General features: G+C 38.6%; 1 protein-coding gene and 1 long non-coding RNA gene across 2 annotated transcripts; one reads left to right on the top strand and one right to left on the bottom strand.

The window, feature by feature from the left end:
* Positions 1-16,792: 16,792 nt before the first annotated feature.
* On the bottom strand, positions 16,793-69,093 carry LOC128873819 (homeobox protein unc-4 homolog). Its single transcript, XM_054117703.1, has 4 exons — positions 67,713-69,093; positions 29,258-29,430; positions 20,232-20,435; positions 16,793-19,445 (listed from the first exon to the last, which is right to left on the bottom strand). The coding sequence occupies exons 1-4, from the start codon at positions 68,077-68,079 to the stop codon at positions 18,708-18,710; spliced, it is 1,482 nt and encodes a 493-aa protein (XP_053973678.1). The 5' UTR covers positions 68,080-69,093; the 3' UTR covers positions 16,793-18,707.
* A 1,061-nt stretch (positions 69,094-70,154) lies between these two features.
* On the top strand, positions 70,155-85,589 carry LOC128873549 (uncharacterized). Its single transcript, XR_008456432.1, has 3 exons — positions 70,155-70,317; positions 84,605-84,747; positions 84,903-85,589. It is a non-coding gene; the product is annotated as an uncharacterized LOC128873549 (long non-coding RNA).
* Positions 85,590-137,272: the final 51,683 nt, after the last annotated feature.

Here is a 137,272-nt window from a genome sequence, read left to right as displayed (position 1 = left end):
AAATAAAATAAAATAAAATAAAATAAAATAAAATAAAATAAAATAAAGGCATATTTAGGTGATTTAGTCAGTCTAGAAAAGTAAGATGTTGATTACGACTGTTCTGTTTATGATAGTGAAGTGATTGTCCTGGTTGACTGGCCGTCGCTTCATCTCGAGGCGCCTACTTGAATAGCCTTCAGAATAGAACGTCGATCCTCGTCGGTCTGATCTAATCATGCCTTTTTTTTATTATTTTGAGAACGTTGTTTTCATAAAAATTCGGTGAAAACTGCCAATTTTTGGAGTCTATCTCTTTTAAATATTATTCAAATCACCAATATGGAAACATTGTTAATAATTGAGACACACTCTGTATTGTATCGATAAAGTAATATGAATGACACTTTAATAAAAACCAAATCAAATCGAACCAATTTATATATACCTTGTACTATACAATAATAAACAAACTAAAATCCTAATGTTCTAGTCCAGCAGTGTATGTATGTCCATCTATACATCGATGCAAATATCGTGTTCTCGTTTGCGGTCCTGCTCGAAACCCGCATATTAAGTTGTTGCTCGCGCGAGACCGAAGAACTTCGTACTGTTTGGTATTTCCGCGAACTGTCGATCCCAACGAGCATTCACGGGATCCTACCTGACGATGGATCAATTTCCCCAGACACCTGTGAATTCTCCGACGAATGGGTTTCTGGGAATGGCTACCGCCCTTTGCGAGACGACGCTAATGACCGAGGACTGGGCGATACGCTTCCGTTGATCACGATCATTAATGACGTCCAACGTTGGATACGCTTTCGAGAGAATCGTGGCAAGGAGAAACTGAAAGGAGATTTTGGGGCTTTTTTGCCTCACTTTGGTATACAGGGCGTCGTGTGATATCTAGAACCAACTTCAAAGACAAATTTAAGGATATACATTGTAATGGCTCAAAAAAGAGGGAAACGTTCAAGAAATGTTTATAATGCAGAGGACTTTGAAAAAGAATTTTAATTGCTATATAGATTTTCTTATTATTCAAATTACTAAAATTTTCTTGGAAATATTCATTGATCCCTTTCTCAGTAAACATGTAAGGAGAAAAATACTTGTGCAATATTTCATCCCTATGAGTATAAAGATCAGAATAGTTCGTCTATTGCGATAAAGTTTTATATTCTAATTTTGTGCGCAGAATTAAAGATCTATTTTTACTATAGCGAATAAATTATTCTAAATTTTCAAATTCAAATCAAAGTGTAATTTTAATGACTTCGCTATCATTTTCTAATCTCCTGTAATACCCTTAAATAAATGTAGACAAAAAGTATTTAATCCACCACGTCTAATAACTCTTGTACAAACTACACTCTCTAACATCAATTTTATCCTATTTAGAAGATATTGACATACGTCCATACGTTATAAAACGTCGCGCTCTAACTCGTAACTGGTAGGAAAACAGTAATTTCATACCAATTAATTTCTCATAACTCTCTCGTAAGGAATGTTCTAAGAAAAATCTTGCTTCTTGTTTCCATGTTGCGAGCATTATTATACGCGTATCTTACACGTCACGTATGATTATACGAGACATTTACAAATGAACATGACATTACTCGAAAGAACACCATTATGCAAATAGCGAATCTATTAAATCATTCTATTGCAGGATACGTTCGATACGTTGCACTTCATCCGGCGATCTGTCTAGAAAAATAGAGCCATGAAGTGCACAAAGTCATCATTTTTTCTCGTTTGCATGATCGCGGCAAGAAAGTGGCTGCCAGGCGGCAATCACTCAATTATACCAGACACCTGCTGAGGCATGAGAATCGCGATTTCCAGGAACGGCTACTGTTTATAGTATCATTACGCAAAAAGTTAATTCGAACCGACGAGCACGACAGGAAACGGCGCTCCATACAGTCATTAATTAATCCAGTCATTAATAGGTCATTTGCAAAACGATTACCAATACAAACATAATTGTCTATTTCAACTGTCAAATTGTTCTCGACGATATTAAAGTGAAAATGTTTGAGTTACTTTCGAAGGTCAAGTGAACATAATGACTTCTGGAGTTTCGAACGAAGTCGTTTAGTTTATTCATAAAGAAATATTTTTTAAGAAACAGATAATAACAAGAAACATATGCATAGACTATATTGTTTTAAATAAATAGACAAAACAGTGTGATAATGTTTGACAAACTTTTAAATATTATAGAAGACCTTCCTCTGATTCTTGAATCTGATTATTTTTTAAGATCTTCTAAATTCGAACAATTTCAACTTTCATAAAAAAAAAAATCGATTTTTACTAAAGACATTCCTCATGTTTGATTATTCCTAGGTTCTGGAACCTTGAATACAGAAAGTAATTCAATTAAACTATATAATTAAATTTTAAAGAATGCAATTAAAAGTTTAAATAGAATATGCATCCCTAGATTAGGGCAATTGCTATTGCCCGCGAGCAAAGCTGTGGGGAGAGGGTTGGACATTTGACGTCACAGCGAGAAATATCACGTAAAGGTCAAACCGCAGTATTAGAGATGTAGCAAGGATGAAACACTGAATACTTTGAAAGCTGCTACTCGTGCTTGTGCTCGTTGTCGCTATTCGAATGAGTATGTTGGCGGTGGAGTCATGTTACCAAATCAATTCTCCATTACAAATACATGAATAAGCTTCCTATATGTATATACAGTCAGTCCCAGAAATATTCGTACCCTCTGTGTTTATTGAAGGAATTCGTCTAAATTAAACGATAGGTTTGATAGGTTTGAACATGAAGCATTCTATTATATTAGACAAATTTCTTCAATAAATATAGATGGCACGAGTACTTATGGAATTGACTGTAGATACGATAAAATAATGGGAAATTTATTTTGTTGCAATGGCAGTAGCTACCCTCTGTTCCCCTATACAATTCTTCAAGAGTGTAAGGTGTCGCCGATAATAAAGTAATCTCCGAGTCGCTTTTGGAAGATGTTCTCAGTCATGTTCTGCTTACATTGACCACATCTCCTAACAAGAAGAAGGAGGCGGGTCTTTGAAAGCCTGCAGCGATTAATTCCTGCGTAACTTAAAATATCGAGAGAGATCGGTCTCGATGAAGCAGAACTCTCCGAGCGATTCCGATGTCTAACTGCTTGGACTCCTTCGTACACAACCGCGCGGGTCAGATTAATGACGTTAATTAGTTACAATCAACAAGCACTTCCGCCATCTTGCTTGCAATTACAAACACAGCGATACGTTTCAAGCGCTGAAAGCATCGAACCCGTGGCCGCAGACACTGTTAACCGGTCATCAGCTTAAAGGCCGATAATCTTATTCTTCGCGGGAACGAGGACGTTATAATTTAATCATCGCGACAGTCTAATCCTACCGCGGCCCGTTCCGGCTCGGCTCGGTCCCAGACGCAAGATCATCGATCCTCGTGGAACACGCCGCGGCAGTGGAACAGAGAAGGAGAGAAAGAAACGATCGACCACACCGAATCTTCACGAGGAACTCTCGATCCAGCCGCGGCAGCCTCGTTATCTGGCGTGCTATCCGCGTGCGGAAAGGCCGAGCGGAGAACACGGTTGAATCTTCGCGGACAAGGTGTAAGTCGATCGAGTTCGATCCAATAGATCAGGCGGCAGATTCCTTGCCAGTTATTACAAGGGGTCGGAGGTCGATCGCTCGCATAAACCATTTAGCCCTCGATCGACTATCGATACCGATATTTCCCAGAGGTATCGGCTATCTGCTCGCTCGATCTTCGCCCGACAAGGCCCACCTTTCTTTCCTCCTGCTCCGCGTTTTCTCGCTCCCTTGAACGAACCCCACCCACGCCGGACCAGATTAAATGCCTAGGCCCGTCTTATTCTTTCTCTCTCCAGGCCCTCCGTTTCGTTGGCTGCGTCGAACGTGGCCCGTCCTGTCGTACGAAGAAGGACGCCTGTAACTAAGTAGTAATTTGGTTTGAATTAATATAGCTCGGGCATAGATCGCGACCGATGGATAAGGCTGCGACCTCAGAGAAGACGGTTCCGGCGAAATAACTTTTCAGGGAGAAGCGTGAAATTCGGTTGGAATAATCGAATGCGAATATCGAGTCGCGCGAAGATGGGGTGGCGAAGATGGCTATTCGTTAACTTTGCCGTTGCGCTTATTTTTAAGGGTGCGAAAGGTGAGCTTGATCTGTAGTTGCTTTATTTTAGGCAGGATCTACTCTTGCTTGGGCGAATTTTAAATGAAATGGAAATAAGAATAAAGATACAGTTAATTGAATGGAAAATTTATAATGAATGGCAAAGTATGCTTAACCCTTTGCATTTCGAATTATATTCCAATTTCGTTACCAGCAGCTCCCAATGCTTTTGAGTGTTTTATTTAAAATTTACTTTAATATCAGTTTTATCCGCCCTATTGTTGTATTTTGTAATTTTCAAGTGTATGATATATTTTGAAACAATTTTTCAAATTGCAATCTTGGTTTTCTTTCGTACGTTTCGCAAAAAAATTGGTTTCTCATCTTCCTCTAGGTATTTTTCTATTTGAGCAAACTGCAGAATTCTGATGTTTTCCCTCGGGATGTACGAAAATGAAATAAGGCTTTCCATTTAAACTATCGGGTTTATCATATATTTCAGGCCTTCCCTAATGATTCGGACATGAAAGAATGTCCAGTGGGACTCGATAAAGGAACTTCTGAAACAAAAACTGATATCGAGTTACACTCGATAAAGGGTTAACGCGTGTGCATTCGTATGATGTGTCCAGTCTGTTTCCAGAGGTATGACCGGAGCCCGAGAAATGGTTTACGGTATTGAAATAATGACGAGGCAAATGGAACGGTGATAAGTATGATCCGATCGACAATGACGCCGTCTTCTTAACGAAGCGATCGCAGATCTCATAAATCTTCGGATTATTAATACCTGGCAGTCTTCGTGCGTGAATCCGGCAGGTGGTTGGCTGGCCTCTAATCGCGATCCAGGAATAATTTACACTCGTATTTCTCGGAAGCCATCGGAATCCTTAACGACTATCGCCTTGCTTTCGCGTGATTTTCTCGATGGGATGAACGCAGGACCAGGTGACCGAAAGAGAACAGAGTAGTAAAGGATTTTCCAAGAAGGGCTTTAGGACTTTGTTTCTTAATAATAAGCAGTAGGCGCTTCGAGATAAAGTTTCACGGTTAATTGAGTTTAATTTTGTTTTAGCTATCTGATATATTCCATAGCATTTGCGTTTTATTGAAAAACAATATCCTAAAGTCCCTTTTGAAAAATCTCTAATTCCTTCTTTCAGACATTTGTATGAACTTAGTTCTTCAACGGATTCAACGAAGATTTTAATATAAAATCAACGATCGTGTTTTCTATTTCATGTGCCAGTATTTCAGTTGATATAAATACATACTAGGAATTATTATTTTATTATTAGAAAGACCAGAAATTAATGTCGTTTCTACGAATGTCAATACTTGTTTATCATTTATCAGCTCGTCTTGTACCAATTGATTTGTATCGATCCGGTATTGAAAACTTGCTCACTAGATAGCAATAGGTTGTTAATAACGAGGACGATTACATAATTGATTAAAAACAACATTATAAATTTATTTGTTTGAATGTAATGTAAAAGAAACGGCATTACTTTCTGGTCCCCCTTATACTTTATTTTGGAGTAATGATGGACCGATTATTCATGGTTGTTTATAAAAACATCGTTTGTAATTAACATTTCCAACAGAATTTGTCTTGTTTAAGAACGCAGTTAAATATACATCCTGTCTGACTAATTTTAAATATGAATTCGACTTTTAGTCATACGTTATACATTATAAAGAACTTTCGATCGTCGACAATGAAATATTTGATAAAGGTCTCGGATAAGTTTTTTCATCAAGCGACGTACGACTTTCAGTGGAGAATTATCGAGCGTGAAACGTTGTCTTATTGATGACTTCGTGAACAGCGAATTTAGAGCATCAGTTGCATGGAATTGGCTTTGGATCTGATATAACTTTATTAAACCTGCAGGTGTCCTTATTACTTTTAATTCGATGAAACATGGGGTACTTTTAATAATATTGCAATACCTTTTGTATAATGCATTACTCATAATTTCTTTCGAGAATTTTTAAGAGAGATCCACGAATATTCTATTAGGTTGTCTCGAAAGTTTCTTTCGCGAGTTGCACTCAATTATTTAATGTGGTCGTGTTTATATAAATAGACAATCTAATTTCATAGATATTCATGTTGTAACAGTAGTGGAGCAAAATGAATCGTGCACAATTCAGTAATGTAACATAAAACATAAAATATTGTGCATGTATTATTTATTAATAAAGCAAAAGAAAGTTTTGGGACAACCTGATATTATAAGAAATTTTCGATTCTAAAATATAAATAAAAAATCGGACTTTTGCATCGAGTGTAGGTAAGAGTTCACATTCGGTCTTAACTCGTATTCACGCATGCTTTCCACTGTTATTACTGATGATATCATTTAATACAGGAAATGACAGACGCTTTACACGTGGCAAATATAGTTAACAGACTGTCTTGTTTAACGTTCCATGTACACTTTCAGAGGCGTAACACTCAAAAGCAATTGTTACACCTGCGTTTCGTGGAGCTGCAGACAACACCGGTTTAATTATGTTCGTGATTGTGGACAATAATCCGCGAAGGTGAAAAGAGAAAGAAGATGGAGCACCAGGAGATTAACTTGTAATTAGTTAACACGCTGACCTTCCCGGTGCCTGTTATACATTTTAACCATTTCTAATTGTCCCGTATTTCGCAATTTACACGCATTAACGCATCAATATTTATAGTGTTCGCAAGTAAATTAGCGAGAATAGTCGTCCATTTTACGCCGAAGAAGCGCTTTTCAGAATTTCAGCGACTAGGGCTAATTAAGAAATCGCGTTGCAACACACCATTAAGTTCTAAAATTGCCAACTGCTAGCGAACTCAGCTGGTCTTGACTGAAATTACATATAATTATGCGTGAATATAGAAACCTCGACTTAATAAATATTTATGAAAAGAAAGCAACAGAAACGTTCCCGTAAACTAAATAAAAGGAGATCCGAATTTTGATGTGCACGTTATTTAGTAGACAGACAATTGTTGGTTATTGAACATTACATATATTATCCTATTCAAAACGCGTGGAACGTAACAAGTACAGAAAAATATTAATTATTTTTCTTTTATTGCAATTAACAAATTCAGATGAAGAATTCAGATTTAAATAAAAGTATGTCTTATCTTTTGAACAGTCTAACATGTATCTTATTCTTTATATTTTATACATTTTTGCAGTTATAATTATCCTCATACATTTTCCCATATTTTGCTATTAATGCATAAACACCAACAAGCTAGTCAAGATGTTTAGGAGTTGAAATTTTTATAAAGGAGGAATTAACATTAGATGTAAAAATTAATTCTGTGCCTTTACCTTTATTTAATCGCTTATAACTGTAGTCTAAGTAGAAATATATTTTCGCCGTTTTGTTACAAGAACCAACCTTCGTAGTAATGAATCGCGCAGATTGCTTCGACGTTTGATTTTACAGTTATATATGATATTAAAAGCTGTACAGTTTTTCTTTTTAAATAAATAAATTTACATTGGAAACGCACAAAATTAATTTCTGCACTTAATATTTATTGGTCTAAGACTAAATTGGACCTTAAACTAAATCATCAGCAATGAATGCCCTTCGACATACGAAAGTACTTCGTTGTCCTTCGATGCATACACTTCACCGTTGTACCTTGCATAAATTAACAGTTTCGACCGAAACATACTTATAATTATACAGTCGGAACATGAAAGGGAGCAGCGCTAAATGACTACGTTCGTATCCGACGTTAATAGCACGGGAGTTAATGAATAAAAGATAGTTACTGAGAACCCAAAGTACAAGTAGCTGGAACCAAGGACAGGATCTTACGTGTAAAAGTAACATCCACGATTTTGCGTTGCGATTTTTTGAACAATATTTTCCAAAATCTATGAATTCAGACGTGAGTGATTAGAATCAATTGTTTCTACGTGATTGAACAAGATTCAAATTTGAAACCAGGATTGATTTTTCGCGATACTGTTAAGTAAAATATAATTTATTAACGAATTTATATAATAGAATCTTTAGTTTTATTGCCGAGTCAAGAATCTAGATCCCTTGTGTATTGTGCAATCAATTCATCAGGACACAAGATAAAGATTCCATCTCAATAAAGCAATATCCTGTGCTTTACTCTATTACTTTTTTTAATTATGTCGTTATTATTTACACATCCGCGAATTAACTACTGTCCAGACTGAACGATAAGTGGCTGAACCTGCATGACTACTAAAACACGAAAGCCTCAGCGAACTATGTGTTTACTGGCTATCCACATGTGGATCAAGCACATTTTCCAGTACAGTATTAAATATGAATATATTTCAAACGTTTCCATCTTGTCATTTGAATTTTTTTCAATAAAACATACAAATTTTCCATTAAATCTTCTACGCGGAAACTCCTAAAAATTTCCTCAATCTTTTATACATATACCACTCGATACAACGGTGGAGGGAACCAAACTCTTCTCCCAGCGCATCACAAATTAGCAAACATTTTACTGGTACAAAAATCACTATCACCGACATGGTATCCGAAAAGAGTCTTCTACCCAGTAATTTCTGAGAATCCGGTCCACAAGATTCCGTAGCGAAACGCAAAGTACCCCCGACTCGAGATCCACGATACCCAATACACCGTTGAAGCGTTTATGGAAGGCCAGCGTTGCACGCAACGGGTCGCAAAAGGAAGAAAAGGATGATGAGGAGGCAGAAGAGGACGAAAAGGAAGGCGGAGGTAGCCGATTCGAGGATTGACCAGTAATTGAGTCCTTAGCCAGCCGAGGGTAGAAAGCATCAGCCTGTTGAGCAGCGTTGCTCTCGCGACTAATAATATTTAACCATGTTCAGGCGTGGCGTACAATGGACCTTTATTGTTCGCTCCAGCGTGCTGTGCGAACGTGGACACGTGCGTGTGTGGACAACCGCAATCTCCCGTACACGTGAATTACTAGACAGGTAACTTATCGTCCCAACGTTAGGGGTCGTTTCGCATACCTTATCTCCTATGAGTGCCTTTCTTTTTGTCCTTGTCAGGTACTCGCTTCGCATAGGACGCGCAATATTGTTAATCGTGGATCCATCGTGCGGGAATCGAAGCTGATTACAAGGAAATGATATGTAATTGATCATTTAAAAGTTTAGTGTATGTATTAAAGGCATTTATATATTTGGAATATCTTTAGTAAATGAATCAAACTTTAGTATAAATAAAAATTATATAAGGACGGCGTGGTTATGTGTTTCTTATCTGAATACTCTAATACAATTGAATGTTAAACAAATTAAAAATCAACTTTGATTATTGTGTTGTATATATACGTATTATTTAGATATTGTTTCATAAATTGCAGCATGAGATAGTACATTGCTTGTACTGTGACTATTCTACTTTCACTTATTTTTAATTTCACTCGAAAATTAAGGTGGAATGTATATGAGTTTTAGTTTACATTTAAAAAAGAAAAAAATTTGTGAAACTGCGGCCTAAATAACAACCATGTCACTTTTCAGAAAATTGATGCATTCCTGAAGAATTATTTCCTAATGCAAGTGTTCTATTTTCAGCCATTTTCGTCAAATCAGACGCAAACGTATGGATATTTTCTTCGGGTTCGCCACCCTCGTGCTCTCGAAATTAATGAGGACGTATTTATTTCATGCGGACAGAGCTTTCAACGAATACATTTTTGCGACGTTTCGACCACACCGTTGTATACAAATCGTTTTTGAACGATAGTAATACACGCAATGGCGTACCTCGTCTATGATTTATACGCCGGTCATTGTTCGCCACGCGACGACGACAGCGCGTGAGTCAAGACTATATCATTATTATTCTACCTATCTTTCGCCTGCAATATTAACAAAGAACGAATCCTGGCTTCAACAAGTGTCCACGTTTCCGCGAAAAACTCTCCGCACAGCGTTTAAAATTGACATTCTCTTCTTGTCGCTTTAAACAGCTTAGTTTATAACAGTGTCCTACTGTTTGTTCTGCAATATTGCCATCGCTGCTAAATCTGAGGTTTAAAACATACAAGAAGTCCTGAAACAATTGTTTCTATTTCATTGATATCAAATATGCGCATACTTAATTGTTACAAAGAAGGTTTATAATGAACCATTGAATCTTTACTAACAAACCTAACTGAATCTAAATCTAATTATCTACAGCTAATGAGTAGTTTACGTAAAAATATTTACTCGTTTGTTACGTTAAATTACCAATCTTCTAAGGTCTAAAATAATTTCCATTACAATGAGTGGTCCATAACCAAATAGTGGTCTCAACCTGATGGTCATTACAATTTATTTATATATACGAAGTTCCCTAATCAACAAATTTTGCACATAGTTGTTCTTCTAGTAAATTAGATATGAACGCAACATTTATTAACATTTAGCAAAAATACGAACAAATTGCTGCGCCACAAGCAGACGAAAAAGAAAAGGAAAAGTGGGAATTTATTGGACAAGAAATACATAAAAATAATGTAAAGGGTGAACATATAATGTAGGTGGCGCCTATTTGCTATTGCGCGATTTCAATAGTAGTTTCACGCTGTTCTTTAACGTCCGACTTGTTCAGCTGTAATTGCCGCGATTACCTATCTGCCGTATTACGCATGCTCAGTTACGCTATCAGTTTAAGGAAATGAAAAATCTGCCTCGCGAGTTCATGCGTCGTTTTCCACCGACAGAAATTTACAGAAGCGCGTAATCGCAAGCCGAGCGTGATTTATGGAGGTTCCATTGTCTGACGCAGAGGACCGCGCATGACTGCAACGTTACCATATTAACGGAGGAGCTTCCGCGGTTAATATGTTGCCATGGAAAAGAAAAGTCGGCGATTGACCGTGTGAGAATCAAACGGGACCGGTCTGTCCATAAATTAGCCGAGATCGGCGAAGCACAATTCGCTGTCCGCGCGAAAGATAACTCGCGCTAGTCTCTATCTCTGTCTCTCTTTTTCTCCCATTCCCTCTCTCGTTTGAACCCCTCTCCCTCAGCCACGTCTCTTATCCATTGTGCGGCGTTAATGAAACAAGTTAACCCTTTGCATCTCCGCCTCCCGACGATGATAATGGTATTATTGTAATTCATGAAATCCCGACAAACAAAGATGATGAACCCACCGACCGCGAAACAATTAAGGAAACAATTGTCACTGGCGGAGTTGATTGAGCGGAGGATGTGATATTGCACTTTTGTAAATAACGTGTATTTCTGCAAGGAATACGGTGTAATTGGCGAAACGATCGGGAAGGAGTTGATGAGGATCGAATCGGAGAAGACTGTACGTGACTGTGCTGCCTTTTGAACGTGTCAGAAGTGCTTCAGAAATAGATGCAAATATCCAGTGGCTCCTAAATATTCCGTGTACCGCATTAATATCGGGTTGTTTGGAAAGTTCATGTCGATTTTCATAGGTGGTACAGGTCCGAATCTAACGAAATGGTTGAAAACAAATAAACACTGTGTCATTTTAAAAATAATGTAGATAATACAATATTTATATAATATTTTGAATTGTTTATGTGTGATAATAGTTATGAAAATGGTTTCGCACTAATAAATAAAATTGAATTGAAAAAGTCATTGTGAATGTCTAAGTGACACTCTCATACTTGATCTAAACCTTAGGAAAGGAGTAGTTGATACAGTAAAACTGTTATATTTGAAAATATTTCAAAAATCTTTATCCAACCTAATTATTTCTATAAATTATTTCCTTTCAATCATTACATTATTCTTTTCAATAGCTTGTAATAAATATTCCATGGCAACTATACTTTTAATGAAGAGCAATGATAAATAACAGGGTTGTAATGTAAATTACGACTATGTTCATAGAGCATAGAATAGAGTACAACCGTGTAAACTTTTGAATAAAGTACGGCTGTCTACGTTCGAAGGCTATACACGTTAATTGAAATGATTGCAAGATTAATAGAGCACCGAGTGTAATGTATAGTGTCCATGCAACCTTTTGAATGATTAGTACATGTTCCCGTTGAGCAACTTTGGAGTAATTAGAAAACAATCACCACAGTGCGGCAAATTGACAGAACATAGGATGTAGTTTATACTTTTGATCATGCAAATTTCTAACGATAAGGAATGCACATGATTGCGGTTTTTCCTGCGCTACGTATGAATTAAGGAAACGATTACGGAGTACAGTTAACGCCATAAAAACGCAACGGGCACCGGTCATGCAAATTTTTGAATGAAGTCCGTTTTCCTTCGCTGACTGAAACAATTAGTGCAACATTTGCTACACTAGTTAGTTGTTACGCTTGGAAATCTCTGGCAGTAATGTGAGTTTATTGCTATGCGAGGTTTATCAGAGAGTTGCTTGATAATATTATAAAACGTTGTTAAAAAAGTGAAAATTGTTAAATCGAATTTATTTTGCACGTTATTGTAACGTATTTTAGATGTGGACATTTATTTTCCTGTTTCTCAGAATGAGAATAGCAAAAACAGTTTTGTACGCGTTTGAAGATATTGTAGAATAATTAATAATGTAATTTAAACAATTATTCTTTCGATATTTATTTTGTTATTTTTGTTACAAGAAACTCATTAAGTTTCTAAAATTAGGAAATTATTGTGAGATAGATTCAAAAATAGAAAAAATTATATTTCTAAGAATGAATTAATCGAAGATTATTTAACAATTATATTAAATTTTCCTAAAAAAGTCTATCGCCATTTCAAATTTTAACAAAATTCAGCAGCCTTTAATTTCCGAACGTTGGAATTGCCATTCTTCGATTTTTTTTAACGCAAAGGCATTATTAATTTCATTTTTCCGTGCAGGACAAGGTTGCATGGCAAGCGTACGCAATCACTTCAATCGAAAACTGCAAATTAAATTCATAAATATTCAACAAAAAACCTGCTCGTTATAATCGACGCCACGGCGTTAAATAAATATTCGTTTTCGCGTTGACAATAATTGCACCGCGCGTTCCATGAAATTTTTATCGAATTTCGCACGGTTGTATGCAAAACAAAATCCAGATAAAAATATAGCCGAAAGTAATCTAAAGTAGAGTGCCATATATAAAATTAACAGATCACGGTTTGTATGTAAATTTGATATATGACGACGGGAAGCTGATATTTCATTTCGTATGCATATTCATACGCGAATTCATACGTGTCCCGTGTATTTGTTTTATGAGGACACCTATGACTCCATTACTCTTCCTATTTTGCGAATTCATAAAATGTCAAACTCTCTGCTTAGTTCGCATTTGTTCTGCTGCACGCACACTACTTTTCGCGTCCATTTTGTTGAGTTTTGAAATGTTTTAGAAATATGTAATGCACATTTATTTCGAGAAAGTGGGAACGATTATTGATGGTGATAAGTAAAAGTGTCATTCTGGCAAGAATGGAATCAACTATCCACAGTACTTTAAGATTAATGCTTCCCACAGCAATACATAATAAGACACGAAGAAGTGATTTATATCAACAACAGCTTTCTAGTCTGCTTTCTCGACTCTCTTTCATTTATCACGTCCCTTGTCCTTCGTAAAAATACAAAAATTGCACAATTTACGTGCTACACATCCAATCAAGTTTCATTAATTGAGTTATCACTTTGATTTAACAGTTTTACGAGATACTTTTGACCAAATGAATTTTTAATTGCGACTAAAATTACATATTTTAATAAATTTCAGGTGTCAGACAGTTTATTAACGTGTAAAACATTGTATTTCGATCTATAAAGTTTGATTTAATAGCGACCGATTTAATCAGCGCCATGTACTCCGCACATTTTTATTACCTCAATTAGGATCTCGAAATAAATTCGAATTAGAAGGAAATAGTAAAACATTATTTATGATATAATAAAGTAATGATAATAATCTTAGACTAGCATTTATCAGCAGTAATTTTAATGAAAATTAATTTCGTAAAAGAAGGATATAATAACAGTAAAATTACATAGATTTTATTAAATAATTGCACTATATTTATTTTGATATTTCAATACTACATTTCAGCATTATCACTGTATCTACTTTTTCGTTTAAAAGATAGCGCTTCAGTGCTTGCACACCTACGAGCTTTAGATGTAACTAAATATAAATCTATGTACAGTGTAATTCTAGTAATTGGATTAGCCCGTGTCACTATACTAATAAAAGTCAAGATGGCAAAAATTATAGAAGAAAATTATGTATAAGTTAATCACCTATATTATTCTATAATATAATCTTGCAGATATTGCATCGATGTACTTACAAAGTGCAATTGCATTATATCAAAATTTCGTTCTAAAATTATTCAAGCACTAAAAATGTCATTTATTACAAAAAAAAAAACGGTGCAAATGTTTCTGTTCACGAAAATTTCGAATGATAAATAAATACGTTAGAAATTCAATCAAAATGATTAAATGATACTATAATTCACATTGAATGAATAAAAGTTATAACGTATAAATCACTACGAAATACCTACTTCTATTCTTCACGGATTCATCAACAGCCACACAAGTTGAAATACATATATTCAAGTTCCAAGCCAATATATCCTTATGAAATATATTCTATGTAAAAGAAATCGTCGCATTATGATTTTCTGAGAATTTCGCACAGAAACTCTCATCGTGGGCAGATTTAAAAACAATCCCTCTTACGATGGAACCGAAAGAAGTCATCGGTGAGGCATCGCGAGATCAGTCATGGCGACGAGCAAAGACAAACCGCAGCCGCGATCGTGGCGCCATAAATCACGGCCGCCTTAGCGCTGAAGGCGATAAATGTGTAATTAACCGCGCGTGTCACGGACTATTTAAATCTTTGCAGGGACAGAACCCCGATCGAACGTTCCGTTTGATCCCGACCGGCGTAAATATTTTCCGTTGCGCGTTCGATGCCCTCGTGTTCGCCGGATGAGTTGCAATGAGTTACAACTTAATCATTGATGCGGTCAAGAGCGGCATATTTACTTCCTCGTTCAAGTTTACGGAGACGTGGCAATTGGAGTGATGCAGAATGTATTCTAGAAGCAATAGCCATAGATTTCATGATTAGGCATTAAACACGCCCGATTACTTCCGAGAGGACAATGATTCAACTTGTTTCTTTTTCTCTGGGTGTATTAAGGGGTGATCTTTTATTTGTTATATGTGGAAATTTCGAGGCAATTTTCATGATTTTTTTACGGTTAAAGTAATTTTTTGTGTATATGTGTAATTTGTTTCGTAGTAACCTAGATTACATCCGCCATGATGCTCTAAATCAATGAATAATTATTGTTTGGTTCATTATGAATGAGATTATAGCGTAAAGTAGAGAAAACAGTATTTAACGAAAATTGCTAAAAGTGTATTGCTAAAAGTGTATTTTATTTTTTTAACAAGTGATCCATTTTATTTGCTACCGAGTTATAGGAGGATTCATATTCCAATAAGGTGCAGTTGGTTAATTATAGCTTAACTTCACAGGAAGTGTTCGAATTGGATACCGTCGACCCAATTATAAACCTGCAGACAACGGAGCATACAGTTCTTCAGGTCTCTCGAATATTCCAAGCATTTCTTTTGATTCATTAACAGTTTCTTCATCTATCTTTAAGTATCTCAACCTTGGCAACGAGTGTGGCGTGAACAAATGTCTTCATAAAAAGACATTTTTAATATCTTCATTTTAAGTAAATAAATGCTGACATATCTATAGCAGCAATAAATATATAATATTTATATTATATTTATTGAAAATAACGTCATGCAATTAAGATATATTTTTTCCCCTATCTTCCAAAAGTAACAACTGGACAAAGTTGATCTAATATTTACAATAATAAACGTTATTTATTACTTTGCCCATAGTTATTCAGAAAATTGCGAAACTAGTATGTTCAAGAATTTCCAGTTTCATGTAATCATTTTTTATTCACTTCTGAATATTAGAATACGAGAAACGCAGCAAAGAAAGACTGGAATTAGTTAATTACAAGTTGTCAAAACGAGGACATGGGTTGAAATACATCCATTAATATGTGTGATGTGGAAAAGTCTCTCATGGAATTCATGTCATATCGAATCAATCAGAAAACCTACATGAGAGACTGTAATTGTTTACAGAGCGTATAAACTCGAATTCTATCAAAGAAACTAACGGTGCTACGTGTAAAGGAAACTTCCAAATAACTAATAACTTTTTGCTTTTGACAAACTGAACCTGTGAATTGCACTTGAAAGTCAAAGAATTGAAGAATTCAACTAAGATTGTTATTTTCTTTATATTCAACTTCAAAAAATAACGAAAAATATTTAATATTAAATATTTAATAGAAAAATATAAAATATAAATATTAAAATATTAAAAATATTTCATATTAAATATTTATTTTCCTCAAGGCACACGATTCAATATTAACATAAAACTCCAGCTGAACAGTGTGAACAAAAAGCTTTAAATACTAATCTGTAAGGTAATAGGTAACTTCTTGAGCTCGATTACAAGACACCCCTTTCATCTATAAAATGATGGAACGATGGAACAGTTTCTAACTCACCTGATTCCGAAGAGTTAATCCCTCGACGCATGTTGTACTTTTAAGGATGAGAAGGAAACGAGGATGGTGTAAACAAATCACACGACACCAGGTAGTCTTGAGAATAAATTAATATATTTGAAATGAATATACGGTAGATACTGTCTCGCATCCCAGATTTTATGGCATCTCATAACATCCCCTCGCTCTCTCTTCCTCATCGGCCTATATAGATCTCGTTCCTCGCAAATGCACGTCCACGGAACACGAAAGGAGGAGATCTCGGCTCAATTTTGTACCGCGTCTTTATTCTCAGCTTACCGCTCTGCCTAGACCTTTAAATCTATATACACGTGCGCCAGGCGAAGTTTTCTATTGCTTTAAATAATATCCGCGATTCGACGAACACTGGGGTATCGGCTACGTGAATTAAATAAAACGTATCGTCCACACTTCGAGCTATTTACATTAAATACACGCGCAGTCTGTCGTTCTCGCACTCATTCGCACTCATTCGCACATGTATCAGACGCTCGCACGCTCAACCGTTCTCCATATCTAACGAAACGTTCCAGATCCGATCGCCGGATGCTACATATACGTTTGCGTACGGCGAACGAAAAAAACCGTCCGCGTTTATTGCACATTCTCGTTTCTATCGGGGTAAAGAAGGGAATCGAACACGCAAGGACAGACTCATCATCGCTCACGCACTCGATGCAGATATGTCGAAACTGATATAAGCCTTCCTTTATTCAGTCAGCGAATTCGTCGCCTTTCTCCTCTACCTAGAGCCACTCGACCTATCGCGAGGTCTTCTCCAACGAGGTAATCAGTTGTGTTCGATGATAAACGCAACCTCGAACTCGAAAATCGAACACACACGCGACATTCGTCCTCTTCGTTGCCATTCGTCGGAAGAAGAATACCTCTCTCGCGAGCAACTAAACGCCTAACAGCTAACCGTAATCGCGAACCCATCGAACGTCACTTTTCGCCGATCGACGCGAATTCGCAGCTCTCAGTTTTCGCGAAGAACAAGATCCCGGTTTACCAAGTGTCAGCAAACTACGTGGAAACACTCCAACTCCGATACTACGTTGCTACCCTAAATTATCTCCTCGACATCCGCAGACCTGGGCACTTTTGAAATGATCTTATTTGAAATACTATTAAATATTATTTCAAATAGGACATTATTTTATTTTTTAATTATTTTCATATCTGTGATCGCTTTCGAAATAACATTATTTGAAATTATTTGTCGAATGACGTATTATTTTAGTTTATAAGTAATTTCGATACTACGTCAAATAATATATCGTTTCATTTTATAATTATTTGAAATACTATGCCAAGTGATATAGTATTTTATTTAATAATTATTTGAAATAATTGTGAAATTGTTTAAAATTGTATCAGGTGAAATCACAAGCACATGTTTGTAATCTACGCTTAAGAAGAAATAAATGTATCGCCATTTTTGCATGATAAAAGAACCGATTTTTCCATGTTAAAAGTTATTCGACAATAAGAGACGTTTTCCTAAATTTTAACACGCAAGAACCTTTTGAATAATAATAATATTGTTTTAGGATTATTTCTTTCGTTAAATGTGAAATAAAAAAATAACCAAATAATTCGTCCTTTTTAATAGTAGCTGTTATTACTTCATCCCAAAAGTTCGTGTCACTTATCGTTCTGCTATTAGAATTGATATGTTTAGTATACCTTTAAATATTATGGAAAAGCGTAACAACCTGCAAAACAAACTTCTTGGATGACCTAATATTTCAAATAAATCGCTATTATTTTTCCTTTGAAATAACCATATTCAAAATAACGGTTCGAAATAAATAATCTCAGTCATTTCTTATATTCGTTTCGATTGAAATCAGCCCAGGTCTTTTCACCCGTCTCGTTGTTCTCGATAGTGTTCGTGACTGGCCCAATCACTTCGTTGTCGATCGAACGCCCGAACTTCGTCCACGGTGATCGGAGTCGAACTCGGGCGAAAGTAATCGACCTCTTGGATTACTACGTCGTGGAGGGCGAAGTGGGCACCGAGATAGGCGACGTGGGACTACTGGACTCTATCCCGTTCGAAAGCGTGGGCGTCGAGGTTCTGTATTCGTTCTGGATGTCCGGGGTGCTGGTTCTGTTATTACCTAGTAGACTGTCGATGGAGAACGGATTCTGTCTCTTCCTCTCCTCCCTGCCCTTCACGGACAGGTCTATGCTACTGCTCTGAACCTCGTCCTCGCTGATTTGCTGCCTGACCGGTATTCTGTCGGGGTTGCAGCTGTTGGTAGTCTGACACGCGCCACCCGCGTTGTTGATGTTCACCAGCTCCCTTCTTCTCTCCAGGAGACTCAGTCCCCAATGACGGATGCCCTGCTGGTGGTTCAGGTGATCCAGGCTCAGGCTCGAGTTAGGGTTCTGGAGGTTGCCGGCGACCTGGTTCACGCTTCTCCGTGGATCGTTTCGCTCGCTGCCGTTGGCAGTTAGCCTAGGGTAGCACTCTCCGTCGATTGAACCGTCAGCAGCAGAGTCCACCCTCTCGCTACCGCTTTCGCTGCACGAATCCAGCCCACCCACGACGTCGATCTCCTCGTTGGCGTCGTTCCCGGAGCCTGATACGCTACTGCTTTCGTTGTTGTTGCTCAAGTGGCTAAAGGAACCTCCCAAGGTACCGTTCAAGGGATTCCCGCCGGACGCTGCTGCGCTTCGGGATTCCCACTCAGCTCGTAGTGTCGACAGGTCGACGGTGATTCCCTGAAATCAGAACGGCGCGATCTTTGGACCACTTCTTTCGACCGCGAGGACGCGACGGTTCGTGAAAGAAGATTGGGGGTCGAAGGAGTCTACTGGGGGATTTTAACAAAGATTTGTTTGATTTTGCGAGTGGCTACTCTGACTGGTTGATTGGTCCACCAATCCTTTATTAATATGTTTAATGTACAAGAGTAGAACATCTTCTGTCGTTATGCGGTTTAACCTGAACTCTTTGATTTGCCTCTTTCACCACCATTTACGATAAAAGTCTGTTGACATTTTAGAGTCTGTATTTTAACGAACATTCAACTGATTTTGAACTTTGAATTGCTGCTGGTCATTTAAGAATGTATATAATAGTTGAGGGAATTTATGGATTTTAAATAAATATTTGAAATGTTTGATAGTATTAGGGGGGCTAGAAAGTAAAGAAAGTAACGTTTTTATTTTAAGTTTAAATTTTCAATACCTGATCGATAAATATCAATTGGTATACAATGAGCTGATAAATGATAAACAAGTATTCGCAGAAATGACATTAATTTCTAGTCGCCTTAGTGTAACATTTTATGGAGCTAATTAATCGAGATCTTCGTTTTGTTAAGTAACACTTGCGAAGTTCAAAGTATTGAAGATTCCAGATTGTTATAAGATTCGATAATCGTTGTTAACGCATCATTACACTTCAGCTGTGACTTGATACTCAGTCACAGACTAATATTTTAAACCAATTCTCTCTCTTGTAAACATTACTACCGGTACGTTTGCTGAAAGAACATTTCTTACCTTTGCAGCTAATTTCCTCTGCTGTCGCTCAAGAGCTTTCAGCAGTTTCTTTTGCCGCCTTTCCTGCTCCTTTCTCCTCAGTTCTTCAGGTGGGATTGGTTCTCCGCTGCAGCTCTGGGGATGAGCATTATGCGCAGGCCTACCTGGACCCTTCTTCGTGTGCTCCTTCTTCCTCCATTTTGCTCTTCGGTTCTGAAACCACACCTGAAATCAAACAAACCAAATACTTTGGTCAATTTTCTAAATAGTTCAAAACATGATTAGATAATACCTAAACAGTTAGGATAAGACTACAGAAACCTCATAAAAATTCTAAGGAAATCAATTTCTTATTCTCATAACAATAGTGACATATTACATAATATTTATTTTATCGAGTAGAATCGTTTTCAGATTAATATTTATATATTAGGTGGACTGGAAGGTAATATCGTTTTCGCCATTTTAAATATTTGTTTATTTGAGAGCGACTACATAATTGATTAAAAATAGAAATTTATTAAAAATTTGTTTCAATTTAATGCAAAAGAATCGACATTACTTTCCAGTCCACCTAATACGAGCACAAAAATAATACGTAACAAAATAGCGATTGCCATGACAAAAAGTCTTTGAAACATCAGAACGATAACAAAAATCATTTGAAAGTCTCCAAAAATACCCTTTAATGATTAAGTAGTTCTTGAAATTTTCACCGTCTGGCAAGAAAGCGACCTGAAGAGCGTAAAATTCTTCTAAGAGCAAATCTTTTTAATGTCCTAGAGATTTTGTAACCCCAACACTCAGCAAATTGCCAACACTATTATAGTTACCATTATAACATTATTTCCATCGCTCTAAATCTAAACACAAACGTACTTCCTTGAAAAGGCGACAATCACCAAAGTTCCTTTGTGTCGAACAATTAAAACCACTTCCAAGGGTAGCGCGGTCGCGAACAGTTAAATATCGAAATTACACCAAGCAGCCTAGCCTACACGGAAGGACCAACGACCCCCTGGAGTGTCTTGATTCATGGAGAGTTTCAACACTTTACCCTGCGCTCGCGTGAACGCTCGTGGCGTGAAGCACGATTTAGTGTTGGCGTGAATTTCACCGCGCGACCAGCAGCAAAAGAAAGAAGGAACGAGCTGAAAGGGGTTGAAAAGGTGGTTGAAAGGGATGAAGACATTAGTTGTGGCTGGAAGCCGATATGCGGCGCTGTTCACACGCGAGCTAGAGATCAATAGACCCACTCCAACCCTTGTTATACCTACGTCGCCTCGCATACCCCAGCGATTTCTTCCTATTCTTTTCTTGTTTACTGAAACGAGATCGAATCGGGGAAAGATCAGATTGTCGTGCGTACAGCTGGTCATTTTTCAGTGGAACTTTCCGGACTTGATGGAACTCGGTACGGAGCTTATTAGTGCTTGCAAATTACTTTATCATGTATCTCGTTTCTTTAAGAAAATGGAACGTATGCAGCGTGTTCCGTTGCGCCTTGGGTAATGTTCAATATACGTATTCTTTGTAGGAATAGTTTAGTTTAGAAGATCGACAATAACGGTGAGATAGGTTTAAAAAATGCTGCAGGTTGACGGTATAAAGGAGTTCTCTATATTCTTGAATTAACACTTAGATAGAGACTTGCAAGGTAGAAATAGTTAAGAAATTTTGGTATTTCTCGTATCTGGAATTTTGGTTGAAAATTAAAAATTGTTATGATTATGCATTGTATGAAACATTTAATTTTCACAAAAAGCATTCGAGATCTGTCGTTTTGGGGATGAAATTGTTACAGTGTACATTCAGAATAAACTAAATATTTATGAAGGGTTTAAAAGAATACATATAATAGAAGAATTATATCTCCTTAGATGTAAGTTAATTATGGTAAGTAAAGTTTCAACTCAGTTAGCTTTTATTTAAAATATAAAACTTCAATGATGTTCACTTGAAGCCATTGAAGTTTCGAAGCGATGTTATCATACTAATTCAAAGAATTCTGACGACTATCATTCGATAAAATATTGTACAATTACAATATGCCAGAGTTGGAAGCTTATCGACCATTGAATGTCACTGTCATAAATAATAAACATTGTTAATTGTTGACGCTGTTGACGATTCTGCTCGAGATTAAATGTTCATAAACTATAAATATTTTTCCTCTCAGCGAATGATAAATTTAGACATGACAAATCGTATGAGCAAACGAAGCCTTCGTTTGCGATGTTTGTAATTACTATAATTTTGAAATCGAAGCAGCAGTAGTTTAGAAAACAACAAAATTAGATCGTTCTCGTAATGTTCTTACAGCTGATCAAAATATAACCGACTTTATACACTTTCCAGCGACTATATTTATTGATAAATTATACATTAAAAATATATACAAAAATTCACATTAGGATTGTATATTTAAAATGTATATTAAAAATATATATTTAAAAATGTATACTAAAAATGTACACATGTACATATGTCAATGCAATAATATTGCATTTTGTTTAAACGTATATAGTCATCTAAACTTCACTAGTGTCTCGACATTCGTATACCACACAAACAAATAAAATTCAGAGTCTGATGATAACTGTAGATCCTTGTAGTTACATACATTAATTTTTAGTTCTGACGAAAAAGAGAAGTCGTTAAATCGGCCAACAGCTGCGGTAGATTAAGCTGATGAGCGGGGAACGTTACTTCGTTATTACTATCACTATTCGTTAAAAATAATCGCCGACTGATAACGAACAAGCTATTCCAACCATTATCACGAGTCCTCACCGAACGTGTAACAACTTTTTTCTGCTCGTAAGCCTGCGAGCACGCTGTTTCCCAAGGATAGTGTCTATAAAATGCCTGTACCAACAAAAAATGCTATAAACCAGAGGATTATTTGAAATTTGAGAAAGTATGGGACAACTGTTCGTTTTCTCTGTCATGTATATCAGATGCAAGCAGTAAAATCAGACCTTTTCGAAATGATTCATGTCGACAACATAGTCATAAACTGGGAATTATAGGCTCCACAAGTTCGTTCTCTAATTTTCAATGGTCATGAGATACCGTCTGTTCGATAGTTCCTTATTTATTTTCAACAACGTGACTTATTTGGAATATCAAACACCTATATCTATTTTAAAAAATCCATCAAGTGCTTGACAATAAATTCTAGCCATAAATAAAGTATTCGTCACGAGTTGTGTACACTACAGGAAATTATCGAATTTATTTTAGCTATAAGTATTTTATGTTCGACTGATCTCTAAAATGTACTAAAATATTTTTATCCTTCGGTAAGTGTTACATGATTGGATTTAAAATACAAGTTATGAAATATCTCAGACTGGTTTCCGATGAAACTACTTAAATAGTCTCGCATATAAATATGCAAAAGACGCGATGCATCGGACAACTGAAACGTTTACCTCCTCTCCTGGTGAATACTCGACGACTCCTTCAAAGTGGACCAGTGACATGAAAGTGACATTGTGAACGACCCAAAGGAAAAGAAATGACACCTGTCCGTCGTTTACGATGCGATTGATTTTTAAAAAGTATTCCAGCCTCTCGGATACATTTGTGTTTTACTCGCGTGTCATTCTCGACCTCGCTCTCGTGTCGAGGATTACTACATGTACACGGAGACAGGTTGTTCAGAAGTTTTAAGTAAATATGTTAATGGCACCGTAAGATCGACGATCAACGCGTGCAACGATCGACACTTAACGAGTGCTGAATATGGCGGTTCATTTGAATACCAACAGGACCATTGTGGAAGAGAAAATGGTGCGCGCTGAACACGCAGGGCGCATTTAGCGTGCGCAAGTACGAAACATTTATGCATAACGCATGTATATAAACACTTCGTAAATTAATATTATGATATTACTGTGTCATACGTATGTATGCTTAGTATATACGTATTTAGTTTTCATAAGCTTTGCATATGTTTTTCATATTTAAATATGGTATGTCTAAATGAACTCCGCAGGTTGATCGTCAAGCAAGGAATAGAAATTTCTTCCACGTGAATTACCTTTGGTTTCTGTTACTGTATCATACTTTAAGCATTAATTGGTTGTTTAATTTATTCCATAACAGAATATAAAGTAAGGTTGGAACATTTTATAGGTAATAAATATTATATGTACGAAATGAATTCTTGCTAACTGAATTGAATTTGCAGTTGCAATACTTTCTCTATACGCCGACACATACGTGTAAAACGACATACGTCTCGGGCTCCTTTTGGCTTCCAGTTGGCAGCACCGAGCAGTGTCATCGGTTTATCTCGTCGTGACAATATTTTTTAAAAGCCGCCGCTAGCACCCGTGCGTCGGAGGGGTTATCTGACATGGGGATCAACTATCTAATCTGAGGGCTGTTCCTATTCCCGTCCCTTCGAGAAGACGCACCGGCTGTGTGACATCGTGTCACCACCAGCTCGGGTTATCTTCGGATCGGTCCTGTCACCAAGGTCACTCGCTTTTCGGCCGCACAAAGGGGATAGATTCCATTTGCTCGCACGGACCTACGGATGGGCAAAATTCTTATCTAGATAACAATTTCGAACGACAAGATAAAGCAACTGCTTATCTCCTACTCGTCGAGTCAAAATTAGGATTTAAATTAGAGATTTGAATGTTTCGTAATTAACGAACAGAAATTTGAGTCATCAGCAAAATAAATATCGCGAACTGATCGCGGTATATCGGTTTCATTCGTTATTTATTAGTATTTGAACGACAGATTTGAGTATTTTACAAGCCACAAAGAAATATTTAACTCTTAGATGGCGTAAATTAATCGCTAAATATTTTGTCTCATTTGTTACATATTAGTCATTGTAATTACATATTTTACAATGAACACACAAAAATTGAAGTTTTCAGTTAAATAAATGTAGTGGATTACATTGGAAATGACAGACTTGAATTATTGGCTATACATATACTGGTTCCATTCGTTATCTATTTATTTTTTACCTATATTATTTCAATACAATTTTGTCGCGTCTCTGTACGGTCGCCTATTTAGGAATGCGTAAAATGCGTGTCCAAGACGCCTATTTTCTCGCTTTCGCGCCGGTGATTTCAACGCCTGGTTAAGCGCGTCGCGTCTCTATCCACGTTCCTCGTGCCGTTTAGATTCCTCGTTTAGGTTCATTTCAAACGGTGTTATAAATCTTTGTTATTTGTAAGATGAATTATAACCAATTCAAACAAATTTTTCTTTCAAATTGTTCTTCTTTTCGAAAGAATGCCATATTAGCCACCAAAAAGAAGTTTGAAAATTGAAAAGTATTTCGTGACCAATCAGAAAGCTATTATTATTTTATGTTATAAGATTCTTTCACTTGAATAACCATTTCTTTGGTGTTTTAAGTGTTACAAAACATTTTGTTGAAATTTTGAACGAAGATAATTTAAACATGTAGTTAGTGTGGTATAAAATAAGTATTTGTTTCTAACGAGTTTATCCAGGCGAAACAATGAATATGCAAGAAAATGAAAGTCAATGAAAGTTATTGCAATACAGTTTCCGGAAAATTATTAAGTTAATCGAGTTTCTTTCTGACTCGTGAATTGTTTATGCGCCACGAACGTCCTAAGTATATTTTATTTTATACTTTGTAATTTATTCGCAGTTTCCGTTTACTTTATTAAATCATTTTTAAACTTTCTTGCTTTGGATAGCATTATGCATATATCTTAAACAATGTCTCGTTATCTAGACCGTCACTGAATAACTGCGTTGGCGAAGCAACTTGTTATTAAAAAAATGTTTACACAGAGGTCTTGAATAATTCATCAAGTAACGTATCTCTGCGCTTTACTTTGCTGCGCATACATTTCTTAATTTCGAGGTTTCACAGCGTTTCTCGTTAATTATTTCTTTCATGACGGGCATTACTTACGATTTAAATACCAAAATAACTGAATACCTTCGTTGCGATTAAATAAATTCTACCTTAAATCGTATTTGTGCAAGAAGATGCTCATTTTGAGATTATATCTCTACAGAGTGAGTAGTGTGCCCTAGCATATGCCACCTGAAGCGTGTCTAAGAACATAAATATAAATATCTTATCGTGAGAAGAAAATATGAGGGTGGCCTCGTGTTCGATCTGCCGTGAAATTGAGGGTCCACCGGTCGTTGGACCTATTGGACACCATCCTGTCATACTCCCATGTTTGGTGTAGGGTTTCGAAACACCGGAAAAGATGTCGTAAATCTTTTCACGTGTTTGTAGTGTTAAATTTGTCTCTAATTCACCAGATTTACCAAACACGTTAAAATTGCAAAAGATTGAACTATAAAATTTGATCTATTGAGAACATTTAATGAAAAACAAAATTACAATCCTATGTGTAGTTGATAAGAAATGTTGGCTGCTATTATGTTACGTGTCGACAGCCAGTTACTTAATTGTAACTAGAAATTACAAATGTCGTTCAAAGTCCCAGTAATTTGTAGATCTACTTGGTATTTCATGGAATCTTTTATGCAACATGTCTTCATTTCTCTTTATTTTTCGTTGTGGTATTTAAATATATCCATTTCGTACTTCTAGAAGATCATCACGGTCGTCTTCATGTCGTACCATAAAAAAATCATTTACATTCCTATGAGACCAAAGTTAGCTATGTATCAATGAACTGTATAAACAAAATAAATTTAAGCTGTAATTGTCAAACTGCTTTGGTAATTGAATTTCCTTCTTAAAGGCAAAATTTGTTCACACCGTCAACCGAGATATAATCTACCGCCACGTAAAAGTCGTAATTAAAAAGATTTATTGGTTTCACAGAAAGAAAAAATCAAAGAATATTTACATAATCCTTTCCAACATAGCAGATTTAATAATTTGTTAAACAATAATCTAACTGGCATCTGGAGTTTAAAGTTAATGAATTTCAGTAGCCAGCGATAAATTACAGATTTCTTGTTAGATGCATGCAGTAACCTCGTTATCGCAATAAATGGGATTACTTTCTATGTTGATTCGTTTCGGTACCATATTAGCGGTAAAGTACACAAGATTTGAACGACCAACGTTGCAATGAAAATGTAGGTATTCATCGTAGATGAATTTTAAATATATGACCTGGCAATTAAGAAAGAAACATCCCTGATTATTTGAGAAATGGGAGCTAGACATGGAAACAATGTTGAAATGTGTTCATTTGGAGTTATACGCAATTGTGAGTCTTCCGCGAAAAACCAATTGCGTGATTTTGCGAATTTACTCACTCGTCGAGCTTCCGGAAGAATAAATTAAGAATAATATCACTTACTTTTATTTTATTTCGTGAAATATGAGACGACTGCACCACGTGTTAAAGAAAAAAGCCGTGCCGTGATAACATTCAAATGTTTTCCCGCGAAATCGATTTCCTGCGCTTGACAAATTACATCTGCGCACGGAATGGGTGACTTTCGCATACGCCTCGGTCGATGATTCGAAAGGTAACCTTAAACACGATCTAAGATTTTAGGGAAGACGGTCAATTTGTTCTGTCACCCATGTTTTCATGGTACATTAAAGACTATTGTAATTAAAATTTCAACTACAGCTGTTTTCACCCGTTATTTTAAAATAAGAAATTCACGAAGTAAAGTATAAGAGAAGTTTGATTACAAATCCTAATTTCAAACTTGATATGTAAAGTTAATATTTACTCTTGTAAGTTTATTTTATTTCTCACACTCAGTGAATTTGTTTTTAACAGAAAGCCTCTTTTCTTATTATCACTGTTTATATTTTAAATTTTGAAGAAGACTCGAAACAGATTTTCAACGGATACTATGAATAACAATAATGCTCATACTGCTCATACTCCATGGTCTTCCAATTCTCACGCGTTAATTTTAATTTATCTTAGAATTTCAACGTGTTAGAGTTCAAATTCTAAATAATTGAATCAGTCGTGCACAAGAAACTCGATTATTTCTAAAATTCGCTCCAATCTGTCCTCTGCAGGAGAGAAACCACTGGAGGAAGGGATGATGTTCACATAAAATTCTCTTCATTATTCTAGTGAGCACAGTCCACGAGTCGAAGGCAGCAACACTGGGATAGATCTTCCTCAATTTACTACCCTCGAACACATTCGAACGGGACAGTTCGGCCTCTGCTTAGGTAACCGCATTCGGAACAGGGCAGATGTACTAACTACCCCCGGGAGAGTAGCTCGAAGACCGAGACCTCTCGGTCCGAACTACCCCCGACGTCTGTCGGGCATCAACCCTCGAAAAATGACGACGAAGTCACTATATATTCCCGCCTATCGGAACGACCGATCTGGGATGTCAGATAAAACTACACGGAACGTGAAATCAGGTCGCAATAAAAGCGCGTTTTTTTCCACTTGCATCTCTAATCGGGGTGAGGTTGTGGAACGAGGGCCGATAATTACGGGGTGTGTCGAGACGCGTTGATTGAAAATGACTGCGCGACTAACGTAACGCGAAGTTACGTGTTGATCGTTTCTTCCTGTTTTTTAATGAACTAAAAACTCGAATTAATGTATTCCATCCTAAGAAATTATATAAAAGAAACTTTATAGAAAGAGAATTAATTGTTACGTAAAATGTTGTGCAAGAAAGCTTAGATATATAATATGGCTGAATGTTTATTTGTTTACGATTTATGAACTGTATGTTTTCTTCTTGTGAATTTTATTTTATTTTTATATTTGTTAGCTTATGATGCATATTGCTATTAGCTGTATTCATTTTTAGGCTGTTATTGTTGCTTAGGATGAGATAAATATATATTACATCACTTACACTCTGTGAATTAGAACATTTAATAATCTTAAATTTATTAAGTAACACTCGCGTTTTGCAATTTTATGTTGTCGCTGAAAAAAATATAAATTGTAAACCAATAAGAATATTCAATGTTTCAATTGACGATTTTATTTTTTTCATTCGCGACGACATTCTTTCTTTCGTTCGATGTCATGGAAGGATTATCCTCATATGTTTGGGATTAGAGGTTTATAAAAACGTGAAAGAAATGTACTCACAGCGACGCGGCTCTCTTTTAGCTCGAGTCTCACAGCCAATGCGTCTCGCATAAAGACGTCGGGATAATGACTCGCGAGAAATGCCCGTTCCAGTTCCTCCAATTGCCAGCTATTAAAGTTGGTCCTGCTCCTTCGCCTCTTGTTTCTACCGTCGTCCGATTCCACGTCGCAGCCTGTAATGAAAAAGACATACCACTTCAAAAACTTCATCGCTTCTGCGAAACTTTCAATTATTTCTTCGAATTTGTTTTCATTATAGATACATTTCAATTTCTTGGCGTCAGAAGCAAATTTTTGGAGCATTTATCGCGATTCTCCATCTTGACAGAAATTTTAACGAGGTATCGAGACTTCGTTAATTATGTAAAAATGTTATATTTAATAGAAATTAATAGAAGAATGTCGTAAAATTGTAAAATTAGTGGAAAATGTAATGAAACATTTTAAATTACTAACTTTTGAAGTTCTATAAATTGGAATTCATGAAATATACAGAAATAGTATGATGTACACAATAATGCAGTCGAATATTTTTTCTCGTTCGTTGCAAACAATTTTATTTCGATAAATTTAAGAAAATAGTTAATGAATTCAGTTTAACGTTATATGAATCGAATTATTATTTTCTCCAAACAACTTGTAATTACTTTGAGAATATTGTTATTGCTTATCGAGACATTATATAAGTACGACGTATACCTCTTCTGGTGTAAAAAAATAAAATTATTTGCAAAATCTCGATGTATAACGTGACCTGAAAGTTACACGAGCCCATAGTGGGTTAACGTCGCCATTAAATTATACAGAACAGTCGATTAGCTGGCGCAGGATCTTTTCTTCCGTGAAAATAGAAACACGCGACGATCGAATGCTTATCGTCGCAAAAATTGTTCGTTCCACGGTATCATTCACCCCAATCGCCTCATATAGGCTAGGAAACTGATTCCCGGCATATTGAATAAACATGGAATTTCAGTGATTTTACGAGGGCCGTCGGTCTACCCTCCTTCCTATCTGATGCAAGAATCTGCGAAACCACGATTGTTTTGGCAGACTCGTTCGCGGAATACGCGCAGATACGTATGCTAATACGGACCGGCGGAATTGAAAAAAGATCGGCAATTATGATTGACTCTGCAATAGAGGCAACCGTTATCTGAATCGTGGCATGAAGCAGCGCGATATGAAACATTTCCCATGGGTCGGGATTGTCAGGGGAAACAGATTGTTGACTTCTGGACGCAGATTTAATTTTCTCCTGCGATCGTATTCCATTTCTATGATTTCGTAGTAAAGTTCTAACGATTTCTTGGCCGATGATAGACGAAATACTTTATGCAACTTTTAATATATATTTTGAATTACATGTGAGATTATTCATTGTCACATGCAGTTCCTTTTAATACCAAACTAAATGAATTGTTTACATGACAAATAAGTTTAAAGTATTTTTAACAGAAAAGAGTTCCAGAAGATACATTGTATATTATTATTTAATAGTTTTGAAAGAATAAATTCAATATGGGTAGCTAATAACTTAAAAACAATTCGATTAAAACACTAAAAGATGTAGAGAAAGTAGTTCTATATAAAATTCTACATAAAATAAAATAAAAATTATTAGGAACACCAAATATAATTTTATTAGGCGTTAATCTAATAATAGATAGTCTTCAATAATATTTTCTAAACATTTTGCTTTAAATGGTTCATCAAATACATCAGATCCAACGAAACTAAAATCACAAATACCTCGACGACGAGCACAGATAAATACATCTACTTAATTACCCATTTATGGAGTTCACTAAGTTTAGATTTTTTTTAATTCGTGATTAAACTTTTACGGAACTCGCGTGATTAAGTGTCTATCGAGAATCTACGCAGTCTGTCGGAAAATATTCACCCTGAACCATCGCAATCGCGCACCTCGACGTAAGGATTTTTTCTCCGTGCACGTTATTATCACAGGAAATGACTATCAAATCTGATGGATGATACAGGTAGCGCGCTAAATAATTTATAAGGGGGACAAGTTAAACAATTTTCACGTCCGGCTTGATCGACGGCCAACTACTCAATCTATTTTCCACGCTTAATATACATTTTCCGTTTCATGGAGGAAGTCAATCGTGCCCCGATAATGCAGTCGCCGTATAATGAACCTGACATGATGGTAATGATTCGACTAATTCCATGGCTGAAGTGTGATACCATCGAATATAATGTTACTGCCGTTACGTTAAAATATTCCTATATTTAAGTGACGAAGGAAAATAGTCTCTTCGTCAAGGAAGATGTATAGTAAGAGAAAAATGTTGCCTATGAAGGTGCTGTTAAAGATGGTGCTTTCATAACTGGCGGATAAAAAAAAAAACAAAAAACCGATGGATTCATCAATAAACGTATGCCAACAGATCCAGCCTATTAGTTGGAATTTATTGCATGGAGAGTCTCTGAGATAACTTTGAATGCGAGGAATTCCTCTACTGTCTATAACATCGAGTTTAAATAGTCTTCCTTGCTTGGAGATTTCAGAATAAATATTTAGACGTTTCGAATAAAAAATGTGTAACATATTACTTCAAATACTAAATGGTAAACAGTTTATTGTTATACGTGTGTAACTATTAAAATAAAATATTCGTTACATTAAGGGTTCAAAATAATATTGAAATATAATACTTTACTGTGGTGGTTTACTGATAAGTAGAATTATCGAGGAGAGAGGGCTGAAGTAACGCGAAAAATATTGTTTGAATTAAAAATATCTACGCAATTACCATATAATTTTTATTTACAATTAGGAGACACGGTTGTGTACGGTAAAGTAGGATTTCGATGAATTCTAAAAGAGTTCCATTATCAACTGGTGGCTGATCTTTTCGAAATTTAATTAATGAATGCTTTATATATTACTAAATATTTTCTAGACAACCTGTAACTATATGAAGAAGATTCGCAATTATACAGATTCAAAACTAATATATTAAAATTATAATATAAATCTAACAATGCCTAATAAATCATCATTTTTCCTTGGCACCTTCGCTCGACCAATTGTACGGCAGTCCCTAATTACACTCTATCGCGGGCAATAATTTGGGAACGTTTCAAATTCTTTCGGCGTAATTCTGTTTTGTCAGTACTCTGAAGGAAGGTGTGTTTCGAAGAGGCTATAAATTACGATGAAACTCAGAAGATCGTCGTTTTGCCGACCAATCGAGGTAATTGTAACCGTCGAGGGTTTATTAAGGAAGTGTATACATCGGTTGAGCGTCTTTGATCGAGTGTCGTGGTTTTTGCGTCATTTTGCGATTCTCCGTATCAGAGTCTGAAGAGGACACCGCCGTTACACGGTGATTTGTATTCGTAGATGCGTTCATATTGAATTAGCCGGTTCCCGTTCTTGGGCTAGGCGGCTCTCATTCCGCTTTTGCACGCCCCGAACGAAGACGTTTCATACTCTCGACGAGCCGCGGTGGAAAATTACTTCTCACGTCCAGGGACAATTAGTTTAAACACCACCTCCGACGATGTTTCGCGGGCGTACCGATGGAAAAGATGAATTCGAGCGAACAGCGGCGTCCTATCGTGATAAATTACCCCCGTATTAAAATTATGTTGGCGCCGTGGGTAATTTGTATTCATAATCCGTCATGTGCGCGGGCAAAGTCGTCATTACGAACGAGCCGCCGCTTACCGAGTTTCCTGTGACAAACATACGCATTACGTTTCCTTAAAATTCTTCTGCCTGGATATTCTTCACGCGTTCCTTATCTTTATCCGTAGTTCCGCGGGTCTTCGTCTATACGCGAGATTACGTGTTCCCGACCGATCGTATCACGAACGCGCAATTACGCCATTATTGGCGCGCGATTCGAAATTGTCGGTGATGGATATAACGTTTGCACTGCTAATAGCAGAGGAACAGAGGCGTACGGAGGAATGAAGCAACATAATTTTTTTTACTTCGCGCATACAGCGTGTCCGAGCTGGAGAACCTACATAAATATTATATTTTCTTTGTTTTCCGTAATATGTATGAATATTTACTGTGATGTGAATTCGATAATTTTGGAGTGAGAATGCTGTTGAAGACAAGCTTTACTTTTGACTTAATTCTTTCTCCGTCTTCTTTGTATTTACTGAAAGGATGTATTCTTTTTTTGTAAAATAAGTCGAATAGAAAATAGAGACGCATCTTGAAAGATCTATCGATCTAATTTTTAATAACTTAACTTGCTTCGCGTGTATTAAAATCAATAATCGTCAAATCCGATGACAAGTAAGTTAAATGTGTACCCGAAGGAAGATCCTGACGGTCCCAGGATGGCGGATCGATCAAATCGGTGACCTAACATTCGCGAGAACATTTTGCTAACAAACCATCTCGAATACAGATTACTTTGGTCCCAAACCCGAATCCACTCCAGCTGCCATTAATTGCACGGAGTCGTCTGATTTGCTCGGCTGTGTCGAGGCCCTTTAAATATCCTCATCGAAGACATTTTGTCCAATTAAAATTTACCAATCGACAATAATGTTTGGGAATCGGTCGTGTCGTCGTTGACGTGGCCGAGGAGGGAGGAAAGAAATCATCCGGCCGCGCATTAATCAGCGTAATTAGACGCTATTTATCCGGCAGTTACTCCCATCCCCTGTTCTCTCTTCTTTTCTCGCTGGGAGTTGACCAATCGAGACCGCGATGGATATCGATCGGTCCTCTCATTATTGATAATCTATACTTCATTATATATCGCCGATCCAGCTGGACACGGTGGCAGGTTGAAGGATTATCTTTCCTCGATAAGGCCCGGTTCTACCTTCGGGAACTCGGAAATTTGGTATTTTTTAAAGAAACGACTTCATGAGCAGCTTTAATTGCAACAGTTTCGGGAATTGAATAGAATGAAGGGAATACGCTTGCAACGAGAACCGATGGAAGATTAAGGTTTGACGTTTGACTTTGAGTTATAGCATACCTTTGTATGTAATTATACCGAGACATGTGTAGACTACACATGTGTCTACCGTTTGCTCTTCCGAAATGCGAAACACTTGAAAACATGTATAATATGCTCTGGGGAGTTGTTCAGTATCTATTTCGATATTCTAGTTTATGAAACAGTCAATAAAAGCTCTGGTTCCTACTTACTTAACCCTTTCAGACCTGAATAATTTTTTTTTCTCGTGAAATGAATAAAAAGAAACCCTAATAGTGTAGTTTTTGAGGAAAACTTTCTTCATGTGCACTTAAACATTTGCCTTAAACGATAGTATCGGTAATGTATCGACAATTTGTGTGTTTAATTGTGGACGTCAGGTTCGAAAGGGTTAAGATACCTCTTATCATTCGAAAAATTGCAATTTTTGTTTTTATATGCTGTTTCTTTGAAGGGTTCATTAAAGTGCCATGAAAGTTTCATGCGAAATATTGGACACCGTGCAATCAGAATGCATTTAATAGTGACCGACGTCTTACACGTGTATTAACGTCCGTAAATGAAGTGCAATTAAATCGAAATTATAGTCCGAGCACGCCCCTATCGCGAAACACTTTTAAGTATTTATGTGTCGTGTCGAGTTTCTTTGACTGCGCAGCCGGCGATTTTAACGCATCGAGACTTCGCGTGGTTGCGCGCCTTTAGGAGCCCGCGACGCAGTATCATCGACATAGTTCAATTCGCTCAAATGAACAAGAAAACGAGTAGAAATTTCAGTATCTTAGATTATAACCCGTTCGATACCTTTTCTAATTAGATTCACTAGGTTCGAAATCTTCTAAAATAATTTTCTAATGGTAGGTGAAATAAAGAAGCCTACTTTCGACACTCTGATAATCGTCGAAACATTAAATTTATTTGATTAATAGTATTATTAACATATCGGCGCAATTATTAAATACATCACACATTTTCATTCGTATTTGTTCAATTAAAGTTACTATCTGGACTGTACAACATAATTATACGATTCGCGTTGTAATATCAAACTATTCAATCAAATAGATTTTCCAAATGAATCCCTATATGAATAAATGGCAGTCTTTTTATTCGTCATCTATTCATTCATTAAAATTCTGCTCATTGACTCTTACTAAAACTTGTCAGATTTCAAGATTTCACTCGAAATTTGCAGACGTCACATTAAAATACTCGAGCATTTAACGATCTTCCCAGAAAATTCAAAGGAGATGGGAATGTGTATTATTCATTGGTCAAAACACGTTCGAAAGTGAGGGTCGTGAGAAGATTATACTAATTATTATCTCACGTTTGGACAGACACATTAACAGTAATAACAGGAACCTGTATAAACGCGTTAATGTTTTAAGGGCTGTCATTTGAAACCATCGGCGGAACATTAATTTTGCAGATATAAAACGGAAATTGCCTCTGTCCACGAACCCATGACCGTGCAATTAATTTCGGCCAATCGTTGAAAGGGTTGTGCCTTCGAGTTTCATTCCCGTCTTTATTATGTTTTCATATGCGTCCGTCCATTACAGAACGTTCAAAAATTGACGGAATTATTTATTTCTACCCGCCTTCGCACATTTAACGTGAACTCGGCTATATGTGCGGTTGTTTACGTTGTCAAGCTTGCATACGAGACATTGACGTACTTAAAATTGTTATGGACATCGAGTAATTGTCAATTTGTTTATTGTAACAGAGATGAGGGTGTTTGCTTGTGTTGCAAAAAACATAGCGAAACTGTAATTATTTGTTTCTGTTGTTTTTAAATTGTTTAATGAAATATGCATAATATATGTATTTTATTAGTTTGTTATCGAAAAACTCTTTTAATTTGTTTAAGGATAAATATCCTGCTTAAAAAAATAAAACACTGTATAATTATTTAGTCGACAAAAAAGGCAAAAGTATTTTATAGAAATTGCATGTTTGATAAGAAGAAATAAAAATTAGCCTTAAATAATGGATAAATTGGGGCATACATGTAATTTCCTGTAAACTTTTGGCGAGTGTTAGTGATACCAGGTGTTACAGACCAGTCGCAGACCGCGAAGACGTAACGAACGAGCGATTTCCTTTTAAATCGACGACGCTCGGGTCGTTCGTTTGGCGAAACGCGTCATGCGGGCTCGTCCGCAATAAATCTTCGCGAAACTGGTAGGAACATCACGCATTCTCCGATGGAATTCGTGTTCTCAAACACAAGTCGAGTACTGCTGATGATCAGCCTGCCATTTTATTCTAGTTCACTTTATTTCAAAACAACACTTACAAATTTTTTATTCATATTATAATTTCAGTTCATATAATAATGTTCTGTATATATTCTGTACACAGCAGTAACGTATCCAAAAACGGACATACATTTTCTAATCAGTTATACAACAAAATGAACACAAATAAAATTGTTATATTCAGAAATGTGTCAAACTTCAACTAAACGGTAACTGTAGAATTTTTATAACACCAGATGGAAACATACAGTAGTAAATTACTTTAACATGAGACTTAATTAATAATTAGATATTAATTTCATTATTAAACCACATACAACGCTATACTTTTCAAAGCGACTTTACTAATTCGATATAACTTGATTGGTAAAATAACACAACGCGCTGTTACTCCTACCGATCATTTACATCGCGAGTAGGTATAAGTGCATCGCCACGGTCTATTTCTTAATGAAAGAAGGCGATCGGCTGTCTATTCCCGGCGACGTAACGTGCAATTAAACTGTAATTAAACGGGGGTCGAATACGCGACGCGCGTGGAATATTTTTTCATTGTACGTTTTACGACGTTGCCGCGTCTTGACATCTTCATAATGGCATTAAACTTAATAGCTCGGCCCCCATTTTCCAATTCCATACATTATATGGGTTGTAATGAGAGACTTCGATCATCCCAGTAAACGCGACGATACGTAATTAAACATTCTTATCGAATCTCGATTAGAAGCTCGCTCGTGCAACATTTCGTTCCTCCTCCTGACAGTTTTTGTTTTCGATTTTCCCTCGACAAACAAAGAAGCAGGTGATGCTCATTAAAGACTATTAATGGGAAAATTATACAAGGTATCATAGAACTGCGGATACAAAAAGTAATACAGAATGGTAATGATCGGATAGTTAACCATAGGGAGTCTGCATACGTTGCGTAAATCCGCAACACTGTGAAATAATAGTGATAGATGGACAGCAGATGTTTCTTCAAGTTCATATTGTACTATTTACGTAGAAAAGAAACTTGAATGGAGGTATGCCTTGATTTCTAAATAGTGCAATAATAATAGTGTAAAATTATGATAGTAATAATAATATAAAGTCAGGCCCATAAATATTTGTACTTTCTGTGTTTACTGAAGGAATTAGTTTAAATTAAATGATAGGTTTGATGTTTCCAAATAAAGTTTATATGTGTACATATTTAAAATGGAACATTTATTTGAAAACATCAAACCTATTATTTAATTTAGCCAAACTTCTTTAATACAGATAGAGATGAGATTGATTGTATGTACAATAATATGAATAGCGTAAAATAATATTTTATGTATAACTGCATTTGTGTACATTTTCATAGATTTACCTATATCTCCATTTCCCATAAATGGATGAACATTCATAGTTAATTGATGAGGAACCTTTTTGTATCAGACGACTGTATGTCGCTCGATGGATTAATTTTACTAAATCAACAAAAATAAATTAGTAATTTTAGTATCACGAACTATTCTCGAATAAATCGCCACGCACTGTTTAAAAACATACCTTTGCAGTTCGCGAAGCGAACAGCGTGAAATGGCGTCCACGGAAGCTAAAGGGCATCGGATAAATCGATTCGACGAAAACTTCGCATTCAGCTTCCGTCGACGTTCCGCAAGGTGAACGGTTGCACGTGCTTTAACAGCATTTACGACGGATGTAATTTAGAAGTGAATGCGAGTTTCGTAATCACCAGGTTGGCAAGTACCGCCGGGTCCGGTCGGCTGCAGGACGCAACCCTCCATTTAGAGGGTAGTCTCTTGTTAAGTGAGAGTCAACGACGTCATTAGCGTTAGGAACGACGTTCTGGCACCCCCGAGACCGCCACTTTCCACCCAGAAAGGGATGCAACACGAATTTCCACGGTGACCGTGCACGAACTTCTTTTTCGTGTCCGGTGCCAATTCGCTCGAAGCTGCGAACTACGAGAACGTCTGATTTATAATGATAAATTATAGGTTTGGGCACGTTTCACTGTGTCATTCCTCGACGTTTCAACGATAGTAAGTAATCAATGACAGCTGTGTTGCACGTTTCCCGGTATTTCTACCATTCTTCGATCCTAAGTAGGTCGTTAATAAGATTGACCAATTTTTGGAACAATTTTGAAAAATGTAAGTTCCTTTGAGGAAAGCTTTAATTAGTGTTGCTTGTGAAATACGACCTGAAGGATACTTAAGAATTGTTGACAACAACGTTTTCGTTGCAATTTTTTATGAGAATTATTGAAATAGAAAGTTAGATGTGTATTAATTAATTCGTACCTCCATTCTGTAATTTCAAAGATATAGTAGCGTAAGAAAAAGAACATTCTAAAATTATATTTATTATGATTTTCGTTAATTCGTTCTTGTTTCTGCCGCGCATGCTGCACTTTATCGCTCTCTCGCGTCGGTTAAATTACTTTATTAATCCTCTTTTCCCGAGTTACCACCTCGGTGGCCCTCGCGAAAACTAGAACTGTTCCGGTGATCGAGCCCGATGGAGAGGTGAAGAAATGATCTAATGGATGAGGATCCTTCAGTTCGTTAAACACCACGGTGATTAAGTTTATATTAATGTTTCGGGAGATCCGAGATATTGCGACCCGTTTGTATATACCTGCTTGTATGATGGCTGTTGTGGGAAATTAATTGTCCGCCGCTAGGCGAACGCACGGAACCCGACGAGTTGCTCGGAGTGGCTTGTAATTATTAAGATGTTCCTCGTAAACGTTGCTCCGGAAAAAGTCGTTTGGCTTCTTGCCATAGTGATACTTTTTCGAATATGGAATTGATTTTCCACTCCACATCTTCTACGGGTTAGATTGTCTTTGTTGTATTATTTTCAAAGCGTAAAAAATTAACAAAATGGTACCTAAGTAACTCAATAACTATATATCAAAATTCACATGTGCCCTTGAACTTTTCTTAAAAACCGGCACCAATTTTCTGTACCACCCAATACCATGCAACAGTAATAATAATGGAAAATCTATAACTGAGTATGTTTTTGTAAGGAGATCAACAGTTACTTCTCATCCACTAGACAACATACTAGAAGACTTACTCCTCAATCGTTATAGATGTGTCATATTTTTTTTTATAGAAAGATTGCAAGTAACCCATAGAAAGCAATGTGACTAAAACGTTTGTTCACTGGGGCACCCTAATAATAGAAATTCAGAGAGTAAGGATCAGAAATAGGGAAGTGTATTGAAAGGGTTGATAAAGAAGGCGAGAAAAGCAGAGGAGTGGTGTAAGCAGAGTGAGAGTGAGGGAGACGATCGACCGAACAAGATTATTAAGTTGTAAGGCGTTAACTGGCATAAGGCGTCGGTAGGTGGATACGTTGCTTGCGTGCCAGACTGACTGCATTTGCATCTAGACGCCATCAATCCTCCTGACGCCCGGTTACAGAGCCCCTCTCCGAACCCCTCCAACCCTTCGAGCAACCCTTCCAGGCTTTCCCCTCACCCTTTTCTCTACTCGAGCTACCACGCCTTTTGCTGGACGATCCTGAATTAAATATCGAGAGTAATAAGAGACCTGGTCCAGCCTACCGCGACCAGAGTGCATCAAGAATCCATGTAATTCGATGGTTCAGGAGATTGTGGAACTAACTGAATCTCCGTTCTCGTGGGAGGAGCGGATGTTGCGTAGAACGATATTTAGAGAATCAGTATCTTTGTAGTAGTTTCCCAATTGAAAACGGCGATGACGTTGAGACTTTTATTACTAGAATGACATATTGAAGCTTTATAGCTCAATAATTAGGTATAATTTATTCAAAGGTAATTATTAAGAGAAATAAATAATTACGTGAATCTATAAATTGAAGTGATTATGAACAAATAATAACTAATGGTATTGTAATTATTTCATTTATTTAAGAATAAAACGAGTAAAAGTAAAATTAATAATTAAATAGATATATGAATACTTGGAATTAAAAATTGATTAGGACAAAATTACATAATTCCTATTCGATTATTAATTCCAGTTGAATTTATGTAGAATTTACAATTATTTTTATATAATTATATGAATTGCATGTAAACTATTTATCTTGTAGATCCCACCGAAACATACGATATTTTCTTTATTCATATACATATATCACGCAAATTGAATTTTAAAGAAGTCTCCTTATCCGTCAAAGCGAAACAGTTGTCGAAGCGAAATTTATTGCCGAGACATACGTGGGATTCCGTTTCATTTAGAGCACCCGGTTCTCGATCAAAATCTTATCGATGATCGAACGACAACTAATCCGGATGTGAGGTATACGACGACACGCAACATCTTGTAAGTCGTCGGCGAAATTCCGTGGATTAAAGAAGCTAATTAAAAAGACGGCACAGTCGACACTTCGTTCGGGAGACGAAACTATGCTCCATCGACAGGTGCGAGCCAGTCGTTTGTGGAAGTTGGACGGCTTGTTTCGACTCTGCCGTAATGGATACCTTCGATTGGCCGTTAAGTACCCACTAATTGTCAAAACAATAACGACACAAATAAACTACAAGAAAGGATTTACATTTTGCAGGAACGGAAAGTTGCAACTCGAAAAGCTTGCTGTAAAGATTTGCTTCTTTTCTGATTCGAGAGCATCTTCAGAATTAAAAAAAAGAGAGAGTAAATCTATGAACTGACATATATGTTATAGGATTGAGGACAATTATGTAAAAATTTCTGTTTGAATGTTAGATGTAATTAAAACATTTGCTACTAGACTAGACTGACACCATAAGTTCTTGTGAACATGTTTAATGAATTCGAAAGATTGTAGCGTTGAATAAATTTACTGATACACAGAAATGTTTAAAACAGTGTCCTAGTTCAAGCACAAAAAAAGACAGTAACTTGTGCATATCAGTGAACGTATTCCTAAAGTATCAATTTTTAAATCTCTGACACTTTCAATAACATCATTCGACGTGTTGCCAAGTTCAGTATACTAACAATAAAATGTGTTTAAACTTACTACATTTATTTGGTCGTTTTTTTACTTTAGGAAACATAGATCTAGAGTGTCTTTAAACGCCACCATGGATTACAAGGAAATTAATTCGCTCAACAAAAGGAAATTTCTCAATCAGCCAAGGATTTTCCTCGATTTTCGAAACAGGAACTTGCGCCGTGTTCCATCTAATAAGAAACAAAAAATGTGAGACACGAAACGAACCAGCAAAGAAAAGCCACGAAAGGAAGAACGAGAGGGAAGAGGAGGAGGAGGTGAAACAAGAAAAATAAACGCCGGGAGCGGTGCAGCAGCTCGTCGAACGAGGTACGAAGCCACGTAAAGGGTCTTCGCATAATATGGGTAGCCCCGGTATCGGCGGCCTGCTGGTCGATAAGGAGGTTTTCAGATACGATCTACAACCTGGCCGGTTAATTATATATTAATACCTTCGCGTGCAATCCTTGGCTGCGTATAGCCGGCATTAAGAAACCAGAGACCCCTCCGGGGGTGGCTGCTCGGCGTAATGCATGAGAAGAGGAAGCCACTCTTCCAAGACGCTGGCGAGAAAAAGGTAGATAGATAAAGGGACTGTCCAAGCGTCTTGAAACGGTGCCTTTTTCTTCTAACAGTCGAGGAAAGCTATTGTTATGAATGAAATTACGCTGCGCGTTTGAACTGAGAATTGGTTCGCCATGGGGTCGACTTGAGTTTGAATGGAGTTTGCTGGTTTGCATCGAGTAAGGGTTAATTAGTTAGAGGCTTGTTGATGGATTTTGGAATTACGTCGTTTCTTCGATGAATCGGAGAAAGATATTCTTGTCTTTGAAATTATGGCATTTGTTCAAACTGAGAATTGGTTTGCTATGGGATCAAGTTGAGTTTGAATGAGGTTATCCAGTTTGCATATAGAAAAAGCTAGATAAACAATGGGACTGGCACAGAGCATTCAATGCATTCAGTGCATCGAAGAAAGATAGTCTTGTCTATAATTTATCGTTTCTCATGAAACTGAGGTGTGTTTCATAACACCGCAAATTATTACTCAGGCTAATAATTTTGTGTCGGTCCAATCGCACCACGAAGAAGCCAGCTAAATAAGGAAACTGTTGAAGCCTTCTGCAACGATCTTTTTCCTTCCATGAATATAGGAAAGCTGTTATTATCTAGGAAATTATAGCTTTTCGATGAAAACCGAAGAGTGGTTTGAGCTCGGATCAAGTTTGACGTGGGCTGATGATGTCTCAGTTGAATTGACTCATTTGCATTAAGAATAAAATAACTAAATCAGATAACTAGACTATCGAAACGATGTTTTTTCTTCAACAGATCTAGAATAACCAGTATTTGTAGTTTTGCTGGATTAAAGATCACTAGACGTTTTGCAACGTCATTCATCGACGGATTCAAGGAATATCCGCGAAGTTATGTACTCCGTCAACATTCAGGATTGATTTACAACGGGATAAGTTTCGATAGAAACTAATTAATTTGAGTTCATTCATTTAAATTAAGAAGACGATAATCAAATAAAAAAACTTTTCTACTCTATGAAAAGGAGTGTTACACATAAAATTATTATTCCAGGTGAAATTCAAAATTCATGTGGAATAGGAGTAATACAAAATTATTATTTCAGTTGAAATCGAGGATGGTATTTAAAATAAGAGTTCTACACGAATCAATTAAAACTGCGTAAACATTGAACTAAAACGATTATCTAGATACTAAAATAAAAATAAAAATTAATAATATTTTATCCACTATACATTCTTCAACAAATTTTAACAATACTTCCGGTAAATATTAATGACAATCACGGTTCAGAATAAATATTCAGTGAAGACAATAATACAATTAATTATTAACAATACTTATTATTTAAACAATGATGGGAAATATGATTTTGCTGTGATATTAATGTTTCACGAATTATTTTCCCGATTGATACAACGAGCCTTCGAATCGAGCGTCACGCGGTTGTTGTTTGCCCTTCCCCTTCTCTACTTCGAGACGCACAAGCGAGCCGCGACCCTCGACCGACACAGGTATACGAGGGGTAAGAGCTCATTCTTCGACGATCCTTCGTTCGATATGGATCCCGCGATCGGGCGTCCGCGACTCGTGTCTCTCCTATTTTTGCTTGTGTAGTTTCCCTTAGTTATTGTATCTTGGTATTGCTTGTGGGTACTTTAGTATGGTTTGGTTAGTTTTAAGGCATGTATCTAAGTTAGTTTTAAGGCATGGATGTACGAGTGTCTGTCCTCTGCCAAACAATTATTATTTATTTGTTCAATTCTTTTGTTTGTTCGTAAGTCCATATCGGACTCGCAACTTCGTTCTCCACTTCGGTCACTATCATTTCATGTGATAAGTGAAGTGACCAACTGTGTAACTGGACAAAAAGGTCGGTTGCCGTCCTCCTGGTGGATCTGTATTCGAGAGGAAGACAATCGGCTCCTCCGGATCGGTTCTCTACTCTCTGTATCTCATCTGGTGTAGTCCAAAGCGCAGTGAGACGGGTGCAAGTCGGGTCCGTCGTGGCTCCCAGCTGGGTACAGGGTGTGGAGGACTGGTTCGGAGGTGTCGGTCGTCTTCCTCTCGAGTCCAGATCCAACAAGAGGAAACGGGACTGACTCAGTAGTCCAGTTTCATGGTCGCGTCGTGTCGCGATCTCAATTTAACTTCACCCTCTTAGTTCAAATAATTGTTTGGCAGAGTCTTAGAGTACTTAGTATTAAGCTCGTCGACTCTATGTAGAGTATGCATCTACGTATGTATACCAGTTGCAGCAACCTCCACGTGGTGAGACCTGGTAATCGGTATTATTTGTGACGAACAATCCTTCGTCGCGAGTAATAACGAGCTAATGGCTGCGAAATTGTAATGAGATCTTTAGATACGAAATGTTGGTGCGTGGAATGCGTTAAAAGTGTGTAGTTCTTAGACACAGTGGTGAAATGTTATTAGTTTTTGCCAGATATTTTTAAAATGATGCTAGGGACTTGCGATGCAATTATTTTGTCATCACAGGTCTATTATATCGTATTCAGAATACCTTTTAGTGACTGAAAGTTGGATAAAGCGTAATTAAACTAGTTAGTTCACATTTGCATGAACAGATTAGAGATCGTATACATATCGATTACGCCGTAATTCCATGGAAGTTAAAAGAACAGGTCAAGATGCACAGCGATACAAGGAAAACCAGCTAACCTGAATACATGAAATGTTGATTTAAAAGTCATAATTAGCCTGTTGGATGAATACCCTGACTACTGTCCAAGATTTCGCGATAGTTCAACGTGCTCGAGGGATCGTTTTAATTACAGGACTGTGTAACCTAATGGAAATAGAATTATCGCGTTTCCTTCTCCGTGGCGATGTACGTGCTGGCATTCCGCCTCGAATAATTGTTACATTTCTTCTAGAGCGAGTAATTGTTTTTCCTTCTGACTATCTCGAGTACGATTACTCTGTGCGATAATTCTGTGAATGTCGAAGTGTGAGGAATCGTGAGTGTACCAATTAAATGCACGAGGCAATTAAAGGCTAATTGTTTAAACTCCTTACCGATTAACCGATGACATGCGTCTTTCGAACGATGACGAGGATCACGCAATCGTGGAAGATGAAATGATTAATAGAAAATTGAAAGAAATGGAAATGAAGCACAGGGTGTCCCTAAAGTCTAAACAGAGAGGAAATGTCAATAAATATTATTACTTTTAATATAAAACGTTCATCATATGTATTATACATACATAATATATAAAATATATTAATATACAATATTACAGATTGAATATTAAATATGATTTTGACGAAAGAACAAATGTGTCTTTCAGGAACATTCTGTGTAATAAAAGTTAGTCTAAAACTATTAGTGCAATAGGATCATTTACAGAGTAACATCTAATCTCCAATTATGTCCCTTAATTTTCTCAACTTCATTAAACGAACATGATGTTAAATATCACTCTACGAGAACAAAATTCCTTTCCTATTAACTATTTGTAGACTTTCCATCGAAATTACTTTCCGAACAACTCGGTAGAATATTCCTAACTAAAGCCAATTTACGTATCACGTTCCCTTCCATAATTTTGCAACTGCCACGGTGATCTAATCGTTTTCACCACTTGCCAGAAGCTTCGGGCCCAGACGCTCGAAGATCACTGGGCCAAGCTGGCGTCTCCCCTTTCGGATAATGATCTACAGCCCCAGCCGTGTAACGTAATTGGCGTTAACCGTTGCAGTTTGCCAACAAATGCCGCGAATCGACGAAAAATGTATTAATTAGCCGACAAGGCGCCCTCCACGGAATTTCGACGAGGCTGGGCCCGCGAGTTCGTTATTGATTTATCGTTGCCGATGATCGACGTTGTTCTCTTCGCCGCAATGGCGGCTGTGGCCCATCGATATCGCTGGGTTCCTCAATTTCGGTAAATTATGGCCCACCGACGCTGTTCGGTGCATCGACGCGCAATTACGCGAGTAACGATAAGCGAATCGTGTGCTCGTTCGGCCCGTGGATTAAATCGTCGGTTTAATTGAAAGGACGCATCGCAATTTCTAAGAGTATAGAAATTTGCGATGGGATTGTTACGTAATAATTGTCAGTTGATTACAGAGATCGTAATCGATACACGACCGAGTGGAAAGAATAAGTGGAACAACAATATAAGACTCACAAAGAAACAATTGACAGATTATATTGCTTTTGAAACAAATCAAGATGTGTCTGTATCATTTTTATCTATCTTCAAATTTGCATAAATATTTTTGGACAAAATGAAAGAATTTCGTAAGAGTTTCTACTTAAGAATTTTTCAAATGAGGCTTTAAGATTTTGTTTTGAATAAAACAGTGCTATTAATTTGTCTTAGTGGCTGTCTGAAGTGACACGTCAGAGGTGACTCAAGAGTTTTAGGAAAAAATAGTTTTATCACTTTAGGAAGTGACCTCATAGTGCAAAAGGTTAATCTTCTTATCGTCTTCTGTCAATTCTCGCACTAATTGGATTATCAGTACTAATATTTACTTCAGCTGCCATATCGACTGCCGAACAGAAGCAATCTTTGGTGTCAATCACGAATATCTGTACTGTTTTCTAAAGGAATTGTGTGTACAACATCACTTGTTGCATTTAATTCCATATAATTGCATTTAATTTGATTCATTTTCATTAAAAGTAGATTATGTTCTCAAAATCTGAATACGTGTTTGCAATACTACATAAAAAAATTCTTCATTTTTAAAAGAGTACCTAAAAATTAAGGCTCTAGACTAGAATACCCTCTTAAAGTCGTTAAGAATTTAATTTTTAATAACTAATAGCCTAATTTCTAATTTTGTATCAGAAATACTCTTTAAAGTTACGTCTTAATCCAAAATTACAGTGGTTTATTATAGTCACCACACTAAACAGACACCCATAATTCTCGAAAACACCAATCAGCGTAGAAAGATAGTACCCGTATAATGAATACATAAATGAAATTATTATTCGCCATCTTAAATCGTTATCCGCTACTATAGATTAAATTGATCCTTCAAACAATTTCGTTATTAATTAGTTTCCCATTTAAGGCGAAAGTCGTTGCGTTCGACAATCTCAAAAGTCTTCCCCTCTCAGGTGATTTAGATCGATAAGGAAAATTCGATAACCTCTCGCAACGAAGCCGAGAAATTATATCCTGGTGTAGGTCTTAACAAGCGACGGATAGAGTAACTTTGTGTTTCGCATAATGATAGCGACGGGCATGTAAACAAATTAAGACGGGGCACCGTCCGCTCGAGATCACGATAAGTGGCTCGATGCGCATGTTAACTTTATCTGCATCGAGATCTCGATCTTTCGCTAATATTGAAATCGTACCCCACCGGTGGCGCGCTTCGTTTCTCCTTTCCACTCGCCCGTTCCCTTCTTTAACGCGTTCTCTGTCCACTCATTTTTCTTCGCTCCTCTCGTTGAACGAAACGAGAGTTTCGTGACGACTCGAACGATTCGCTCCGTGCCGGTTTATCGCCATGGAGTTGCGACGATTCTGCGTTTACGTGTCGCGTAATCAGATCTGTTTCGTTCGCGGTGATAATTACGACCGCGTAACGCCGATGGTAACGAGAGAGAAAGAGGTTGATAACGGGATACGCGTTTGCGGGTATCAATCAGGGGGACCGCTGTTTTCGAGTCGCGTCCAGTTAACTACGGAGCGTTTTAATTAGCGCGGTGACTGTTTCAATCAGAGACGCGAGTTTTATTTAGATATAGATTTACATCGTCGTAACGTATATGAAATGTATCTTTTTAATCATATAAATGATTATTCTATTTTGTTGATATATATAAGACATAAAGTAATATACAAACTAATTCAAACAGTATGCAAGAAAGTCTAAAGACGTTTCGGCACGATTTTTGAACTGCTCCAAATTGTATGAAAGGGGCCCAAAAAATGTTTGAGCTTTTTCGACCTAAGTGGGTTCTTACTTTTGACCTAATTATAATATTCAAGTAATGATATCCATTCCAGCGAAACTGATATCAATTAGTCTTAATTATGATGCTCTGTGAATTTTGAATATCATATTGGTAAAATTAAATAGAAAGAAAAATGAGAAGGTACTGAAAAGAGCAAAAGAATTTAATAAAGAGGTATTCTTTTTTTCTGACACGAAAACTACATTATACAATGGTTGATATTCTTTTTTATTTTAGATATCTCTGCCAAATTGAAAACGTTTTAATATTGTTAAAGATATAGTCATTTATATCGCGGGACGTCTCATTAAACTGATCGTAAACTTTAAAGGCATTTTTTTCGAAACACTGCTTTCCAAATACGTCATACCTCATTAATTATACCAATTAGCTTCCATTTAAATTTCACTAAAATTTGTATCGAAGAGACAAGATCTGCAATAAATTTGAATAGGTATTGCAACTATTCGTGAAGGTATTCTAACGAATGATTTTGCCAAAACGCAAGTAGGAAGAATAAATATGTCACGGACGCGAAATTAATTCGTGCATATTTTAATTAACACGGTAATATCTGCACGCAGCGATGGCCATGGAATTACAAGCGGTTACACCAAGGTTAATGCTGACTTATCTGCAATTAATTCGGAGATGCTTTAATTAAAATACAAAACTTACGGATACAAAGATGTTTTAATTAGCAAAACTCTTTTCATAACAAATTCGGAGCGCCATTTTTTTACCCAAGAATTCTACCGGACAGTTCCAAGAACACAAAGGAAAATATATACGGCAGAAGAATATAATTTCCTAACAAATTTAATTTGAAGCAAAGCTATCCTCACTGGTTAACGACGTGTTGCGAAATAATAACGTACAGAGAAGAGAACAGTGCATTCTGAATCGCAACTTATAGTCTTAAGAAATTATTCGAGGCATAAAGCTACCTTTAAATGTGTATGTTACTCGTTAACCTCTTCAGGAACACTGGTACGTATGTATATGTTACTCTTTTGAATTAAAATTATACCAATTAAAACAAAAAATAAAAATGTGTTGGGGAATTATTCCCCACAGAATAAGATATTAATAAATATTTCAGGAAAGGTTTCCTTACTCCCTATGTGCTCAATCTTTAGGGACACTGTGTATAATTGTAAAAACGTAACTAGAATTACTAGTTATGTAATATGCTCTGAATGTATGAAACTTCTCCATTCACGGTTTACCAATAATGTCAACGGTCGCACACGTGAACAGTATTTTTTTCTGTATATTTATTATTTTGCCAATTTTCTACTTACTCATCGAATTACTATCGACATAAAACAAATGAAACATAGTCAAGCAACAAATATAATAAGTTCTTTTCGCATGAAAAAGTTCGTTCTTGGAGAGATCAGCACATTTGAATGATAATATTTTAAAACTGATTTAATCACAAGATAGAGTTCCGGAGATTTCGTTAATTTTTTTAGTACAATATTTCGAATAAACCACAACCCTACACCACTTATCAATGTAGAACTATGTAATCGTCACTGGAACCGACCGAGATTACGCTATAAATCGATGCAATAATTCCATAAGCTTGTAATTACGACTCCATAAACTTCACGTCGTGGATAAATAAAACAACTCATTCCATAATCGTTTATCGATGATATAAAATACCCGCTCGTAGTTTATTACGCGCGAAAGCATTTTACAAGCCTTTATTGGATTACGATTAATAATTCGACGCGCAGGCTTATCACGGAATCCCTACCACGCTGGTTCGCGAGTAATCGCGTAAGGGTTTGCAGAAAAATGAGAATTTGCGTGCCGCTGGCATCGTCAGCTCCCACCTCTCTCTCACCACTCTAATTACTAACCACGGGTTGTTACCCCATAGCGTGTCATTTCCCTGGCAATACCGTATCGCCGTCTTCGCGTGCGATCTCCGCGAGCACATCGGAGTCGATTGTTTTAAAGTGTCGATCTCTGGCCAATCTCCTCATCGTCGACTAGACGCGAAGATCGTTTCCCGAATGATCATCGCTGGTTAGTAATCAACCTGGAACTTTGCAAATTATTTCCACCGTATTATTGGTACTCCGTCGGAGATTGAAACGCTTTGAAAGTGCGAAGCTTAAAGAGGGTGAATATTTATTCAGCTATAATGGTATGTGCTGGTAAGGTGTGATTAATTTTTATCCAAACATGCGTTTTGTCACTTGTCGAGTTAATGTTACGTAATGTTTTGAGTAAGGTTTTAAAGTAGGTGCGAAAAATAGAGATAATAGGAGATTGTTTCTAAATTGTAACATTCGTTTTATCTATTAGTCACAGATTGTTTGTTGAATTGTGTAACGATATTTATTTTTCGTCACGATCATTTAATATCCCAGCTTAATATAAAGAACATTTTTGAATTGTAGACAAATTTGTTGAGTTTTTTTATATGCATTTAACATTATATACGAAATTTTAAAAATGGAAACAACCTAAGTATATAAGAATATTTGTATGTAATACAAAAATATTGTAAACAAATTAAGTTAATGATATGTTCGTTTGCATCTCAAATAATTTTTAATACGTACCATCTACAATAATCTCATGGCTGATAAAAGATAATGTTTCTACATAAAGACTGTTTCTAAATGAACCACCACTGTTAACAAATTCAGAGAATTTACGTTACCTAATTTCTTTATTTAATTCATTTTTTAATCAAACATTAAAATACATAATGCATCCAACGTCGATGTTCTTTCCTCCCACAGAAAAGTTACAAATAATCACGTTTCAGATGAACATTGTTATTTTTAAATTCAATTAGATTTCTTAGGCACCGAGCAACATTCTTGCACCCAAACAAGAAATTCAGGTCCGAAGGGATTAATCGTTCGTTTCGCGCAACCCTGAACGGTGAACAGACAAATACGTAGGCGATTCGCCGACGAGGACCACGGAGAGCATAACTTCTGGCAGATTATATTTCATTGGTCGACGGAACACGTAATGGCCAATAAAATATGTCGCGTGTACGAGGCTGGGATCTGGCTCCGATTAATTCAAGCAACCCAATAAATTCGCCTTCTCGCGGGTCAACCTGGCCGAGAAATTAACGTTTCCAGTGGCTCGTACCAACCTATTAGGCGATCTACGACAAACGGCAATGTTAACGGCGTATTAATGAGTTGCAAGAGGAAAACAAAACTGAAGAATTTACTGGCGATGCGCGGATACTCGAATTCTTGGGTCACCGACGGCCATTTTGATCAGGAGTGGTGTTTTTCAATACTTTCATTGTCACTGGTATCGTAAGTTTAATCTTAACTGCGGATCACCTGGATCGGATCTATAAATTTTAATTTTTCTTTGACGCTCCAAATTCGAAACAGATTTAAGATTTCCTCAGTAAACATCAAGAATTTAAATAATTTGTTAGGTGCTTCTGATCATTTTCAGCTTCTAAAAATGATAAACCAAATCACCGAAAACGTTTAAAGCAATTATATCCACATTGCCCAACAAGATCATAGACCGTTATGAATCAATGACGACCATAAATTCTGCTATTGTTCGTTTATTAATTATTACGACACTGAAGTAACAATATCCTCTTGCTGCACACTTTCTATACGCTTCTTTTGCAACGTTCAATTATGTCTACCGCGTCATAATCACGATCCTTCGTTAGAATTTATCGTGACCATGATTTACGTTAAAGATAAGAAATAATGTAGACTTAATTGTTAATTATGTACCCGTAGAATACACAATAAAAATGTAAATCTTCAGCTCTTGCTTGTATTATGTAGGTATTTTTCGAACTAATTTACGTAATAATGATCGTTTACCGTTACAGGACAATAACAATGTTGGCACTCGCCAATGTTATTAAACAGTAATCTTATTCGATTATTCAAGTAAACTACTGAAAATACGATACTTCGTTTTCTGAGATTTCGTTTCGATTGCAGCACCAATTACAAACGATCATGGAATTCTAAAATTATTCTCGAAACAAAATTTACTGTTATCTGAGCGTTCTCTTAAAGTCAGAGTCTTTTAAAAAAAAAATAAGTTCACAGTTGTAATGTTCTCTAAACTTTATATATATCAAATAGGAAAGCCTACAAAAGACAATAACTGTGCTTTAATCTATTCACTGTCAACTACGAAATGTCCCGTAGCTCAAATTGATTGCAATTACTCAATTATTGCAAAAGAAGATCGTAAATTTTCTTCCTGGAACACCAACTTTATCAACTCTTTTTATCATCAAAATAATAACCTTCATTACGCATCTGTATTAAATCTTTGCGCCCAGAGCAAAACGCTTTAAATTTGTCCATCAGTGAATAGTTTAAATAAATAAATCCCCCAGTTGTGCGCATAATTCGATATCAGTATCGTTTTCCGTATTCTCGGATGACGCTTCTCCATTTCCACAGCGTCTTGGAACAGAAACCTCTCCGTTACCTCGGATCATTCCCGCATTCCCACGTTACGCCCGCTCCCGTGCATGCTCGTCGGCTCAATCTAATCGTCGCGAGCATTTTAATTTAATTACCTCGAAAACATTGTTTCTCGCGGCAACGTCGGCCCCGATAGCGCGGAATCATCCAGCTGAACCGAGACGCAAAGCGATAAATCCCGAGAAATCAGAATTAAATAACTAATTGCACGTACGGCGAGGGTTGCGCGCGTTTCGCTCGCTCGGCCGCGCGATTTAGACGCGCGTTGATAAACGATTGAGTGATTCACATCCGTTTTGTACGTACCCCGCGTGCCGATAGCGGAGACCCGTGATAAACGCGCCGCTATTAGATCGCACGCAGACAACGCAATTACGCGAAAATTACGAGCACAGCCGAGCGAGCATGAAAATTTTCGAAGCGGCTGAGAACCAGTCTCGGGACGCTTTCACCGTGATCGTTCATTTTCTCGATGCACGGGGATCGCCAGGTGAGGATAGGGGACCCGTTCGAAACACTAAATTTGAGGTGATAAGTATCGAAGGCTGATAGTTCCGGTTTAGAAAGCTGCGAACTTTCGTTTGACGACATTTCGTCTGAGATTATTTTAGGAAAATCGAAGCGTAATCTACAAGATAGTTGGCGCGAGAAGAATCTGTGATAGGCTCTGCCTCTGGGGTTAAGCGATTGGATTCTGCGAGACACTCTTGTTGCATTCGTGCACGCCCGCCGACTGTGGAAAGCGTCGTTCATTGGAGGAGGTGGGATCTCTTATTGTGGACTTGTGTTACGTCCCAAGTGGTACATTCAGGGAATTATGCCTTATTTTCAAGGGTATACGTCACTGTAGCTGTCCTAACACGAGAGGTGGATTAAGACATTATTTTTAATGAAACTATTTTTTTGTTTCAATTTATTTATTTAAGGCCACATCAGCTACAAGGTTATTAGTGACCACGGCAATGGTTACAATTTAATTACAGTGAATCCAATATATTATGTTTAATTAACATATTTACTTATTTGGTATATACCTAGTAGTTTGAGGTTTTAACTCCATACAATCCAGTTACATTTCTTGACATTCTTCAACTATATGCTTCACTGTGAGAAGTTTATTATAAGAGTTGCACGACGGCCACACCTGTAAATTTCAACAGCTTGTATCTAATTATCGAAGTCGCAGTTCGCAAATTGGCTAAGGATTTTTCATTTCGTACTGGTGTCGGGACTTCACCCTCCGAAAAAGCCCCCACATATTACTAAACACCCTATATATGACGTGTACATACTTTATATTATCTTATCCCACGCGTCTGACGAGATCGTATACAGGTGATTTCAATGCTGGGAGAAGAGAGGCAGCTCTAAAGAGTGACAAGGGATTAAAGCAATTTCATATAATTGCTTAATCGTTTTTCTGAATGATTAATGTCTTTCTTCATTTTAGTCTTCTATTCACAATACACCTCCATTCCATTATATTACATTCAATTTCTTTCTTATTACACAATCACATCAACTTTATCCAGTTTTATTCTCATCAATCTATACATCACAGAACTTGAACCTATCACTGTATTGTTTTCGTATTTACTAAACGCAGAAATTATTTCTGTGTCTTTACATTCATACATTATTAACTGTGGTTTAAGTAGAAGTATTTACTAGTTATATTGCCACGTTACTAACCGTCTAAGTCCTCAAATTAATCTTCATTACAATGGATCTACACAAAAAGTTTATCAGTCATCTTCCTGTTGTCATTCTTCGAACTCATTACAAGTATACTTGAAAATTATTAGGCGTAGAGATTGATTATTGGCCTTAACATTCGATGATTTATGACTGTAGTTTAAATAGAAATATTTACTCACCGGTTATTTACGATAAAGCATTTGCTTTGTAATAAAATGTAACGCACTGATTGCTTCGAGAATTTGTTTTTACAATTATGTGTACTCTTTTAAACTATGTGACTCGGGGAAGATTAAAAATTGTATGGTTCAACTGTACGAATAAACTATAATAAGTTTATAAAGTTCACTGTAAGTTCACATCAGACAGACACAGAATTAAATGTCTACACATAATATATATATAACTAATTATTTAGTTTTAGTAAGATAATAACTCCTATTGCTAAATAAAATTGTACTTCAGAGAATAACTATTCGAAATTCGTTCCGCCGCGAACGATCGCATTTTCGAAAGTTAAAAGGTCCCCAGCAGCCCTCGCGAAATTCTCTAATTCAATTTATTGTGAACGTGAAATGTCGTGGCAATAATTCATGTTCACGTCGGAGTGAGTAGTTGAGTAAGGTAGAAGACCTAGGAGATCCGTCATAAATTTCGTGCTATTAAGTTGCATGCGAGCGCACCGCAATCATGCCGCTATACTGCGATTTTGCCACTGTACTGCAATTTAAACGTCATACCACAATTACGATCAAGAAACGTTTCAGCCTTTAAAGACTTCTTTCGAGCAAACCGTGGACTTTCCCGTAACACATCAGAAAAGAATTGCCCATACACGAAACGAGCCCAGAAGCGGTTCCAACGCATTTTATTCCTACTGATAACTTTATCAGGGTTGCGTGCGAAATAAATCTTTGTACACATTTTTTCTGCGACTATATTAATGGAGAACGGCTTCATGAAAACATTCATGGCGTAACAATTAAAACCACAACTAGAAGTTGGAATAATACTTCAAGTTTGACTTTTCTTAATCTGTTATAATGATTCGTGAACACACTGATCGGCGTCGTTATAGATCGATTGTAGATATTTCAATTTTGTCGAAAACAATTTAAATTCTTTAAGCAGAAGAAGTTTCGATAATTTTCCCTAAAAAATAAAAAATTATCAGATGTTCTCTATAGGTAAAGAATAACCCTTAAAATATTCAGTGTTCTTAACAACCCTTAAAAATACTTTTTCTATATCACGTTCAGTGTACAGCTTACAATAATGGACCTAAAACGGTAGACTTCCTGTTTCAAAATATCTTCAGTGAGAAATACAAAAATCCGATTCTTATCTATTGGTTTCTAATAATTGAAACATGGTACCAGAATTTTGTGAATTTTTCCAGTTTCTGAACCACTCCCTGATCGATTGGCAAAGTTTTAACAAGAGAGGGCTACGATCACGAGGAAACGTGTGATTCCGTCGCTCCCTGATTATCGCAGTAACAGGAAGAGATCGATTCTCTTGGAGAAATTGAAGGTTACTTGTCGCTGCACGAGGTAGCGACGATAGCTGAATTTCTACTCGTTTTACTGAAAATTGTTAGAGTGGTCGAGACAAAGGTTGGAATTCATGTTCATAGTGTTTTAGAATGATAAGTCAAAACTGTAATGGATCAAGGGAATGTGTGTTACATTTCACGATTAAAAATGAGAAAATCATCAGTAGACTTAAATGATTATGCGTAACGATTCGAAAAGATATGTATGACGACTAACCAACATAAAGAATATGGTTACAAAATTTGCACTAGTAAAAGATTTTCCATAAGACTATTAAAAATTTCTTTTTTTCATAAACCAGATACGATATATAATACAACCGTGTTATATAATTTATATAATATATTCATATATTTATACAACAATATGTCTACCACGACTACGCTGATAGATACTGTTATTAAAAAACAAAATTTAAGGCCTTTAAAAATCCCATAAAAGGATTTCATGAAAATTAGCAGTTCTTAAAAAATACCATTTTCTTAGAGTATCTCCAAGCGTGCATGAACTTATAAAAACCATAGCTGCGATCTAAATTGATCTAATGATCGCTGACTACCCGATTATATCAGCGTCTGTCCGCAGCGTCTCTCACGATTTCTTTCTTCCTCGAAACCGGTTGAACGCGGGGCCAACAATTCGTTTCTTGCGATCACCACCAAGGTGCCGTTTACGCGGAAAATGTCGTTTCTTGTGAACGGGAATATGGGCCAAGAGTTCTTCGCTGGAAAGATCGTTTCGCGAGGCATTAATCCACGGACAGGGGTTGGCGGGGCGGAGAGACGAGAGACTCGGTAAAGTCGCAGAGAAGCAACTCGGAAAGTAATAAAAGCGAGATCCTTATCGTCAAAGACAATTAGCGGAGCGTATAAACACGACGTATTTATAGTCTGTCAGCCGTATCTTTCCCACTGTTCCCCTGTCCGTCGTTTCGACCCTAACCGCTACCCCCTGCGTCCATAATTCAAAGTATTTAATTAATGTCTTTTTCGCCTACTTTCTGTTCGACGTTTGGCGAAAAACGAACGTTTCGCTGGGTGGAAGATTACTTCTCCGCGTTTGGTAGATTTGACTGACTCGGGGCGCGAAGTAAGGTTAAACGCTTCTCGTAAGCAATAAGTCAAGAACTTTTACCTCCCGCGCTTGGTACACAATTAATAGCGTAGTTTCTAATCGTAGAAAGTCGATTTGATATCTAATCGATTCCACGAATTGATTTAATAGATAACTGGCAGACTAGTCGTGTTACTTTTGTCGTTCTATTTAAAATGTTTAAACAGGATTTTAAATTCATTTAACCCATTCACTGCTAGACAAATTTCAAGCGTTTTGACTTGGACGCCAAGGTTTAATACACATGCGTAATCTAGGTTATTATTTTGATAATAAAAACCAATATTAAATTTGTTATATTAAAAAGAAAATTTACGATCTTCTTTTGCAATAATTCGGGACTCTGAAGTCTATAATTAAATTTATTCTTTGAGTAATTGCAATCTATTTGAACTACCAGGCATCACGCATTTGGCTGTGAGTGGGTTAACCGTTTCAGACCTGGCGTCCACGATTGAGGACACAAAACTACAACACGCAAAACCGACACTATTGTTTTCGGCGAATGTCCTTATTTGTGCACACGAAGAAAGACCAGTTTTCCTCGGAAACAACACTACTATTAAGATTCTTTTTTCATTTTTCCCGTACTAATTTTAGTCCAAGTTAACCGTAGAAATTAAATTACATTAGTACGAGAAAAAGAAGAAATTCGACTTTGAAAGGATGTAAAAGAGCGTTCGAATCCGTTGTCACGGTATTCTAATCCCTCGCAGAGGTTGCGGATAGGAGACGACGCGCGAGGAACCGAAGAAACGAAATTGTTTATGACTGATCGCCGCTTCTCGAGCGTGGAACAACCCTGGAAAGCGAAGGCCGAGGACGATTCAATTTGTCGGTCTCGGTGCGAGCGTTTCTGGGGGCCCGTGGCGAGATTCACGGCGCGGCACGCAAACCGCGCTCGAAAATTAGCTCGTGACCGAGCGCGGTGTTAGCATGTGTAGTAGTAACGCCGTGGCGATACAGACCAAACGGGAGTGAGGGAGAAAAGGGGCGAAGGGTACGGCATAGGGCGAGGGGGCGAGAGAAAGAAAGAAGTTTTGAAAAGGGACTAACGACCGGCAGTTAACGACGGCTCTGAAATTGCTGGTTGCCCGCTGCATCTTCTGCGGCCGACCTGGCCGAGAATTATTAAACTGTAGTTTAGTTTAAATTAAGTTATTACCCGGAGCTGTGCCGGTTTGTTTGTACCTTTTCTACTCGACTATGACCCCTAGTGCTGTCTCACCCCCTCGCACGATCCGACCATTTCCAGCTTTTTCCTGACGCTTTCCCTCCCAGGGAACCTCGATTCTCCTAGGCTGCCGGAATTGACGCTTTCTCGTTTGAAATCTATCCAAATCTCAGGGATTGGACCTGCCGAGTGGCGGACTGTAAGGGGATACTCTTCTATTGTGGGTCGAAGAAAATTTCTTTCGAATATTTCTACTGAATTATGTTTAGAAAGTTTAAAGGTTGGCAAATGGAATGGTTTATATCACGGAGGATCACGTTAAGGAGGATTGAACACGAATCTTTAAGGGGGTGTTTTTTTAGTTTGCGGGAAAAAGTAGGTTTTTCTTTATATTCTTATTGCTCGAGATTTTTAGAATATTTCTATCAAACGATATCGAAAGACTTTCAAGAATGCTGGAATGATAACCGTCTATATCACAAACTGTCCGTTAGGTTAATTGAACACTAAACATTAAGAGGGTATTCTTTTATTTAAGACGAAACAGTAAATTTTTCTATTGATATTCTTGTGTCTGAAGATTCTTAGAATATTTTTACCAAATTATTTTAAAAAACTTTTAAGAATACCAAAATTATAATCGTTTATGTCAAGGGTGGTCCCGTTAGCTTGATTAACCTCTGCAGGAACGATTTTTCTTCGCGTTTCTCTTATATCTCTAACTGTGCATCGGAAATAACATTATGAGTGCAGCCAAACCATAAAGTTGTTACTTTTATTATTGAAAGTAATTATAATTATAAAAAACTAAACGTACACATATGTGGCCAAGGGCGTGAAGCGGCTAAACATTAAACTTTAATTGATTAGTTAATTCGTTTATGACGGAAGAGTGTAAAACTACGACTTAACGAAGCAACTACTAGTAGAAATAGATGTTTTGAACAGTGTCTTAGAGTTTGTTAACGAATTTGCAGGCATTGTTGTGGGATTTCTTCGGTGAAGAAGTAATCCCTTGCCACAAGGTTACTATCACGTAAAAATGTTTCGTCATAAAATTACACACAATATTTCTGCTAACAAATCATGGAAAATTCCTGGAATAAATGAAAGATTGAGGAACACCATGACAGGAGGTTTGAAGGCTTGTATTTGAGACGGAGGTGGTAATTTCGAGCACTTCCTGTGAAGGTATGAAACTACAAATTACTGGAGCACAGAAGTGGTTATAACTTGGAAACATGATCAAACCGGGCACATGTTTACACGATGTTCTTTCGTTGTGTCCGTGTTACGGTATTCCGTGTATATAGGCGGACATCTTCAGTCTTTTATAGATCAAAATCGATTTTTAAGAGTATATAGTTTAATTTAGTATTTCTAACGAAAATGTACCTCCAAAAGTTTATAGTTTAACTTAAAGTCGCTAATTAGTATATAATTAGTATATAACTTGAAATTCTGTTAGGCCAACTAGTAATTTAATGTATGCATACATTTTCTTGGAATTTCTAACTTCAATGCAAAACTTTGAGTGATTCAAAATACCCCTGAACCTCAGCTTCATTTAATTTCTATAACTCCAACTCCACACCAACATTGTTTAATAACTCTAAGTGTAGTCTGAAGTGTCCATCTTCACTCAACCTCTAGATCTGAAACAGCTCTGAATTTAAACTTTGGATGACTGAAATTTGAAGTCTAGTTCATTCATTCACACATAAAAAATGAAGGATGTACAGGTACAGTCTTATGTCAACAGTGATGCAATGGAACTTATATAACTTGGTTGCTTTGTGCCATGTCATAATCAAACTCTGTGACATGAAGCAGTATTACGTAATACACTAAATGTACCATTATGTATAAATTTGAATCTTCATATTCATTTGCAGAACAAATACAATGGTGCTATCAATATCCAAACACTCCTTACCAAAATGTCTTACCAACCACATATCTAAAAGTGGTCATTAAATTATTTTATATATTAATTCAATAAACTCATTTTACACGTTAATTTACATACAATTCATTCGTAACATTTACAGAGATCTAAATATAACTTTAAACGAAGAGTTGTAGCATAAAGTAAATAATACCTAATTTGAAACAGCAAAATTATCATCCTTCGATCTATGTTTGAATTACTGATTTAAATGAATAGTTGGCACTTTTGAATCCTGAAAGTGGAACATTAAAACTATAAATTTCTACTATTCTAGCAAATAAGGCTAATACCCCTAACGTATGTTTAACTTTTAAATCTTCGGATTGAAAAAGAGGAATCTTGAATGAAGTACGCCATACACTGCGATGATTCAAGACTTATTTCGAGACGTCCAAATGATTTCAGCTTCTTTAAGAAACAGCCACGTTATCGCGGCATCCTGTCATTATTTTCCGATTAGACCAAACGAATAGGTATTAGGCGAGTTGATAAAAACTCATCGATTTGTCGAGCGAGCTGACAGCAGCGGATAAGATGAATCGACACCACAAAAAATTACAAATTAACGACCCTTCCTACGTTATTTAGGTTATATACGACCTTCGAACCCAGTGTCCCTACGGCTCACTTACGTTTTCCGTATTTATAGTAAAATAGATACAAATTGTTATATTTCCTCAGAGAAAAAAAACTGGTAGTTCATCATCCAACAAGTAATTAAATTCTGAAACAAAAGCAAACAAAGGATCTACATTAAATTTGTGAAATCGCTATCCGCGAATACTTAGTTCGAATAAACGACAAAAATTGGCCTCGTCATTCAGAGACTAGAATGCGATGAAAATGTATCGAGGCTCTTAAGGGCAGAGTTCAAAAGATACAACAAAAGCGTCAATGCTCGCTGAAATCACTGGAGTTCGGGGAATTCTGCTGCTAATTGCAAGAGGAAGTGGCCTACTCGTCAATCAGCGATGAATAATCTCGACTTGTAGAGAAATTAACGCGATCTACATTCCGAATGGACGCGCGGAATCTATCCGCGTGGCTTGCACGCTTCTCCTTTCATCGCTGAAGGCTTTCTTATCTGTCCGGCGCGCGGAGTGCCGCTTCCATGTCGCGAACCGGTCATCATTCATGCGTTTCTTCGTAATCTGCTCCGGGACAACTGCAGCGTGCAGTTTTCCACGAATAAACGCGTGAATCGGACGATCATGACAGATCATCCCGATTTAGAAGCCAACAGGAATGCCCGACAGGCGTCCACCGACGGCGAAAGGCAAGACGATTCCTAGTCGCCACTTTTTTTAGGCTGTAAAACCTTAAATTAACGGAGGGTAAATGTAAAATTTCTGGGTTATACAACTAACAGCGGGACGTTCGATTAAAACTCAAAACGCGCTGTGTACAATGTGTTAACCTAGAGTTTCACGCAGCTAGCGAGGAACTTTAGTGACGGTAACGACGCAACTTTAACTTTCCAGGGGAACTCGGGACAGTTTAACGTTTCCGAGTGCTCAAGGTGTCATCGTTAAAAGAAATACGGCAATTATTCGGTGAATTTTAGTGTCGCTGTAATAAGCATGATGTTATGGCCATAAACGAGATGTAAAATTAAATACATACATCAGTGTATCTTACAATGGTTTTAATAATAGATAAACATACAGATAAGAAGAGTGAATAAGCATTTCCAAAAATTATATAGGATTATCTCGTAAAAGAATATCCAATTCCTCCTCTTATCAGTACATTTCTTATCATTATATTCAAAATACTGGAGGGGATTGAATTTTCAATCGAAAATATTATGTAAAGCTTGCAGATACTCTTATTATGTAAAATATATTTTCATAAATACGCCTCAAGTTCAACAGTTATGAATTACTAAAATATTTAAAATAGAGATCAGTTTAGCAGTCAACGTGTTAACAAGTAATGTATATAAACATAAGAAACATAAGAAATAAGGTAGCGGATATTCCTCTCGAAGTGTCAAGAAATGCAGATGAAAATAAATGGTCCGGAACAGTGAATGATTTAATTTTATGTACCAATTATATGGTGTCTTATTTCAAGTTGTTTCTTGCCCAAATAAATGTACAAGCTTATTTCTCCGTTCGTTTTCCACGAGAGTTTAATTCCAGGGTGGAATATTAATTAGCTCCTGTCACTGATGAATGCATCGACGTTTCTCTGCGCGTTAATTTCCTATAATGTATTTGCTGCAATTAGCTGACGCTCAGGGTATCGCTAATAAAGAGAAAATTATTGGTTTCCGCTGCTCCGATTGAAATAAACGCTCGAGATCGCTCCATTGGGCGTTGATCGTAACGACGATTCTGTTTGTTGCGATTCCGTTCATTGTTTTTTGGTGCTCTCCAAAAGAATGTTTTAAAATTACATTTATTTCTTCACCATTAGCTCTTACAATTCATTGGTTATTAGGATTAATCAATTATTTCATTACTACTGTCGCATCTATGATTCATGTGTTATTTTTGGAGACATATAAAAAAAGGAATTTTGAAGGAATCGAAATATAAAGAAATTTTAGATTCTAACGTCAATTCTTTCATGATCACAGCTCCGTTTTTGATACAAGCTAGTCTCAAGCAATCCATACTGTTATTTCAATATAATATGATACTTGTTTTTGTATGTTCATTTATTTGGAGTATTATTCTGTACATTTAAGACATCGTTCGTAACTATGATCAATGCGATTAAACAGTTCAGATAAATATTCAGCTTTCTTTCCCCATTTTATTTGGTTTGCCACAAAACAAAATAATGCCTATCGAAACAAGGAAAGTAGTCAGTACATCTAGGCACGAGCCCCAACGGGTTAATTTCATTTATTCCTTTCAGCATAACGGTGAATTCAGTTTGCAGAAAGGCTTCGCTTCGCGATAGGAAAGTGGCAAGACGCTGTCAAGACAAAACATTAATTTCTGATCGCAAACGATATAACTGCGAACTAACTAGAAATGACTAGGTTCGATTAACGACCGAGTTTAATGAACTACGTTCAATTAAAATTACACCGGATAGGCGTTATGCATGGTTGTTTGTTGCGAGTATAAGTAAACAGGGAAGCTTGAAACAATTTGCGTAATTTTCCACACGTTCTGTTGTTCCGCACGTTTTTTGAATAACGGTTACTTGATCGGTTGTACGATTCAAGGAAATTGGACGTTTATGAAGCAATTAAATGTATAATAAGTAAATGGCGTGATGATTTTTCATACTGAATTAATTTGAATGTCAAACCGTGTCGAGAGATTAGGAGTTTTACTTTATTTTATTCTTTAACTGCCACGATGCAATAAATGTGGCGTTGATATAGGTTGAAACAAGAACAAAAATGGAAATATTTCTTTTTTTTTCCGTAGATTACTGTCGTGTAGTAATTTTTTAATGATTTTAGACCGCGAACCTGATTACTTTGAATCATATTAAATATTGTAGTTTACAAAGTATTAGGAATACTGAAAGATAAATGTGACATTAATTGAGAGTTTCCAGAATTGGATACATCTATCACAACTACGAAAACAAGAGTGTATCGAAATCAAAGTCATAAAATAGAAACACTTCAGAGTATTAAAGTCATGAATCTGGAATGGTACAAAACTACTTGCAAATGTATCTAATTTCTGTTACAGATATCTAAACACATTTGGGAAAGGTATAATTATTTCTGGAGTTTAATTTAAAGTGATTGACAAACTGTAGTATTGATCATCAATTTAATCATAAAGTTAACTTGTCGAACAAATGGGCCACTGCTCCTTAACATCAGCTGAGGTTCAATCAATAATTAACTTCCTTGAAAAGATGACTTACTCAGAACTCCATCGTTAAAAAATAAATAAATAAATAGAGCTTACACATTTGACCAGTGATACTGAATATAGGACTTGTTGTGAAGCCCACCAAACTTATCCAGAGATCAACAGAGACTCAATTCGTTACCACAGGATTTATTCAGACTTCAAATTGTTATGAAAGCGATCAGCAAATCCAACAGATCGGTTCAGCGTGACTACGTTGTCGATGAATTTATTGAAAATAAACTGTTTGAAGTTGTGCTAGGAGCAAATTCGCAAAGAAGACAGCAGACACTTGGCGAGGGAGATCTCTCACGTCTGTCAGTCGTGACACGTTTATCTTAAACGCTGTTACGTTAAACACTCGCGGAACTCATTAGTTAGGTTGCCCGCTTGCTGGTCGCGTTACGTGCGGTTGGTTATGCTAGTTGGCCCATTAGAGAAATTAGAAGAGGAGTATTTTTAAAGCGCGTGTGTAACGAAACGTGCGCAAACAACTGTGGATTTCAATGAAACGTTACTGTTCTTTTCGGACTGTCTGGTGTTGAATTCGTTTCGTTTAATTACATGCATTCGCTAAGAAGAATTGTTGTCAATTGTTGGGAGTCAATAAATTGATTTTGTTGATGAGCTACCGTTGTACGCAAAAGCAAAACGTGAATTGAACAATGTACAGAATTTTTCTAAAATTCGTATAGGTGTTGGAAACATTTCTGAAAAGCTCTGAGGTTTATACAATTGATAATAAAATTATAACGACGGCAGAAGTCGCGTGTGTCCTTAAAACCTTCATTAGCAATATCAATCGACATGCAATAATCCAATAATACAATGTCTACATTACTACTCGAATTACCTTAATTGTATCTGAAACTCTCCTTTGTGCTAGCTTATTTTAAATTATTCAAGGTTTGACCAGAAAAAAACCTTAATGCATTTATGTGAAGCATTACTTTTATCTGTTCTAATGAACTGATTTCTCTTTATTCCCCTAACTTGGAAGAAATCCTTTTCTCAAATGCTACCGATAGTAAACCAAGCAAATTTACATTATTTAATTTGTAGGCCAAAAATAATCCAACAAGGACCAGTACTTTTGTTTATTTTACAGAACTGATTCCCTCTGAACAAGCCGCGTTTGTATTCGCAGGTTACAGTTTAAGTAAAAGTTTTTACAACGACATCAAAACAAAGAACCGAGTCCAAGTCTGAACAAGCAATGACTGGCCAAGATCGCCGCGTGCGTCCACGAAACAACAGGAAAAAGTTGTGAAAGTTAAGTGGCACTCCCTTCGAGGCATAAACAAGCGTTAGGGACATGAATGGGATCACGTAAAAAACAGATTTCCACCCTCGATCTCGTACACGAAACGTGATTTCAGCCCGTCAGCTCGAAGGAAGGGTGGAAAAAGGGCGTTACGGATTGGGGCTAACCCTGTAAGCGATCCCAGGGGCTCGTCAAGAACGATCTTATGATTGACCGTGTTACGGCACTCCCCGTAGACCATTTTCCAGGCGTATCTTTGAAATACATACTACATTCGAGCGAGAGGCTGCGCGAACAAGAAAGAACGCTACGGACTATCGCGCAACCACCAGTAACTCTATATCGCAATTCGTACAGATATTTCGATGTTGGAATGGCTGAATCACGATCCAATAATTTGCTGATAAATCGAGAATTTTTTTTTTTAAATACGTTTACTTAGTGTCACTTGGACTACAAAGGTCATTAGCGACTACGAGAAGATGCAAGCTTTGATTCGATAATCAAACCATGTACAATAACAGGTGTATTAGATTTTATCGTATAGATTGATCTATTTAGAGGCAAATGTATAACTTTGTTGCAGCCAGTTATTTCGTTTAAATTACTCTTGTAATTGTCGTTTAATTTGGAATTGGTCCTTTTATTTTGATATATTTTGCAGTATATTCTCAAATTTATTTTTAAAATAGGGACAGTTTTAAATATTATTTGTCACGTCATTTTCAGCAGAACAAATATTGTTTTATGGTTGATTAAAAATTCCATCATATACGTATTTAGTACTCGGAATGTATCCTACTCCAAAACATCACATGGATGTTATAAAACTTCAACCAAAGGACGCGTTGAATCTTATTTATTATACAGATTTTAAAAGAGCAAGAATAGTTTTATAGTTTATTACAAATTGCATCATAAATTCAGGTGCTACTAATGTATAAGAATATTTCTTCTCTAAAATATCTTGGGGCTGTTTTAAAAACATTCTAAAAAATTCTTATTTGGAATATTATTTACTACATTGTTTTACAATGTTTTTTATGATCCAAACAATCAGTGACAAGAATACAATTGGCCAGAATATCACGCGTCTAACGCCACGTCGTTCAAATCGCATTGTAAATTAAGTAACAAAGTACCAACTAACGAGCAGGTTCGCTATCGTTCGTGACTCAAAATTGTAGCTCGCGAAGCGATAAGTATGCAAAATAACGGAGAAAGGAGCGCGACACTAAATTTAAAACTACTCCTCGGTCTAATCTAAAAATAAATTATTTATTTCAGTACCTCCAAGCAATAACTTTTCCATGAATAAAATTATTTCCAGTTTACCGCCGATACTTATTTAATTCATTTAGCTCCTTGTAAATCTTTCGTAATCCTTTCAAGACACTTTCAAATTGTAGATAGGTACATTCTTTCTCAACGGAAATTTATTTTATTTCGTAGAAACAATTATAGTTTCTTTTATCTGAGTTATGAATGCTTTACGATTGTCAGTAAACATAAACACGCGTCGAGTACTTGAACTACGACTTGTCCATCGCATATTGAAAGATATACCTTGCATTTGAATACCAGGTTTACGAAGCACAATCATTTTGACCTAATCAAAGTCTCACAAGGAAATTTTCTATTTTTCGTCAACCACTTATGTTGACTTCTATCCGTATAAAGAGACAAGCATAGCATTATTTAATGGTTGGCTGTAAGGAGTTAATACAATTTCAAATTGATTTGTGTTTATTGTCCTCAAGACCAAATAATTCTATCTTATCGGTCTGGATATTGCTTGACATTGATAACTAAGCTTTCAAGAACATGCGATGACTTCTACCGACACCACTTTATCACTATACGTATAAACGTGAAGGACTTTTACACGTTACAACGATTAGATGACAAAATATACTTTAATTCACGTTTCAGTTCTTCATCTGTTTATATAATAATATGAACTTGCATAGACGTCCGCAGTTCAGTAATAAAACTTTCCTTCGAAAACAGAATTTAACTCTTAAAAGCAGTTACAAACGTGGCAAAATTCTTCTTATGCTAGTTAGCACGGAAGCTCTGCATCATCTCTGGCATTAATATTTGAAAAAGCAAGCAAGGGAGAAATGAAATTATATCTAATCAATCGCTGCTTGGAAAATATGGCTTGTAGATAACATTCTTCAAAACAGTATCGAACTCTTACAAGCAATGTCACTCGCAACATTGTTTCATCTCTCATGTTACAAAGCCCGGTAGCTCCGCATCATCTCTGAAACTAGGTTTTGAGAAACAAACAAGGGAGGACTTGAATTATGTTTAATCAATCGCTCATTGGAAAACATAGCTGTACATAAAATTCTTCAAACACAGTATCGAACTCTTAGAAGCAAACACGCACGTCACTCGCAACATTGTTCGATTTCTCATGCTGCTTAGCTCCGCATCATCTCTGAAACTAGGCTTTGAAATATAAGCAAGAACCTATTCCTCGTTATCTCGTTAGACAAAGTAGAGCAACGGTGTCACATCATCGCGGACCAATCCGTGGCAACCCGAATGATCCTCGACGACACACAAACGTTTGATCGCTTGCTCATGGTGTCTCATGGTATTTTTCGCACCAAAGAAAAAACAAAATCAGTGTTCAAGTGCAACCGTTTGCTGCACCGATTATTATCAAAGGCATATCGAGACTTAACGGTGAAACGACCTGAAAAGACGCTTACCTTTCTTCTCGTCATCGTCGTCGCCGTGATCGGTAGCATGATGGAAATGATGGGCGTCCGGACGGTGGCTAGTTATCGCCGGCACCAGGGGGTTCCCTAGTGCCGGACGCGGATGATGAGAATGATGATGACTGAAGAACATGACAGCAGCTGAGGCAGCCTGATTGTAGACCTGCATAGTTTGAACCTGACTTTGAACCTGTCCGAGGACAGGGTGATGCGGTGGCCATCCTGCTAGATGATACGGAAACACGGGTGTCGCCCTCTGGATCAGCCTGGCAGGCGTCAGAAGGGAACCACCGGAACCAGTGGAACCGCTGGCAGGAGGCAATGGGAAGGACAGATCACCTCCTGGTTCCAGGACCATGTTTGGTACCAACTTGACGACTGAATTTCTCTCCGACGGAGAGACCTCGCTTCTATTGCATTTATGTATCCTTTTCCTGGCTTCCGTCGTTCTTTGGGTATCTCTTACCCTATACTCATCGGAACCGATGAACGAGGAGGACAGTCTTTTTATATCCAGTCAGTTCAATGAGTTGATCGATCATGTGAAAATTCCTATCGGATAACTGCTTGCGTCGATGACCAGCAATGTTCTTTGTTTACATTTTACGAACCTCGGCCTTCATTTCACCGACAAGTTAGAGTCTACTCACGGTATCGACGCAAAAGTTAATCATGTTCATTGGCAAACAATGATAACAAGTCAAGGTAAATCGCCACGTAACTGACTCTCGAGTCAGTTTTACAGGGCTATTCGATGCAGGTGCCGTCGGAAAGCGAGAGTCGAGGCTTTCGTTGTTCTACACAAATTTTACATCCATCATCGATCGAGATCAATTCTTCGCGATCGCTCTTGTCTTCGACTCGACTGTCAATTGTCAGAAACTTGAACAATCTTCTCTCAACTTTAAGTAATCGTTAACGGTTTGGAGCATGGAGATTTAATTAAACACGATCGACATGAGTCTGTCCCGAGAGTCCTTCAGTCCCTACGCGAACACAGTCCGTCGATAATATCACTCCAAATCACTCCGGCGATCTCTCGCCGATATCTTCAGAATTTCCCAGGCGTAATTTAGTCTCGATGGTGTTTGTTCCGCGTGTACGTCGTTCGCCAGCCAGCGCACAGGACAAAGAATCCCACCGAGAGAACTGGACCCTTGGGAAAAACACCAGACACTCGAGTATTTACACTGGCAGACGGTAATTGCTCCTGGCGTTTACGTCGCACCGACGGAAACACTGATCAGCTGACGTGATTGGAAACACGGTGGCCGCTCGATGGATCCGCGCGGCGAATTCGGCCGTGTAACGAACGGATTCCAGGGGTCCCTTGCTGGCAAGGTCCTGTTAGTGTTAGGACCACTACGGCACGAGCCAACGGCACAGCACTATCTGCCCGTAGAGTCAAGTCAACGGCTCCCCTCTGTACGCGAAGCTCAAACTGGTTTCAGTCGCCACCCAGAGGCCTTGGATTGGTCGGTCGGATAGTGGGTGCATCGGTACCACTCTATCCCTGGCCAATGGAAGCGGATGGATTACGGAACGAACCCCGCCTCGTGGACGGTTTTTTTGCCCCGGAATTGAATCGACGCCCCTTCCTTCCAGTAACGGTGGTACAGTGGGGATGAATCAATTGGTGGCTGTCCTGAAACCGGCCGCAAGATGGCTCCTCCCTACCCCACAGCATTCGGGAAATCACCCCTGCCCGTGGACCAGGCTCCCGTCGACCTTAGTCACCGGATACACTCGGCGTCTCCTCGTCAAAATTTTCACCTTGATGAAAAAAGTGCTATCATCTTCCACCGATGCTTCTCTTTCCTCCGGTCCCGATTCGAACGACCCGCCAACTACCCTGGATACGTTCGCGTAGAAACCAATGAATACTGATCGCGGGATCGATGCCAGGCCTTCGAGAAACTCCGAGACAATCGGGTCTTGGCTCGGTTGTTCGTCTTCCAGGGAAGGCAGCCGACAACGTTTCCCTTTCTTCGCGATCGGTCTCCGACGATTGTTGTGGATACCACCACTCCGCGCAACCCCCCACCAGGGGCGTATCTTCCACCCCTCCAGGCCTCGAGGGCACGATCCTCTTTTAATAAGAGGAGCTCGGAGCTCGGAGGCGTTAAGTAATTACATCTATTCTCTTCTGGGGAAGAAATTACCTGCGCCTCGGGGTGGGAAAAATTAGGAAATTAAAATTAACCCCCGCCACGAGCGCCGACTCCGTTCCTCCCTCTCCCTCCTCGGACTCCGTTTCGCTCATCCGCTTGGTCTCGCTCCCTCTCGTCGTGAGTGCACTCCTCTGGAACTCTTCGTTCTCGAATTTAGGAGGAGCCGGCGGCCATTACCGCTTACGTAATCTTTTTACAGTGGCGGCAGCACCTTGTTAAGCAAAGTTATTTAGCGCGCGACGCCGCGTTGGCCCGGCTTGCGGCGCGTCTCCATCTATTTGAATCGGAGAGCGTCGGCTTCGAGTCTTTTTCGAGGAATTCGAACAAGCTAACGATCTTCTATATGTCGATTTACGGTGATCTGCTGCGGAACACGCGCCACCGAATCCCTGCGCAACCTGGATGGAATTCTATTCGAATAATAGGTAAGTTAGTGTTCTACGTGGCGATTCAGTCGATTGAATGACTAGTATGTTTTCATTCGTAGCATGTGGAGCATAAAATGATGGTATAATTTAGATTGTAATTTTTATCGAGTTGAAAATCATTTATCTTTTAGTCGATATTTGAAATGATTTATATAACGAGAATTTTGCACAATTCTTATAGTTGTTGCGTGTTTACAAATCATTCTTGCAAGTTTGCAACTGTTTTCAAACTATTTGAGCAAGAATTATGCTCTAATGGTAATCTACTCCATTTTTTCACTCGAGGTGCGACGGTGAACACGTATTCGTATATATTTCTTGCAACCAATATATCTAAACGATATTTAATGATTTTATTTATTTTATCAGCAATTTATGATTTCTATTTTTCAAACTGCAATCTACATTTGTAACAATTGCCGACGGAAAACTTGAAATAAAGCATTGCAACAGAACTTGAGGTGGGACAGTTTTTAACCTGGCCGACTTCAAAAAGTTAAACATGCAAAACTGACGTATCGACTCGTTAATTGTGCTATTATTAAGTAAATATTTCATTTTAAGTTCCTCTATTTTTAGAAATATTAAATAAACGTAATTATATAGATTTTAATGAAGATCTACATATTTTTTTTCTTGGATAATTATTAAAATCTGACGTTGTAAGCTTCAGAATTATTTCCGCTGCGATCTCTCGTGCTAAATGGCAATTAGGTGATAATTTCGAACTGAATTGCTCCAAATGAAAGAGTGAATCACTCGTTACAGTGATATCCCAGGCAAACACTTTTCGTCTTCCAAGCAGGCCGATTCCGTCACGCGACGAGGATTAAATACTTGCGTCGAGGGTATCGCAGTTTTCTCCTGGAATTAAAAATTCGCTGCATCCTAATTGTCGCGCGGCTGGAGCCTGCAGAATTTATACTCGAGAAACGTGCGCGCGTCAGGGGAGACGCTATCGGCTGACAAACGCGTCTGCAGTCAATTTGCCTAGTAACAGACGCGTTTCTATTATCTGTCAGAGGCGTTCGTTCTTTGTCCCCGTGACAGAACGTATTACCATTTTCTAAAAGTAGCGCTGTTCGCGTCTTTTCCATTCGCGGATGGTGGTACTGACGCAATTGTCACTTTTAGGATATCCTGCAACGATCAACAGAATATCGCGCGTATTTTATTTCAACAGACTTCCTTTCCTTTGAATAATGGAGACCCTAATGTTGTCTCATAATAATTACAGATAACATTTCCGCAAATTAAATAGCTTATACTTACCGTCGGAACATAAAAAGAAACTTGAATAAGATTGGAGAATATTAATAAGAGTTACAGAGAAGTCCCAAACGAACAGATTTTTCATTTTACATTACTGTATAAATATTTCTGCGATTTAAATTAATATTATTGGTACATTATAATCTTCATATCGCTAGTATAATAATTTCTTAAGGGGGCACAACGCTGGAATGACTGCAAAAAAGAAGTATTTTTAAGAAACTATACGATGATTTGTTTCCCAATTTTCTACGTGTTACATTTCAAAGATTTCCACGCACCGTTAGAAGTCCGTAATATATTAAAATGGCTCCTCTTGTCTAAAAAGTAATCTTTTCATTCTAAAAAGCAATTATTTTTACGTTTTATCTTGAATCTGATAGATGATCTCAAGCATAAGATTTATCCTACCTTATAAGCAACGCTGTTAATCGTCCGAACAGACGCTAATTACTCGATAGTTTATTGTTATATATAATTACTTTGAACAGACTCTTCCAACAATTATTGGCGCCATATCTCAGACGGAATCTGCTAGATAAGTCGTATCGATGAATCCAACACACAGATTCGTGCTGAACATCAACATCGTGACTTTTTATACCTAAACTGTCAGTACTTATTGTTCAATTTCTTTTTGTATTTGTAGTATAAACTTAAAGTCCAACTTAATCGGTTCCCTGCGAAAATGTCGCATCTCTTCCCTCTCGATAACGTTGAACCAAAACACGAGTAGCTACGCGAAGAGGAAACTGGCAGGTTTTTAATTTACACAACCACCAAGTCGATAGTTTATTAGTAGATTATTCATTTGAACAAACTCTTCCAGTTATTAATAGCGTTATATCTGGGGCAGAATCTGCTAAATCAATCGCACCGAGGAATCCATAACTCAGATTCAAATTAACATTACATAAAATAGTCTAATTTTGGAGACATGTCTTTTTGGTATTATCAGACTTAATTATAAATTCTTATATATAGCTTTCTTGAAACGTTGACACCACTGCAAACATAAATCCTTTATGTTTATTAGACTTACGATGTCCTCTCATAGGGGACATTTACATTCTTGAATGAACAAATTATACGTATACATGCCATTTATGAGGATTTTAATGTAAATGTTGTTTACAATAACAAAATTAGTTTTAAAAGTAAGATAAAATTTACATTCAATTGCCATCCGAGTGCAATGGGTTAAAGGTATAGGTCTTCGATAATATTCGACCTGATACTCTACCAATTGACCCAACGAACCTTAATCTATTACTCCATTTATAACATAAACTTGAAGCCTAGACCAACCAATCCGACAAGTCCATTCCGTGAATAAACCCACCGTCAAGACGCGAGACAGAAATATTAAATTCCACGCGAAAATGTTGCGACACTTGCCCGTTCGGTAGCGCTGAACCAATACACGCGTAGCCACGCGAAGAGGAAACTGGCGAGTTTCTAATTTACACAGCCGCCACATTCTCCGAAGCCCTCTTGGCCCAGACTCCGTAGCGCCGTCGGAACTTCGCCGACGATTAAAACGCTTTAGTAATTAACTGGGTCTCCTCACCTTCCGCGGTAACAGTTACCAACCCACCAGGCAGCCTCCTTCTACCAACCGGTGGACGAGGATCGCTCCTCCGTTCCACGTTCCCTGCCTTCGTCGGGCGCCTCTTCTTCTCACCCTCTTTTACCTCCCTCTTTTGCGCCACTTCTGGCCAGCCGGCGCATATTTAGGGATCGCTGGTTAGAGGTTGCCCGGGCAACCGTGCCGAGAAACCCTCTGTCGTTACCAGGGCAACCTTGTCCTCTCCTTCATCTTCCCTCTCCGAGGTTCTCTCCTAACACGGGCAGATTCAATTCGTGAGAGCGAGAACGAATCGACTGAGTGGAAGGAGGCGTAGGCGCTCCACGGTGGGAAAAGGAAGAAGATGCCGCACGTTCGGTGATTGTATTTGATAGCCTCGACCGTGGACGCGGAGACCGAAGATTCGACCTTGATTAAAGCAGGCCCCGACTGCCATCCGGAAACTTTTACGGAGGATGTCTCCCTTCCTGAGCGACGAGTACTCGCGAGAACGCTCCGAGGAGTTTGGAGATCGCATCCTCTGGCGCGTACTTGATTGTTTGATTGTTTCAGCCAATTAAGAAACGAAAGGGGTTCTTATCTTCTAGGATTGTTGGATGTTTGAAGCTTGGTCCGTCGTTCCATTTCATGAATGTTTTATTCATTTCGTGTTTACTTTATTGATTATTGAGTGCATTTTGTTTCTTGCATTTCTCGGTCCATTGAGGTGCTCCTAGCATGACGCTATTATATTAATATTTACTTATTATTATTAGAATGAATTATAATTACTACGCTCTTGAAGGTGGACTGTGAACTGTCATCGAAAAATGTATTCATCGAACTTTAAAAGGTTCACTCATTATTAATTACTTCAAATTTCAGAGTTTTAAAGATTAGTACACAATAATACCAGTTTTAAGACTGCAAATATGTCTCATGTAAAATTGAACAGAAATATCTTGGTATTAACATAAAATGCTTCCGCTCCAAAAAATAATATTAATAATAAGAGTGAAATGTAAATGTGGACTGTAAACCTCAAGGAAGGTAGACAAACTATAGGATAAAATTTTAAGTGAAAATGTAGCGAAGTCTGTGGTTCCTGATTTCACTGAACTTCATTAGATGGCTATTGCTACATCAATGAACAACGTTTCATGACTATAATAAACTACCAGAGCTCGTAACCAACAGTCTAAGAAAACCTGATGTTCAAAACTCCACGAGATTATAAATCCAAAGGAAAATTGCAAATGAAACAATTGAAACATAGAACGTTAAGAGAAAACGTAGCGATGCCTAAAGTTCCTGATAAATTCGCAATATCTTTTCAGAGTAAATTTAAACACACGCACGTCTAGATATCACTGTCTAGGAAACGATCGCAGGTCCGATGAAACGCTAGGCTCGCCCAGGAGACCTCGGCGGTCCATAATAAAGAAAAACGGCGTCGGCGACGCGAATTTCCATGACGCCGTAGAAAATTCCGTAGGAGGAGCGAACGTAGGGGTATGAAAAATTGATCGAGCACGATATATCACGTTTAGTCGAATCCGGTGAAGGAAGCAGGACACGCGCGTCCCATACATCAAAAAGCCGCCGGCTCCGGGCTGCGCTTTAATATAAAACTTAAATAACGATACAGCGGCGTCATGACGAAAATGGGAAATAATCTTATGAATAAGTTCTTCCCCGGGGCGTGCTTGGCTCAGTTGGCTCGCCGGGAGACCCACGGCAAATTTGAGAACCCCCCGCGATTTTACAAATTACCTCTACATGATCGTCCTCGGTGCACCGGCGGCGATTAATTTTGTCGCTCGTCTTCCGGTCGTTACATAGAGTTTGCAAACTTCACGGGTGCCCCTCTCACGATGCTCTGTCGGTACACGTACAATTTGCAAGCCTTTTCAGTCAGTGTTTCGGGCAATGTCTTCATTTGTTAGATTGGTCCGAAAGTTCATTGTAATTTCGTATTAAATAAAGCCTGTACAGATTGTCTATTAGATGTGTGTTTTATATCGTTCGATAGCTTCTAGTTTCTTCTTTATTTTAAGCCCAATTGGAAGTTTGAATTACGTAGACTTGTATTAATCAAACAGATGTTGGTTATAGTTATTTAAAACGAAATTTCTAGGTTCTGTGTACACGTGAGATAATTATGTTGGTTATGACCATCCCCGAAGAATAATTACAATTAAGTTGTTCGCATTTGAATTCATTTTTCCTAAAACTGACCGAGTTCACCGCACACAATCGTGACATTTACGCTCGAACGGAATATTGCCCAAGGAAATCTTTTCTTGTTCGTACAAACTAACCGAGGGCAGTTGTGTAGCACGATAAAGTCTCCAAGTAATTAGCCCGATGTTTACACAGTTTAACGTTTCCCTCGTATCTTCGGCTCTCCTCCTACGCGGCTCAATTAACTTACGGCGCACTTAATTAGTCGTCCTGACTCTTGGCACGCGGCAACGAACTGCCGATGCCGAGGCGCATTCGAATCGCCACCGTCTGGTAAATTCTTCCTGGTCTTATCTGCAAAATAATTATCTACCCGACGGGTGCTGAATTTTTATCCACAGCACAAGCTGCAAATAGGCTAACGAGACGCTCTCTCGGGTCGTTTGTGCTTTCCGCTTGAGTAGCTATCTTTTCTATTAAGTTACAACTAGAGATTTTGAAATTACCGTTTCTCTCTGCGAGGTTCTTGTGTTGTGGATAATATAATACGTGAACTGCGAATATTTATGCAAAATAAAATCATTGCAAACGTACTTACAAAAATTGAACCTGAACAAGAATTTATTTTACTCTGCAAATACTATAATATGAATTTTAGTTTCAATATTCTTTATACTATTATTTATACTGTTTTTATATATATTGATTTAAATAATTACATAGTATTCCAATGAATAGTGTAAAGCGCATTTACTGTGACAAAATATCTTTCTATTTTCCATTTCCAGTATCTATTGATCTAAATTCATCAGGAAGAATTATTTGAACCACCAGAAATTGAAATGTAAACCAGCGGCTCGACAATTCCTCAATCGTCATGCGTCTATTCATGAATAATTACGCAACCGTGATAGCGCGTTATGATGGTCCCCGCCATCAATGGATCAGTGGTGCCTGGTGATTTTATGAATTGAAATTTCTCAATGCAAGTACGGTCGCGACCTCGCCGCTCGTTAGATGACGTTTGACGTCTTTATCGGCCCGGGCTCGTAGAAAACAGGAACGATCCACGGAACGGAAAAAGAATAGGGAGATTAGGCGAGCTAGTGGGGGCTACGAACTAGGTTTAAAGCGCGCTTGTTAACACGTGACTGCTCCATCGTGGCGCTCGATTGTTTTTGTACAACTTTTTATGAAAAATAATAATATCAGTAGGAATGCTTGCAAATGTAAGCATTGATTTATTTTAATCTTTTGAACTCTTAGATTTGAAGTAATCAATAACGAATAGATCTTTCAAGCAAACATTTCCTTGTATTTATTTACGTTCGATCGATACATATGTTGACGATGGTGTACTGGTTATCTTCGAAATAATTACGATTCAGTTCTAATAATAATAATAAGTAAAAAGTAAATATTAATATAATGTAATAGCGGGAAACTAATAAAAGTGAAGTGCGAACAGTTGTATCTGAAAGTTTATCAACCGATACCAGTATACAGGTGGAAATAATAAATTACAGCAATGGAAGATACAAATGATATCACATATCGCATACATTAATGTTTTAAAAATACATATATTGATAGCATCTTTTCTTCCTTTTTGGATTGGGTCAAACAACATAAGAATCATATAGTCCATATACAATATTTGTCAACAAATTATTCGTAATTTTGACTCAGAAGAGAGTAAGTACACCGTATAATGTCTCACGTAATTTATATCTACCATCTACATAATTTATTACGACTCACCTGCACAATTTCATCTTTTTTATTTTGCATTCGATGAAATTGACACACTCCCGAAGAGGCAGAAACAAGTAAAAACGAAATGTGACAAATTACTTTATTTTTCATTGAACAATTTGCAATCCCGGATATCGAAACGTTCCAGAATTTATCGCCGTCCTATTTACCAATTTGGTTCCAATGACGCCAGCGCAAGCATAAATGTCAATTCCAGAAAATTTTAAGCGAATGGTGTAGGTAATAATTATTACTCAATTTTGCAGCCCTTCATTTTAGCGTTTTCGACGTGGGATGTATATTATCAGTAACAATGCTTCACGTTTCTTTTAATAGACACGTGTAACCACATTATTAATTAGCAATTGAAACGATCAGTATTTTCTTGTATATTTATTTCGTTGGTTTGTGAATCATTCGATGATTATTGTTTCAACTGAATCATCAACTTCAGCAAGAGTTTTTCTTCAAATCCATCTTTCGTTCATTTCTCAACCTTTCGTTTTATAGAGCTTTTGAAAAATTTGAAATTTAAATGTCAAAGCATTTGATATAGTCCTAACTTTCTATATTTCGTCGCATTTCTCAACTTTTTGTTTTATGGAGTTAATCGATTTGTGCAATGAACGGCTCATATATATTAATAAATATCTGTTTGTTTCGTATGTTTAGGCTGATAGTTTGTAGCTCGTCTGTCCTAAAACCTTCTTTGTAAATCTCTTTAGATGCCGTTTGTTTAAAATGTTATATTATAATATATCTCAATACTAAGTATCATAAATTTATCTCAACGCTAACAATGAATATCCTCCACCCCAAAATTGACAATAGCTGTTTCTCCAAACTCCGAAACAAGTTTCCTCGAACCACGAAACGTCCTCCGTTGGAGCCGATGAATCGAGGGAGACCTCCCTCCGTCTGAATTCACCCCGTGCCGTTGAGATCTCCGCGAATTCGCGGTCGCTTTGCAAGTCTAATTGCCGACACAATCAAGAGCAGCGAAGAAGGACGAGGAGGGGTCGAAGAGCAACGCTAGGTGGAAGAGCGTCGAGGTGGAGACTTAGCTAGCGACTCGCGGAGGGAACGGCCATAACCGGAGCGCAAAAATGGGCTTGCTGGTGAAAGGGAGATGCAAAGATGGCTGCGGTGGAACGACGTGTCTCGCGTTTCTTCTTCCTACGGTCTTTTTTCGGTCTTCCCGTTTTGGTCCCTGCTCTCCTCGATTTTCCCGCGGCCTCGTTCGTTCCTCTTCGTTTCGCCGCTCGCGCGGAGGGTATTCTGCTCACGCGTCGGCGGTTAGTTCTGATTAGCGACAGGGCGAATGACGTACCACTGGCAGGATCTCGTGTCTCGAATACGGGAGTAGAGAACGGGCGCGTTGCAAGTGCCAAGACCGGGCCAACGTGACCAAGCCACCGGCGCTGCTTTATGGGAATTTATTTAGGGGGGTCTGGGATCTCGCGCGTCGACTGCAGAAGCGCGGTTGGACCCGTACCATGTGCGAGGATCTGCGAGGAGAACGATGAAAATGCAATGCATCGGAACGATATTTTTTCCTGGCTGGTTTTAGTGGAACAGATGATGCCTTTCAGGGCTCTCACGCGGTAGATTGTTTGACGATTCGTGCGCTAGAGTGATTATGGGGTAGTTTTCTTTGGTAATGAGCAAGATGAGGGATATTTGTTTGTTTCGTATGTTTAGGCTGATAGTTTGTAGCTCGTCTGTCCTAAAACCTTCTTTGAAAAACTCTTTAGATGCCGTTTGTTTAGAATGTTGTACAGGCTTGCATACACAACAAATGCATAAAATTCACATTCTCGTACATAATTTACCTCGCAAATTCTAAATGAGCTAATATTCTACTCGTGAAAATTTATTATTCTAGTGTTACGAAAAAAAAAATATTTGCGTCCCATTGAATAAAAATCGTAACAGCAATAATTGTCAAAACGAGCCTGTTCAAAAGTTAATATTGTGCAGCGACGCGCTTACTAACTAATTAACTGCTGCGTTTTCCTATACAGTGACGCCTAAGAATGTAATTAAATTAATTAGCCATTTGTATACATTCGTCATTGAACTTTAGCGCATATTACAGACGGATTTTCCTGTCAGTATGTTCCAATTAAATTGTGCCGTTCGTCGATGTTAATGGTCACATTTAACTCAGATATATAGCACGATACCTAACAATCAATGCAGAAACAGTAAAAGCAGGACGGAACAAATTATTTTATTTTTCATTGAATAATTTGCAATCCCGGTTTTCGAAACAGCTCCGGAATTTATCGCCGTCCTATTTACCAATTTGCTTCCGATGACGCCACCGCGCCCATAAATGTTAATTTCGGAAAATTTTAACCGAATGGCGTAATAATTATTACTCAAGTTCGCGGCTCTCTTTTTTAGAAACGCCAACGCGGAGTTTAATGAACTGGAAAAATAGTTTGCGTCTCTATTAATAAACGGGGTTATCACATTTTAGCAAGTCGATGTCAGCATTTCATTCCACACTCGTTTTATCACTTTCCTTTGAATCGTCATTATGCGATTAGTGATAGCAGTATTTTATGATACTCGTATTTTTATATATGTCGAGAATGATCGAAAAACACATTTGGATGGGTACCAAAGTATATTAACTTTTATAGCTGTTCTTCTTTCATGATTTTATGTGATAATACATTTATAAGTTATATAGGTTTATAGTTACTTATATGTATAATTATATAATTCAGAATGTATTATCATATGAAATTATGCAAGACAATGAAAATTTCTTATATTTTCGTCTCTTTAACATATATTTTCTTATGGAACCATGTTGCGATAAACTATAGTAAAAATATATAAACACATATTTTAAGTAAAATAAATATAAGAAGAGAGAGTGACTCGGGCCGTCACAAAATTGTCCTTAATCTCTTAATTATATAAACCAGATAAACGTGTGTACCTTGAAAAAATGAATGCAATGTCCCCAAAGTTCTTCGTTCTCATATTTGGTAACATTCATTTTTTCGAGACTACTAGAATATTTAACAATATAATTCATAAAATTGGGACGACTCGAACAAATTCTCTAACTCACGTATGATTTCTTAATTCATACAATTTCTGTGTCTTTACGACTATAATGATAAAATACAATACACCACTCAATCTGTATCGCCATGTCAGTATCTAGACCCTTAAACGAAAAGACATATTGCACAGCAGAAACTGACTCGGGCCTCGCGTAGAACAACCCCCGTCCCTCGAAAAAGACACGAAAACGACCACGATGACGGAGTAAGTATCTCACCCAAATGATCGGACATAAATACACCTACTTGCCAGAGATCTAACCAGTCGATCTCCCGGTACAAAACGGTGTCGAGCTGATTTCTTGTAATCCGCTTAAAACTCGCTAGAGATTTAGAGAAGGCAAAAGAGAAAGAAACGTCTGATAATGGCAAGAAAGCACCGCGTCCCCCTAAATCACCAAGAAGATGGCTGACCGCCGGTGGTGCCGTCTCCCCTTGTTCTCCTATCGGGCTTTCCTTTCCCTCCGAAACTCTTCCCTCTTTCTCTGGCTTTCCCACCCTCGCCGACTCACGAATCCACGTCCCTTATCGCCTGCACGATCTACGATCCGCGCACCTCGGCGCGGTACCGTTTTCTCGGAGCAGAAGAGCCAAGAGAGGCGACCGGACATACACGAGCACACGGACACGCGGTATAATATAGTCCTTCGGTTGATTTATGAGTTAATAGTTAACCGGCCGTAAATAATGCTAATCACACACTTATTATACGTTCTGCTGCGGCGTCGCGGCGAATGTTTTGTCCCTGGATCACTGCTCCCGCCAGATTTCAGAGCGGTCGTGCCTAGGACCCGTTTCTGACCAGCTGCCTCCGAACATCTCATTGGACGAGGTCTTCTGGAAGTGGAATAGTGGCCACTGCCTTGCCAATACGAGGTATTGTCACGATAGTTTCCTTTTTACCATTGGTCCCTTTTGTGTTGGCTCTTGTTTTCGTTGTAGCGAAGGCTGGAAATTTGCAGACGAGGTAATTGGTTGATGAAGTGGATTTTAATGTTACGTTGATTAACGTTTGATCAGTTTTATGTTATGTTATTGAATAGTCGTTACTGCATCGTCCATGTGAGGTATTATTGTAGTTGTTAGTGGTAACAAGTGAATTTATAGGTTAAAAAATTAATTGATACAATGAATTTTAACCCATTCACTGCAAACTAAGAGACGTCTCGTAGAAGATCGTAAATTTTTTTTTTTTAAACAACAAATTTAATATCACTTTTTTTATCAAAATAATAACCTGGATTACATATCTGTATTAAATCTTGGCGCCCAAGGCAAAACGCTTTAAATTTGTCTGGCAGTGAATGGGTTAAATGAAGGTAAAACCCTGTTCAAGCATTTTGAATAGAACGGCAAAAGTAATACTACTCGATCAATTAGGAGAAGGCATCCCAATTTATTGTTATTAAAAGATTCAACTCTCTACTCAAATGTGAGTATTCTAATAAATATTATTCGCCAGCATGAAATAAAAATGATAAACCGAAAGTAATAGAATAAAAGTAATAAAATGAAGTAAGTGGAATCCTCTAAAATAAAAGAAATATACTGAAAACAATACAATAAAAATAAATAAGTGGAATGCTCTCAAAATCGTTTAAGCATCCCAAACATCCTTCCTCATCCTCTCTAAACAGCGAAGTGCACTTCAAAATATCAAATTCGCTCCGACCAACGACAAAAGAGATATTGAATGTCGAGACACGAAAGGAGCCCGTCGGAAATTACGTGTCCGAGGGGTGTTTGGAGAACGCCGACTTGGCCAATACGGGATCTGGAAGTAAAATAGCCGATACATTTTATTTCACCGGCCACGCTAGCTGCGAATGGTTCCCGCGGTGTGCTGACTCCGTGCTTTCTGCTCGTGACCCTCGTTTCTGCGACACCAGCATCGTCTCCATGATCGTCCACGAAGAGGAAGAAAAAAACGACCGACGAAGGGGTAGTTTCAGCTGAAAATACCGACCGGTCGATTGGAAACGTTTTAGCTGCGGGGAATCCGCTGCGAATTGGATTGTATTTGGGAGTACAGGCGGCATCAGCGTCGCTCCGAAAATCCCTCCTGCTTCCTCCTGTGACGAAGAAGATGAAACCGGAAACGTGAAAGCAGAAGCCGATGCCATAACTTTCATCGATAAGTACAAATTATGATTTCTGGGGGAAGTATTACTTTTGCAGGAATATATTGGATTGTTCTTCAAGTACTGAGTTTTCTCTCGCGATATTATATTTTCTGAAGTGTAGAATGTTGAGCAGTCAGATGTTTTCGACACCCTTTTTGAAATACTTGTAGGAAAATAATGTAATGGAGGCAAAATTTTGATAACTACTTGGTTCTACATGATACAAACAAAAGTCCCGCATTGTGCTGCTAAAAATATTGTATATGTTATAATGACCTTCAGATAACCTTGAATATGACAAAATTCATATTCTGAAGGTCCCATTCTTCAGGTCTTGTCAAGATATTGATAAGTTCTAGCAAACAAATAAATAACTGACGTGTTCATACTTTCGACAGGTGAATTATCGAAGATTTCTTTCTAAAACAGTCTCGGATTATCCGAACATCTACTGTTATTGGTTCCATAAGCGTCATACGAAAGAATATTGAAAATCATCCTCAATTTCATAAATTCTTCATATTTTTAGTTCTATATAATTTCATAGTGGATGTCTGTTATAGTCACCTTATGACAATTAAACACAATTACTCGCGATTATCCTGTTTCAGATTTATTAAGACGTTATAAACAGACAGGTCAGACATCTAACCTTATCGATCCCACAAGCGTACACTAGAGAATATTAAGATCCGCCATCAACCTCATGAATCATTCGCGCCCTCATTTCCATGGTACATGTCTACTCAAGCCATGTGTACGATAATCGAACACGGAACTCATTCACTTGCTATTACCCTACTCAGTAATTATTATAATATAAAAAGAAGAGTCAAACATCTACTCGTTCCGATTCCACAAGCGCACACGCGAGAAAGTGTTGATATTCAACGTCACGAATCCCCCGTGGCCTCATTTCCATCTTTTTCCATAAAACACGTCTGTTGCAACCATGTCAACGTCGATTGAACACGAAACTTATTCACTTGCGATTATGGTGCTCCGTAATTTTTATGTTAAATATTATAAACGAGGACAGACGTATCCTCTAACCGAGACAAATTTTCGAAATCTATCAACGACCCCGCATTAGCATAATTTGACACTTTGCAAGTGGAACGGCGTGTATCTCGGAACACGGCCGACGTCGGCTGCCCATCGATGTGGACGCGGTGAACGCGAAATCTCTGGAAAAAGTCTGGCAAAACCGCGCTAAAAGTCGTATAGTCTCGAACAACGTCGTTCCGGGGAACGTCCACGGAGAAGATTGACCACCTTCGATGGTAATGGGGGCTTGATTACAAAGCACGCTTCGCTCTGGCCCTGCCCCCTGTTTATATCAATATCTCTCTTCTGCGTGCACACATCCACACGGTGCCCATCGTGAACGCGAAGCACGTGTGTGCTCGCGGCTGAACATGATGCACACAGAACACGTTTACGCGTTCACCGGAAACGTTGAGTTTCATCGAACAGTGCGAACAGGTATCTAAAAATCATCGAGACTGTTCGGAACGTGCGTTCCAGTTCAGTAAGTGTCTACAGGAAATAGGTACACATGTAATCGGATGGTAAAAAATTATTTGAAAGATTTAGAGAAGAATCATACACTCAAAGTTAGGAGTTCGTCACTCGAAACCATGTGAAGCTTGAATTATATTTAAATAAATTTATATTAATGGAATATATATGATGTGTAGTTGTTATTGCACTTTATAAATACAGTCAACCCGATATATGTATATTCGTACCCTCTATATCTATCGAAGAAGTTTAACTAAATTACAGTTTTGATATTACCAAATGAATATTTCGTTATAAATATGAACACGACTAATCTTATACATACTTAATATATATACATCAAAATATTTATACAAATATACACTTGGAAACATCAAACCTACCATTTAAATTAAACAAATGTTCTCAATAGACATAGAGAGTACGAATATTTATGGGACTCACTGTATAATATACTCTTACGAGTTTGCTAGGGTGTAAAGAGGTTTTCCTCGTACCACAATTTTTTGAAGTCATAGTTCTCAATGAAAATACTCTTCAAAAGCAGATACACATCATCCACTAGCAGGAAACTGATAAAGAATGCCGTGCTGACTCCTGTGAAAATTATGGAACGATACATAATGCATCACGAAAATAGTCGGCCTACATATATCAGCCACCAACGCATAATTTAACCTAATGGGAGTCTATTAGACCCTCGCGCGCCTACTTAAGGGTTAACAGAGAAAAAGTAGCGATATTATTCTAACGATCGACTTTTTATCTTTCAGATTAAGACCGAGTCTCGAATATACCATTCGACAAGAAGAATATGCTATGCACCGAGAGTGAGAAAGATAAAATAAAAGTGGTAGGGATGACCCCTAGTTTCGTTATGGAGAACAAAAATACGATCAGTTAGAGAGATAACAGTGTATGTTTCTCATATTGAGTCATTTATTAACTAGATTGTAATCGTGAACCAGTAGTACAGCATTTTTCCTCTATATGTTCCTGCTTGTTCTCTGTTGTGGGAGCATGTAGAGAGATCGCAGGAAATTGGCTAGGCAGTAAATGTGTTAATTTCAGGTCTCATAATTGGAGTAAGTGGGATATCTGGTAATTCCTATAGGCGATTCGAGATAGCGGCTAGAGAGTTGATCGAAACCACGAAAGTAAGTTCGGAATCATCGATTTCTGATCGAGACGATCAAGAGTTAGCGAATCCTTAGATACACAGCTCCTTTCATCTGGAGATTATCCTCGTGGCCATAGTTATCCAATTTCTCTTCCATTAACAATTACAATAATTGATGTCGGTTAATGCTTCTACTGGAACAAATTATATGCCTCGCGGCAGAATCGAGCATTTTATTTACTCCGTTTATTTATTAGTAAATTGCTGGACTTTATTGGAAGCCACGTAACGTACTGTAATAGATTCCGCCATTAATGTTCACATTAAATTTCAGCTATGTCTCTCTGTTTTCAACGAGTGTACTGCGACATGTATGCATTTATCGTATAGGCAATGATAACAAATGCAAAACGTGTGCTATTTGATTTAATAGAGATTATTTACATTAATGATTGATTTATATTTGTTTCATTCGAAATTATCCATAATTTTTTATTATTCTTTACAATTGTTTCTAGTTGTTAATGCTATTCTTCCTATGAATACAGAGATATTTTACAGATCACTCTATTTGCATACATAGATTTGCTATAAGTATATTTATATCAATATCTTCCACAAATTTCATTTAAATTTATAAACTGTGCAAATGTTCTGTAAGTATATCGAGTTCAGATTTATCATCACGTATATTGATGAGACATTCTTTATCGAATTATTCATATAAAATAAACAAAGTCAGCTCATATAGCTATATATATTATCACAGTAAAGGTCTATTTACACATATGCGTAACGTGTCAGTTCCGTATTCGTACCGTATCAATAACGTTACGGAGTGGTGTCGGACGTGTGTGAACATGCCCATTTAAAAACAACAGAAGAATATTTAAAATCACTGATACTGATGGAGTTCATTACGGAACTGAACGGATACGGGACTGACACGTTACGGATATGTGTAAATAGAGCTTAAAGCATAAAAATGACTAATTAGTACCCTGATGAACATATTCCGTCTTCCATATATTTGCCACCCTGTTAGACACTCATCGCGTAATTTCTTATCGCTCGGAAAAATCAACGCATCCACCGCGTGAATCGAGGGACCCCACCGGTAGCGTGTATCAGAATTGGGGCAAAAGTATGAAACCCCATCAAGGCCGTGAAACTTTTCACGAGCGTTGGCCGCGTTACTTTCGAAGGTCGTTAACAAACCCCCTTTTCCGTGGAAACGCACAAGCGTATGGACGTTTGAGGCACGATCGGGCAAGATTATAAACGGCGCTGTTCCAAGAACCATACCCATATCCGTCCACGAGGGGCACATTAAATTATGTAGAATTTTCAATATGTGCTATAATATCGGTACACGATGCCAAAGCAACGAAGATGAAGCACAATTCCCATCATCGATAAGACGCCACCCCTTCGCGCTCGTCCCCTCTCGCCTGGTACGGCCGATCGTTTTGTATCGGTCTGATCGCGAACGGAGCGGAAGAGGAGTACCGGCGCTGAACGGCCTACGCCAATGGCCGATGATGAAGTTATCCAGCGATAATGGCTCCATTACGTTGCACCGTCTCCAATGGGGCCCCGTATACGTAGCAGGTATCCGAGTGAGGACCCCGTACGATTCCACGATCGAACCAAGGGACGCGGATGAAGCAGAGGAGACGTCTGCAAGGGCGACGGAAAGGGCAACCAGCGAAAGAGGGAGAGAGGGTCCCAAGTATCGTCGCACCGTATACTTACCATGGCGATTGTTTATGTTGGCTGATGGCCACTTATGCTGCACACACATCGCATTACGAGACCGTTCTCGACCCTCACGAGCCGTTACTTAGCCCGTGGCTTCGGCGTCGTAGGGTAATGGCGAACACGTTACGGATAAAATGTATACTTATTCTCTCGGCTCGATGGCACCGATGCCTCGGCACCATCGAGATTACCCTACTCGCTCGTTCCTCCGCGACCCCCTCCAACCCTGCCTTTCTTATTATTTTTTTCCCACCACACCCCTCGCGAATTCGTCCGAGCACCGCCATTTTCCACGGATCAACGAAGCACCTGCCTCGAACGACCGCGAGCAACCTGGAATTTGTTGGGAGAAGTGTCGACTGCTCGGGGACACCGCGATTACGTCTCTTCGTGACGTAGTGTGATTGGAATTGAATGCCAAGCGTGATCGAGATGGGTTTACGATATTGCAAGCTCCCGGACTATGGATCATATGGAGTCAAAAATAATGCTTTTTAATTTATACAGAATTTTAAGAGGGTAGTATAGCGTAGAACGTCAATTTTCAAACGTTTCATAAAATTCATTATTAATATTTTTTATTTGGTATTTTTCACATATTTATTCATATTTTAACACTAAAATTACCGACTGAACTCATATTCGTCATATATAAAATTTTATCTTTATAAGTCGATAGGGAGAAACTAAATTAAAAGAAGATTGATATACATGGATTTTTAACGAAAATAAAATTCAACATATGACGAGTCATGTTGCACGGTTTCATTTAAATAATGTTCATGGTTGCCACTGTGACAACTATGATTGAAATAAGAATAAGAAACCGTAAACCATGGCATTCCTATGATTCCATCTAATATAATTCTTATAAACAATTTCACAGTTATTTCATATAAATGTAACAAAGATAATGTTGTTTGACACAATATTGAAAATAATATTATTTCAAAGGTGACCACAGGTATGAAAATAATTTAGAAATAAAATAATATTTCAAAACTGCACTAATCTAGTACCCTGTACGACAAGGTGTTACTTATCACAATCCAAAGTCACGCTTTATCATAGTTTCTTACAGAAACTCGGAGCTACGAAAGGAAAAGAGCAATTCCCCCGAGGTAGAGTCATCGAAACGCTGGATCGCAAGTTTAATCGGATCCCCTCGATTGTTTAAGAGCATTACCTATGAATAGACAGACTTCCTTCGGCAAATTCCAACGACCAAGCTCACCACCATGGTCCCCGTTTTGTTCTTGTTGGAAGCGATAGAGAGAGGCGGGATTCAATAGTTATTCATTAAACTCGAATTCAGTCGGGCAGGATGCTGGGGTCAGTTCCACGCTGACCTTGCGGCTATATTCAAAGGCCTTATCTCCTGCTGAGGTCCCTCGCTCTTCCCTCCCTCCCTGCCAGTTACTCGTTTTCTTCTTCTTACGGCGCTCGATATGCTTGCCCGACATACGCGACCAGTGGACCAGCAGAAAACAAACCTCCGTATCGCGCAACCCCCTTTTCTTTTCCCCGTTTCGCTACTTCCTCTTCGGCTATTTCTGTGTCGAGTTTTTTTTCAGCGACCACTCCTCCCGTTCATGACTTCGCGGGAGACCAACGACCCGCGTCGATGGAAGTGGAATTGATTGATTCCGACGTTGTCTGCTCGCGATTTCGTTTCCTCGAACTGTCTTCAGAGAAACTGAAGTCATCCGAAGCTCAGAACTTTCTTTGAGTGTTACGATTCATGCATTCTCTGTCTACGTAATTTCTTGGCTCATGTTTTTTATATAAATCTGAATATATACAATATATTATCATATGTTGTATATATATATTATTATATATATCATATCATATCATCATATTTTGATTTACCTTTTCTTGGCATTCGAATGAATTACTACAAAAAAAGCATGTCCTTTTCAAAACTGTTCACACAGAAGTTCGTACTATATAACAAGTGCAGGTGTGTACTTGCAGTGTCCTCTCAGAAGGGACTTCCGAGTGCAAAGATTGGAACATAGAATTCAGCAGAAAGGGCAAGCTGTAGTAGGTGGTTCCGAAATCATTTAGCCATCTTGCGAACCGACCGCGTCGAAGTGCCGGCACACACGATTAAATGCGGCTCGTTTCTACGTCATGGGAACGAACCACCGGCATATCAGGCCGCTCTGATTCTAATCGCCGTGAAAATTGCTCTCCCGGACTGGTGTCCCTGATCGGTAACGGTCAATTAAAAGCGGATTTAGAAGTGTGACCTAATGGCTTGCACGCCTCCCTAAGAAACGCAACCATGAGAAAAATCTGTCCAAATGGGTCGTTTAAAAAGTACAGAATTGCTTCAGAACTGCTGAAAACGATCACATAGAGTTATACGGCTTAGAAGTTTATCTGCTTATAAGTAATAGTATAACGTGTATATATGTGTATAACGATATGTTATAAACAAGTTATATAATTTGTGAGTTAAATAAATCTATAAGTAATATACATAAATATTTTATGTTACATTACTTTAAAAAATTAATTTTATTATTACATGAAATCAACTTCTAGTATGATGCTACAACAACCACGGCGAAAACAACATTTTCGCACAGTCAGGTTGCGCCAATCACCCCCAAAGGAGGGGTGAGAAACCGCATAGAACAGCGTAGGACCCAGAAGGAGCAGCGTCGATCAGATAGACAGTTCAACGGAGATCTTTCCCTATCTCTTTCGAAAAGAGCAACAAATCCAGTGGCTTTATCGTCCATCGCCGGTGTAATCCTATAGGTGCTTAGCGTGAAATCCCATAATCGATAGTTTGCTTAACCCGTAGCCACGTGGCGCCACGTGCGAGCCTCCATTAGAGCAACCTAAAGTATACAGGACAACAGTAGGTACCGAGCGAAACTCGTGCAACATCGGAGCACCGTATCTCTATGTTAATATGGGAATGCGAGGCCACCCTGGCCTCATGGGGGAATTCGACACGCCTCGTGCGACGCATCTGGCCCGGGCCACCCCCTTTTCCGCCGCCCCGTGTTCGCGTGTGATTTTCGTTTGCGGTTCCTATCGCAGGTACCAGGGAAAAGATCCTGCTCGCGGCCAGATAGGAACGGCGACGGCGCAATTATCCAAATTACGATGGGATCGTACGTTATCTCTGTCACGGGCGGAATTTGCGAGCCGGGGTGGTTTATCCAAATCGGGGTGGAAACGGGAACAGGAGGATACCGTTGCGGTGGATCGGTTTGATGCGATGGTGCGCGGCCTCTACGAACTATTCTGAGGTTTCAAGGATTGGTAGGCTTGAGTTATTGAATTGGTTGCGATCGGAAAAATTCGTTGGAGTGGGTGGAGGTTGACCGTGTGTGTTTATTGTAGCGATCTGGTCTGTTGTAGCCGATTTAGGGTGATGCTTTTAGCGTGTCAGTTTGATACAGTTGAACACTGCTCTGCGAGCTGCTCTGAGGCTTTAGGAGTTTCAGATTTACTCGCTATAAATCAATTTTATGCAGATAAAGACCTGTAGTACTTTGCATCTTGCTCCATTATGCTATTAGACTATGGATTATGCTTTGTGATGCTGGAATTTCTTCTGTATTTTGCAGTATTATGTTCTGTGTTGCTGGAATATTCTGCATTTTGCAGTATTATGCTTTATTTTGTTGGAATTTTTAGAATTGTACTGTATTTTGCTGTATGATACTGTATGATACTGTATGCTTAGTGTAATTTTTCTAATCCTATTCTTATACCCAATTGATTATAGTTAATTAATTTAATATGTTAATCTAGTATCAACGATGATTTAGAGAACTCAGTTTGCAAAATGCCATTTTAAACACCATTGACTGTACAAGCCTCCCAATTCGAACCGAAATACAGCGGAAAGGAAATGAAGAAATACTCGCTACGTTGGATAACGAATTATCAATAACAGATTAGCTGTCAGAAATCATAGTATCCCAATCAAAACGCGACTGAATGGAGCGGCGGACTCAAAAGATACCGACGTGAAATAAGTAGGACGAACTATCGTTCGCCAGACCATGATTTATGGAAGATTCCATTCATACGCTGGCTATGATTATTGATACCTCAAAACTGGACGCGCGTTATCGTTATTTCGGGCATGAATGTAAGTGTTTTTTTTTTCTCAGTGGCCCAGATCCACAAACATGGAAAGCCACGTCCCACGCCCAGGCGACCATTAACGGTCTTCGAGGTCGACCTCACTTCCTTCGATAGCGGCGTCTTAAAGTCTGCCACGGTCGAGCCAGCTGCAGGCAGCCATCTCATTTTCTCTTCATCGTTTCTCTCTTCCGCGGACGGCCAGCTCTCGTTCCGCTCCGTATGGGATATTAATTATGCCGCGTGATAATGGCGCTCGAGCAACGAATCCGTTAATTGGCCGGCAGATACGTTTTCGATCTCGGCTGATCCCTAAATGGACAGAACGTTGATAAAACGGAAATAGAACTGGGTGGAACGTTGTGAATCTTCCATCAAGACGAGGCATTGATTTCCTCTCCTCAATGAATACGTCTCGCTCGTTGAATCGTTTTAGTGATTCAGGTTTTGTTGGACGTTCAGCTAATTGGACAGCGGTGAGTCTTGATAGACATCCTAATAAGCACGAGCAGTTGTCGAAGGCCAGGTTCTAAGTCGTTGAGTGATACGATGAGTCATTTTCGGGACTGCAAGGTTTGGATATAAATAATCACATGAAATTTTTATCGTGATCCATTAATCTAAAGATCTTAGCTGAACACTGTAACTATAAACTAATGGAGATTCAAGAGAATTTGTGTCATAATGGAAGGACGTTTCTACGAAGGTAATCAGGTGGCCTTCTGTAGTACGATCGATTATGATATAGTTCTGTCATGTAATAAAAAAAATGTTAAAGAAGAATATATACCTTAATCGGTCTAAACAATGCATTAGTTTCGAAACATATTTATTCGATTTTATTTGTTTCACTTATATTTTATTTCAAACAGATATCAATTTACATCAAACACTGAAACATTCGTGCAACATGTTACATGCGAAAAATCTATTCAGAATTAACAAATAAGAAGAATACGAAATAAGTACGAAAATCCAGATAGACGATTAACTCCATTCAATATACTTCTCTCCTTTCATTTATTATTTGACATTTTTTTTCCATAAAAATTCTGTTCGTCTCCCGTGATAACCACCTCACATAAACAGAAGTTCACACGATTCAACGTAACGTTGTCAGCGAACGAGATGGGTACAGTCTAGAAAAAAATTAACCGATTCAACTAACGTCGCCAGAAAAATCCACGAATCAACTAACGCCGAGGAAATTAAAGCGGAATTATCCAATCGCACGCGAATTGGCGTCTACGTCCCCGCAGAGCAGTCGCGATCAACTGCAATTATTCGCGGACAAACGGGCAGCGATAATTCCGATCTAATTGCATCCGCGAGGCGGGCGACAGATGCAAATTGGGCTTAAGTCGACGGGGGCTTGCGGGGGGTGCAGCGTGGGCCCCGGAAGAGGAAGCTGCGTTTTCAGTAAGATGAACGACATCCATTCGCGGCTCATTCATCCTCGTAATTAGCGCTCGTCCCCGGCGCGCATTCGCGCCACGTAAATACAACGCACGTGGGAGCTATACAACCCTCCGACGGTTAATTTATTCGCGCCGGCTACCTTCGCCTTATTATTGTATTAAGCTCGGTAGTCGTGGCCGGCGAACAGTTAATTACAGAAGCTGTTAGCTAGAGGAAAGTCGCGCGACATGACCCTGGAAATACGGGACGCTGTACGTCAGGTGGCTGAATAACAATCGAGCCGACTCATCGATTGCTAAAGTTGTCGCCATACTCCTTCTTTCTGTATTTTTACAGTTGGAGGAATATTTTATACATTTTATGGCTTTATACATGTTTCGTATAATTTACAGACTTCATTTTATGCATGTTTCATATATTTTATACACTTCATAGATGCTTCACACATAGTACAGATTTTGGTACATTTTATACACATATGTCAAGTTTTTGATGACGTTTTTCTTTCACATTCTAATCTATCTACTGCACGTCACCTCTTATGCACATGTGTCTACCAAATTTATTTACGTATACTCATATTTATTCTTCCACATGTGCGTAATAAAGACCCTAAAAAATAATATTAACAATAACGACAAGAATATAAATAATATTTTCTTTCTAACCAACCCAAAGGTAAATTTATACGATACTTCCCATTTTCAGTGAAAAAAAAAAAAAGAATAGCGAGCACCGAATACGTTTCGCGTCGGCGTCGCAACGAGGATGAAACGCGAAACGTTGGATAGAACGCGAAACTCTGGATGATTTACGTCCCGAATCTCGCAGAGAAATTGCACATTAGTAGAGCATTTCGTTGAAATGTATCCCCTTTTTTTCGAGCAAAAAGCCCACTTTGCGAAGGACAAACCAAAAGGGAATTTAATTCCGACGATCCCGTGGCCTGACCAAGGGTTTCGAGGTTGCGGAGGCCGAACATTGGCCGAAATCAGGGTTGTTCGGCACGCTGGCAGTGATTTAAAATGACATCCGCTCCGGGCCAGTGCTGTGGTTATCCCAAGAGTGCAGTGTCTCACAGTCGACTGCCTCTGGCAGACGACGGTTTCATGCGTCGCGATTAAAAAACTTCTGCCCCGAGCGCTGCAGAATCTCCTGAATTTATTAGTTCCGATGTACCCCCGCACCTCGCGACTTCCAGTTCTTTGATTTACCCCAACGACTGGTTCTGCAAACAGCGAGATTCTTGGCGAAGAACATCGTGGCTACATAGAAGCGCTCGTGACGTTATGTGACGATTATTCACATCGTTCTATTATTATTATCAATTCTTGGTATTGGTATAAATTTTAATGTAATTTATACATTTATTTACGATTAATACTTTAACTGTAGGCGTATTTAAAATTGTTTGAGAATTGTTTGTGATTAATTCACACAAAAATATTAGGTTCATATTGTTCTATTCAGCATATAGGTTTCTTAATATTAAGTACATTAATCATTTCTAGGTTATTTTATTTAATGCTAAATTATATACCTTCGATATCTCAGTATAATCTTTTTTATAATTATATTCTTTTCTAATTCATCTGCTTCAATTTCGATATTACAATCAAAGTTCAAATTCTTCAATGCCTCAAAGAAAAAAAGAACATAGTTTAAAAGTTCTTGCTTCAGTTCACTCGCCGTTGGTATTTTCCAAGGAAACTACCCCCAATGCGAATAAACTGTCCAGATCAGAAACAAATTGAAACGGTCTACGAATTTCCCTGAGAATATTGGTTTAACGTCCACTCCAGGCACTGCAAAGCCTCGCGAATTTATTAGCTCTGGGATTGCTGGGACCTGCACGTTCCCTCTTCTACGAGCCACCGTTCAACCACTAACGGATGTCCGGGCTGTATCTTGCTGCCGCGACTCTTGGATGAGGTTGTAATGCAGCTGCGAGCTTTCGTCCGATTACGTAGAACGGCAATTTGTTCGACAAAAATAGAATGCTGCGACCCGCGGCCAGCTTTCTATAGGGAAATTTCACTCGAGACAAATTTATTATCGTCGTTATACATCCCTTTAAACAAGTCAAAGGAACAGCCAGACCATATTTATCCTTACGTTTCGATTCTCGCTGCGCAGCAACGCCGAAAGAAATTAATCGTTTCGAGGATCGTGCGAAAACTTTATTAAAACGAAAATTAACGTTGAGCATAAACAACGTTAGAATGTGTTATTGGCTGATAAAATAGAAGCAGTAACTTATTCGTGACCCGACTACATTTCTAAAAATTAAATTATCTAATTAACCTAAATGATGTAGATTTCAAGATTAAAATGTAAGAACAGAGAGACTAAACAAATTAAGCAAATCTTGATATAAACACAATTTTACAGGCTCTGGCTTTGGCGCTTCGAAGTCGAATCATGACCTGTAAGCATTCTTCAAGATGACCAGTGCATTAAATAAATAATACCCTTATAATATTTGCGATAGATATTAAAAAGGTTATCTCACATAACCAGAATTCATTTGTCTCCATTCTCCTTAATTTTAAATAACATAGTTATACATTTAACAGGTGTGCCTAACGTTAAACAGAAACCTGTCAAAATTTTCAAGAAGATTCGTAGAAATGTCTCGTTGACAAGTCTCCGAAAACCATTTGGCGATATCGCCCGTGTCGTCGGTATCTTAGGGCACATCTAATGACTGATGATGCTACTCGTACCCCTGTGCTGATCTCGTTAGCCGTGCGATTTCCATCTTTCGCGCGAATTCATTTCCCTATTATTTCAGGACGTCGACCAGGAGATATATGAATTGTTTGATATCAGCAGGCTGCCGCTGTTAACAGTCAGGCGTACGGATAAATTGTCCTAAATACCCCAACGTATCCCTGGCGCTACGTTCGGGGGCGCGGGACCTGGGCAACGTGGGCGTGTCGGTCGCGTGCCAAGCATCTATCATTCCTTTAAAGGGTCTCGAAGATGCCGAACAGAACTGAATGGACGGGGCTGTTAGACGCTGTCAAAACGTTGACGAAGTCACGTGCCCGTGAATGAAAGAACGGGTCTAGTTTAAAACGGAGACAGTCCGTTGTTGGCTGGAAGTGTTGCGACAACTCTGCTTGATCGATCGAGACACGATGGGCTTGCAGACCTAGGCGGATATTGGACGAAAGAGTGTTGCATGAGATGGAACACGACTGTCAATAGACGTGATAAGCGTTGGTGAGTTTCGTACGACTTTTGCGTAGGTTGCTGTCTCATGTATTTATGAACTGTTCTTTGTCAAAGGGATGTATCGATTCAAAGGAATCGCGTAATGTAAACCAGTCTGTACAAAAGAAACATGTGTGGATTATTATGAGATAATGTGAACTAATGTTCATTAGAAATTTGTATATATATTTATTTATTTATTGTCACATCAGCTTGTAGACCATTAACGACCACTGTGAGTTACATGTTCAACATTTATATACATATGTGAATCGTAATATAATTAAAATAAATACACAAAGACTTGTGGTCAGAATAACTAATTCTTACATCTCATTAGAAAATTGTTTCGTTATTGATTAAAGTATTTTATTTGGAATAACTTATAACTGAAGGGATTTCCTAAAAGTAGATTTAAGATTTTCTTAATCAACAGCCAATTCATTCATATAGCATTAGCCAAGCAAATCAGTCGAATTTTCTTGTCTGAATAAAAATCATTATCAACAATTAGTATAACCAAATGCGCCTGTCATGAGCATTTAAACAACATCATTTGTCACTTTAATTCTAATCACGTTCACTTTCATTTAAAAGCAAATAATCAGATATATTCCGTACCACTTGTATTTGACTAAAAAACAAATTCCTGCAGTCTCTTTTGAAAACGCTTTTAATAAAATTTCTTTAAAAAAGTGTTAATAAATTTAATACGTGTTCAGATTCCTGGTCATCGCTTAAAGATCAAAGGAAATTTTCTCTCAAGCCGGGGGATTTACCATATTCCATTAAACAACCATGAATCTGCGATCTGTGTTCGTCTCTGCGATGTAAACAATTTGTCCAAGCAAAATTCTGTTCAAGTGGAATCCAGTTAACCGCTATGAAGAGATCTCCAACAACAACCGCGGAAGCTTCGACTTCGCGTTAACTTTCCGGAGGGTGGCGAGCGTGTTTGCGGTCGTAACTAGGGGTGGTCTCTGTGATTTTGGGGTGCACAAAGACCACCGCCACCAACGAAATGGTGCCCGTGGATACAGATCCACGCTCCGGATGATTTTAACCCCCGTGGAGAGCGCTAACTCGACGGGTTTCGCCCCTCCGACAAGAATTATATTTGGATTACAAGCATTATCGCCCCGGAATGAACTTGACTTTTATGGCGGCGAAATTGCTTGGGGTTTTCGCTTATTCATCCCTCCGCCGCTCGCTCAGGACCAACGTAGAGCGACGAAGAAATTAGGCCAACCCCTACAATCGCTTATCACCATTACGACACCGAATTTTTCCTTATTTCTGATTAGAAGAGTCTCGCGTTAAAGGCTGACGGGGGGAGGAAGAGATGGTAACGTTTCGGACTGTAAGATTATTGAAATTAAAAGTGAATGGTGCTTGTTATTTAGATCAATCTACTCGGAAAATGTATGATCACGCAAACGTAGCTTAAAGGCATTATATATAAACGTTTTCAACTTTGAGAACTGATATTCTGCTTGCTTCTGTTATTTATTAAACTTGGAAATTGAAATGATACTTCATTAATCTTATAATTTTGGGCCTATGTAACAGAAGAAATATAAAACAAGTTATACTAACCTAGTTATACACTAAATTATAATACAAAATAGGTGAGGAGTACGTGACACAGAAATTATTAGGTTGTCCCAAAAGTTTCTTCCATTTCCGTAAATAGTAATACATGCACAACATTTTATGTATAATGTTACATTATCGAATTGCGTACAATTCATTTTGCTCCATTGCAGTTACGACATTAACATCTAAAAAATTGGATTGTTTAATTGTATAAATACTGCGACACAAAATAACTGAATCCAAGACGCGGAAGAAACTTTTGGGACAACCTAATAATTAATGTAATTTACACTTTCACGATTCTAAACGTTGAATCTTCGTTGTGAAATGAATGGTAACTTATTCTTGTTTAGAGACCAACATTAATTAAAATGGCGCGACACAACCCCGATTTCTGTGCACTAAATAACAAAAACTGTCGACTTATTCACCCTAACGTGTCCTAATTCAGGCGGAATCCGCGTCAGTCCAGCGCCAAAACTCGAAACGATCAATCGGAACGACGGTAATTAATTCAATCTCCCGTCAACGTGCAAAAGCATCGAATCATAATTCACGCGCGGCGGCCATTCGAGTCGCGATGCGTTCGCCGACGTGGTTGCATTATAGTTAACCACTCCTGAGAACGAAAGATGCACCGGTGTCTACGCCACTGGCAGACGTCTGGCGGCGTGGCTGACAGCCAAATAAAGGACAAATAAATTAAGTTAACGCGTTCCACGCTCGGCCAGTACGATCTCCCTCCGAGCAACGAGTATTAACGCCTCCTTGGCCCTCTGGTTCCTCGCTCTATTGTTCGATGGAATTTGTAATTTAGATTGATACGACGCGGCGTTCCTCTTGCTGGTCCACCGCCCTCGTCCTCGTCGGCGCGTTTGGTCTGTGAAAAGTTTCGAGAAATCATTCGTTTGGCCATCAATGCCCGCGAAATTTACAGCCCCGACGATGACGGAGTGACACTGGCGTTACACCACCGCGGGATTTATAGCGACGATGGACGAATCAGCCATATTGAATCGAAGAAATTTCTTCGCGTTCGATGCTTTACTTTGGTTTGTTTCTTGGCTGGCACTGATTTGTTTTTGTTTGGATTAACGGGTACGCAGAGATTTGATAAATTAATGAAAAATAGCGAATCTTAGTGATAGCAGTTCCTTTCTTCTGATTCTGTTTGGTTTAGTTCATTTTATGGATTATTTAGTATATTTATTGATTAGTCGGTTCGGACTGTTCATTTAAATTAGTGGGAATACTATTTTTTTCTCTTGCTTGGTTTATTTGGATTTACTCCAATAAATCAGTAATTCTAAGTTATGTTAAAGGATTTGTTGACTACTTTAAGTCAATTGTATCTGTATTTCTGATGCTCCTATCCTTTGCAGGTTTGAGTTTGTTTTGGCCAATAATTCGCTCAATATTTGTAGTGTAGCACATATAAATTTTACGAATTACTACGATTCAGGTAACTTAAATCCACGAAATTCCCATCTGCGTAAACATCTACCACTGCTGTAATATTTTTTCCTTGGTTGGTTTTAGTTGATGGGAGTTTGATAAATAATTCATAGTAAAGATCGCAGAATCGAAATAACTGTTTGGACATATACACACACTATAACAAACTAGTTTTCATCTGCAACGTTTTTAAAAATCGTATTTTCCATTATTTGACCAAGCAACTGAAAACACACCGATAAATATAAACATATCGCTATATAGTAATCTAACTGTGCCTGAGGCGTAAGTTTGAAACGATGACTAATTGTAAGCTTGATATTTGCCGCCAAAGTTCATGGGAATATGTATGAAATGATGAATGAGTGGTGCACTGTATTTACATGTTTAAATGCGTTCCAGAATGGACGGTAAAGTGCGTGTAATAAAAATGTATGGACCCGTTTTAAATCAACGTCTAATGTTCTCCTTTACAGTATCAAATATAAATATATGAATGAGTGTACTTACATATTATAAAATTAAGTGGACCTATAACATGGTACAAAAGTGGTTCTAGAAGGAACTTCCACTTTTATTGATTTGATACCAATAAGAATCATGCATTTTTAATAATCTCTCAAACACTTATTGTATATTAATTATTTAAATTATATTCAACGAGTCCTATACTATATCGTACAAAATAATTTTATTATTTAGCATCACAAATATCATGTTAATCGTTACTTGTTTGCATTAGAAAATGAGGTTCTTCAAAGATTTCCTAATTATTATACATATATCGCAGAATTAAAGTTAGTTGCGCACGTGCGCCTTTTTGACGAGAGCCCGAGTCTACTCGCGCCACTTGTAACTGCGGATAAGTGATGATCCAATCAGCTTCAGGAATTATCGTTATACTGCCTGCGCACGTGGAATAAAGTAAGACATTTAGTGCTTGTTCTTGCTACCTGCTCGTTCCGTGTCACATTTGCCACACAACGATTGCTGCGTAACATCCTCATGGGTAAATAGGATAATATTCTTTCGTCGGCGTCGTTGAAATTTAATCGCAAAGATCAAAGTGATTTACATTCTCAATGGGGCATTAGTGTCTTCGTGGCGCACGTCTTGTTGATTCAACATTTAAACGAAAGAAAAATTCTTGAATAATTATAGTCGAGTGTCTTTTTAGAGAAGCATTCTAGTATTAAACATTTCTCTATTGTAATATTTTGTATTCTCTATTATTATAATACATATGGAACATTGGTAGTTTTTAAATATATTCAGCGATGGACTGGAGTGGTAAAATAATTTTGGAAATACAACTTGCTCTCCAGATTGATTTATTGTAATACAGTTTTTAAGATCGTTATATTCTTCATAGAAAGAGAAGAAATATTATACGTAAGTATAAACATTTCATTTACAATTTGATTTGTAAGTATACTTACACTTATACACATGTTTATTTCTTCGCAAATATTTCAAAAAATGCACGCATTTCCAAATCATAACTCTCTTAGGCTCACGTATATCAACATATATCACTCAAAAGGATATCCAACAAATGATAAATAATGCGTTAATAAATACGACATCGAAACTCGCGTTTTATGTGCAATATCATTCTCGCTTAATTAATCCCAAAGACTTTGTAGTTACATATCACTGTCACAAATAACAGCTTAAACGTTAACTTCTTCACGAGTGGTTGCCACACGTGAATACCAGTAAATTTTTAGAAAATTAGATCTTCCGTCTTTCTTCAACGTCTACGGAATCATTAAAATTTTTCTAGAAAACCATCTATCGTTGCAAAGCGATTCCAACTGGAGGATTGTTTATCACGCGTTATTCGTAATAAACGATCATCGCAACCGATGCGGACGATCGAATAAAACAATTAATTTTCTCACCGAAGAGAGTCTTACGCGCGCCATAAATTGACTGACAGTCGAGTTACCTGAAGGTATAATTACACAGAATCCTTGTAATTAACCATACTGCGCAACGAACGTGTTATTAACATCCAGTAGAAAAAATATCGGTATTATTTCGCGCGAAGGCGAGGGCTTCGCTTCGAAAGTTCTGCAATGATGGCAATTTAGTTCGGCATTATGTTAATTACTGACACGTTGCTGGGACTAATTAATTTCTTTGATGGTTCAACTCGTAGCAACAAACACAGGTTGCCCTAGATAGATCGTAGCTCTTCGAAAGGGGTTGTTTTTAATTTTGAATTTTACCTTCAAGTTGTGGTGACGAAAATTTAGCAACTGGAGAGGGGTAAACATTTGAGTGAGTGATATATAACTGAATAAATGATGTAAAATGAAAAGTTAAATTTTTATTTGTGCGCCTTAATTGTTTCATGCTGTAGTTAAAATTTGTATTTCTATTTAACGAGTAGTGGCTGGTATGATACTTAAATCTCCTAATGGCTCTTTTTCATTTTTATTGAAAATAATATGGAAAATTAATCCATTTATTATCTGTTAGTTTTAACTAAGGATTAATCCGATGAACAAGGTAAATAATGCCGAAACAGATCTGAAATATAAACTTTTATTGTAACAACGACAATTACCAGAGGAATATACAGTACATTTACATTCTAATATTATCTAATTCGATACGAATCTTTCCCGTTTCAGATACTCAAGCTGTTACACTTTAGAAATAGTCATTACCGTCGCACTGCACAAGAAAAAGAAATTAATTTTACACCTCGACGTGGAACAATTGGTTGGAACAACGAGGTGTTACCTGCTGCTAAGATTATGCAAGGTTGCTAATCTATCTACATATCTACCCATTACCAACCGTATCATTAAAGGATCATTTTCGCATCACGCAAGGAGTTTCCAAAACATTCCAATTTCGACACAGATGCACAATGCACGGCAGAATGTACAATGAATCAAGTTAATGACTAGCCAAGTCAATGTGTTAACCCTCGATGCTTTATGATTCCCGCGCGTTTTTGACGCGCGCACGGTGGATAAAAATCCGCACGGCGGATAGACAGCAATGACTGAATAATTAGTACGTGCGGACGATAGAGTCGTAACCTGTTGTGCGCCGGGTATCGGGTTTAAAAGCGAGGCTGCAAACACGCGAAATAAATGGAACATCTATTTTTGCCAAGTTCGAGGAGTCGTTTTTTAAACATTCAAACCGGATTTACACGTTTCCCCGCGGCACAAATTACCGCTGACTGCCTCCTGCAAATTAGAGTTTCTATAAATCATTCTTCTAATTATACTTCTATAAATTACTCTCATTAATTATTGTTGGTTTATTCTCACCAATGTGCTCTATAACGGACATTTTATTTTCCACGCGCGCGCAAACAACTTCTTTTTTCGCGAAGGCGTTTCTCAATCAGGTGTTCGACGCCACCGACAGGTGACTGCTATTTATTTAACGGTTAGGGTCGTTAAACGTGGTTCGATGTGTATGGATGATTCGATTAACGCGAATCAATTCCAATATATTCGAAATAATTTCGAACGTCTCGTCGTTACTGATGATTTCTACTGAAACCTAAAAAGAAACATCATTTTGTAAAAGCAATGCTTCAAGTAGTTTATTTCAAAATTCTCCAAACAGCTCAATTCATAATATACCATACACACATGCAAATGAAAGAAGCACAATTGCAGTGAAACAAGTAGAGAGAATGCATCGTTTTGAATACACAAATGAACGCAATTTTTATTTGTTTAATTTTCTTTCGCAAAAACCACGTGTGGTACAAGTCAGACACGTCGACTGGTGCACGGTCGAATCTCGCAACGCTTCTCGAGCCTCTCGAAGAGACTCCCTCGAAGTGGAACCCTCCTCAACGAGCGCCCGAGGAACGTCGTGACAAGTTTTCGAGTAGCCGCGTCGGGTCTGGAAGAGTGGAACAAAGTCGACATAAGGGAGAACGATGGTTTGCGGTTTCCCCGCGAAATTTATGATGATTAAACGCTCGGTCCAGCCCGGAGGTGTGCGACGACTTCATCGGTCTGGCTGCGTCCGTTGCGGCCTCCGCCAGACAAATTGGATTACGATTTTACGCTTACTCGCGACGATGCCACGAACCTAACCGCAACGACTATTGAGACGCAACTTTGACGCCGTGCCTGATCGTTGATGAAATAAGTGTATGGAATCTGGAAAAACATGGTTTATATATAACTATGACGGAGTAAAATTTATACCTCGTGTAGAGTTTAAGTTCTGTAGGATAAAGAAACAATATTACGACATTTAACACTAAAATGATTAAATCAGTGATTCTTTCTGAAGTCACTACAATTATTAACAATAATTTTACTGCAAGTTTTAGATACAAAGTACTGTACCAGAGAAGTAATTTGATTTACTAGTTGGTCTTATTTAAAACTTCTCATTCAGTTGGAAGTTTTTGTTATATTAAAAAAAAAAATCTGTATAATTTGTATCTTATTTATACATTGACAGGGATTGCTTGAGCACTGTAAATGTTCGTTCAATAATTCAGAAAACAGACATGATCTTTTACTTTATTCTTTTCCCATTGATTCGATAATTTATTAGAAAAATAATGGTTTTCATAACTTTATATATAGCTGCGATCGCTATTTGTAATAATTATTTTAGCTAATATTTTAGTTCCAATATCATGTTAATTATCCTCAATAATGTCATAAATAAATAAATATAGTTTTGGAAGGAACGTAAAACATTTCTGACATTTATGTCACATAAATGTCAGAAATACATATTAAAATGCATGTGTTATTATTTTGAACCCATTATTCTGTTCCCATAAATATGACAATAGCAAATGTTTACAGTAAAGCAACCTGTTGTCTTAGTTTATAGAATAATATGTAATAGCTTCTTTGCTAATAGTTTAGAAGTTTAACGAAGACACCGCGCAGTACTAATTGAATCCATCCAAAGTTTCATCAATTTCGAACAAGATGTTCCGAGGAAATTGAAGAAGGTACAGAGATAGATAGCGCGGACGAATTCTTTGGTCGATAATGATAGCTCTGGGAAACCGAAAATTACTCGAGGAGAAGGGTCAGGTCGAAAATGGTAAGAGGGATGCGGAAAGTCGGAAGGGAGGGTTCTAGTTAGCCACTACTATCAGTTACACTATTATCCCCAGTAGCTATTAACTATGGGGAAATGCTATGATTGTATTTTCTCTGTTCACGTTATATAGGGTGTTTCAGGAATACTTTAGCACAACGTGTAGAATATTCATTGCACCTATCACGTATATAACATAAAAAGAAACGTAAATTAATTTAAAATGAATTCTATTCTTTCATATCAAATTGCATTTTTCGTTTTCAAACTTTGAAAGCTACCCAGCTTATAATTAATGCGTACATAATAGTTTCATGAGACCCATAATGGTGAGAATTATTTATTTTTAATTAAGTGTTACCCTTTAGTCATAATAGTTTATGAAACAACAGGGATCTAGATTAATGCAAACGTACAATTTATGAGTATTACATGGATACATACGTACACTTATTTATTTGTTCTGAAATGTACGTGTTTCTTGATCACAACTCTTTTAAGTTCTTAACAAATAGTGAAAAATGTGTTAATATCTCATATAATTAATCACAAAGACTTTATATTTGCATGTCATTATCACAAATAATAGCGTAAACGATAACTTCTTCACCCGACGTTGCCTCACGTGTATGCCTAAACATTTTCTAAATAATAGGTCTTCAAATAATAGGACAAAAGTCAACAAAGATACGATCATCGATCTCAAACGGGTACTTTCTCCGCACTCCTACTTCCAACCCTTTAAGTAGAAGGCCCCTAAATAACGCCCTAACTCAAACGGAAATCACGAAATCACCGTAGGCGACCTCTCGAGTATCCAAATTACATGATTTCTTACGGGTCGACACTGCGAAAATCTCATTAGTAATTTGCACCGGAACAGTTCCGCAGTAATTAACGTATTTGCAGAGGCGCACAGTTCGCCTCTCGCCGAGACAGATTCGGATATCATTTGAACGCGATCAGTACACCCGTTATAGGCGTACCTATGGCCGGGAAGGGATGAAGGTAATTAATTGCCATGGCAACGCCGAGCGGAGGCATTGAACGCCACCCCCGCACGCTTTAACTGAAATATGGCGGCCCGTACGAATTCCTCCTGCCTCTCGGGACATGATTTTCCTATAAACCGCGGCGTCGTTCTACGCGCCGATGCACCTCGCGAAATGGGACGTTCTCCATCGACGAGCAGCCTTTGACGATCGTTAGAAACCGGAAATATAACGTTCGAGAAGAGATTTAGAAGTCGGTGGAACGCTATCGCTTAAGAGGAGCACGTGGTTGGTGGGAAATTTATGGATTTTAGTTTCCGTACTTTTTCCGTGCGTAGTCACAAATACCGTTGATGCAACTCGCGCCACTCTTGGGGTTCACTTTCGGGGTAATTCGATAGCTCGCACGATCTATCAGCTTCGAATTTGGATTTGTGATATTAATTAGCAAAACAGGGGAGAAACTAGTGCTATATTATACAAAATAATATTATCAGTGCTATTATTAGAAAACTATATTATAAAGTGATACGCTTACACTAAGTAAAAATATGAATGATTAGTCTTGTTCTATAATAAAAATTTCTTAAAACTGATTATGAGACTGCGGATTTTAAGCATTTATGGTATAAACTAATGCGATAAACACATACTAAATATAACCAAAAGATATGTACACTTATACAAAATGGAGTAACAACATTATTATATTTATCGTAGAATAATATATTCAACGTACATTACAAATATTTTATTTATACATCACACACAAAAGCATTCAACTAAGAAAGTATCTCTGCGTAGCTATTCAAAAGCAATAAAATTAGGTTGAAACATGATTAAACTGATTGTTTAGATAAATTGAATATTAACTCATCGTAAACATAACATCATAAATTGTTTCTCTTAGACAGTAAGACTATACCGAAGAGATGAAGAGAATGCCAATAAATGGAATTTAATTTTGTTGTTAAGAATTTTTGAAAAATGTTATTTCACCTTTGGTCGGGATTTCGTATCACTAATGACATTACTATTATGAGAATGCAATTTATGAGCGAAAGGACTTCCTTCGCATTGCGAACATTACTCAGGGACTTTACAGCTCCTTACAGTGATAGAACATTACCAATAGGAAACTGTCAACGTTAATGTTAAGGACACCCCATCAACTATCATAGAAAACATGGCATCTAGTCGAGCGGAACACACTAACATACAAGTCTCACACTCTGATTCAATATTAATGCTTAGTTGTTTTTGTCTGTAAATACACGAAGTTCCTGTTTCAGCTGTCGTGAACAGCAATCTGAGTATATCACGCCTAATCATCATCTGTATACGTCAGAACTAATTGTGTTGTAGTCCAGGAAGCTTGCACATTGGCTATCGTGGCATCTGAAAGCCATTTGAATTCTAATCCACAGGAGAAAACATATATATATATTTGAAATCATTCTTCACGGACGTGGCTAATTATCAATGGTTAATATTGTATAATTTGTCTATACTTGTCCTGTCTACATCCAAACAGTGCTTGCACGGGTGATGACCCCTTTGTCAGTACAAAACACCTAATCGTCTCTACACATCGAAATTTGAACTGAAGTTTGTGGTGTAACGTTGTTTCTTAAAGTAACAAAGCAATCACAAATTTCGTTTGTAATAGATAAAAAATGATCTTTGAATTTCATCCATATAAGGCATATACAAGAAGGAAAAGTATGCTAAATAATTTGATTAGGAAGTTGTAGTTCCAAAGTCCACAAGAGTTTACAGGACAGTCGATAAATACATTCGTAATTGTTACCTAAAATCATACTTTATTTTGCCTGATCAAATAACATCCCTCTATTTATACAATATTATATTCATTACAGGTCCCTCTTTTATTTCTGAACGAAGCTTTTTCTTTACTGCTAATGTTTCAACACTCACACTGTACAATACAGTGATTTCATAAGCACGGTGTATTAAGAATTTTCCAATAATCTTTCCAACCCCCAGGCAGCACCTTCCTGGTAACCACCCTCATTATCAATCCCCTCGCTCGGCAACACCCTTTTCCCATCCATCATTTTAAACGATCGATCAATCATCGCCAGCTCAAAATTTCGCTTTCATCCAGTCCAGTTCTAGAATGAGTCCCTGTACATATTGTCGAATCAGGCCACTTTTGGCGGATCCAATATGGCGGATCAAAATGTGAGAAGTGATTCAATTTGGATAAAACTTGGTACACATGGGTGTTTGTGGTCACTGATTCCAAATCTAAACTCAAAATTTATAAATTCAAAATGGCGGATCCAATATTTCCGGTAAAAATACGAAAAGCGACTGGATTTGGATAAAACTTGATATACAGAGGTTTTTGGAGCGTTGATTCGAAATTTGAAAATCAATAATGAAAAGTGAAACGTTTCCATCCTCTCTATAGGCGTATCGATCCTCTCCATAGTTGTTCGTGAAAATTGTCTTATCCGAACGCTCGCATTCCTCGCTTATGCAGTCTCTCAATTTGAGCAGCCGAGATTCCGTGAAAAGTTGGACCAACAGCGGTACATTGTCGGCTTGGCGGGCCATGAGAAATCCAACTCGAGCAGGAGAACCGTTTGGGGGCGGAGGATGCTGCGGAACGGGGGTAAACGGCGAAATGGGAGGAGGTGGTGGTGGAGGAGGGGAGAGAACGAGCAGCGCGTTGCCGGGACATAAAAGCTACCGTAGTGGTGCTGGGACGTATAACGTTTAACATTTAAGCCTTTAGAAGGTTGTAAGGTTGGCTCCCTGTAATTATCGCCGAGGCGCGGCGCCTTGAGGTCTTCATTATGGCGAGCATCCTTGTTATTTCTCTGTACCCGAGTATGTACTCGCGCGCGCGCGCGCGCGCCCGCTGTACGTGTGTGCACGCCACGAAGAAGAAGGCTCGACAGGAAAAAAACGTTTCGACGTCATAAAGATGAAGAAGAAGCCGAAGAAGACGACGAAGAAGATGATGAAGAAGAAGAAGAGCGCCGAGTTTCTTAATGTTTCTTTTACCTGTCCGCGTCGTGTGTCCCTCGTACTTGGAACACAGACGATTGCTGGATGAAGACAGACATTTCGCACTGAAGAGAGAAAGTAGTTCAAGAGAAAGAGAGACTGCGATGCGGTGTTACAGGATTCAGTGGACCCAGATTTTTAAAAACGACTTTATCTCGCTGCAGTCTTAAGGCTAATTACTGGTAATCATAACTGGCCGGGTACTTGATTATAACTGACTCCATCATGACTCTGTTACTCCTTTTATCTCGTACCTTCAGCTTCAGAGAAGCTTCTCTTCAATCTTAATTAGCCTGGTTAGTTATGCGAGTTACGTTACAGGGTCTTGTTTTACTTTTGTGTTGTTGTTAAATTTTATTTCTGTAGAAGTGGGCAAAATTCTTATCTGGATAAACAATAAAAGTATAAAGTAGTATAGGGTGTAGAAGTACTCACTGTTGCCTCATCCTAACTTAAGTTATATTACTGCTATTACTTTTAGATACTTTTATCTGCAAGAGACTGATAATGATTAAAACCGTAATACGCTGTATTATTCGTGCAAACCACCTGACAAACGTTACTTTTCGTCAAATAATAAACAATCGGCAGGCCACGCTGCTTTTGTAAGACACCTACCGTCAATGAATAATACAGCATCACCGAAAACGTGATCGAAACCACACGATCACTCTTCCAGAATACGTAATGTCTCCATTATCCAGGAAGACGGGCGCAGACAATCTTGCAGATCGAATTTGAACCTATAAAATTCACTTCAACCCTGGCTTGAAAGTGACGCTAACGAAACCGAATTGAAGATGAATAATTGCACGTCGACCGACTGAGCGGACGATTCAAGTCTTAAAATAACATCTGCCCGCGGAACAACCATATTCCCCGAGTGTGGTGAACCCGGAGAAAAAGGATGAAAAGGAAAACTATGAGGAAGAGGAGAAATAAAAGCGGCACAGCCGGACAGAACAAAGGAACGGCTGGCGGTACCGCGTACAGGAAATTAAAATAAACGGCGGCAAGAAAGCTTGCTTTTACCCTTTCTTCCTCCCTCTCGCCATTTCAGTCGACCCGCTCCACGAATTTTATTGTCGTATTTAAGCCCCTTCGCGGCTATGGATGACCGCTCGCAACTGCGATGATTCCACTGGCATTTTGCGAAACGGAGTTACTTCTGGCCGAAGAAGGGAACAGCGTGAGTTTAGGGCTGATGCACAATTTATGAGTGATTAGCAGAGGAAAGTGACCAAAGTCGGACCCCTAATTGCTTCTTCTTGTATAACTTTTTCATATTAACGATAATATTCAATTTCCAGCTGGAGGTTCTCCAAAGCCTGCTTTGGCAAAATTCACATGAAACATTACAGTGGAAAATATTTTCGGATCGACGAAGAAGTGCTAGAAAGGAAAACTGAATATCCTTCTAACTTTCTTCTGAAATATTCAGGGGCCCAGACAGTAGAATTGCTCCAACGTGAATGTAGAAAGTAATAGCTTACTTTCTACAGTAAAGTAAGCTATCAGTTCTAAAGTAATTCAAAGAAAATAAAAGCAGATCGAAACTTTTTCTTGAACACAATTTTTTATATACTTTGAGGATTATTAAAAGAAAATTCTTAGGTAACCATGTAGGTAGATGACAAATTAACATTATATCTCACTATATCAATTGAATTATCACCTTAACCAAGTCAGTGAATATATTATATACAAACATATTGTATACATACAAGGTTACTTAACAATTAATTAATTAACTTATCCTATACAACACAGGCGACGATTAATGAACGAGGAAAAGGTTGAAGACATAATAAAAGAAGAGGTTCGAATTTATGCAACAGGAAACACAATGCTTCGACCAAATAACTCATTCACGCTCAACAGGATATCAATTGCAGGAGTAATCCATATTCCTCGAAACTTCGTCTTCCAACACAACAAATTAATAGCCTTCCTCCAGCGGCTATTCGATTCGCTTATAAGGAAGGGGGTAAGGGGCGAAGGGGAGTTGGACGCTGTAAATTTGGTGGATTCTTTAGTGGTTAAGTTACTCACCGACAAGAGGGGGAGCGTATCCGAGAAGAAAAGAGGTGGCCAGGGTAGAATGAAAGGATGCTTGTAACAAATGGTCGTTTCCTCGAGGGGTGCCATGCTCCAACTCGTCTAACAAGGTGTCGGACGCCCCGGGACGCTCGGCTTTCATCTCGACCGACCAGGAATCGACTTTATCTTCATCTCGATGCCAAGACTCACGCCGGGAATCCCGAGTGAATCACGTACTCGAATTGATATTACCGCTGGATTCCGTCTTCTTCGTCGTCAGGTGTCTCTATCGCGGCCGCTAAATTATGCCCGGACGTAATCGATTGTCCTTACACCTAGGCCATTATTGCGGCTTGATTTATTTCATAGCCGGATTAACGCTAATGGTCCAACACTGTTTCCCCCTCCGATGCAAATGCATTGTTTCGACGTCTCTCGTTTGAGGCGTTGATTACAATTGCGAGAACCTTTTGACGTTCGCTGTTCCTGCTTTCTAATGTCGCAACTTTCTAGCGTGTAATTTATTACATACACTTTAGTTTTTATTTTGCTTATCATGTCCAACGTCTTTCACGTTGGAAATATTTATCGTTCGATAAACGTGTCGATCTTGGAAGAAATTCAAAGAACCGCTACCCAAAATGTACGACAGCAAACGCGAGAGGCATACTTAAATGTATGCAGAGCATGTTTGAGCGTGTGTAACCATTGCTTTGGTATAATCACAAGGGGCGAAGACTGCAGTTATAATCGCAGTCGCGTTTCACCGTAATTTGCCTTTCACGAAAATCGGAGATTACTTATTAATGTGGTAACTAGTGGTTTACGTAACGATGAAACTGCAGACTTCGAAATAATGTAAATTAGGGGGAGGGCCAATGATTATTTGCGGTCCATTGGAGTACGGGGAACGAATTACCTCTAGAAAATAATTGTTTCTTTAATTTAAGAATTATACGTTGCACCTTATTAGAAGAACGTATCATTAAAAGAAGTGCGAAATTGTTTGAAAGGAAAATTTTTAAATGTCTAAGTTCTAAGACGTTCTGACTCTAATCATGATTCCAAATAATTTCGTAATTGTAAATATATACATGTGCGAAGTTTATTCACCTACATAATTATAATGAAAGAAATTGATTTGGAAACTTGAAGCCTATCATTTAAATTAAACTGTATAAAATCGTTCTGTAGAACCACAATCATAATCGATATAGGCCAAAACCTTTCCAATCAGAATCTTCATATAACAATTTAAAAATTCTATTTAAGAAGCTTCCCAACCTCTGAGTGCATATCAGTACCAAAGACGAAAAGCAGCGAAACTTAAGTTGATTAAGTTAAGAAGATTACAATTTCTAGCGTCAAACTATTGATGCATGGACCTTGTATGGTCCTCGCGATTTTAGACAACCCAAAACCCAGCCCCTGAACGAACATGTGGCGCAGCTCGGTTCGACGCGCGTATCGCGGGGGTTGCAGCTCGGCCCATTCGGACAGGAGCCACCTCGTAAGTAACCTCGAGTAAATCAGTACCCAAGGTGGCCGTAAATCTGTCCCCCCAATGGAGCAGCGTCGCAGCGTCGGCAACACGATGGAGGAGAAACGCGTCGCGCACACCCCTTGTGCCGCGGCCTGTAAGGGCTCATAACGGCCGGCGGACAAGTGTTATGGTATGGCTTATAAGTGAATGCCACCCCCTAATCGGAAAATACGAGCTCGATTGTCGAGCGAGGGTGGAATGTCGGTTCGTCCCTTTCGCTCCTGTACCATGTATATACCGCACCCTTCCCCCCCCCATTTCTTCTCTATTCCCGGTTTTTTAAGCGTCTCCTTTATGAAGCTCGCTCCTTCTCCGTCTCTCCTCTGTTCGCCAATTTTTTTTTCCTTCCTTTTTCTAAACGGTACGCGTGACCCAACCGCTCCGAACGCCCTCCTTTTATGGGCGAATTTGTAACTTTAAATTGGCGGGCTCGCGCCACCGCCGTGCCCCGATCCGCAGAGGTCTCCGTGCCGTGAAATTTCGTGGTTTTTTTTACGGCCTGATTTACTGTATCGCCCCGGCGTAGGGGAAGGGAGAGCGACGGTATTCGAGTGCTGCGATTTTCGAGGATTTACGACGCAGCGTCTTGACGATCCTGAGGATCATTAATACGAATGTTGATCCCGCGGTGCGAGGAAACGATGTTTCGTAGAAGAGCCATCGATACCGGAAATTTTTCAACCCTTGTCCATTTGTAAATATTTGTTGAGTTTTATTTTGCATTTCATGCGTCATATTGTACTTGTGGCAGGTGCTTTTAGCTTTGTTCGTATTGTAATATCTGTAATAATTGATTAGTTAGTCTGTGGTGTGTGTAGAGAGACTTGTGAGGATAATTTATAATAATAATACATGTATCATATTTACTTTTAGGCCCCAGTTTTCCATTCTAATATTATTAAAATTCAATATTAAAATATTAAAATTCCTCTCTATTTAAAGCACCACTCCGTTTCCTAGAAACCTATACTTATTGTACTAATAAATTTATAACATGTTTTCATTTTTGATCAATTATATAATCATCCTCGTTATCAACAATCTTTTGCCATCTAGTGTGCAAATTTTCAGCACCTGATCGATAAAAATCAATTGGTATACAGTGAGCTGATAAACAAATATTGACATTCACAGAAACGACTTTACATTCTGGTCCCCCAATATTTTACCGTACAATAAGCACAAATGCAATAACATCACGAATTATACCATGCATACGGAATTTAAGAATCTCCTAACAGAAATTCTCAGAACTCGAACCGATACATTGGCCTGAATATAAAACCAGATTCATAACATGCGAGAAATCGCAATAAGGCAAGAGTGTCCCGACAATATCAAAAGCTACTCCGTCTTCGGTAAATCCTGGTAATTTGATAGACTAACAGACGTCATCGGCGAAAGGACGCTGAGGCCTTAAGCCTGAATTAGCGTCGATATTGCGAAAGAGACGACTTAGAGACACGAGACGTGCAAAAGGCACGGCTTAGCACCCTCGTTCGAGGCAGCGGTAAGCTGGTTGGGGTGATTTGCTAAGCCCGCTAACAAATAGAAGGATAGATGGCGGCATTCAAACCCTACCAGACGTCGGCAACCCCGGAACAACCGTACAGCCATAGCAACCCCCGATGATACGACGAATTACACGCGGATCAGAGCCACTTTGAGCTTCGATTCGATACAGTCGACTATAACATTATGCCGCATCGAGTGGTCCAGCTCCTTATGGCCCCATAAATGACTGTAGGATAAAGGTATCGAAGCGGGATTCCTCGATTTTATTGCGTAATAGGGCAGGGATGCTGTCACATTTTATATTACTGCTATTCTCTGTTATTGTCACTTTTCTTGGTATTGAATTGTAACGATATGGTTGCGTTCCTTTAAAACAATTTACAATTAGCTGAAACATGAATGTTTTACTACAGCGAACCTAAGTGATTTTTGATCGCTGGTTCTTTATTTACTTAGGAAACTTTTCTTAGAAAATTTCAGACATTACCGCCATTTCTAAACGTTGATCCGATAGAATATCATTAGCATATGTTAAATATAAAAATTTAAAAACGAGAAATAAACAAGAAAAATCGTCAGAGAAGTCGTTGAGATTACCTCGCAAACTAAGAAGATACTAGAAAAATCGATACCTGGTAGACTACATGGTATAATTAATGCTAAAACATCCACAGAAAAAATTGAGAACGTGTTTTCTATTTTAAAATTCAAGTACTTTCATAACACTTTCCAACAAATTTATAATTTTTTTATTATTTGCAATATCCTAAATATCCTGTATGATATAAATTCAAATAAATGTTGTAGAATGCATAAATACAGACGTAGCTTTCATCTAACGGCATATAAAATTAATAAGAAAAAATAGCTAAGAAATGATCGTCAGTAATGTTACAATTCTTATGTGACTGGTAGAGTTAATCGATTTGTACATCGAACGGCTCATATTTGTGTCCCAATACATTTTCGAGTAAACAATTTCCAATATCGATCTGCTTCCGAAGGAGTCAGGACTCACGTACGCACAACGAAATGACCGATCGAAGAACGGTCCCTCTAACACCGATCCTCGAACGTCGTCTTCCTCGGCTACGGCCCGGCGTGATTCGCGTTTTCACTGATCCTATCGCGTATGAAATATTCGCGGAAACCCTGAGGAGAATTCTCGCGCGTTCCTTCAGGTTCGCGTGCCCGTAATTGGCTCCTCGCTGGCTTCTCTCCTCGAGGTTGGAAACCGGTAACGAGGTGGAACTTTTTCGAGAAGGAGATCCTTCACTCTCGCGCCAGGGACGAGGCGAGAGATGCCAACGTCGAATCGGTTGCGGCTCGCTCTATTTGCGTTTCGGTACACGGCATTATGCGGCGCGTTTGCACGTAGAGGCGGATAATTTAATACCGGCTGGTATCACCGAGGGGCCGCCGAATCAACCGGGAATATGGAAATCGTCGACACGATCGTCCGGAGTATGGAAAACCGTTCACGTCTCACGGAACGAGTATGAATATCGCTCAGCGTACACCTTTAATGAGAAACGATTTCTTTCGAGAGTTATCGTTCGATACTACTTTTCATAATTTGTCTACTGACGTTTCGATCGTAACACGTTGGTCGACATGTTATTCAGAAATGGATGACTTTTCATGAAGGAACTGAAAAAATCAATTCTGTAACTTTCTACTGTCTTGCTTCTCTCGTGCACTCTACACCTTACTTTAATTATCTCAATTATATAGCATGCTTCAAGTAATTCACCGTCTTTAACTCTGACTCTCTCAACAACTCCTAATCGACTAAAAAACAAACTAACCGCCGACTAGACGCTCTTCAATTACACTGCACTCTTAAGAGTCTCAACACATCGTATACCTCACAATTCTAATTAAACGTCAATCATAGATAGTCTTAAAATTTCTCCTGCACGGACTCGAGCTTCCATTCGCACCTAAAATTTAAATAAAATAACTGGATGTGTTTTTATTGCCTTTGGAGCAATCCAGGAATATATTTTTATTCATCAATGTCATCAACGAAGCATCATTGTTGATTGTTCAAAATTTTAAATTAAATAAAATAGAAAATATTGAATCTATATCTTCAGCTTGAATATTTGACGACGAACCTACCATTACATTTTTCAACTCACTCCGTTCGTTATCTACCAATGAGGACGATAACTCAAAAAATTATGGAGTGTATCAGCTCAAGACCAAAGATTTACCGAAACATAATGAGACGCACTAATTAATGCCGACACCGTCGTGTCCTGCAGCAATTAGCGCCGAAATTAATTAGCCCGTTATCTCGTAACAGGGTGGACTCCGAGGGCGACAGAGTGTTCTTCAGAGATTACGGTAAGAAATATTTGTCAGGCCCTTTTTTTCGTCGTGGAGGTAGAGTAGAGATAAGCTATACAAAATATGCTTCCTTTATCGATCATTTTTTTTTTTCTGTAAACAAGAACGAGCAGCCATTTCTAAATGATAATCTAGATACAACGTGGACGAGGGAGAGAAAAAGTTACAACCAGAACGGGACAAGACAGGCTCCTAATTAATGCAGGGTGGGAGAAAATGATCGATTTGTTGGTAGTTTCAACACTTTGTGTTCAATTATTCACATAATATATAAAGGAAAAATTATTTAAAAAGCAAATACAGTAGATTGTAACTTTATATGCAAAAGTTCAAACATTAGAAAGGAGTGTCAAATACATTAATCGACATAACATTAAGAAGCGATTCCTATTAAAAATGAAATATTAGCAGAGACTATTAATAGTTGTTAGAGAAAAATATCTACTAAATATTATATTTATTCTTTGCCTTCGATACATTACCTCACATTTTACAAATAAGTTATTGTATAATTGCAAACATGTATCTTTTAAATGCCTATTATTTTACTGCCTTGCTTTCTACAGTTGAATTAATTAATATTTTTGGGCGTCTTGGTTCAAGCATCTACCCTCTTTTATCTACAAAACAGCATTCAAATTTTGAACGTATGATCATTTGAAATCAACAATTAACAGTTTCCTGCTTCAAGCCCCTTCCACTTTTTCTCAATCTCTGGACAAATTACCTGTCATCTATTTTCTAAATAAATATAATTTTATCGAGACCAACAAAACGGCGTTTCCATGTCAATATTTCACGTGCTGGTGCTAACCGTGTTCCACCACTACCCTATTACGATTCGCGCGATATCTAAACGTTTCTCGCGCGGCGCACGAAACGCGGACATTATAATAATTAACACGAATATTTCCCAGCGCGGCGAACTTTCAATTACGAACACAAACGGGTGTCCCGCGTAAACGAGCCGCGGTGAAACGGTCGATGAAAGTTAATGAAGTGATAGAATTTGTAAATCGAAGCCGGCGCACGGAATTCCATTTCGGTGGCCAACAGGAAAAAGGAAACACGATTATCGTTAAGTTTTGACACGCCCCGGGCGTGCCGACCAAGCGAATTCAACTTGTGGAAATCCCAACAGATTGCCACGGGGTTTGTCGCCTGGCGGTCGGTCCCTTTTCATGGTGGTTTCCTCATAAATAAAAATAACCATCGCACCCCCCGGGGGGATACGTATACGTGATATCGCTTTCCGTGTCTCCTCACCCTGCCCGCTGGAAATCAGAAAGAATCGTTGCGTTTTCTTTCTTTGTTTCCCGCTTTCCGTCTTCGTCCCTCCAGCGTTACAGATGTTTTCCACGGTATATGTATACTACCCCCGAATTCGTATTGATGGCCATGGCGTCCTTTGCTTCATGTTTTTTTCACGTCTGAAAAAGCATCAATTTATGTAAATCTTGGTTTGCCAAATTTATAGAAAACTCTAAACTGGCTAGGCGATGAATTCTTGCGATGAATTCTTGCGATGTATTGGAGATAGTATTTAATTATTGTTTACTTATCGACCCGTGAATAAAGACAATATGAGACAATATGAGACATAATGGAGAAAGTTGTAGAGAAAATTTGTTTTAGAATTAGTTTTTCGAACTTTCGAGCAGACTTCTTCTTATATACAGTCAGTCCCATAAGTATTCGTATCCTCTATGTTTATTGATGAACTCTGTCTAAATTAAATGATATGTTTAATATTTTCAAATAAATGATTCATTATGCATATAAACACAAATAGATTGTACACGTTTATACAATCACAATAAAAAATTTAGATGGAATCCTTAAACCTATCATTTAATTTAAACAGATTTTATTAATAGACCTAGATGGTACGAATATTTATGCAACTGACTGTATGTATGTTAGTTATTTCTAAACATTTTAATAGATATTCTAAAGAATTCTTATGAAAAAGTAAATGTTAGATAGGAAAGGTTACCACTTATAAAGAGATAATTGGCGAGGGTTTAATTGTTTCCTCTTTGGTTTTTATTATAATAATCAATCCTTGTTTCCAAATGTTCTTCTACTTCTAAATGATTCATTACTCTGTCCTTGTGGAATTCTAGATACTCACATATTTCATTATGCTCTACAATAAAGTCTAATTTCATAACATCTCTACTTCATTTCATCTGTCCAATTACCCCTTTCTTCTTTCTATTCTTATTATATCCACAACTGACATGTACGCGATCTTGTATATAAATTCTCTACATAATCCGATCGAACAATTATATTCCTCGACCCTTTCCAACCTCGGAGCTTTCCAACAAGATCAAAAGTATCCAGGACCAAAACATTCGGCCGTATAAAATCGTTTAAAAAGCAACCAGCCCGAACCACGGGGTTGTCTTTAACGCGTATGCACTTGTCCATATGGACCCATTGGCTCGTACACGATAACAGGAAAGGGGACCCGTTATTCTCGTGGTCCTAGCGTCCCGGTGTCAGGAGGGTGGAGACGCTCCCGTTATGGGGCCCATGGGAATTCGGCCGCGGGCTACGCAACGAATTCGACCCTCTCCCTCACTCTTTCGCTATGTAGATACACGTATTACGGGATTTTCGGGGTGATTCTCCACACGAACTTTTGCTGTCGGGTTCCACCTCGATACCCGCCCCCTACACCCTCGCTTGCGAGGTCCCTCTAATCTTTTCGTTTCTGTGTCCATCTCTCTCCTTCATCCTCATCGCTTAGCGATCGAGGTGTTCGTCCTGTCTCCATCCCTCCACGTATCTTTCGCGCTTGTCCCTCTCCTTTGTCCTGCTACGAATGCGTTTACTTGGCGGGTCGAACTCCTGTCAAGACCGCAAGGATAACATCCTCGAGGGAGAAGCCTCGACCAGGGGGTGGCGATCCCCGCGGTCAGCCACCGATACCGCACACCAAAAGCCAGAGAATTTGCCAACCTGGCGAAAATATGTTTGGGATCCGTGGCCCGCAATTCCTGAACACGGGGCTTGCTAGGGTGAGACCGTCACGAAATCGACTTTACGAGTTGGTAGATTGAACCATTTTCCAATGGTCAAGCGGATTCTCGTGCGCTTTAGGGATTGGGTTTTCATGAGAGGTTCGTGTCGGTGAAAAGTTTCCTCGGTTTCTGGGAGGCTGCTCGGTGTTTTCGATTTGTCGTAGGTACTTGTTTATTGAACTATGTTTGGTATGAATTCGGAAAATAGCAACACGTATGCTAATGAAGATATTTTTGGATTTTTTCACTTCTTTGTGCCACCGTGAATATTCAGTTTTTCAAAGAGATTGCATGCGATCACTTGTTGTCCGTTTAATTTTGATTATTTCCAACAAATATGAAACATGCATATTCTTAATATATGAGTAAATATGTGTGCAAACAAAATTATGAAAACTCTGAACTGGTAATGATAGAGACACCATAGGAAACATGAAAGTAGTAAACTTCATAAAAATTGTATTTCGTCATTTATTAAATAACATAGTAATTTAGTTTCTCAACTCTCCAGACATACAACTTTCATTTTTAGAACCTCAGTTATTATTCAAATAAGAATTTTTGTTGGTAGTGGGTAAATAATTGATTATCTATTCGTTAAAGATAAGTTTTCAAGATTATGCAATTCTATCGTTATTCATTTTTGATATGTTTTGAAGATTATGCTTAAATCCGGGTATTTCAATCTAGATATCACACGTGAAAGCTTAATACCGTTTTCCAAAATCTGTTACCGAGATCTCGCTATTTACTTGATGAATAACCAATAACCATTTAAAGAAGCTATCGTTCCAAATACATCAATCAAAAATTTTCAAGGAAGTGATTTTGATAAGAGCACTCTTACTAATGACAAAATTATGTGTATTAAATTCTTATAAAAGAATTTTATATCTACAAACATAATCCTGACAGTATGAAGAACGTGTTCCAGATTTGTAAAAACATGGATTGTCATAAAAATATATCGTAGTTATTTATACTGTACAGAATACTCACTTTTAAGTTTGTTAAATTTTCACGAGTTTCAGCTTGACAGTCAACGTGTTAATAATAAACTTCCCTTCCCCGAGTGTCCGAAATTAGTCAACCCCAATATCGAATCCGGCCGTCCCCGGGAGTCTCGCGGGGAAGCGTGCAATCAAAGCAGACACAGAAAAATTCATTTAATCTCGGTAGCACCGTAGTCCGCGGAGGCGTCGCTAGGCGTAAAAGTCGCGCGATCCACGAAAAGCAACGTCGCTGTGGGCGTAGTCGAGCCAATTTAAAAGGCTAATTCCCTGACGGAAGCCCGTGGGATCCTTTTCCGACCTCCCTTCGTCGCCCTTCTTCGTTCACCGAGGAAACTCGCCCCGGCCAGACGACGGGGTGGCTTCCAGCTCAAAAGTAAACCAATTTCGTGGCTTGTTTAAAGCCGAAGCCAGATAGGACGTCGACGAGGCCACGGTCCCCCGAGTTATTTCGCGTAGGTAACGCGCCGTGAAATTACGATGATACGCGAATCAATGGACTTCCAGAGACCCGCTCTCCCTGCCCTTTTCGTACGCGTGAGAATGGCTGGGAATTTCGATGATCGATCTGCGCTGGCCTCCTTCGGGGAGACGCGGTCACGGGTCGATGATCTGCGGGATATTTCGCGAGTTTATAGGGTATTTTATGTGAAAGCGCCATTCCCTTGCGCCCCTCTTACAGATAGGAAGATCGCGGGGATACCTGCGAGCGTGACTGAGTCCGCAATTTTTGTTGGCGAACGTGTACTGTGCGGAGCTCAGAAGTTGGGTAGTTATCTACGAACTGAACGAGGCAGGGACGAGGAGACTAGGATGTTTCTCTAACTCGTTTTCATCAGAGTTTCCCACTCTTAGATTTTTAGCAGTTACATAGTAGGATGTCCAATATTCATGGAAATGTTGGGGATTTTTCTGTATTAGCAAACTATAATTTCGTTTGTATATTCTTTTCAAAATTTAAAAAAAGAAATGAAATAGCATATATTTCACGTATATTTTTATTTACTAGTCAATACAAATTATATAGGGTATTTTTAATTTCGCGAGTTGAAATGAATTTTCTGTATTAGCAAACTATAACTTCGTTTGTTTATTCTTTCCAAATTTTAAAGAAGAAATGAAATAGCACATTCCATCTAAATTTTTATTTACTAGTCAATACAAATTATATAGGGTATTTTTCATGTTACGAATTGATATAAATCATTCTTTAAATTTTCATGATCATTATTCTAGTGAAGGTCAATAATGAATTAACAGAACCAAATATAACGAAAAATTTCTTCAACATCCAAACAAACCCCGAAAATTATATTTTCATCCAACTTAAATTTCCTTCGAGTTCTTCAATAAATTGCAATAAAACTCCACTTCTTCGAACGCGTTTAATTTCCACGTTCGATTCACCGAGCCTCCCCAATTATCCGTTTCGCTATCAGGGCTGTGGCATTGAAGATGAGACGTCACAATTTCGAAAATCATCGTCCTGTCACGGTGCTCCTTTTTAACGCAGGAAATATCGAGAGGTAGGCCCTATTTTGGCAACAACGGAGGGTCGGGAGAGCCACTCGACTTTCCCATTTCCTCGACAAACGGGCATCGTTCGCGAGGCGCGCATCGCGACAATGGGCTGTCATCGATGTGGCCCACTTCGACTGCCACGTCCGACCGGAAGTCGAGGCTAATGTGTTTGATCAGGACGACCCCGGCACGAGCGGCGGATCCTCCGGTCTCGTTAGCCAGAACTCGATATCCGCTTAGCCACGTTTCTCAATTTCTCACGTTCGAGGGCTACCAGCAAAAATATGCCGGTGGAACGCGAACGGAGACAGTGCTGCTGGTGAAACGTGATCGATACGGTTGCCATAAATGAGGTGCCAGGTGGTGATTGTGGGACGAGAACGTGGTTGAAATGGAAATGTTCGTGACCCGCTTGTCGCCGTAATTGATGAGAAATAGATTTCACTATGGAGTTAATTAAATCTGGACTTCGGTCTTTCTGACTCTCTAATCTTCCGAATTTAAATCTGAGTTGATTCGGGTTGGCATTATCACCCCAGTTTCGTAAGGAAAGGATACGGGAGACATTTCGCTGATTAATTAATCACTGTCAGGAAAATGTAATTATACTTACAAATAGACATCGAAAGTGAATGAAGTAGTAAGAGGTCCTTCGGAATAAATGAAAAATTTGTATATAAGATTTCTTTTAATGTACGTAGGATGCGGTTGGGAGGGTGCCGAAAAAGACGGTTCGGACTCTAAAACTATTTATTAACAACAATAATAATAATGAATATGGTGAATATGTGTGAATTCTTTTCCCGTCACGACGCGTGAGGTTTCGATTCCCATTAACGACTGCCGATCACGTCCGATTGTCGTCCTCTCACACACACGCACTCTCGCATACACTACTCGCCTGCACTACGCCGCATGTATCTACGCATAACATTCACTCATGTAGTTATCTGAAATTATAAATTGAAATACACCCCGTTTTATAATGTATAATCATACAAGAATAAAAGAAGTCGCATACGACCTGTAAACATTAGTCTTCCACCCCTCAGTTAACCCTTATAGAGCAGAACTTCCTGGGCATTTTTTTCACCTTTTCTGTGGATGAGAGTAGAAACTTAAAAATACAAAATTCCCACCCCTTTCTTAGTGCTCCAAAACTTTGGAAATTCTATAATTCGAAATAACGGGGAACGGAGGTGAAAAATTGACAGGATTGCCTGGATCGAACTTTTTCCACCGGGATAGTCCGCGGAGAATCTCGTTTTCGCCTAACCGGAGAAGAATGGTGGCGATCGGCCGCGGACGCTCTAACTCCTTATTTATTCCCGTCTAAAATCTCATTCCGGCTGAAATATTTGCTCTATACCCAACGGTACGTGCATTCTCCGTATGATTTTTCATTAAAGTGTCTCCCGCAGCTGAGATATGGCCGGCACATTGAATGTAGCTACTCCCATGAGCGAGAGAGACGCGCGTATGGGAAATTCGCGGGTTGAAACGCGCGCGCACGATGAGAAATATAGCAAAAGTGGCGGGGAACAGAGGGAGAGAACGGTGTAGCCGCGTTTTGCACAATATTGCGGCGGTGATCTACGGCCCAGCGTGGTGTTCCCACGAGTGCGATAAAGATGGTGGCATGCAAAGTTATGCAGCACGAAGAGAAATGGCGGAATTGCCCTCCGCTTTTCTTGCAAAATTCGTTTCGTCGTTACTAGCCCGACGACCACTCCTATTTAAGCGCACTCTGGATGTTCGAGGTAATCAGTTTCGTTCAATTTTAAGTGTTACTTCCTTTTGTATTATTAACACTTCGATCGTGGCGCTTTTGTTTCTTTTTTTTTCCTTGAATACGTTCGGCCTGTTAAAGAGGAGATGTTACGTTTCTATCTCATCACCTGTCCTCGATGTGTTAAAATAATCAGTAAAAAATACAGTACCTGCCCCAAAATGAAACTTGTATGGCCTTTCGACCCCACGTAGAATTTCTTTCCACTCTGACGTTTGATTAAATCCTCACTGTTATTCATACAATTCGTTTCTCGCCATTTACCCCGACTAAAACGAAAAAAAAATGGCAGAGAGTAGTTTTGCGTGTTATCCGGAGAAGCAGACAAGCAAATTGGCTATATCGATGTAAATTTTAATGTAATTTTTAATTTGCTCCCTGCAATTTTTACGAGGATGAATTTTACGACCAGCTGGGAATAAGTATTCACGAACGCTCCACGTCTTTTGTTTCTTTTCTCGAGTAAAACCCAAAGTTACGCATGGCGAATCCCGAGGAATATGTCCCAATGATCGCTAATTAAAAATTTATTTATCGAACGCTCGCTCGCTACCGTTATTATCGGCGTATTCCGTTTACCAGCTAGATAATTCCCAGCGCGATATCAAATTCGATAAAGGGGGTTATTCTATTTACAGCTTACGTATTCGCGTATAGGGCCATCGCTTTACTCGCTCAGGAATATTGCAAATCTATTGAAAATAATTTTATGTGATCGCGAGAATAGTTTGCGAATTATTTGGTAGTTAAATAAATAATGCAACATGTCTCGTATTCTAAGATTCGTTTACTGCAGATATTGTAATATACAGCATAATAGTTTATTTTTGTTGAAACAGTAATAATAATAAATCGCAGAATCACAAAGCTTCGCTTAATTACGAAGTCGGATCTGCTCGCTTAACATTGAAACCATTTAAGAGGTCACTTCAGATCGATAATTAAACTATTATAACTATATTCAGATATTCAGATCAATAATTAAATCTTCTTCGTGTTTTTAATTAGTTGCAAAGTAATTCTAAGGAGGTATTTCCTCTTTCAGCGGTTAAAGCATAACTTCGTCGAGAGGAGACTTCAAGAAGTTAAAAGGACAAGATTCGTTTTCGCAGTCTAAGAGATGAGCATTGAAGAAAAAATTTTTTTTAAAAATGTATGAAACATGAGCAATGAACGTAATAGAATATTGTAATAGACTTTTGTTAACCGTAAACCTAACTGTTTACACCCTCAACATGACGAATAGTTTCGTTTCTCGATAATTTACCGTAATATGCCTGACCATCAGTAATCCCCATAGTGATATCACCATTTTAAGGTTCACATTAAATTCTCAAGAGACTCATGCATCCAGTTAATCGTCAATGGTCCCACAAACTTTGTTATACCAATACTTAAAGTACAATATCTCCAAACATCTAAAGAATTTTCAGGTTATTGCCGTGTTACCATTATACCATGGACAAATTTCCATGGCGTAAAGAAAACAGTTATCAACAAACTAAAATCGACCAAACGATGGCGCAGTAACAGCCAACCACACAGTTCACCGTCAACTATCAACCATCAGCCATCTTCCCAGCACCTCCCCGCGTCTCATTACCATCGTTATTACCACGGTACGTCACGGCGTCGTTTTCCAATTCCCCCCAAAAGGGCCAACGAGTTCTGACGCTGCGGCCAAGAAGAGAAAAATTAGCTTATCGCGCACAATAATCCCAATTCCCATGGGACGCTGGCTGCGAGGAGTCCTAGGCGTGCGGTCGTGGATTAGGGAACATATTTCGTAATCCGCGATAGATACGGGCGTGTTCCGCCGCCCCTACTTATGCAGCGACAACCCCATCTGCACTGAACGGGGGTGAACTCGAACAGGACGAATTATTATTACGAAGATCCTCATGTATCTCAATGACGCATCGCTTCGCACGGGACTTAAGGTTTAATGGACCGTCGTGGATTTCGCCCACGTGTTTTTTCCAGGCCCCGGCTGTCCCCACCCTCTCACCGCTTTGGCTTCGAGGGAGAAGTCGAGGGTGAAAGACTCGCGAAACACGTGAAACGCGTGAAATCGTTGCAATCTCGCGACCGCGAAAACGAACGTGACGGGCCTGACACGTTGTCGAGGTTGAATCTGTAACGAGCTTGAGGGGCGATGTGAGACGAAACGGGTTCCTAAGGGGGCGGCTTTTGATAGGAGGGATCCGTGAGCCGTGGGACTATCGGGATGAATCGGGTGAGACGATTTTTTATGCGTCTTTCGCCCTGTTCCTTTTAATTAGATTTAACTGGGTGCGAGGATCGGAAGTAGGAGCAAATGCTGAGGTTCTCTTCGGATAATTTAGTTGTGCAAGAGTGACGAGGTTGATGTCTGTGTTATTACTGAGTGTAGGATTATTCTTGATTATACTGGCCCGTTTTACTTATCGATATTTCATTCACTCGAACAGGCAAATTTTATATCGTTTATCAATTTCTGGTTATTAATTACTTTCAATTTCATAATTAAACTAACTATTTCGCTGTAACTATTTTACTCGATTATTTCTAATTTTAATTACTTCTAGTTTGTGATATCTTTTTCATTCTACATTTTGAGGTTAAAGTATTTACGTGGCGGCATCAAAACGTCCACAATCGAATTTTCAGAAGTATCATTCGAGGGGAAAAAATACCAACGTGGAACAAGCAACAAATAATCACGAACCAATTTCCGTCCCCTCGCGTCGCAATGCCCTCCAACGATCGAGCGTCCAATCTAAAAATTCGCGGACCGAGGAAGATAATACAATTACCGGTATCGTGTTAATCAGCGGCCACGGGGAAATGAAACGATCCTCTGGTTCGCCCAGGGAAGCCAGGGGGGCAAAGAAACGTTGCTGGCCGTTGGTATTAATCCATACGAAAGGCAAAGGAACACCGGAGCGACTACGCCGAGAGTCTGCGGTGCCTTAATTAACGAGATTTTAAAAATGCGATGACAATTTCAATCCAGCCCGACTAACTTCAGCTCCGAGGGTAATTCTATTAGGCAGTGGCGTAGCATCGTAAAGGGTTGAGGGTAAGAGACGGACCGGCAGACAAACAGAGAGAGAGAGAGAAAGAGCGAGGGTATATAGACGGAGGGAGAAGTTGAACACCGACGATGATGGCAGGGGTGTACTGCCCCCTGGGGCACCCTCACGCTAACTGGCTGCGACTGTGGCACGAACCCCTTTACGATTCTGACTTAATTTATGTATCATCCGAGAGTTAAGTAATTTCTCCTCACGAATTACCTCCATCTCGCTGACTGAACGAATTTCTTCTTCTTGTTCTTCTTCTTCTTCTTCCGTTGCTCCCTTCGTTGCACGATCTTCGAGACCGTCCTCTTCTCGCGCGCGGTGACACACGTGACGAAGGTCCGAATGCTGGTTTCGAAAAACGACTTCCTTTGGACGTTTAACGACGCTATCGATTGGCGTGATTAATTTACTTGGAGCTTATAATTCTTTGAAACTGTAATGAAAGGATCGCTGACGGTATTGGCGAGTTAATCGATGATGATCGTCAATGAAGAAAAAGAAAATAAAAGTATTTACAATACACAACTACATATACCTAGCTACGCCATGTGATCCAAATTAAATAGGTATTCCATAAGTAATAATGTGACATGAATTTTATTTTGTAATAGTTTGTAATAGTTTCCGAAATATTGGACCACATAAGTTATGTCCCGCTAGATCGTTGATCGCTAGATCACACTGTGCGCCCTATTCTTTATTCGCTATCCTTCTCTACCTTCATCGCATTTCTCCTCCACTTTTCAAGCTATATAACGGGACATATTTACTCTGTTACTACAAACCCATTTCATCGCCTCACAGCATTTTTCACCATATAAACGGATATAAATTTCGGCTGTTCGAAAATAAAAAGATTGTCAATCTTGAAACAAAATCCTCTTCGGAAAACCCTTCATTCTGTTTGCATTCCAAAGGTAATATCGAACGCGAAGTTAAAATCATTTAATAATAATTGGGAACCATGAGTAAAGCAAGATATTTTAATTAATTATTTCCTCTGCGACGTCCGCTGGCCTTGGGCAGTGAAAGATCGAAGAGGCGGATAGATTATTTAAAATTTCCTCGAACACTCAGCGTACGAATTCTCCTACGGCGCACGGTCGGCTAATTAAAACGCGAGAAACTTTCGCGACGGCCCCGAGGAAACGAGTTTAAATCTGTTTCAGACCAGTTTCCAACGAGCGGTGCCTTAGTGGCTCCCCCGTGGACCGTTTCCAACGTGACTGCACCCCCAGCACTTTATTACGAGTCTAATCTATCTCGGCGTGAACCAGCGGCAGCCGCTCGGTCAAAGGGGGTTGGTATTTAACCCCGAAGCTAATTGCTCCTTTCGAATTTCTCGAGACGCGAAAACGAAATCTCCGTCGACAGCTTTCGGCTGCAGAGTTTATTTTAGCACTCGTGTATCGTAATTGCGTCTCAATGTTGAAAAAACAAGTAATAATTACAGGACTCGTCGTGACTGTCCAACAATAACCATATCGAGTATGTTGGGAGGATCGATTTTATCGAATGGGTCCTCTTATACTTGAGAACATTACATGTAGTACTTAGAACTTTTAAATTCTAGTCTCAGTTACTATAAATTCCACGTAGAAAAATAGTTTAATAATTTGAGGTGTAAATATCATATAATTTGAGTATATGAATATTAGCTTAAGGTCAAATCAGTTCTCCTTTAGCAGTTTTACACAGGGCTGATGAAACAAAGGGATCCAGGGGAGGGGGACACTTCACGTTCACCTGCTGGATTGAGTTATTTGGGGCGCGAGGTGGTGTCGTTAAATGATTTAGGCAACGCGAGATCGAGATCAAAAATTGGCGATCGAGGGTCGCCGGCTATGATCCACGAAACATGTGGCGAACGAGAAACGTGCTCGCTAGGGATGCGCCTGTTACGCTCGTAATTGCATCTTACGCCAATGAGCAACGAATTACCAGGTAATATATTACCTCAAATTATAGGTGATAACCGACGGGACATTACGATCGCCACTTCGGCCAGATGGGTCGATCGGTCCGTTTTCGGTGGCGATTCGCGCCGCGGCATATGGAACCCCCATAAATATTCGAGGGCTTCCTGCTCGTCGACACTGGGCCCCTTTGATCTCTCTCTCTCTCCCTCTCGTGAGCGGTCAGTGACGCTCAGAATTCTATAGACACGGAGTTCGAGTACTTGGCAAACATCTCGGTTACGTTCTTCGAACTTTTCCTTTCGTATTCTGTTACGAGAACTCGGTCGAATCGATGGCTAGGAAGGAAGGTTTATTTATCAAAGGAAAGTCGAATTTAAAAGAAAATAACATAGGATTCAAGTATAGTTGTAAACATATATACTTTGTAAAAATACTTTGTAAGTAGGAGACTCTCATGTTGACGCAAAGAAGAATGGAAAATTAATAATTGACGTGAAGCATGAAGTTGGTAATTTTCTTTAATTATTCTGAATAATCTTGATCAATTTAAACATTTATGAAGCTACGAAACGAAAGATTAAATTAATGTATAATAACGCAACAAAATTATCAAATTAATAGATTACAAAGGAAAATTATTAAAGTAACAGATAAAAAGGAAACCATTTCAAAACATCCTGGAATTTTCCCAAAACCCAGTATTTTAAAAAGTAGAAGATAAGCGTTGTTAATATTATCTTCTCAGAAAGAAAAATTACTTATTCTTCGACGCTCCTATTAAAGTATGCCCATTTCATAAAGTATCACGTATTACAAAAGAAGTAGATCGCGGTATTTGTATCACGCACCCAAGAAAAAAGTGTCTTCGGCGTCTTCAACGATGTTGAAAACTTTATAACAGACTCGTTAAAAATTCTTCAGCGTCGCTTCGCGCTTTACAGGCTTTCCAATTTCGTCCTTTCGTTTTCCACGTTTACTCTTTACAGACTCCGGAGGTAGTGGGGGTTAACTGCGACTTTATTACAGGACGATTATAGTGGAAAGCTAATTTCCAACTAGCTGAGCGTCCTCGGCAGAGCTCTCTCCCCCATTCCGTGGCTAACTTCGTTAATGTATAATCCGATGTGGCTCCCCGGGGTTGCGTTGCCGTGATATAAAATCAGTAAGCTTTAGTAAATTTCGTTTAAACAATCCAGTAAACAATTTTCCGCCGCTCTGCACGGCAAAGTAACGGCACCCTGGTGGCACCTGTACGCCTGCAACACTTTCTACCCTGTGGCGTTTACCCCTATCGTCGGCCACGTTCAGCCACCCCCTTTTACACTTCGACGTCCTACTTCGTAGGAGAATGTTTCTGGGTATCTGTCAACCGGGGATTAATCTGGTTAAATGTTCCCTTCAAGTTCTACGCTTTGTACTGTTTTATCCGAATTCGTCGCAGATTTGCATACTTCGACTGGACTTAATTAATAATTCCACGAATTGGGATTGTTAGAAGTTTACTTTGCCATTGGCAAACAGAAAGTAGTATTAAATAGTAGTTGTTTTAGGGGAATAATGATTTTTCAAGAAGATTTGAAAGATGTACGTTGATAAAAATATTTTTAGGGAAACTACTCGTTGCAATCAGATTTTTTAAATCTGCTTAAAGAATGACTATAAATAATTCATATATATTTATATATATTTAATTGATGTTTTCATTTGAACAAACAATTACAACCAGTACCCACACTTTCATTCTCACGAAGCAACACTCCTCTCAGAGTATCCGCAAATATAATCTCTCGCCTTTCCCAATCCCTACAAAAAAATTCGAAGATTTAAAACGACGTACAACGGTCGGCGTCACCAAACATTGAAAGACTTCACATTTTCGCCATCCCCCGTGCTCGCAGCTCTTCATCCATCACGCCGATCTTCCTCGATGTGGCAATTCTCCGCAAATTTCCGTCTCCAATCGCGGCCACGTAAATTACGCCGCAAAATTCGTTTCTGCTGGGAACATAACTCAACGCCCCGCCTCGAAGCCGCGCAAACACCCGAATTACTATTTATTCACGATGCTTTCGCGCGGCGCGGGAGGATAGCGCTATCGGTCGGAGATAGTGATAAAAGTATCTATCACTCAACGAAAATAAAAAAAAAAAATGCCTCGGAAAAAGAGGTACAAATCATCGGTGGAGACGGTGCGGTAGGGGCAGGAGTGAGGGGGGAGGGGTGGTCTCCCGGGGGATATCGAACACGGTCATAAATCGCAAATCAAAACGTGTCAAACGGGCCGGCCGCGAAATTAAAAGTGACGGGCGAGCGGCGTGTATTGTGCACGGTTGCATATCGACGCCGTGAAAACCGGCCCGCCATAATTGTGAGTTACGGTGATCACGCACCGGCATTTATTTATTCGCCGATGCGCTCGTTATTTATGACGAAAATGCATCAGAGGCTATATCTGCGGTACCGCAGGAGTCCCTCTGTACGCGTTCCTGCCTCGGTATCGATGACGCGCCGATATTTTATCGGAATTTTTAAAAACGGAAAACCGACGCACTACCTTCGCGATCTAGCCACACCTTCGAAGGCAAATGAAATTCGAGCGTCCCTTGGTCGTCGATACCCTAGTCAAAAAGGTTGTGGAGGTGTGGAAGCCGATGAGTTGGATATTGATCGGATTTGTGATCAAGTGTCTTTCTTCGACACTACTCGTGTTCCTTAGATTCAAAATTTATAATTTGAACGTCCCTTAGTCACCACTAAGGCAGACACTAACAGAACGCAGAAGATTCAAAATGGTCAATTGATCATTCTTGGAAGATTTAAGGATAGATTTAACTGGACATAAGCAATTGGCGACTTCTTAATGAATTCTTTGAAGCATTCAACGAAATAGTGCGTTTAAATAGAGCAAATGGTTAATCAGTAATAGCACCGAGGGGAATCCAGCGCACCTAAAAGTTACGAAACCCGTTAAAACTGTCGCCCCGGCGTTGGCAAATATATTTTTCATCCCGAAGTTCGCCAGCAAGTTCCGATTGCCTCGCGTGTCTCCGAGGTCCATTGACCCTCGACGTCTTGCGACGACCTCGCCGTGTCGAAAGGTCCCCAAAAACCCTTTAACGAGGAAACTTTCCACGAAACGAGCCACTTGGACATTTTCGAGGGTAGCTTTAAATATTCGAAAGCACAGTTTTCCCTTCTTCGGGCGGTCCCTCCTTCACCCCCTCACACGGACGCGTCCCTGTTACTCTTCGAGTCCGCCATGACGGTTCTAATTTAACGCTAGCTAACGACGGAAAGGGGAGGCTGGTTGGCCCCGTCCTCCCCGCCGCCGTGGCGCACACGGTAACACACATTCGGCCACGACAATGTACTGTTTCGGGACAACGAATAAACAAAAAACACCGATTCTCCATCAAGTTGATTGGCAGCACGCCGGAGGATTTACGATGCGGACTTTTGGCGAACACGGTCCACCGGCTACTTTTTCAATGGCTCCACGGCGTTTAGACGCTCACGTTAAAATAATTTAAATTACCCGGCGAAAATTGTAATTAGCGTCCCGCGTCCCGTGTAATCGCGCGTGCAGAAAATTGCGAGGAAGGAACGTTAATTATGCGGACGTGACATAATGTCCCTGAAAACGACTTCGCTTCGCTGAACGCGCTCGCGATTATTTTTAAAACGCGAACGCGTCCCGTAATACGAGACACCGTTTGACGAATTGCTCACGGGCATTGCGTACAGTTAAAAGCTGACGATAATCATTGTTAATCTGGGTTAAATTTGAACGGAGATTTTCGAAAGAACAGGATTTTGGGAGGATTTTTGATAGGGTAATCAAAAGGAATCAAAAATGGGATCGAGAGGTTGAAATTATAATTTAGGATTTGCTTAAGTTTGAGGTAATTATCGAATTTTGTTTATTTATTATGGTAACTATTAGTTAAAGTTATTTAAAAGATTTGTATGAAATGCTCTTTTCATTGGTGGTCAGTCAGATTTTAGTTAGAGAGTATTGTATAAACTTTTTTAAACAAACTGATTACACCTATTTTACATACTCAGAATCTTCATTTATTTTACAAATTCAGAATTCCTTGACACTGTCGACTTTCAATTCGAAGATTGCAAAGTAACTCAGTTTCACACAAATTCTACTGTAATACATATAAAATTTCTATAAATAAATTATTTTCTAACAGAAATATTGGAATTTTATTTTTTAACAAGATCTTTTAACTTTCAATCAAAATAATAGAAAAAATCTATTTCATCCCATTTATATCATACTAGACAAAAATATCTTAAACTCCTTTTATAACGCAACATTTTCAAGAATAAATTCTTGGTAATAAATGGTTGACACGAATATAGTTTGAAAAAATTACCTCGACAAAGCAACTTTACTTCCTCGTTACAATAATAAGGGATGAAAATGGTGTATCAAGAAATGGGTGTCCCTCCAGCACATTAGCAGCTGCATAAACCTATAACACGACGTCGTTAAATAACTGATTGAACTCGACAAACGATGCTATGGTCGAACGCGAAACGCATGCGTTGGGTCCGTCCACGTTAGCCATAATTCGTGCGAGCGTATTACGCAAGATTCGAAATTCCATTTCGCGCCCATCGAGGCGAGAAAGGTGCACGTACGCGTCCGACAATAATGAAAATTTTCGAATTTCACGCTCGATTATCCCCAGGGCCGCGTACGCCACCGCCATTTGGAGCATTTACAATCGTCAATCCCTTGGAACGTTTCACCCTTCGGCGGTTCGTTCATCGCTGCCGAATCGTCTCGATTTTACATGCATTTGAAAAGATTTCAAAATTTATGTACATAAAGTGGTCACATAATTTCTGCCTAATTAACTATGCGTAGGAGGTGTGGAAAGGGAATTTCCAAGCGACAGTGTACACGTTTGAAACAGTGGTTCCCAATTTTTCTAAGAAGAGCAGCCTTCCAATAAATAAATAAAAACGTGTATTGTTACCTGAAGTGTGTGTGTGTGTGTGTGTGTGTGTGTGTGTGTGTGTGTGTGTGCGCGCGTGCGTGTGTGTGTGTGTGTGTGGTAAGTTTCACACCTTTTAAAATATAAATTCATAAAGAAATTGATACTTGCCCGTTCGTTTTGCATAAGTTTTTCAAAAATTAAACGAGTAAAATTTGAATTTTCAGGTTTGTACAAACAAGTAGGGCGAATTAAATAAAATCACATAAAAATTGAAAACTTTAGACACGAGCTTCGACGGAATTCGTTATCACGGAAGTCATATCGAATCCAAAATTCGTTCGTTTAATCGCGCTATTGATTATTTCGCGTGTCGCGTTTCGCCAAAACCAATCTCGCTCTTCAATATACGAAACAGAGTGGCTCTCTGGGCGCGAGAGCGAATGAAAAACCGGGCAGAACTCAATCTACGAACCGTCACAGCCGGGCATAGTGAAGCTCGTTAAAAAATCATCACCGAATTAAATCGAGTCGCCTTTCCGCCGTGTAAACAACCCCCTTCGCGTATAGATTCCGAAGGGACAAGGGACGAGAAGGGGGGGAGGGGGAGCCGACTTTCGGGACAGCGGCAGCCTGACCCTCGATAATAGATGGCACCCCTGGGTACCGCAAATGAACCACGAAATGCTGCCGGTGCCCAGGACCAACCTGTCATAGGCCCTGCCCGAGACGCTGCACCATCTGTCCATCGCTCGAATGCAACGATGCACTTCGAAAGATAACGCGGAATTCGAAGCTGCGGGCGACGATCTCGCTTCACGACTGTGTTTAATGTCGTTTCGAGCGATCGTTTATGATGGACGAGGCGATGAAGGGTGAGTCGTCGGCGGTTGAGCGATTAGGTGCACGCCAAATGGCAGTCGTTCGACAAATGTCGATGCGCCGTCAGGGGAACACGTTTATCTTTGGTAAGAAAGTAGATTGTATTTGTGTGTATGGATGACGACTGTATTTGGTTAGTTGCGACACGAGGAATCGACTTCAAGACAATCTCAAGAACAGTCTTTACCTTGATGTCATTTTATAAACACTTATATAATATCTTTGGTTTCGTGTAATATAAAAACATTCATATAGTATATACAGAATTATATTGAAAAAATTGTAATTCAACTGTTTAATTCATATTGGTTGGTCACAGAAATTGTCTGATTACTGTAAATAAATGATATTTTTATGTAATATTTATGTCATATTTGTTTGATTCGAAGGTTTTAAACTTGATTAGTTAACTCATAAACAGGTTACAACAGTAACACGTATTATTATTTATAATCTTCGAAATTGGATGCCATTTCATGCGTGTCACACGTTTTCTTTTATTTTTGTTAACGCTTTATTCACATTCATTGAATAGGACAGTTGTAAATTTATCCAAATCTTGTATAGATGTATATTTAGTTAAAAAATACATTCTTCTTTTATTCATATTCTTATTGCCTCTTTTAAACATTTTATATTGTACGTGTATACAACGATTCAAGCTTTGTATCGATTACGAGTTACGACCAAACGTACCAAATTTCTAAAGTTTATGTCGATTACATTGCCCGCAAAAGAGTTGCCTCGGAAATATAAAAGTCCATCCCGTTAAATCACCGTCATCGTGACGCCGGCCGCGTAATCGACGCTTCGTGTCACGTTCATTACCATCGGTGCTCATTACATAGGTATCCACTTAAGCGAGTTCCCGCGGCAGGTTATTCAAATTTCCGCAAAAATCTTATCGAGGAACCTGCTACCCGATCAACGTCGCAATTTCAATCTCGGTGGACAAAAAGGAAGAAGCCATATCCGAAAACACGACGATCGCGGGCGAGATAAACGACGACTAATTAAAAACGAGTAAATTAGGGCAACCAGCTGGCCGAGGTAAGGTTCGTGTCGGTGTCGGTGCGACCACGTAAAGTCCCGGAACGCCGGTTCTCCGTTCTCCTTCGTTGTTGGTCGCACTGGGATTCTCTTGCTCCTTTCGCGGGCCTTTTTTAGCCGCGTCCCTTCCGAGGCTCGCCGCCGCCTACGGGCGTTTCATTAATCTCGCGTCTCTCAATTTATTTTGTACGTCTTGTTAGGTGCCCAGACCCCGTTCTCGGCTGGTTATGTCTCACTCAAGGAGAGAACGCGCGATCCCGTGCTGGGTGATAATGAAAAGCGGACGACGGGACAGAAGGAAGCTCGCGAGGAGGATGGGGACCACGTGGTAAATAGGAAACGAGAGTCGTGGTAGTACTGCCTGGGACGATCTGCACGCTAGGGTGGGATGCAGGAAATTATTCTGTGACACGGTATTTTGAGTGGAAATGTTGCAGCATGGTTGACATTGTTCTTTGTAGCAGGTAAGCTTAGTAATTCTCGGTATATAAAGCTCTAGATGAAATGGAGTGACCGAGTCTATATGGTTTTGTGCTTTATTTGAAGAAAATTCAGTCAAGATTATTTTTAAATTGTAGGATATAAGGTAAATATCTCCAGAGAATTTTTCTGGCACAATTTTTCTAGTACAAATGATGCTGCAACCCTTTCATGACACTGATTTTTGTAAAAAGTGTCGCATTATATCTACATGAGGCTGAAAATGAAATGGAGTGACGGGGCCTTTTATGGAACTCCAAGAACTCTATATGATTTTGTGCTTTATTCGAAGAAGATTCAGTGAAGAATATTTTTAAATTGTGTAGCGTAAGGGAAGTGTCCAAATCAGGGCGACAATTCAGAAAACAAAAGGAAAAGAATAAATAATTTCCAAATCACCATCAACTAGTATATACAACATAGTTCAACGAATGGCGTTTAGAAGCCGTTATTACTAAAATCAAGTTAAGTATTATAATTCTTTTATTCAATAAAGACAATTAGTTAATTATACTTAAAAGTTTGCGTGTTATTTGTAATAAAGTATAGATTGTGATTTTACTTTTCAATATTAACATCTGTTTTCCCCACAGATACCATATTGCGAGCAAGTATTCTTCAAATAGTAGGAAAATTAAAAAATTTCCAAATAAGGAGTTTTCGAAGGGCCTTCCTACACGAATGCCCGAAGCTACAGCTTTATTAGTACCTTGGCTGACCCGTTGCTGATGGTACCGACAATTTTCAGCCCCCGTTTTCTGAATTGGACGCGCAACAACGCGCAGATTACCGTAATTCGGCATGTAAGTGTTGTCGTCGCTTCAGGTGAGCCACGGCTCACCGTTATTCCCAACGTTACTGTTAGAATGTTTACCGGGAACATTGCGTAAATACGAACAAAGCCTCACCTCGGAACAATGAGCTCGACGACTAGAGGCTGCGAAACGTCCCCATCGTGGCTCGTCAAAGAGGGCCACGTCAGCGGTACAACACGCCAGAGTCCCCTTTTTCGGTCCTGTGGGACGAGCGCGGGCAACCACCTCGGAAAGATCGATGGGAACGATAAGAACAAGGTTTTTGATCGGCCGCCACATCGCGTTAGAAGATGATCACGATGATCGGACACGTTAATTACGCGATTCCTCCGATCGAGCGATCTCTGACGGTCCGACAGAAGCTTTGTTCAGGGTGATGTCTCATGTTGCGATTCGAGCATTCAGTCTTAGTGAACATTAGATGAATGGGTGAATGATGCAGGTGTGGCTGCGTTTAGGTGAATCTTGGACATTTGTTGTAGGGGTTAGTTCTCAACGACTATGATAAAGTTATCGATTGACTTGTTCGAGATAACTTTATCGCGCATGATTCCACGGTATAGCTTTGGAATGAATTCATTTCTTAGTAAAAGTTAATAGAATCCAATTCCATTTTTCTTTTAATTATACTTTGCAATCTTTTATATTTTTAAAATTCTGAACATCCTTGATTTTGTTAAGTTTGTATGTTTTTGTTGCCATCAGTAAATAATTAGTAGATCGATTATCATTGGTTTAGTTATTCGATTCTTCGACTCCCACGAGGATAGTACACATTTGACGGTGACAAGGAATCGATCACTCTTAACTGCACTCGAACGTTTTCCCACTCTTACGTTGATGACGGGTGATTTCGCAAGACAAATAGTCTGTCTTGAAAGTCATTTCACCCCTCGGTCGTAAAAGAAAATACTAAAATAAAAGTAACATGATTTCGATCGACGTCTGAAATTCTATAAAAGTTATTCGTTGAGTTGAACATGAACCAGCATCGTACGAGAAACCAATTGACGTCTATATGTACACATGAAAATTGACACTACACAATCAAGAAATTAAAGAAAAACTAATTAAGTACTGTTTAGTGGTGCACAGTATTGTTTGTTACCGTGCCAAACGAAATAAAATAATATTTCCTGCACGTCAGGTTTTAGGACAAAGATAAAATAATTTATTTCGATTCAAAATAATACCAATTTCCAAAAATATCAGGAAAATATACTTAAATTTTATAGTAATACCAAAATTCTGAGTGATATTTGAAATATGTCTCTAATAACAAAAGAAACAATTGTTTTAAAGTACTTAATTTTTTTTAAATTTCATTTGTCATCATTTTATTTAGTATTCTTTACAGTTTGACTAAAAGAGGACCATTCTAATCAACTAATTTCTATTAATCTCTTCAAAACACCAGAAACGTTTCTCTTTTCTCAAAGCGTACATAGATAAGACCAAATATTTTTTAGATAAATCAAGGTCCCTGAAACTCCTTTTTCCGAAGAGACAACAACACCGTAGGCAAGAAGTAATCGACGTTGCATCCCTTTTCAATTGGAAATCGCGTTAATTAACTCTGGCATAATTACCGGTTACAAGACGATCGATTCTCGGCCAAGGAAGACACGGACGTATTAATTCGCCGCAGGAAGACTGGGCGAGTCTCTATCACGGCGTTCTGGATATTCCATTTCC

Source organism: Hylaeus volcanicus, chromosome 3 (assembly GCF_026283585.1).
Source record: "Hylaeus volcanicus isolate JK05 chromosome 3, UHH_iyHylVolc1.0_haploid, whole genome shotgun sequence".
In the NCBI taxonomy this organism is placed as follows: Eukaryota; Metazoa; Arthropoda; class Insecta; order Hymenoptera; family Colletidae; genus Hylaeus; species Hylaeus volcanicus.
This window is presented reverse-complemented; position numbering and strand designations above follow the sequence as displayed.

What these genes read in the sequence shown, in the direction of transcription:
- LOC128873819 (XM_054117703.1), bottom strand. Translation starts at nt 68,079, where the DNA reads ATGGTCCTGGAACCAGGAGGTGATCTGTCCTTCCCATTGCCTCCTGCC. An exon ending in TAAAAGAGAGCCGCGTCGCT is followed by an intron (nt 20,436 to 29,257) that starts GTGAGTACATTT and finishes GTTTGATTTCAG; the next exon opens with GTGTGGTTTCAGAACCGAAG. An exon ending in AGAGGAAATTAGCTGCAAAG is followed by an intron (nt 19,446 to 20,231) that starts GTAAGAAATGTT and finishes TTCTGATTTCAG; the next exon opens with GGAATCACCGTCGACCTGTC.